Raw genomic sequence first — 144,179 nt, 5'->3', positions numbered from 1 at the left:
GACATATGATAATAAATATTTCGTATACAAGTAAAATTATGTATGTCTGTAATAGCTCAGATAACTTCGGGGGCAGATCTTTGTACAGTGCAAACAGGCCCAAATCCACTCAGCTTATTTACTGGCTTCATATGATGCCCAAAGACCAGATGAAGAAGATGAACAGCTTTAGGATTCTGCCTATATTTTACTCTTACGTGTTTCCCTCGAAATTCAAACCCAAGATGCTGTCTAAACCAGTTCAGTGCCTTAAAAATCTGGATTCCTAGTTCCTGAAAATGACTTTGGAACAATAGCTATGGTCTCATGAGACAGAATCTTTGACAGCAACATCCCCTTAAGATATTGCTGCTGCTGAGTGGTGCTCTCATGCCCTGTCATGCTGTTCCCCTCCATTGCACCAGCTGATCTGCTCATGTGCCTGAGTGCGAATCAGACTAGAGAACTGATCCAGACTTCACAAACCCCGTAAGAATGACAACCTCTACATGCTACAACCCCTGCCTGGTGTCATGTAACACTGGGTAATGTCACCCATACTATGATACTGGATCTTTGCAGATACTATCCCCTCACTTAGTAAAGGGCCTCAAAAGCCCTCTGTCAGAGGCCATAGGAATTCCAGCCCTCACCAAAGAAATGTAATAGCAAAGGAGCATTAAGAAGGTATCAATTGTCCTCTACCAGCAGTGCCTGGGAAAAGTTCAGATGACTTAAGACAAATATTTGCTCCAGGAATTAAAAAAAATACTTGCTCTGAAGTGGAAATGTATCCATACATCATAGCTATTCACTAGGAAGACCCATGATGTCTTTAGCATTACAATTAGTATGTAGGAAGATTAATTTAAGATGTATCAAGACCAAGTCAGGCAAAATCATCTTAATTAACAATGTTCGTGCTGCAACTTATGTGTTACGCCCCATAATTCTGGCCACAGGGCAAAAAAAAAATTCTTTTAAATCAACAGCACTGGAAAACTAGCATACAACCCAAGAAACTGATGATTCCACATTTCCCAGAGCCCACTCTGTGTCACATAATCTGGAGGCTGTTTTTTTTCAGCCAGATGAAGACAGCAGGGTGCCTAGCTTGTTACAGCACTGCTTCACCAAGCAGCAGCCTTACCACAAGCATCTGAATGTGAGAATCTAGTGGCTCGGGAACAGGCAAGCTACAGACACGGTTGTTTGGAGACAGCCTGGAATATGAAGCCCTCAAGCCAGAGAAAAGCTTCAACAATAGGAGCAATTTAGCAGCTCGCTCACAATACTTCATCCACTTAACTCAAGCGGGGCTCATGGAATGAGTGAGCCTGCGTGCCAAGTGCAGCAAGTCGCCTCTGCCGAGGGTACCGCAGGGGGGATTGGGTTAGGGATGCTTTGGGTTAGGGGTGCTTTTTATGAAGGGAAAGCTACCCAGCCTTCCCTGGCAGCGTCGGCCATCTCCTGAAGGTGAACGCCACGCTTGCCACTGGCAAGGAGACTTGGTAAAAGTGCAAATAAACACATTTTCAAACACAGTACGCCCACTCGGCACGTTCGCTAACCGCAGCGACCTGCTACTGTTGCCGCGGGACAAGCACACAACAGGCTTTCCCTATACTCGCAGCGAGCCTGGGGCCGCCGTCTGCGGCCAGGCCGGCAGTGCCTGTGCCCTCCCGCGGCCCCCGACAGCGCAGCGACAGGCCGGCCCCCGACAGCGCACCGCCACGCTTGGTCCCGACAGCGCAGCGACACGCCGGGCCCCGACAGCGCACCGCCACGCCGGGCCCCGACAGCGCACCGCCACGCCGGGCCCCAGCTGCCACCCCGGCCCGCTGCCCCCCGGCAGCCCGCGCGGCTGCGGCAGCGGCGCTGTGCGGCGGCGCCATCTAGCGGCGCGGTGGGGCAGCGCCGCCGCCCGCCCCGTCCCGCGGCCCGGCCGTGCCCTCAGCACCCGGGGGCAGGGTAAGGGGGGCTGGCTCCTCCCGAATTAACCCCGTCACACATGACGCGTTCTCTTATTTGGTCTATTACTCATTTCCTTAATTATCTCCCGTCGACAGATTGGAGCGTCAAGCGCTCACCGGCTAGACGAGCGGCTCGTTTGTTTTTACAGCAGTGCATTTTCACATTGCTGCGGTTATTTCACGACTACGGTTTTAACCTTGCAACCAAGTTACTAAACCAAACACTCTAAGAAAGCCCCCCCAAACACAATAACTAACACAAAGACCAGGTCTTGGCTTTCCTTTCCAACCAGCAGTTAAGGTCAGCAGTCTTTCTAAAGGCATAAAGAAAATACGTGGGCACACACACAAAAGCCCCCAGATTTTAAAATTGAACATGATCCATAACTCAATTATGTCCATCTCATACTCTCCGCACACCTTGCTTCTCCCTCTCTAGATTTCTCCAAAGCTAGGGGGAAAAAAAAAAAAATCAAGTCTTTTTCCATTAAGTTCTCTCCTGCTTACACACACCTCACTACCGCGAGAGTAAACTCCACTTGCAGCTGCCCTGATATAAGCTTCCTACTCCAAAAATGACCAGTAATTTTGCAGTTGATAAAACTATGTGAGAATCCTAACAACCTGTAAGCCCCCTTTTTAGGTAGTGGAAAGCTGCTGCAAAAGGTATCCAATGAAGACCTCCACTGAAGAACCTTATCCTCATGAGGATGAGTAAAACCAGTTAACACCACTTGGTATTTCAGGAATAGTCTCAATTAAAATCTAGGAATGTAATCCTTCTTTCCCCTCTACTCCTCCCACAGCTTTGAAAAATTTTAGGCCCAGCTTTATCACAAAAGTGGCACATAATAGCTATGCCATAAGGCCCACGGAGCAAAGTATTAAATGAAACTTTAAACAAATAATTTGACAGAATAACTGAATGTCTTCAACTTTACCATCCCAGGCCCTGACAACAATTCAAGCAGTGAAATCACATCAGTATCACTGATACACATAAAGAAAAAAAAAAAAGGTATCTATTGTTACAGAGCAACGTTTCCTCATGTTTTTTAAACAAAGTATAAAGCTCTAGGGCAAGCACAAATTAATCTTGGTAAAGAAGTGGAAATACTTCCTGTGTGCCTTGGGCATTCTCCCATTGGACACTGTGCTCACCTCTGCAAATTCTAAAGTTAGCCAGCCCTAGCCTTCTTATGGGTAGTTCCTTCAGGTCTAGTATGTGCTCCTCTCCTCTCCAACCAGTGCCACTGGGTAAATTGTCCTGCAAATAAGTCTAAACTGCTAAGCATTTACAGTAGCCCCCCCAGTTTCTTTCAAAAGCAATAGCTTGCACAGACAGCTGCAAGTGAATAAATCCAGCCAAGAGCAAGAAGCTGTCTCCCAGCAATAGCTGTCTAAGGCAGTAGCTGAACAGGTACTCCAGACTTGGCATTTGTGCAGAGCCACCACCATGCAGAATGGCCAAATCTTCATTTTTGTTTGGAGTAGGAATCATGACGAAACCTACTTATTACCTGGTTAGCTGGACAGCCAGCAGCGTTGAAGCAAACAAGAAGCGGTGAAATAACTCTTTCCCAGTTTGCATCATGCCACCTATACTAACTGCAATCTGAAAGAAGAATACCTCACCCACAGGCAAAGTTTTGTAGCACCAAAGCTTTCCCATCACCCTGGATGCTTTGGAACCAGAGTTAATGCAGGTCTCCAATCTTATTAGCAAGGGTATACCCAATTGGGCTGCAGTTGGGTCTCCAACTGCCCTAAACATACACAAAAATAGGTCAGAGTTCACAATCACTGGGGTAAATTCTGAACTGCTTCCTTGCAATAGCAAAGGCTGCTAAAAAATGAATTACACTAGAAAACTTTTAGGGCGCACAGGGAAACAAGCAGCAAAACATGACTAATCACACCATCTGACAGAAGCATCAGTGATTTTGCAGCAGCAGTTAAGATTACAAACCTCACACACAATGTTGGGGATTTTTTTCCTTCAGCTGCAGCAATAGTAAGAAGGTAGTGATGTCTTAGAAGCAAACTTTTCCTGGAGTACCGTGTGATAATTTCTCTGAGTCATGGGAATTAATGGGCAACAGTGAGCAACTGGAAAGCCAATTGTGCCTGTCAAGGTCTCCAAAACAAACAGTAGCATCAAGAAGAGATTGCAAGCTCACAATGGGAGAATAAGGACCCCTTTGTCCACTATTTTGTACCCAACAATTCACCAGTTCATGTTACACTTGTGTCCTAGTTTTGGCTAGGCTAGAGTTCACTTTCTTTTTATTAGCTGGTACTAGGAAGTACTGTGTTGTGGATTCAGTATGAGAACAACACTGATGTCTTGCAGTGCAATTGCAAATCAAGGTCTCCTCAGCTTCCCATGAGCTGTCAGTGAGCAGGTGCACAAGAGGCTAGGACGTAGCATGGCCAGGACAGCTGAACCAAAGTGGCCAAAGAGATATTCCATAGCATAGAATGTCACACCCAGTACATAAAGTGTGAGAGTTATCCAGAATTGTGCCAATTGCAGCTCAGAGAGAGACAGGGCATCCCTGAGCATCCCAGGGCATCCCTGAGGGTGGTGAGCAACTGCATTGTGCAGCACTTGTTTTTCTTGGTTTTTTTCTCTCCCCTTTTCACTACAATTATTAGTATCATCATTATATTTCACTTATTTCAATTACTAGACTGTTCTTATCTCAGTCCATCAGTTTTAGGATTTTTTTTCTTGATTCTCCTCTCTATTACATGAGGGAAGGAAGAAAGGGGGAAGTCAACAAGAAGCTGCATGGTACATGGTTGTCAGCTAGGGTTAAACCACGACAACCTGTTAAGCCAACAGTGGCATTGCTAAACTTGATGTAAACTACAGTTGAGAAGTCAAGGGAGGTGTATGTGTGGATACACACTGGCTGCAAAGTGTTTTTCAAAGCACAATATTAAGAAATAATGCAAAAGAGTTGCTGTGTCTTGCTCTTTTCATACACCTGCTCCATCAGCACTGCTGATCTCATCTCTCTCTTCACAGCAAGAAGTATTATGGATGGAATATGCTTCACTTTTGTGTCTGTTTCTGGCGTGTCTTTTTATTAACACATCATGAAGCCATTGCACATGTCGGCATAGTCTTGCTATGAGATACATGGACTCCTCTAAATGTAGGTTATCTGTCATATCACGTCTTCCTGCAAGGTAAGGGAAAGAATTAATTTTAATCACTTTTTCTGTATTCAAAGTTGTAGAAGTGGGTGATGTACAGATACATGACAGAATGTCAGTATTGGGGCACATCCTACAATGCCTTCATCAAGTTCTTTCCTCTTCTGAAAAGTGCACCTCTCTTACCTCAATCTGCTTTTCAATGCTTGCTTTGTATTTATTCATCATCACACCTTCTCTTGGAGGCTCCTGCCTCCAATTCTTTGGTAACGCTTCATATCTCATTGTTACTTCTCACTGATTTCCCTCAGTAACCATAATTTTGCTTTCCCTTGCTCATATCTTGGTAAGCTGCGGAAGCCGGGAGGTTCAATGACCTTAAGATGTTCTCCTGGAAGTCTGGCCTCTTCAACTCATTGCTCCAGCTCTGTGTTCCAGTTAAAACTCTTAGAACATCTCCCTCAATACCTAACCAACTGCCAGGATCTCCCATTTCACTATTTCAACCTCGTGAAACCTGTCAACACATTTATCCTTGTCTGAATAGGAACAATTCCACACTTTTTAACCAAACCAGGGCTAACAGCATAAGAGCAGCTTTCTTAATCTAGTCTGTTAACAACAGATAGCTTCCACCAATTGCTTCCTACAGCATGGAAAACAAACAGAAACCTCAAAAATGACAATAAGAAGCAACAAATGGCTGTCAATAACTAGATATTGGTAGGTCATAACTGCTCAGGTTACAGATACCAAGACAAAAAGAAAAATGTACTTTCGGTAAAAGCGGGAAGGAGAACACACAGGTCAAACAGATGAAACTTCTTCCCAAGCATTCCAGAAATACGTCTTATGACATCCAAGACTGCCACCTGTGACATTCCTTTAAAAATCTAAGTTTTTTTAACAGGCCTTAAATACTAGTCCAGTTAGACCCACCCGACAAACTAAAAAGGTAACATTTCATGGACAAGGTCTACACATTTTATGTTTATGTAGCAAAGAATGTAAACTGAGACTAGCTTTCCATAGCAAAAATAGGAGGAAGTCATCATAATTAAACATGACTAATTCATCGTTGCTGCCTATACAGCAAATAAAATAATTGATGCTTATAAAACTTATATTTATATTTCTCCTCCTCTCACACACTTCTAAGTAAGAAATATTTTTTTACTCAAAAAACATTCTATTTAACTTAAACAGTTTAAAACCATTGTTCGAATTTCTTTTTTTCCAATTGAGTCAGCTTTCGGTAAGGCCTAGAAATCCTGACAGATGTTTCAGAATCTAAAACTTTAAATGTTTTCTTTGGGTTTAAAACTTTGCTGCATAGCTTCAGCAGTTTGACATAAGCATAATATAAATCCCTATTTCTCACTTGTTCAGACCTATTCAAGAACTTTGCCCTGAAATTGGAAAGTTGGATTGACTTTCCTTTAGTTGTAGTATAACAGAATCTTTGCAGCCATTTTTAAGTTAGATAGTACATGATAACTTTAGAGTTAGGAACAAAATCAAATGTACCTTTTTGACTACGATTAAAATCTTCATTCGCGAAGCCTAGCCATGAAAGTCTTAAGAGAGCAACCGAAAACCTGACATCGCATTGTGATATCTCATGCACCATTTGCCTTTTCTCAGTTTTAATTAGGTTAATTAAGTTTAACAACAGATAGTCTGCTGTCAGTGCTAAAAACACATCACTTTAGTCAGTGTTGGTAATGCCACCATGATAAGTTTATTCCACTCTCAAATTCATCATATCCTCATCCTTAATGATGCACTACTTAGCCGTTTGCACTCAAATATGCATATAAACATCCAAAAGAGTTACCATAACAGTTTTTATTAAAAAAACTAATGTACACGTTTTACCCCAGAGCAGCTATATTGTCCTTAAAAAGTACTGTATGCATCAGACATTTAAGGTTTATCCCATCACTGTCAATTGTCTTTGAAGAGCTGTCAAACACCTCCAGCTTTAACAAACTTCAGTACAGTCTCAAGAAAAAGCTTTTAGCTTTTAAATGAAGTGGCTTAGTAGTTTGTGGCATGAAGACAACATGCCATTAACAAATCAATCCTTGTGTTTACAGCATTCTCTCAGGAATGCTGTAAGTTTCAAATCCCATTTAAGAATTCACACCCTGCATCAAACTAACACAAGATACATTATTCAGATAAACAGACAGCACTTAGAAAGGTCTGCCAACATTTGTATTTTTAACAGCTCTTTAAAGAGGTAATGGTGCAGATTAAGTACAAGCTCTTTGCCTCAGTATAACACATATTTGAAATTAAAGTAAAACATGGAAGACCAATATCTTTACATTTTATTCTTCAGAAAAAGAAGAATCATAAAGAAAGCATTTAGTAGTCCACTTGTGCTTAAAATATTCAATGCATGAGAAAGCCAAAAGAAAAAAATACACATTTTTGTACAGCATGATCAAAAAGATAACATTATAAATTTTTAGAAATTGCACTGTATTTAGAACACTCTCTAGAATCTGCTCCACTTCTACGTATGGCTACTGAGGCTGCCTGACACAGTTCCTTTTCCACTTTAATTGCCAACCTGTGGAGGCCCTTCAGGGATGAGTGATGTGAAGAAGGTTGTGATAAAGGACCAAGCAGAAGCCATGAATCCAGGCTGCTGCTCAGTATTGCCATCTTCACTTGCATCTTCTCCACTGTCTTCATCAATCCCATCATCCATAAGTCGCTCCTTTAAAAACAGAAATTGAAGCAATTCAACTGCTTCTTTCCAGAATTCTGACACAAGGTAACCAGCAGTATCTTTCTACATTAAGTGACTTCTCTCAGAAAAACCTCCTGAAGTAACTAGCACGAAGAAAGTTTGTGACTGAAGTAGAGACAATCAGGAATTGCCAGAATTGAAAAATACAGAATTTAGGCAGCAGGCACAACCTGAGGACAACGCTGAAACCTTTCTGATTAATCAACTCCATTTCATAAAAGTTGACTTTCTGTCCAGGTGTTATATACTTTACAATATAATATATAGGAGTCTCAAAAGACATGTCTGCCCTTACTCACCATCTCTTCGAGATCAGGATTATTTGCATGTTGCCCATCACGGTTCACTTCTGCATTATTGGCTGCCTGTTGTTGGCCTCCCTCTTGCCTAAAGGGAAACCATCCAGCTTGGTGTCTACGTAAGAAAGTGGAACAGTTGAAAACCTCTCTTTTGAAAGGAACAAAAAGATTTTTCTGCTACAGCTAACTACTTCAGTAAATTCTTTAAGTACTCTTGAACGAATGAAGTTACATCTATTTTTCTGTAATTCTTACTTTTACATTGAATGGCTATTCTTCAGTGTCTGAGTTAAGAAGGGTCTTAGGGTTCACAGCCCTCAGTTCCAGAAGGGGAGTAATGTACCATGATTAGGTGACTAAATACGTAGAATACTTTTTTTGGGTATCCTCCCCATTTTTAAGTACTTAAGTTATATAAATTTTCAAAGGCGGCCTTAATTTTTCATAGTTTAAATTTGATTTTCTGTGGAAAAAAGAATTTAAACTTCAGCTAAGGCTTGAACCACATTGCCACTGTAAATTAAATAAGCCTTTACCATGTTTTCAAGTGTCTACATTCTGATTTTAACTATCCTATCTGTAAGAAAAACAGACCAGCCCTTGTGAGGATTGAGACTACAATGTAAGGAAACTCTCAGTGAATGACATCAGTCCAAAATATCAAGCATTACTGTTGATTTCCACTTCTACTTACATCACTAAGGTACTTTCATATGCAAAAGGAAGCGATGACAACAGTACTAATATTTGTTAATGAAACAGAGCGTGCACTTAGGTCTTTACGACATGTTGCAAAAATTTTTTAAGTCCCTGCAATTCTACCAGATCTAGTACCCACCATTACAGTATCACTACTTTAACAAAATTTACTGCACAGATCACATAAGCTATTTTTGAAATTTACATGAGCTTAGCTCTGCCATTTCACATCCAAGAAGTTTACGCAAGTATATGCTTTATGTAGATGAACTTCCCTACTCTCAGCCTTTCTAAATTTTCATCCCAAAATTCTACAGTACTGACCTATTAATGTCACCAACATTTAAGAGCATTGTGTTTCAGGTATAAGTGGCATCCAACTCACTGTAAAAGTGTTTTGAGAATTACTTCTTTCTTTCTTTGTATCAGTTTGTCTACTTGTTTGAATTTATTTTTTTTTAACAGACACACCCTATCGCAAAGGAGCAGTGTCTAAACTTTTGCACGTGGGTAATTTTTAATTTTAAATGGATTATACCTTAGCACTGTACTCCACATCTCAGATCTGCAGCTATACTCAACTGTGGTACTCACAAATAAACCAGCAGCATGGCTCCCATTACCATGACAAATCGACTGAAAGAAGAATAGAAGTATACAATGCTCAGAAGAATTGCTGCTCTAGAGAACGTGTACATCCAGTCCAGCCAGTCCCGATTGAAGTCCTCTTCATTCACTACTGGGCCACCCTGTGCATTCATCTGAACATTTGGGTTTACAGGCCTGTTCTCCTGAACGGCTACGTTTGGCACTGCTGCGGGCTCATTTGCAGGAGCACGTTCCGAATTGACAGCCTGGGCAACTGCAGATCTTGCTGGCTCCGTGCTGGAAGTCACTTGGGCTGAAACAGCAGCTTGGCTAAAATTTTAAACATAAAACTGGTTTGTCAAAAAACATGCACTGTAATTACTAAGCCTATTCTTCTTTTCTACACTAGTAAAAACAAAGTTTCACATGTAATACGTGTCAAAACAAACAGCATTCTCCCTTAGATCTTTACTTACTAATACATTAATTCCAATCTAAGGCTGGAATTCATAATTTGCTGGACAAAACTAAGTGTAAAACAACAGACCCAAACAAAATAAACAGACATTTTGATCCTGCACACAACATTTAATACATTATTTTCCATTAGTGTAACTCAGTACTAAGATAATACAGACTTACTATTGCATGTAGTACTGACGTACATACATCTGTTGCCACCATATCATCTGTAAGGGACTGAAGGAAGGATACAAAGAAAATCCAGCAGGAACACCTTGGCCTGGAAACTGGTTGCCTATAGTGCTAGAGAAGGATTTAAAGAAAAATATTCAGCTCTAAATTGCTACATCTATAAAATGTACTACTATTAAAAAAAACAAAGGAGCATTTTTCCTCTCATTTTTCCCCCTAAAATAATGCACTGAAATAACACCCAAACAACATGTAGTGAGATCATGTAAACCATCCCAAAAAAGCACTATATTTTCATAAAAGAAATTAATAAGCAAAGTTATTTCTACAGAAAGAGTACTTATGTTATTGTACTTAGTCTGTCACTAGCTGCATCCCTGGGACAAAACAATGTTGAAAATTTTTCAAGAACTGTGTTAACTGCAGAAATTCTTCCCTACAATTCCTTTTAAGTTCAGGGGTCATCCTTAAAGGTGCTACAGGAGCTGTAAAGGGAAAACTTACTATCTTCTACAGCTTTCTTTTAGAAGCAATACCTGAAGTACTACTGTGATCAAAGATGTGAACAAATGAATATGAGCAAAGACAACAAACAGATACAGCTCTGAAGACTGTCACTAAGAGCACTGTAAAGGATTTATATTCCCCCCACCTTGAATACTTCAAGCATTAAGTGATTCTCCTCCCTATGGTTTAGCTCTGGTTCACATGCAAAAGAGGTAAAATTCCTGTATGCAGGTTTTAGGTTTGGTTTTGTCTGCTTTTAGACTTCTTAAGCCTCTCTTACCTCCTAGAGCACATAGCATGTTTTGGCAAGATTTCCAACTCTTTCCCAAAAGATTTTGATGTAGTGAACTGTAGTAAACTAGGACATCTTTCAGGGCAGCATGAAGAGTATAAAGCATGAAGAAAAGTTTATTCAGACTGCAGGAAGCAAAAGCTGAGACTGCTGTAATTGTACTGCAGACTACACCTGTTCCCTAAGTAAGGCACTCCCTGCAAAAATATCACCAAGAGAATTCATTAGTCTACCAGGCATTCAGATATATACGACATGCCCAGAAAGAAAGATGGGGGAAGACATTGAAATCTTTTTTTTCCATGTTATGCATGAACAAACATTTCACTGTAATTCTGGACAAGAGCCTGCCATGCAACTCCATGACCTCTGCTAAAACTATTATGTTTGTATTTAGTTATAACCTGTTCTGACAATGGGGAGGGGGGAGCAAGCAAAATTACTTTCCTGATACCAAATACAAACTGAGATAATCAGAGGCAATACTCTAGGTTTGTTTAAAAAATTGAAAGGGTGAACTGGCAGCCCTGCTGATGCTATTTATTTATGCATAATTAACATGTTGAAGCAGCAAAGTTGTCAAGCTGCTACTGAAAAACATTAATCATGATTTACAGCTGCAAGCTTTAGGAATGTGTTTTTCTATCCCCAGAACTGGCAATCACTTTGAGAAATAAGATTCCTCCAAAATTCATAAAACATTTGACTCTCAAATTGAGAAAACAATTCAAATATTCTGCATGGGGGTCATTAAGTACTATGCTGAGACAAACCACTGAGCAGTGTCTCAATTTCAAGCAGGTAGAATATCAGTATCAGTATCACTGTCAGCTCAGTCACCAGTAAGGAGTGCTACCCAACTTGCCTGCGTGAATTCTGAAGGAATTCACCCAGTTCCTTTCCTCATCAGATAAAGACTTTAAGGTTCTTCTTTGTAACTGCTATGTTGAGCTCAACAAAAGTTGAGCTGCCTCAGGCTAATAGCTCGCCCTCACAGATACATCTTTTAGAAATATTACCAGATTTGAGTCTCTCCTTTCTTCCAAACTCTTTCAAAAGTTGCTTTCTTGATGTCTTAAAGCTTAATAGTAGATGAAGTAACCACTCAAAACATGAGAAACCACAAAAGATGAGTTATGTCATGTTCTTTTCTTTCACATTCAAATATTTTGGTGGGCTATTGAATTTCCTTTTTTTTCCAATAGCTTTTCTAGGAGATGTGTCTATTTGAAAAGCAAGACTTAAGTTTTCCAAGATCGGGCTCCTTTAATAAGCAAAAGTACACTGGCTTACAACAGGCTTCAGGCTTAGAACGACAACTAGCACAGCAGTATTTTGTTTGCTCATCAAAAATCAAAATTAAGCAGATGTTGTCAATTATACAGCTATTACAGTTGTCAGGGCATTAAGTTAGCTTATGAAATTCAGAAACAATTCCAAACAGTGTAACATATTTCAGTGAGAAGAACCTCCCCAAAGGAAGAAGCTCTTCTCAGCAAAGCAAGCCAGCTTGCTGTTTAAAGAAAAAGGAAAGTAGCATGTACTTTTTCCTTATCTTTTTCCAAAAGGAGAAAAAGGTAGGAAGAAGAGTGGCAGCAACAGCACAAGAGCACAAGAGCAAAGAAGATCTGTAGGATCTGTACAGGTATTCAAAGACTGGACAACAAAGCAGAGCAGGCAATAGAAAAACAGATAAGCCAGAAAACAGCTCAAATGGTAGAGACAGCTTTGGAATATTCTGAAAAGACACATGCTCCTTAGGATGGCTAGAAAGCTCAGAATTATTTCTTTTGGTCTATGGAAAACACCCAAAATGAGCTAACCAGCACTGAATTTGACTGTAAGGTCAGACTAATTAGCTATGATCATCATGAATATACTGCTTACCACTAGTGGAAAATAAGACTTTTTATTCAGATTCAAAAGCTGCATGACTGACAATAACTGGGTTTGTTTAACCTTGACCCACAGACATCTCATATGAGCTTGGGATATCAACTTCAAGTACTATTTCAATATCCTCCTCTACGTTATTTGCTACTCAGAAAAAAATACAGCGAGCAAAGGTGACTGAAGCAGCAAGGTATTTATGTGCTACAACATACTGCATGCTGTCAGTATGTAATTTTGTTATCTGCTTTCAAACATGACTGTGTACACTATGAAAACATTTCACTGGAGGGGCCACCCACACTTGACAAACAGTCTCCCTGCCTTGATGCTTCTTGTCTGTTTACTGCTTCCAAGTACTCTCCAATCTGAAATGCAAGCCGTCTCAGGACCGAGCCATCTGTTCTGTTTGTACCTGCACAGCACAGCAGGGGCCCTGATCAACAAGAGCAGACAATGCTGTGCTTGCTCTCCTCAGCTGAAGACTAACTTGGCAGATACATAAACTACTTGCCCCGTCCCACCGCAAGTTTAGATTTTTAGAAAACAGCATTTGCAAAAGCTCAAAAGCAAAAGAAAGTTTTAAATTGTTTCCTCTGTAATATTTAAACAATCTGAATTAAATGCTATTTTCCCAAAGGTTATTCAACTTACTGAGGCTTTGTGCCAGGAATTGAAAAACCATCAAAACCATTATTTAATCACTTAACATTCATGTTACTTATTTGTAAAAATCAGTTTACTAATGGAAGCATTGCAAAATGCTCAAAAAAAATGACCATCATATGTATTTTCAAATACCTGAAGACCTTTCCCTATCACTAGTGCCTATAGTTCATCATGCAGCTAGAACTGAAGTGTTTGGTCATGAAAATACACAAAGCAATGCCAGTTTCAGCTATGAATCTTTGTTGTTCCTAACAAGTCTCAATCTGTGTATAAATTACATAAAAGCTAGATTTCATTGCCCTAAATGATGTTAAAGAGAGCAGCTAAAAGAAGAGGGCATTTCTTACTGCTGGAATACAAGCAGCAATGCCCTAAAGCAAAACCAGATGCGTCTGAGAAGATTACTGAAGCATTAAAAAAAAAAAAAAAAAAAAGGTTTTTCAAGAAGAAAGCAGACTACGGCAGGCACTGGGCATAGATCATTTGGAGTTGAGCAGAGCTGGTGCCCAGCAGTCCACAAATATCTACTTTAAGTTCTGATAGCATTCCATTAAAATACTTTAAAAAAAAAGCCTAAGACTATTTAAGGTTCATTTATTTTGGCATTTCTGTTAAGACTTGGAATGCACTCCTAAAAACCTTGAATCACTTCCTCTTACTACAATTCTGTTTGCACCACAGAATGCTCTTGCATCACCGTCTAGATTCCTTGTGGATTACAAAAAAACAACAAAACATGTGATTTAGGTGCACTACGAATGCACCTCAGGCACAAACAGGACCCTATTCCAGGTAACCAAGCTAGAGACAGTCCAAATAAGACCGAAACCCCTGAAATATGTGCAGTTGATGTCAGGTTCTCAGCATCTTTCTGTCTACAGATCCACTCCTCTCAACTCACATTACATGCCAGACATAGCAAGTCATTTTTAATTGACTTTTAAATTACTTTTTCTTTCAAAGGCAGCAGTGTCTTCCAAACTGACACATCCCACTGTATTTCAATTGAATTATTTCAGCCCAAAGACTTAACAATGGCTCTGTTGCCTTTTTGAAGTTCACAGCCTATTCAGATAAACATGCATGACAAAAACCCAAGTACATCTATGTGAAAAGCTAATCAGAAAAACATTAAAAACTTTTTTACAGATTAGCCATTTACACAACACATAATAAATTGCTTCCAGAATTAATATACATTACACCAAACAGCAGCCTTGACAGTCAACCTCTGGTCTCACCTAGGTTGGACAGTAAGCCAGGTATGACCACTTCTGTGAAGATGTACATGGTCAGCATAACTTAAGTGCTCCATCCCCTGCAAATACTATTTCTTCCCAGCAGAAAGGACATTTCAGATAAGAACATAAAAAAAAACTTGAAGGAATGCAGGATGAAAACTATCGAGTAGTAAAGTCCAAGGTAACTCTAATTAGATCTTGTAAATTGGACTGAAACTAAGTAAACTTTCAACAGTTCTTGATATCTGTTTTCTTTCCAGCAACAGAAACACTTGTTACTGTTAGCAGGTTCATAGCTTGGTGGTTTTTTGTTTCAACATTCAAATAAGTTTCTAGAATCTATTACAGTACTGAGAGAACACCCTGTCAGAAATAAAACTTGAAAGTGCTCCCTGAGGAAATGACAGGTATCATCTCAGAATGCACTATCCTCCTGTTTTCCCCTTGAAAGAAAAAAACAACAACATGTTTAAGCAGCTGCAAAGGCCATATAGGTTAAAATTAGTAAAGCTTCTTAAGTGCAAAACAAACGACAGAATTTTGGTAGTTATATAATAATAGATCTGATCTACAAATGTACACCAATTACATTTCATTGGTATGCATGAAAATACTTAAACATGCCGTTGTAGATACACAAGCACTTAACATATACTCAAAACACCCGCAGATCATTTCTACAGTTGAATCCAATATGAAAAAGTGAAGAATTACATCTCTTACGTGTCAAAAACTAAGAACCATCATATTCTGGTAAGAATTTAGTGTTGACTATTAGAATAAAGGACAAAAAAAAAAAACAACCAGAAGCAATAATTTTATCAGTTACATTACTAACTACATCCACTAGGTATATTAAAGCTGCACTTCTGTCCACGCAAAGTTGAGGGCAAACAGCATGAAGAAAAAATAAAAAAGCAGCCTGAAAAGGAGCACCAAGGACACTTCTTTGACTGACTCCTGGCTAAAACCACTTATTTTCATATGAAAAAAATGTTTCTAATGTGACTTATGCTTCAAGATGAAAGAGCCAAATCATTCTGCAGACTGAAAGAAACCCAACTGCAACTGAACATTTGAAGTACTTTAAAAAGTATCAAAGAGCTGCGGATTGCTCCAGTCTCACTTACCCTTGCATTAAATAAGGGAACTGGTGGCTCGGTGTGGGATTGCTTTGTGCTTGTGGAAGATTACGATGCCTCACTCCATCTGCACTAGTGTTCAAAGATGTAGATGAAGCTTCTTGGTTTGTGGGTGAGGCAGCAGTTGATCCAGAACGGTCTAAATTCTTGAAAATAAAATAAAATTGCGGTTGTGGATCTTTTTGCCACAGTTACCAAGATTTACTACTGTGTCTTAAAAAACTATTTGCTTTAATGTTTTGTTGCAAGTTTTATTGAGAATATAAGCACCAGCAAGTCATCTGGGGGTTTATCAGTTCTGACAAGCCTTAGGGCACATATTAAAAAAAAAAAGCTTTCAGAAAGGCTCAACACCTGATAGATTACAGAGAAAACAACAAGTTGCTGGGAATCACAGTTTCAAAAAGCTGAGGCAAACTAAAACTTAACTGAAAGAATATTTAGCAGCAACAAAAATTCTAGTGCCTATCATTAACAGCAGTAACTACAACCTCAGGATATGACTTTATATTGAGAGACAACAGTGCCAGCAGTGACTTAAATACCATTCCTCTATCCTTGTCTTCAGTTACCCCTTCTACTCTTCATCCTCTTCACTGTGCCAGCTGTCCAATCCAAATTGCTGTGCTCTCTGCTGCAACAGGGCTGCCAATGCTAATACGGAAGCAGCTAGGAAATACTGAGGCTTCCAAAACACACCTAAAACTAGTGTGTCAGATCTTCGATACTTTCCAAGAATCAATACTTAACTCTGGAAGTAGAACAACAGCTGGCTCCTAAATTGTTTGTCACCATAACAAGACTACAATTTGGCCACTGAGATGCATTATTTCAGTTTCAATAAGCCTCAAATCCTGTTGCTAAGAATTACTGCAATGTTTACTCAGTAGAAAATCTTCAACTTGGACAACTCAGGAAGTGAGGAGGTGCAATTATTTAAGACATCCATATCACATTTGCCCTACAAAGGAAAACAAGAAAAGTTTACCACTAGACAGTGGGAGGGGGAGTAAAAATGAAAAACAAAGGAAAGGACAAGAGCCATTCAAGCTTTGCATTTAGGCTGTTTCCTTCAAAGTATTATGAACCTAACACTGTGCATACTTGCCTTCAAATACAACATTGCCAACTGATCTGCATAGCAAGGAAACAATCACAAAGGAGGCCCCGTGTCCTGCTTGCAAACAGATATAAATACAGCCTTTGAAAACATGTTTCAACCACTGTCCCCTCTCTACCATTGCTTAAACTGCTTGTGTTTCTGACTGTCACACAGCAGTCTGATACAGTACCCTATCAATAGCAGAATGAAGACAGCTTATTACTGAAGGGTATTTTCGGTTTGCTGACAATCAACACACCTCTGATGCAAAGTACCTGCAATGGTATTGTACACATCCCTTTCTGACTAACCTTCGAGGGTGGCTTAGTGCTACTGCCGACTCTGGAAAAACTCAAGAATTACAGTAATGACTACCAAGTCAACAACAGAAACCTTAACTGCACTTAAAACACAGTACAAAGATCATCATCATTTTCGGAGGGTGTGAAGAGGGCAAGGCTCAAATCACAGTCAAAAAACGTGTTCTGTTAACAGCTTAACTAACGAAAGTGTTAAGAACATTTTCTACTTCTCACTGTCTTACAGATACTATGACTACCTCGAAGCTCATGCATAAGTACTGACCATTTCCTGTCAATAAACCCTGGCCAAGTTTCACCTGTATCTCACAACAAGGGTTGTACCACTGGTCTCTCTTCAGTGGTACAAATTTTCACAAAATAAATCTGAACTTAAGTTTTTCTAAAATTCTGAATACACAGCACAATTTCTGCCAAAGACAGGGATACAGAGAGAAAGGAAAATGTACTTTTTAATATAGTGTTAAAATGAAAGAACAGCTTAGAAAAAGTAGTGCTTTATCATCTAATAAACATAATTGTATTACTATGTGAAAAAAGGGTCATATCTGTTTAAATAAAATTATGCCCTTAAATAATCAAGTCTAATTGTACAAATTCATATGGCATGCTCTACTTTCAACACAGTATTTTATAGTCAAATATAAAAAGTTACAAGAGAAATTAATGGAAAGTTTCCTTAGCACAGAAGACATTCATGTCCTGCGCATGACAAAAAACTCACTGAGCTACTGCTGGAGGTTGAAGCTCCGTGACCTTCTCTACTGGTGCTGGGTTTTGGAGAACTTGGGGGTGTCCGGGAAGTACATACCAGATGAACCATATGATACTCATCTTGCTAAAAATTAAAGAAATTGAAAAGCTAAAGCAACAATATTTGAGAAATTTTCAAGCAAAAACTGTCCTTAAAAATCCACTTTCAAAGTTGCATTTGCAAATACTAAAGAAACATTATACAAGACAGAGAGACCATACAGCAACACTTCAGCCTAGCACAAGAGAATCCTACTGTTTCACAGCTAATGTCTTCTTGGCAGCTGTCCACAACAACATATAGAACATTTTAACACCCCAGTTCTCCCCAGAACTGCAGTATAGCAGAACCAATGGAAGAACCCTGGGAGACACATGAGGAAGTATATCACAAGCTTTAACTTGTATTTTGGAAAAAGTTCAAACCTTTTACAGGGCTCAGTTTCCCCAAAGTTAAGAACACTTACATTCGCTCTGAGATCTAATGAAGAGTGTTATTCAATAACAACATAAGGGTACATGAAAAATGTAGGCGCTGGAGTTCCACAAGCAAACCAAGATAAGAAAAACGTACCAGCCACTGCCTTCACCTCACTCCTGTCTAAGCTTGGCTCAAGCCTAACCTGAAGACACCCAAATGAAAGCCCCTGTAGATATTCCACACTCAGGGAATGCTATTCAAAAGTGCTACACAGGGCTAGAGTATTCCTAAACATTTGAAAGTGAGGAAGCAAATGAGTGGCACCACTTGAAGCCGTGTCAGCATGCCCATGCCAGTTCTGCATGAATATGCTCACCCCTCTACATGGATGCCATAACAACTTCCATCTGAAGCTATTTCACTGTACCAAATTAAAACACCCCCTTATATGGCCATAGCAACAGAACAGCTCTGACTGCGTATTTAGATTGCACACTGCAGCTTTCTCAGTAACCAAATTTTAAACAAGAAAAGCAACAAAATACCTCTCTGTCCTCTTCTGAAATCAGCATGGTGCAGGCAAGCTGCTGTTTTTCATAAGATGACATTTAGAAATGCTGTGTTTGGAGAAGGTTTTTAAAACCATAAAAAAAAATGTTAAAACACCCATTTACCCACTTTTTAAGTTTTAATCTCTAGAAATAAAGAAAACTAAAAAAGTGCTTTTATACACGACTGTGTGTTACTGCTGGCATAGCTGATGCACTCACAGTCATTTAAACTCCTCCACATGTACTGGTTCCTAACCCCAAGCACAGCCTCACTACTACATTAAGTGTAATTTCTTACCAGTCCATGATAGTAAGCAAGGATCAGAAAGCACTGGCACGGGTGATCAGCACTCTGACCACGTCAAAAGCCTTTAACCTAACTAGTCACCTTCTACCTAGATATGAATTTATGCCTTGGGAAAGCCAAGGGAAGCTAGACATATCACTGGTAAGCTTACAGTGTACAGCTTTATTGAATGTGACAGTTTATTGCAATATACTTCTATTCGTACATAATGTGTTGGACATCACTATGCTCGGGGAGTGCCATAACTTCCAGCCTCAAGGTATTTTATATCAGTGAAATCACACTGGTCAGTATCAAAGAGCAAGTATCACAAATCTAAACTGAGAGATTTAGTAAATCCTCAGATAATATTAGGAATTCATAGCTAATCCAGTAGGAAGAATATGGCAGAGAATGAGATTGAATTTGTGTAATCATACCTTTTTTCAAAAAGTTCTTAAAAGCCTGAGCACAAGAAACTCCTCTTCTTCCAACACAAATTTCTAACTTCTGCTTAAGACTGCTGTGTTTTCAAATTCACTAAACTTCTTTAACTAAACCCAAGGCATACAACTACTAAAATGCCTTTAAAGTTAAGCATAGCCCCTGTATAGTGAAAAAAAGATATTAGTTACAAAACTCCTCCTCTAGCACATAAGTAAAGTTTGAAATCATGTTTCCTAAAACCAGTCTGCTGTAAGCAGGCCAAGTGAATTTAAAGGACTGAGACTTCATTTTGTCCTTAACAAGCAAAACAAAGATTTGAGATAAGTTATAGAAGCATTTCCTTGAACTTTAAAGTGGTACAGGACATATGCTGCTTGGTAGTAGTCCAGCTTCAGTTTTCCAGTAAACCTATACATAAAAAATTGAAACCATTTTTTGGTAAGAAGTTTAATCCCATTTAATAAATTCTATTTCAGAATAAAGATTATAAAGTAAGAGCAGTGTTAGTCTTCAGAAGCAATACTGAAGATTCCTCTGCATGTGTTTCTCCATCCTTCATACTGAAATTCAGTTGCCCACTTTCACTAAAGCACCATTCTCCTTCAGAGATTTTCCTCCACACTAAGTATTAAAACTAAGAACTTCACCAACTCAATGAAGTCACTATTACTTGGTAGCATCATTCCAAACTATCTGAAGCAGTTTGACAACCAAGTGCATGCATGCCAAGATCTCCTACATGAGACGTCATGTGTATTTAGGATTAGGATTTAAATGTTGACTGAAGAATCCAAAATTAGATTAATAGAATTATTTTTTTTCCAATAGGAACCAACAGAATAAAAAAAAGAAAGAAATTAAGAGTCAAACTTTCAAACATCATCAGGAATGGTTAACAGTTGACAATCAGAAATAGGACAAACAGCTTTCCCAAGAAGCCATTCAGGAATTTAGAATTCTGGGGTTTCATATTTAATATATTACATATTTATATTTATATAATTATTACATATTTATATTATTACATATTAATTTGCTTACATAAGTGCCATTCTTAAAGTAAGTTCTGGATTTAAGTCTGTACAAGAAATTAAATTATGGCCCAAATCAACAAAATATGTTGTTTTATTCCATTTTGACAGTGGTAACTGTCCAAAGAAGTCAAGACCAGGCTGGATGGAGTTCTGAGCAATCTGGTCTAGTGGAAGGTGCTCCTGCCCATGGCAGTAAGGTTGGAACTACATGATCTATAAGTGTCCCTTCCAACCCATGCTATTCCATGGTTCTGTGACATACAACACAACATTTGTTTGGGACTTAGACAGCCTATTTGCTCTCCCACTAATCAGAAGCATGCCTCAATCCACAAGTATCACAATCCTACGCAAAAGGGATACTCGAAAATGTATTTTCCAGAACATATCAACATTATACAGTTACATTTCTCGATACAACAATGAAAATTTGAAGCTAAACAACAAAAATCTAAATTTCTATTTTCCAGAAAAAGGGGGTTTGATCAAATATCATATGGTGTTTATATAAAGCTTACTTTTCTGAGAACATCTTTCAGCTGCAGATGATCAGGAAGCAGTCTGCCAGAATACACCAGTCTCTGATCCTTTGTAGACTAGGAGATGGGGACAAAGAAAGGAATTTAGCTTTTTTGCTGCTGTAAGGTATACAGCTGCAGATAACATTTGCAGATGAGAAAACCCCTTAGATGTTCGACCACCAAAATGAGGCTTAAAAACATTTCAGAGGCTTCACAAGTCCAAATTAATTCTGAAAAAGAATTTTGCTATTGAACACTCAGTAAGAGTGTCATAATAATTAACAACACTTCATGGAATATGCTGATCTAGAAAACTTTCAAGTATATTCAAAATTTCCTTTCTTTTAGCGATTTTTCTTTACCCTGCTCCTGTTTCCAGGCACCTTCTGAAAATATATATGGACAAGTGGTTGGGGCAAAGACAAAAAAAAACACCCCCCAGAATAGTTAGTAGAATGATGAAAGAGCACAAATTTCAATTTTTTTCAACAAGGAATTTCTGTTATTAGTCCTGGCCCCCATTCTCACACCCTCAAAGAAAAAAAATCATTATAAGAGAAAACAAGGAGGAAAGCATTAAAAAAACATGAAACAGTAAAAGCATTTTTTTAAGGTAGCCTTCCAACTTCGGTAACCATTTTTTGCTATTCTTACAGTTTCATAGTTTAAAATAACTTAGTACAGTAAACAAAGATTTCTTATTTTTTTTTTATGAGTGATATGCTACTCACATGGTATGAACTTCATCTCTATTCTGTAGAACAGTTCAATAACAAAATGATTTTTAAAAGGAAACATTCAGGTCAACTATCTACAGTGAGATGTCCAGTACACCAAAGCAAGCAGCTTACTTCGTTAAACAAAACAAAGGAAAACCTCAATCCCACTCAATTCAGTTCACACTGTCAAAAAAAGTTGTAAATAGTCTTCACACCAGTGGGTCATTAAAATGCTGTAACTGTGTGAATATACAGCCCTCTTTTTAAAAAAAAAAAAAGTTCCCAAATATTCACCGACTTTGAAAGAATTTTAAAGGTAATCCAATCATCAGATCAGTTCAGTTTAACTATTGCTTGCACTTTAAATGAATTCAGTAGCATTTATCACTTGAAAGACAGCACTAACATAAGCAAATGCTAAATGCAGAAATCAGTGGAACAGACACGCATTATCAGCAGGAAATATTTGAAAAATTTCCCCACCACAAACTGCGTCTTACACCTCTCCTTCTATCCCAGCCTTCTGCTGCCCACTCGCCTGTCTTGCAAATACGAAGACACAAATAACTAAGACCCAGATCTCTCTGAGTAGAAAAAGCTTTCACCGAAGTTTTGATGTTGTTTTTTTCTTGCAATAGCCCTCTACAGATTCCCAGTAACTTAGCAGAATATAGGAAGGTTGTGGAACTGGGTTTTTTTATCTAGAAAAAATGGTCATATCACTAGAACAGAAAAGAGATACTTAAAGCAAATAATTATAAAATTATTACTCGGTAAATCTGAGTAGCATTTGCTTTAACTTTTTTCTCAAATTCATACTAGCCATGAATGATTAAATACGTCTTTAAAAAGTGAGTTCATAACCTGCCATATATTGTACAGAACAGTTTATCACTTCTATTTAAGAATAATTTTCTATATTAGTTTGCATTTTTCTGTGTTTTTAATTAGTGACATAAGACACTATTTTTATAAGTTTCACAACAAAAGGAACTAGTTATTTACAGCAAATTGATAAAAATCTGCAATAAATTCAACATCAGTGCTGTACTATTCCTATTTACATTTAAAACACCAACATGAAATGCCCAACTCTCATGTCTGACTAACTTCTTTTGAGCTATATCTTTTTTGATTGCTCCTTTCAAGCAGGAACAAGCTGCTAACAAAATGTAAGCTTACTTGCATTTTGTATTTGGGAAAGACCTTCTTAGAACAAAAAACAGAATTTTCAGCATCAAGATTAAAGAAAACTTTAATTTCCTGAAAATTATAGACTTGTTGCTTTAGAATGACCAGTGCAGTCAGAAGAAAAATCTAAGAATCCTTTTTCTTGGTCCTGAGATAGATTATCTGTGGATTAATTAGAAGAGAGAAGTGCTTAAAACAACCAAAACAGAACAACAAAATCAGCTCAAACTCTAAATCTTTAAATAATCATCCAACAAGGCAACAGAATGGTTTTTTGCCTGTCCCACTCATAATACAGCATTCTACATGGTAAATTCAAATTCTTCTCTTCAGTACCTTATGTATGAGCCCCCCTTAACCTCTTCTAATGAGGTATCTTCCTAAATACAAATACGAGTAACTTTTAAAATATGAATACTTTACAGAGGAGAAACTGCTAGATTAAAACAACCCCTCAAAGCTGACTACAGAGCCTTCAGTAATGCATTTCAGCTCCCTACAAAACCACAGAAAGAAAAGGTTAAACACATATTGAGTACTGTTAATCATATTAAGCCAAAGACATTAATGGGGGAAGACCAGGCCTTACTCCTCTCTATGTAACTTAATTACCTATGTGAGCACTACAGGATTATCACTTGCAATTCTCAGGGTGAAAGCCATCCTGGAACTCTGAAATGTGGAGGGAGTGAGGAACATTTAAATTCAGATGGAAGAAGAGGTGATTAATGTGAAAATACAGTAATTCACATATACGCCAAAGTAAATGGAAAAGGTATTCAACTCATCCTCTGCCAGAAGAGTTTTCACTACCATACCTCCTGTTTCAAGGAACAGCGTGCTCACTGCTAGCCCAAACACTGAACTGTGATGGAAAAACACTTCGGAATACATAATCAGAGTGGCCCCATTTGCAGAAGCAAGCACATGGCATCAGATAAAATTTTCCTAGAACCTGAAGTTTAGAGTGAGATGGGAGACAGTTTGCAGTTCAAAATCCAAAATGTATTTAAAACTAAGAATTCCGGAGTCAGTGCTTTTTAATTCCACTTTTCCTTTCCAATGCTTAGTCCAAATTAGCTACGCCCAGCACATTACCAACCACCAAACCTAAGTTAAGCTAGCAATGTCCTTCAGGAACACAGGCCATCCTTGAGCTATACTGCTTCATACTGCTTCAGCTACATGTTATTTTGGTTCACTCAGCCTCTCTCCCATTCTTCCATCGGAAATAAAATTCCAAACAACCACATCTGGTTGAAACTGAAGACAAAGTATACGCTAGATGACAGGTACAACAGGAAATGAGAAACAGCAGCTTTAAGTTAGTTTACAGCTGTAATCGATGTAGCGGTTAATGCACTGAAGGTGCAGTGATCTGCCAGACTGAGACACACAGGCTGGTTTTACAACCACTTTATGTTATTTTACATAAACATTTCATTTAGGGGCATTATAACTGCAGTGCTCTACGTGTGAAAAACTGGTCCAATCAGGAAGCAAAAGTATCGACGAATGTGAATCTTAGTACGGACTCACAAACTAATTTAATACCATTTTGAAGCTATTTACCTTATTAAATTACTTACTTTGCAAAGTATACCAACTTTAATAACAACTAAACCAATCTAAATGTGAACTACATTTGAAATTTTTATGTATTTAGGCAAGCCATTTACACAAATTAATCCAGAAAAAAATCACAAACAACACTGCCTCAAGGCCTAACTTCTGATTTGCCTATTTTAACCACCTCACTTTATGAAGATATACTCTTAATAAATTGTAAATTTAATTACAACACTTACAGTTACCATCAGTTTACTGACTAATTTACAGAGGCACATAACGAGAATGAAGTTCAAGTCACACCGAAAACTTGACACTCAACGTACAGCAGTGACAGCAACTGATTTCTATTTTACACCCTTAACTTCAAGAACACAGCAAGACCTGCATAGAGTGTGTTCTGGTGTACTCTGCCTAAAATAGCATTGTAATAGAAGTTATTTCCAGGACCTATCATATTCAGGGAACACAGAAATCTGATCAACAAGCTTTTGACACTGATCTAGTTTAAAAGGAATAAAAAAAAGGGGTGGGGTGAGGGAGCTCCTAAAAGCACAAAGATTTAAAGGATTTTGAAAAAAGCAGTAGCACTCAACATCAAGAGCATATCAAGGCAAAAATCTCTCATGGCTGGGCTTCCCGAAGGAAGATTTGGGAAGGCTCTATCCACATTTGTTACAGAAGCCAAAAATACACTTCTTGATTTTACTATAGATAGGAGCCATCCTATTAAACATCCTTCTCCTCTCCCACGTTATTACCTTGAAAGGTTCCATGAAATAAAGATACTGTGTTCAGTTATTAGTTTAAATGCAAGTATAGCAAATCCCAAATAAATTGGAACTACTGAGATAATTCTCACTACAGAAACTCACCATTCTTTAAACACAAAAATTTTGGGGATTCTGAACTAGTCACTTAATAATGAGAGGCATATTATACTACTGTTCAAAGCCTACATGCAACATGAAAACCTCTTGTTCCTTAAGGATCCTTCCTTTCAGGAGCTCAATTTATCAAAACCATAGGATGAGTTAGAAAACTAGTGCTAAAACACAAACGTCACTGGAGGAGATTCTTGTGAGGAGGAAGAGGCAACAATCAGCTGGAGTCATATATTTGTTTTTCACAGCAGACAGGCTTTCTCAGTAGAGAATTACTCACAGCAATAACTATATCCACAAACTCTCAAACCTGCTTGACATTTCAATGCAGCAGTGACACAGCCCAAGTTGTTGACTGCTTTTCTTCTTTCTCCAAAAGCAAAAACCCTGAGACCCAAAGCTACTATTTTACCTTCCCCCGTCAAAAAAAAAAATTCTTCCGTTGAACTAGGTGAATACTAATAATTTCCAATATAAATTAAACCTTTTTCTGATGTTTTCTATAGCAAAGTCTAGGCCCCACATGCTACTGCAGTGTAGAGGCAAAGTCACTTTATACTGGAACAAATTTTTAAATACACCGTTCTGCATGACTGCCATTCTAAACAGGTACAGTATTATCTACTATTACCTATGTTGTTTTTTTTCACAGCCTCTTCTTAATTGCCAAATATAGAATTTTAAAAAATTCACAAATAAACCATATTATCCTCAGGAACAAAAAAAGCTGTCGTACATATTTGTAAAACACTTGTGCAGAGAATTTTCAGCACAACCTCAAGAAAAATGGCTTTTCAAAGAGAGAAAGATAAGGAAATAAATCCAGAGCTTGTTCAGCTGCATGTTTCAAGTAATATTATTAATAAACATCTAGTCCACACCTCAGTGAATTCACTAGATGGTGTTAACCTTAGGTATATCACTTATACTGTAATTACTTTAGGTAGCACTCTTACATTTACAAATAGTCTTAAATTCAGTTAACTGAGACACCTAAATCCCAGTTCCCCAAAAAGCTATAAGAAGCACTGGGAAGCATCTTTAGCGATACCGCCTTTCAGGATGCTACACTGCGATCTCCTCACACCGTGTAGAAGAGAAGCCACTATTATACTGCCAACTTCCCTGAAAGCAGAGGGCCAGCCACTGCCTTCACGCAGGTCACTCTTCAGCAGCAGGACTCTTGTTTACTTCTTTTGCAGGGTCCAAAAGAAGTCTTGAGCGACCAAGTTACCGCAGCCCCACCTTTACGGACAAGGCGAGGGAAAAGGGCTGGCCAACAACTCACCGGCTTGCTGGGGTACACCTTGGAGAGGTGAGTCTTCAGCTTGCCCACAGTCCACTCCAGAAAGCAGCTGATAGTCTGATCGGTGTATTTCTGGTTGGGGGCCTTGATGATGAGGGTCACCGGGTGCTCCACGACGCTCTGGTCCATGCTGCCCCCGGGGAAAGAAGGGCGGCCCTTGCCCCGCTCTCCTCCTCCCCGGGAACACGGAGCCGCTCGAACCTCTCGGGGGGGCTGCGGGCGGGTTCAGCGGCCGGGAGCGAACTTCCCGGGGGAGCCGCGGGAGTCCATTCTCGTGCCGGCGCCCCGGGAACCGCCGCCACAGGGGACCGCACCCTCGCCCCTCGCCCCGGCAGAGGGAAGAGCGAGGGAACAGCGCAGCACCCGGAACGCGTCCGCCAAAGCCAAGCCCCTCTACCCACAACACCGCCCCAACCTCCGGCCGCCGCCGTCCGCGTAAAATGGAGGCCGGAAGTGCCGCCGCCGCGTCCCCCCGCCCTCCGCCGCTGCCTCCGACCGGCACGGGGGGGCGCCCGCGGGCCGGGCGGGGGCGAGGGGTGACGCAATGGCGGCGGGGGTTGTGCTTGGCTGCCCGGCGGTTTGCGGCCGTAGGCGGAGGCCCCCGGTCGAAGGTGCGGGTGTGCGGCGGCTGCGCGGCTGGATACGTTCATTCGCGGGTTCTCAAGGACTGGAAGCTTAAAGACTTCTTAGCAGCGGAATTAAAGCTTTGTTGCTTGTGTGTCTTGCCTCCGTCACCGCTGCGTGGGAACGCCTCTCTATATTTACCCCAAATATCCTTGTGAGGTCAGGAAATGCTATTTTATGGCCGGAATGGAGGCCATAAAATCACACAGAATCACAAAATAACAGGATGGTTTGGGTTGGAAAGAACCTTAAGGATCATCTAGTTCCAACCTCCCTGCCTCCCTCCTCCCTGCCTTCCTCCAACCTCACTGGAAAGCAGTGATGCTTTCCACTAGACCAGGTTGCACAGAGCCCCGTCCAGCCTGTCCTTGAACGCTGCCAGAGATGGGGCATCCACAACTTCTCTGGGCAACCTGAGCCAGTGTCTCACCACCCTCATAAGGAAGAATTTCTTCCTTATTCCTAACCTAAACCTCCCCTCTTTCAGTTTAAAGACATTCCCCCTTGTCCTGTCACTACATGTCCGCCATCTGTCTTGTAAGCTCCCTTCAGGTACTGGAAGACCACAACTAGGTCACCCTGAAGCCTTCTCCAAGCTGAAAAAATCCAGTTCCTTTTACCTTTCCTCATAGGAGAGGTGCTCCATCCCTCTAATCATCTTGGCGGTCTGGACTCTCTCCCATAGGTCCTTCCTGTGCTGAGGATGCAGTTGGATGCAGCACTCCAGGTGGGCTCTCATCAGAGCAGAGGGGCAGAATCACTCCCTCACCTGCTGGCCATGTTACTGTCAATGCAGCCCAGGACAAAATTGGCTTTCTGGCTGTGAGCACACATTTCTGGCTCATGTCCAGCTTCTCATCCACCAGCACCACCAAGTTCTTCTTGGCAGGGCTGCTCTAGATCTGCTCATTCCCTGGCCTGCGTTGATAACAAGGGTTGCCTTAACCCAGGTGCAGCACCTTCAACTTGGTCTTGTTAAACCTCATGAGATTCCCATAGGCCCACTTCTCAAGCTTGTCCAGGTCCCTCTGGATGGCATCCCAGCGCCACTCAGCTTGGTGACTTCTGCAAACTTGCTGAGGGGCACTCGATCCCTTTGTCTATGTCATTAATGGAGATGTTAAACAACACTTGTCCCAGTATGGACTGCTAATGGTTCTCAAGAGTTCTGTCTAAAACCATAAAATAAAGTTCTGCATTTCCAGGTGAGCACTGCAAAAATTTAATCATCTTACATGATTTTTCATTTTCTGGGAAGAAAATACTTTAAGGGATAACCTTCAACGTTGATGGATAAAACAACAATGAATAAGGGAAAAGTTCAGTGCATGAGACTTCTACTAAAGATGTCTGCAATAAAAGTTGGCCTCATTAACTTAATAAAAACAAGAAAATGATTATAAAAAATAATTGTCTCTTGAGCAAACAAACAGTGCTTTCCTTATATTTCCTTCTGTCTTCGAATGCTATATGTAACTACAGAAGGCACAAGAGTTTCAGACAGGTCTGATTTTTCCAGTAGATAGTGTCCCTTTAATGCCAAAGATTCAGATTTTTCATTAAGCTGAAGTGAGGCACGGAGAATTTTGCTAATAAAGACAGGACTGTAAGGAGCTCAAACTTCTTAAGGGAAAGGTAAAAAAGGAGCCTGCAGGAATATCATTAGCACCCAAGACCTAATTCTCCCTTTAAAATAAAACCTGAATACGGACAACAGCTAATGTGAGAATTTGCAAAAACAGAGAGGTCTTAATTTTTATGTTTATTGATTTATAATTACTTTCCTCTACAACCACTCCTTTGCAAACCTTGTGTTTGAGATGGAGCATGAGACCTCTCTGTTCCTACAGCACCTGTTATCCTCGAGATGTCTTATCAAATTGTAAAAGTGGACGGCTGGTACTTGATAGCACCTTCAGCTGCAATATTTGATGTGCTCATACCAGTTTCCCAGACCTTCCCATGCTGTATAAGAACAATTGTTTGCACTTGAAATTCTGAACATGCTGTCACTTCCAGAGTATGTTACTTGGAATTCCCGGGAATTTCCAAGAATAGACTACAATTTCCAAGCACTAGGCAAATATCTGTACATAAGGCAATACACCAAAATGGATCAGCTAGCTGATCACGAGCACTTGGAAGGATTAATATGCGAACAGTATGTTTTAAATTTTGCATTCAGGATGGTTGCAGTCTTATTGCTTGACGATTTGACAGTCACACATAGGATTTCTATAACACACACTTTAACTAGTATACAAAACCTCACATTGAGATGACAAATAAATCTCCTGAGTTACAAACTAAGAACAGTAGGACCTTTTCTGTGATGGCATTTTAGAAGCTGCATGTTGTGCCAGTTCTGTAGGCAGATCCCTGCACTCTCCACAGGCCCTCGGGTGTCAGATCGACACTTGCAACAATCTCATTGTAGGACTAAAACTTAGAACCTTGTAAAAATAGTTTGACATTAATTTATGTTCCAGAAAATCATAGAATCATAAAATGGTTTGGGTTGGGACCTTATAGATCACCTAGTTCCAACCTCCCTGTCATGGGGGCACAAATGTCTTACGAATATACATTGTGAAGTATCGTATCACACCAAGAGTCCATTTGATATTTTAACATGCAAGAAATTATGTCATTATTCTTAATACCTGTCTGTCTTGACATACCTTGACACATCCACTGAAATCTTTTTGCATACTTGTATCATCTGTGACATCTCTGTAGTTCAGAAGAAAAATTGTGACAAATAATTTTTAAGAATGCCAAAAAAATTATTGTTTTAAATAAAGGAATTCATGCATTAAAATTATGAAAGACTGAGGAATCATCTTCTGACTCTTGAAATTAATAAAACAGGTACCTAAAATGAGAGTTGGGGCTTCTTATACAGTCATTAGACTATCCAAGGAAAAATTCAGGTCATATGAGATCCTATGTTTCTAGGTTCTGAAGTAAGTTAGGCACAGAAGATACACAATATGATTAAGATACTAGAGAGCATCCAGAGGATGGCAATGAAGGTGGTGATGGGTCTTGAGGGGACTTTTCCTAAGGAGCAGCTGAGTTCACTTGGCTTGTTGAGTCTGGAGGAGACTGAGGGGAGACCTCATCCCAGTCAGCAGCTTCTTCACAAGGGGGAGTGGAGGGCAGGCACTGATCTCTTCTCTCTGGTGACCAGTGACAGGATCTGAGGGAATGGTATGAAGCTGTGCCAGGGGAGGAGGAGGTTGGGCAACCACCTGGTTGGCCACTGGAACAGGCTCTCCAGGAAAGTGATCACAGCACCAAGCCTGACAGAGTTCAAGAAGCATTTGGACAACACTGTCAGGCACATGGTGTGATTCCTAGGGTTGTGCTGTGCAGGGCCAGTTGAACTTCAGTGATCCTTGTGGGTTCTTTCCAACTTGGGATATTCTATGGTTCTATGATTCTAGTCTATGCTGATATCCATTTATCAAGCTGGAATAGATCAAAATCTCAAGTTATTGGTAGTAAAATATCATCTCTGTTTCTCGATTAAATAGTTAATTATTTTATTTATTTATCTTCTGAAAAGATAGTGAGTGTACAGTCTAAAAACTCTGGAACATTTCTTTCTTTCGTTCCTCTGCAGAAGCCAGCAGGGGATAGCTTAGGCGCTGTAACACAAAGTAAAATCACAGCAGCTACAAGCTGAGTTGCAACCAACAAATTCAACCTCTTCTGTTATTTATACTAATAGTTGAGGTCATGTGAAATGACTGACCTGTATGTGGGATGACAACCGGAAAGAACTTGAGAATCTGTATGCTCAGACACGTCAGTTCTCTCTGAGATTTTTTAAAAACTGTGCCTTACCATGAAACAATCACAAGGATTCCCACATTACTTCTTTAGAACAAATGACTTTGAGAAAATCAGTATTTCACTCCTTGCCAAGATTTTTTCTTGTAAATCACAGAATTTACATTTCAATTAATAATCTGGAAAACTTGATGTATTTGGAAGAAAGAGTGGGTTTGTGCTGTTTGTGCTTCCTTCAGTTGTATACATGAAGCCAGAGAGGTTTATTCCTTAAGAAAACTAAGGGAAAGGTCATATTCACATGTTTTTTTTCACTCTGGAAGTGTGTGTCATCCCTTCAGTAACAAATATTACTAATTCACAACAGTACTATAGAAATTTCCATAATAGATTTCCGTCAGGAAAAATGTCTTCGGAAGCCTTTTTGTTGCCATATTAACGGTACTGATAGACAGGTTTGACTACCTGTCTTTCAACAAGAAGTATACAATTTGTCAGTGTTATTTCTGATATTTCTGTAAGCAAACAAGCTGAAATGCATATGTGTTTAAATATAATAATGGGCTTCTCTGTTGTTTTTTAGGACTTACATGCTTATGTTTCCTACATGTATCAGTTGATTCTCCCCCTAACCTTTGAGCCCAGTGGAAAATTTCCATCAAACCTCACAAGGGGTCACAGTCTCAGATATTACAATCCTGAAGGCTTCAAGAATTAAGGGGCTATTAAGAGAGAGAGCATATTCACTGATAAGAAAGCTAATAAGCTTTCTCCTTTCTAGCCATCAGAGAATTCAAATGGAGCAGACCGAAAGAGAAATACAGAACTACTTGCTTTCACTTGCAAATCGTGTAAAGAACGTGACAGTTTAAGGCCCCACCAGTTTGCAATAGGTGAACAGAGAGCAACATAGTAGTGGGCTTCTAATGAATTAAACAGGGCTTGCAGTTCCATCAGTTGACTTCTGGATTAAAGTCCTATAAGACCAAGATCTGGTTTCTAAGAGGGGTATGAAGGTGGTTTTATTGACAAATCCTGAAAAACACTTTTAACTGTGTGCAATGTTACTAGCAGAGTTGGCAACACATGTCCAAGGCATAACTTCTTGAACTGGTTAAATGAAAATGTGATTCATCTGCAAACATTTTTGCCCTGGTGGTATCTTCAAGACTGAAGAGAAGTAGCAATTACCTATACGTTTCCTTCTTACATTTGAGGTGCTTCAAAAGAGACAGACTGGTAAGATAATGTCTTGGTATCTTATTGTTTCAAGGGAAATCAAAAAGTAAATATGCTGGTTAAACAGCTGCAGTGATAGAAAAGTTTTAGGTGAGCAGTAGCTTTCTGGGACAGGACTTGAGTGGGCCCTTCTTTATTCTGTAAAACAACAGTATAAAAGAGCTAGACCTCTGTGTTTTATGATGTCGGATCAGATCTCTGATTTGAAATCAGACAGGGACTATGGTTGTATAGAATGGCTTTTTAGTTGCAGAGCTAGTGTGGAGTTTTATTTGGAATTTTTTTGTGTACCAGTAATTATTCCTAAATATGGGTTCGAATTAGATCTATATTATCAATAATTTGTCACCCATTTTAAACATTATGAGAATTATCAAAAAAATTGTTAAAATGTAAACAAAGTGGTTTTTTACCGAATGCTGAAGAAGAATAATTTCAAATAATTAATTAAAACAAATAGCTGAAATGGCCATGGGAAATCTAACAAAACCCGGTAGTGTCATGATTTTCTTTTAGAAGAGCCTTTGTCTTTGTAAAAAATACTATTTCCATTTAACAAATTCCTTGTCTTTTTAAATTTCAAATAATTCTAAGACACTACTAAGATAAACTGGAGACAAATCAGCATCGCTACAGAGAAAGATCTTTTTTGCGAAGCAATGAATACAAGGAAGTCTACTGATATAATTGATTTTTAACTTTCAAAAAGCCTTTGACCTTACTGCCCACAAGAGGCTACTGAGGACATCAGTGTTGTGATCCCACTTCTGCTTTCATCAGTAGCATTCTTTACTCATGTGATGCCCCATTAACATCAAGGACCTAGCAGTTTGCCCACATGGAAGAAATTGCAGTCGGCTCCTACGCAGACACTGATAGGGTATTATACGATAAAGTGACACTGAGACCTGGAATAGTGTTCCTCACTCTAAATGTTTCCTTGTTTTCTGCTACTTGCTTGATTTTCTTTTTTTTTTTTAGGTTATAAGCCCTTTGGAACAGAGACTATTCTCCACAGTGACTAGCTGTAGACCAAGCAACTAGCGGGTTGTGCTTTACAGAAATTTATGAAATGCGGTAGGTGCATAACTGTCTGCAGAATAGGGGCTTCTTTGTGCACTACATCATGGCACAGTCATGATAGGCTGCCCCACAGTTCTGGGTCCATAACTATAGAAGTAATAAGCCCTAAAGGATCTCTCTTAATTTGAGAACAAAGCAATATTTAATTAAAGTAGGAAGAAACAAAGTGTGACCCTTTCTTCATAGTTCTTTTTACAATAGTGTATAATTAGTGCATGGAACTTGCCGTCTAAACGTACTCCCAAGCCCCACTGTTCAGAGCAGTGTCAGGAAGCATTTGGTTAGGAAAGGGCATAGTTTATTGGGAAAATAACTTATGCCCCAGTTAAGAACTGCCCAAGTGCAGCCTGAAGAGATGCTTGTTTTATTCTTTATAATATACAAGCTGTGTTGAGGCATTGCCTATAAGAGTTTCATCCCTTTTACCTCCCGGAAGCAGTGATGGACTCATCTGGATCAATGGCAATGTAAAATGTAATATCATTGGAAAGCTCGCTCCTTCCTATAGTCTAATTATTCTTTGACTGTTTTTAGGTCTCAAAACCTAAGAAAAAAAGAAAGCAACTTGGTGACAGCCAGAATTTTTCATCCTCAAAGGAAAAATTCCTCTGAAACACAACAGGCTGCTGATTTACATTACAGGTACTCTGTCAGATATTTTAAAAGTGTTTTATCTTATCTTGTATAAAGTTTGTGCCAGCATCCCTAACTTAAGCTCAGGACAACACAGGCAGAAATGAGGATACAGGCATCTCCTGGCATATACTCAGATAACTGGCATCTGTGTAGTAAGTGTGACATGCTCCAGATACCTCACGTTTATATTCACTTGAAGTGCAGTTGATCTATGTATGTGTGCTGGCCACTTATCAGGGCAGCCATCATTTGATCTGCACTACTGCACATCCAGTCAGGTTGCTAGCTATCCAGAAATCCCAGATATGAGACCAAATTCCTGTTTTTCTGTTGGAGCAAAATTTAGGGGGTGAGAGCAAGAAAGGACATGCATGGAAAGAATTAAGATATGTAAGTGAATACCCAGCTTTTTATTAAAGAAAGGATCGCTCCTCCACTAACCACAACAGTGCTGTTTGTCTCGAGTTTGCCTCCCCAGCTCCCAGGACATGGTCTGAGGAAATGGCAAGGGCAGACCAGAGCAAGACTGCTGTTTCCAAGCCTTCTTCAGCATGCTCCAGGCATGGCATGGCCCAGCACCACTGCTTTCTTCCAGTGGTATCTGTGGCATGAGGAATGGAGCTAGGAGTGGGGTTATGGCAGTAGTGTCTGGGTGGGAGCAGGGTAGTGATGAAAATGCTTGAAATTAGCGTGCAGCTTCTCCCTGCTTGCAACTGTGGTGCAGCCATTATCTCCTGGCAGTATCCCTCCCAGCACTGCCTTCAGGATTTCTCTCTCCCCCTGTACCATACACCCTGTGTGTTCGTGCTACACAGTGAAAATAACCGCATAATTCAATAATTGTTGGGCTGAGAATGTGCCTTTGTGAGGGAAAAGAGGAAAACCTTTTAAAATAGCCAGTCTAATGATTATGAAAAATCTGTTGATTTTTAGGCTCTACTGCATAGCTGTATGTATAGCTTATTATTATTATTATTTATTAAAAAATTACCAAATGCTTGCTAAATATTATCCAATCCATAGAAAAGAAACCATCGCTCTTCAGAACAAGTTATCATTTTTGAAGTTCCAGTCCTACAGGTTTGCAAATGTCATTGCACATGACTGGAGAATTACAGACTCTAACTAATAACTTTACTCATGAGCAATCCTAGGAAACTTAATGCATTTACTCAAGTCCATAAGTATTTACAGAAACAAGATCCAATTGTTCTGGAAATACATATATTTTGTGTGTTTATAATTTGTTATGTCTGAGCCATTGTCTCATGTCTGTTGTGATGACACTCTGGTTTACTTTTGAGTGGAAACAAGCTGGTTTGGATTTTCCTTCTAAATATTTTGGCATGCTTGTCTACGTGTGTTTGTCTTTTTAGATGTCATCCTGACATCTGTACTTTGAAAAATATAACCTTCTCAGCCTGAAATGCTGTTCTCGTAGTTATAAGATTATATAATGACGTATTTATCTGTCCATTAAGCATCACACTCTTATTTAAAGAAAGTTTTTACAAGTTTTTGAATATCATAAGAAGTCTTGAATCTCAATTTAAAGTCTCAAAACCTTTTTGCTCATATACGTTGAGATTTACACTGTGTCCTGAGAATCTATAGTAACATTTAATTTGCAATAACAAGAAACAACAAAATAACCTAGGAGGGGTATTTTGCCTGTAATTCTTGATGCCTTGGCTTTTGTTTTTTCTAAAAATTGCAAAGGGTGAATTCAGCCCATGGGTTTGTAAGCAATAGGGATTAAACATAGTTATAATTTAATTCAAGCCATGCTGAATTAAAGCCATGCTGAAGTGGTTGCAAGAAGAAGAAAGGCACAATTTCCTCATAGTGACACTTCAAAGAGAAGTCTTAGTCGTGTAAATCTGGATACTCCAGTTCCAACAAGGGTAGGAATCATGTGTGTATGTAATCAGCCTTCTGCCTACAGAGCGTTTAGAGCTTTCACAGCAGCACTGCAGGTTACACAGCTCCTCCTAAACCAAAGGAGGACCGTGGGACTTCATTCACCGTGTCCATTCACCAACCTGTCATGAGGCTTATTGGGCAGAGTCAGTTGCTCTGATCAGTCTTGATCTCTACAGTCATTTCATAACAATGCATGACTTTTTATATTTACACAAAGTCTGCTATTTCACTATGTTTTTGTGAGTGCTTTTTGGACCGCTCAGCCAGCTACTTGTGCACAAAATATGTCAGGTATTTTTTCAGTTTGCTAGCATGGATATTGTTCCTGCTGAACCTTATATGATTATTCAGCAACAATTTGTTTTCCTTTAGGGATAAAAAAAGCCTTTTGGTAAAAGGGAGCTTCTTGACATCCATCCAGGATCTAGGTGTTACTGTTGCACAAATGATCTTTTTCATGCATTTTCATTCCATTTTCACACTTTCCTTATACATGAACTTGAAATGTTCTTCATTTGTTTGTTTTAATGAGAGTCAGTGGCAAAACATGGACATCCTGCAAGACTCCATGGTCTTAGGACATGTGAGCCCTCAGGTCACATAGCACATGGGGTATTGCATGTCAGGCTCCATTTCCAAACAAGTGCATCAGCATACAGCCTACAAACAGCTCTTAAACATAAGCAAATACCCTCAATAATTCCTGAGTAAAACACTCACATTGCCTTATTTTGCCTGGTTGCTCTGACAACGCTGTGTTGGTGTCCAGAGTGTTTCTCTGACTTTTACGAAGTGGTCAGTGTTCAGCAAACACCAACCTTGCATGTCAACCATGAGATGTGATGCCATCTCATGCTTGGGAAAATACATGACACATGCTTAGGACTGCTTATTCACATAGCTACCTAACCAGATGTCAAAGCAACGAGTAATAGGGAGACTCAGCAAGTTACTAATCAGCTATTAATTGTGCGCTTCAGTAATTGGCTTCTGCTGAAAACCAGTTTTCCACAGGCCACAATTTTAGGATGGAAATGGCAAGTTAAATGAGCACATAAAGATGCTGTGGTTAACTTTGTCAGTCAGTAGATGGCTGTATTGCTTCTAGCCATCTTCAGGGAACGGCATTGTATTCCCATGGCCAAGAAAGAGAGCGCCCTTCCCCAGGGATACAAGGAGCCAGTGCACCCAGACCTTTTCACTTTGGTTTTTTTTCAGAAGGTTCAATTTGCACACAATACTTTTATTTCATTATTTGTTAGTTGCACAAGATCTTTGTAACTCTCTGCTTGAGCAGTCTATCTGTTGCTGTTTTATACAGCTTAGCTTAAGTAATTATCATCTGCTCTTGACATTGCCTTAATTTCTCAACAACAGGTTACAAATGTGCCAATATGAAGGGACTGGTTATTTCGACTGTTTGAAAGTGGTGTGTGAGTTTGTTCAGCTATGTGTGGGCTCAGCTCTGTGAGCTCAGCTCTGTATTCATAGTCTCTGTTCTGGTTCCTTCTCATTCTCACCTTGTGGCCTAGCAATTGTACAAGTGATGGGTTTCCTGTCAGTTTAAAACACGCCAACATTCACATCACCAAAAAATTACAATTGCTTCATTGATTAGATGCAGCATTGAAAATGAATAAGGACAGAGTTCAAGCTACTCTTCCCTTCCAAAGAAACAGTCACACCAAATTGGAATTGCCAGGGCATCAGGAGGAAGCTTGCAGTGTTAGGCTCTCTCTATTCTGCAGAAAAAAACAACATTTCAGTTACCCAGAAAATCTATTAATGAGTTTTCTCATGCATTAAATGACCACACAAAACCCTCTTCTCCTCTGCCCTAAAAACACAAGCCAGCATGATGCCAGAAGAGCTCAGTGGTGGTAGAATTTGCAATGGTCACAAGGATATTGTATTGGTTGCAATGGAAAGAAATGAAAAAAGAGACAAGTTTATTCTTTGGCAATTGTGGGCAAGTACATAAAAACTACCAGGAGGCATAAAAAGCTCAGGAGAAAAAATAATAAACACTTTCAGATGCAGGTGGATTTATGTTCAGAAGTTGGTGATACTATCTGAGTTCCTGAAGCACTCTCATGGTACAAGGAAAGCAGCCTGTAAGGAGGATCTGCAGTCCTCTGAAAGCACTGGGAATGTTTTTAGGGGTTTCAATAGCCCATAGAGCTGCCAAATGTCATGCATTTCACTAAGGCTAGTGAGGACCTTCTCACGCTGACCTGGCTCTCAGCTGGTCTCTCAGGCACTCAGACTGGTGATGGGAAAATGTGTCAGGCTTTGATTGTAGTTCTGTCTTTGGGCTGTTAGGGGCCCCCATGGCTCTGTTCCTGAGGCTTGTAATCATGACATGTCTGTGACTGGATTATGGCCCTAAGCAGTGGACCTGATCCATGGCAAGGGTACCAGAATAAAGGTTCCCAAGCTGACACATCTGCACTCAGTTACAGCAGCATCCCCTCCAACATTTTGCTCCACAGGTAAAGTAGCTTCTACCTGTAGAAAGTCCAAGTCAGAGCGTCCACTACTTTCCTCACCCAGCAATGTCTTACCTATCCATCATCCTTCTGCCACTGAAACCACCTGGGTCTCTCCAGCACTGCACTACAGCATACCTCTGCTCTGCATGATTTAAATTAGTGTGTGTTGCCTGCTAGTCTGAAAATTGTTTGCAAGCATGTGTAAAATTGCACAAAGAGAGCGGGGTACCATTTGGAACCACTGTTTCAGTCCTAGTCTGGGGCAATATAATGAGGACAATAATAATTACAAAATCAGAGAAACAGTAGTAGCTGAGGTCCATCAAATTTTCAACTTGGGGAAAATGCCTGCAGTCAAGGAATGACTGTGGAAATGCATGTGGAAATGAATGACCAAGGTCTGGAACAAGATAGGATTTATATTGCCATAGGTTTCATAGTGAATGGCAAAAAACATCAAACAGATTGAAATAGCAGGGGAATTCATCTAGAAAATGCTGTCTTGAGAGCTATGAGAATGTGGAATAGTAAAAATCCCTATTCATGAGTGGTCAAGAGAGATATTTAACCTTTCTTGGACTGTACACATACAAAAACTTGTGTTAGATGGTTACAAGCTTTAAAGAAATCTGACCTATTTTGTTGTTTAAAATATTCTGAGACTTCCATGGAGACTTATCTGATACCACCTATATATAATGACCTAGATTTTAAAAACAGTTGGGAAGCAGATGTCTGGAAATCTGCTGTGAATTTTAACATTTTCCATGCGAAGATTGAGTGTAAACTTGCAGTTTAATTTCACTTATGAAAGACTGAAATGCTTTTAGGACTTCCCAGTTACATCATTAGGATCATCTTGTTGGAGAGATGACCATGAAGTGACAACAAAGCCATCCTTTCCCAGCCAGATTCCTGCCTTAAAGGACACTCAGGTAAGCACAGGTCTAAAGTCATTACTATCTAATAACTGTATAGTTGTCTGTGTGCCATATCTTAATGTGTTTATTAGTAAATGGGTGTCAGTGTCACAAAATTCACTGGCACCACTAGTGCCTGCCGTCTGAGTTATCACAGTGACCAGCAAATGAAGCAGCAAAGAGAATGAATTACTTTGCCAAAATGAAGCACTCAGAATAAAACGGATATGTGATGATCTAAATGAAACAATTTAGAGGATGGCTTCCCCTCTCCTCAGATTAACAAACTTCAATCTGCAGGTTTTTCTTCCCAGCTATATTCTCTGGAACTCACTCAACCATCCAAAGCATGGACTATGTGAAGTGGCATTTCTAGAGTTCAGCAGGCAGGCTGCCAAAAGAATCTCTTCTACTCCCATTTTGACATGAATTTCTATGAGTTGGGGAAACAAAATCAAGTAGTCATATTATTGAAAGGGAATAGCTGGCAGAAAATATTGGGGGGGGGGGGGGGGGGGGGAAGGAAGGAAAGGAAACTAGAATGTCCCTTTTTGAATTTTAAATAGGAAAAAGTATCCCAGAGCATCATAGGCTCTGGGGTCCAAAGGTCAGCAGAAACAATAAGTAGTAAGCCTTAAAAAAATAAATAATGTAGAAGAGGGAAAAAAGGAAAAATTGTAAAAATAAGCAAAAGCAAGTTAAAGGGTAACTAGTGAGATAAATAATACTGATTTCCAAAGAATATTTCGGCTGACAGCAATGGGATACAAATATGTTTTTAGTGGGAGCTGACCAAAGATAACTAAAAATTGGTCTTGGGCGCATAATTGGCTTGACTGTCACAGCTATTTAAATAAGAGTTTTGAAATTATGAAAGCAGTTGTGTGATACTGCCGAAAGTACTAGTTAAAATAAAGCAGGCATTTCTGCAGGCTGCTAGTGAGAGTTTCCAAGGAAAGGGTTTGATTAGAGTTTGTTCTTGAAAACCTCTCTTCACAGCTTTTGGAGACCAGTGTACACATGGAATCAGAGAAAAGTAGAATTAACTATGCACTTTTCTCCCACAGTTTCATCAAGACCTTAGTGAATAACAGTCTCCTTATAAAATAAATTCTCATTTTAATCCCCTCCAAGTTGCAGAAGTGTGATTCCTGTTACACAAACAAGGATGACTCCAGACACAACAGTTATGTCTTGAGCAATATCAAGCTAGAACATCTTTCACCAGGGCAAATAAAGACCAAAAATTATAAAATACCATGAAATCATGTTATCCATTTTAGCAGATGTCAAGGAATATTCTGTGTTATAGTAGTAATACTGAATGAAGTCAGGGCTAGTATTAAAGTGATTATTGTTGTGCAGAATGATAACAATAGCAGACATATGTGCTATGAATTGTAACTTACCAGGTACTTGTTCAGATGAATCTTTGCAAAAATTAAGTCTAGTGCAATAAATTGTAGAGCTGCTTCTCAGAAGAACATGCTTTGAACTATATCCTGTAACTATTTGGTGGTTACTCTTGCCACTCTTTTTATTTTCTGACTGTAGTCTCATTCGTATAAGATGATGTTCCCTGAGTCTATTGAAGTCCAGTATGAGAGGGGACTTCGACCTATTTTATGCTTGCCTCATGGCTTTGGGTGAGGCCAGCACCAAGGGTATCCATATGTCAACTGGAAGGACCAGGTGGAAACCCTGGGTGAAGGAAGGCTTGGAACGGTGCAGCAGAAGCACAGAGTCTGAGTAGAAGGCAAGCAAAAACCTCGGGATGGACAGAAAACCAATGCTACTAGATGCTTTAAGATCACCTAAGTAACATACAGTAATTTTCACTTAACTGTTCTTTCAACTTTGTTTCAACTTCTTAGTGAGGTATTTCAGGACTTCAATGAAATGCACGTCTTTTCAACTTTTCAACTGTGTTTCAACTCTGTTACAATTGCAAGACAAAGAAGCTTTGCCAATGCCTCCCTTTCTTAAGGGCACTTCTGCAGTGGAGAATTTAAACCTCACAGAAGCCAATATGGTATTGCTGTCAGCAAAATGGATTTTGTACATGATTTTTTTAACTGCAAATGGAACTAAACTTTTGTTAGTGTATATTGAGATTTCCAGAAATGACTAGTTATTGCCTATCTTTTATGCCAACTTCAATTAAGAATAACTCAGGTAAAAAAGTGTAGCCACTTAACCATCGCATAGCTTGCAAAGTTCTCTTCTCAACAATTTATAGTTCATGCTCCCTACAAACATGACAAGAGTCAATCCCCAGAAGTTAAATAAACCACATCCTCTGTGAATATACCAGCCCCCAACCATCTGCAGAAGGCCTGAGAAAATAGAGCTAGTAGTATAACTCAGAAGGTCAATACACTGATTCTTTCAATTCTGCACTATTTGGATTTGGAGATAAAAGCCAGGATGTGAGCTTTCTGAGGCTGTTGCTTCTCTATCTAGAGCTGCATGTTCATAAACTAAAGACAATTCAGGGCTATGTGAAGTCCTCAGCTTTTTGCATTTATTTGATACTTCCTAATTACCATTCCCCTCAGTGATAGGATGACTGAAATTTCTATGATTCCTCTTGTAGCTATTTTGCAGGCTTCCTTTATCTACATAAACATTTCCTGTTCTGCTTTCTCATCCTCCCCCAGTGTCCCAAAATGGCTTCCTATTGTCATTTTTTTACCATTTCTTTCACTTCAGTCCAACTTGTTTTTTACTGATGACAACTCGGTCTGTAATATTTCTTGGGTTAGAAATATGTCACAGCTTCTCCCCAAGTGAACAGGTTTTCTGTGTGCTACTAAATGCTTTAGAAAACCTGTGTGGCATAATGTTTCAAATTCTTGACGACATCTTAATTTGACCAGAGCTGCGGCACATCTGGTTCAAGTTCTACATCTTACCCTTTCATTATCTATTTCTGCCATTCATTTGTATAACTGGGTAGATTATTATTCATAAAACACACCATAGGTGTAATTCAGGTACCGTTTAGGTGCTGCATTTCTCTGTTATTTATACTTTACCTCTATAATGATTTACTATGGCACTTGCCGTCTGCCTGAGATAGTTACAGACCACACAGCAAAAAAACAGAGGAAAGATCAATGCTGAACAGCACCAGTATGGAAGCTAGTTCATTGAAGCCAAGTCAAAGTCAAGCCAAAAAAGAGGAATCTTGAGGAGGTTCTTAAGTCTTTGTTATGTGGAATAAGAGAGGCAGTGCATACTGAGGAAGGTCCGGGAAATGAGCCTGAGTGATGTTTGTCTATCCTCACCCCCACTGTTGTGCTCTGACCCAAAAAACTTGCCTCCAGTGACTGCTTAATCCATTTACCTCTGCTCCCTCTCCTGCAGGCCTTAAATCATATTAGTCACTTTTACAGCCTTTGCTTCTTATTGTCTTCCTTTCTAGCCATAAAATTTATGAATATCCCCCAGCTACCACCACTGGCCCTGTCCTCCTACTAGCCCTACCAGTCTCTTGTTTTTTTTCTATGCCTTCCATTCTGTGTGTCATCATCACGTGCAGTTAATCTGCAGCACATTTTGCTGACAGTCACCTAAACCTCACCTACACTATAGCCTAGGGGATTATCCCAGTAACACTTAAGGGTGCTTTAGGCTCTCTTTGGTGCTTTCCATTGCAAAAATGTACAAGCCTGATCCTTTTCCCTCCCCTGAAGCTCTTTCATGAAATAGGACTTTGCAACATGTAACTGCATCCTTCTCTGAGATGGTGAGTGACTCCATCCTGTACACCTGAAGGTCCTGTTCTGTTAATGCATTTCAGTTCTCAAGTAAGAGTGCTCCTCATTAACTCATATGTATTCCCATGATAATCGTCATTATTGTGTATGGCCACCAAATAAATTTTTTTCATCACTTTACTAAAAAAAGTGGCCATTTTTTAGGGTGCTGCATGTTGTTTAAGAGGAAAATGTTGTTAACATGGTTTCACCTAAATCTGAGGATTGTGTTGTTTATTCCTCAGCTGGAATGTCTTTCCAATAGTTCTTGTCTTTTGAGAAATTAGTAGATATAATATAATTAAAGTAAGAGACAAAGGAGATAATTTAGCAGGCAATATATCACTGCTTCTGTTGAAGGAAGGATTAGAAGAGAATATAGAATATAGAATATAGAATATAGAATATAGAATATAGAATATAGAATATAGAATATAGAATATAGAATATAGAATATAGAATATAGAATATAGAATATAGAATGTAAAATAAAATAGTTCAGCTGGATAAGACCTAAAATGATCATCTAGTCCAACTGCCTGACCACTTCAGGGCTGACCAAATTGAACATGGTGTTAAGGCCTTTGTCCAGATAAATGCCTCTTCAACACTGACAGGTGTGGGGCATCAACATCTCTATAGGAAGCCTGTTCCACTGTTTGACCATCCTCTTGGTAAAGAAGTGCTTCCTAATGTCCAGTCTAAACCTTCCCTGCTGTAGTTTTCAACCATTCCTGCAAATCCTATCACTGGATCCCAGGGAGAAGAGATCAGCAACTCAAAGGATATGCCTTCCTGCCCTTTCCCCACCTTTGGTGCCCTCCTCTGGAAGCACATTTGGGGCCCAGAACTGCACACAATGCTCAAAATGAGGTTACACCAGCTCTAAACACAGTAGGATAATCACCCGTTTTGGCCATGTGGTTGTGCTGTGTGTGATGCGCCTCAGAATGAGTTTTGCCCTCTTGGCTGTCAGGGCACACACTGCTGACTCCTATTGAGCCTCCTGTCAAACAGCACCCCCAGGCCCCTTTCTAGGGGGCTGCTCTCCAGCCACTCCTCTTCTAGTTTATACTTGTACCTGGCATTAGTCTGTACTAGGTGCAGAATCTGGCATTTCAGGTGGTTAAATTTCATCCCGTGACTCATTACCCAATGTTCCAATCTATCCATATCCCTCTTCAAGGCCTCTTGTCCTTCAAGACAGTCAATGACACCTCCCAGTTCAGTATCATCAGCAAACTTGCTAATGGTGCATTCAATTCCTGCATCCAGATCACTGATAAATATATTGAACAGAACTATCTCCAGGACTGAGGCTTCAGGAACACTGCTGGTGGCTGGTCTCCATCTAGATGTAGCCTGATTCCCAACAAGCCTTTCAATTCTCCCCTTCAGTCAGTTAAAGCTTGAGTAAACAATATGCATCTTGCAATCTTTTTTTAAAAAAGCAAGGGTTTTTTAATTTGCCAGATGAATTTCTATTGCAAACGTGTGTTCTTCACACTCTGTCTCCTCAACTGATCTGAATTTCATTTCAGTCATGACAATTACATCATCCCCTCTCAGCCAAGTATCACTGGAGTGTTAGGGAGGGAAATACAGTCATTGATGGGGTTGAACCCTATCCTGTGGAAAGCCGAAAAGAGAAAGATCATTGATCTGGCTTAAAGCAGCTACTGAATGTGGAATCACTAAGATGCAAGGAAGTATGTTCTGAGATGTTCCCATTTGCCTTTGTGGAAATCAAGAGATACATAGCTGCATGGTGAACTGGTTAATGCTCCTGAACAGTTTTCTGGAGAGTTTAAAAGATAGAATATTCCCATATGCCATCTTAGAAATAGTCACGGGGATGGATGCTGCAGTCCCAAGAAGCAGGTTGGATTAAGATGGAAGATGTTCCTTCCATCTTACATCCATACGAGGCTTCATGGGTTCAAACACTGATCAGAATTAAGCATTACCTGAATGCTGATATTCTTGATACTCTCTTATATATAGCCTCTCCTTAGCAACTGATGGAAGGAGGGGAAAGTCGTGATTTCCTTGAAGTGCTGTACCATCTGTCAGCTCTACTAATCTTTTCTTCAAACTTATTTTGAGTTAGCTTCTTTTCTCCTTCTGACATTCACTATTCACAGGCTTGGCTATAGTTGGATTATTGTTATGTTCAGTTACAGATTATGAGGTATGTATAACTGTTCACTTTAGAAATCTGAGGTATCTCATCAAGTGACATGCCATTGACGCAAATATTGACAACTAGTTTTCCACAAGGGATGTGAAGCAAGGAAGATAACCAGCATGACCCGCTCAGATACTTCTGCAGGCAGTACAGATCGTTTTCATCTTTAGCATGATCCCACTGATCCCAGATAGCTTCTGTAAAAAAGCAGCCAGATCTTGAGTTCATTTATGGTGGGAGCTGATGATAAACCTTGCAGACTTCTGCCAGAGATTAAGAGGACCATATTGCACAATGGCCATAAACCATGCTAAGAAAAGTTTGTATTCCTGTGGAAACTGTGAATTACTGAATCTGGCATTTTCATATTTTTCTTGCACTTAAAAAAATACAGTTATTATACAATGCAGTAAATATTATTCTTTTATATTTAAATGTGATTCTTTTATTGAGTAACATCTGGATTATGCTTGGGAAGAAATTATGCAGCTTTTAAAATCTCGTGCCTGTTTTATTAATTTTAGCTTTCTGCAGACTCTTTTTTTGGCTTTTAAATTTTCTTCTTGCTGTCAGTAGGACTTTATTTTAGGGGTTTAATTTTTTGGACTTCCCTTCTGCAGTCTCTCCAACAGAGCACTAATGCTGAAGAGGTTAAAAAGACAAAGAAGGCACATCCTCATACAATCAGGATGCTAAACGCAGCTGAGCAAAGCAAAGCAAAGTGCAGATGCAAGACAGAAATAAAATATGCATCAAACCGAGAAGGAAAAGAATAAAGAAGCCAGTATGGCAGACAGTGAGAAACTAAACAAACACATTCAAAACACAGCCCACGAGGGAAGCAAACATGCACCAAGTATAATATGGAAGGAAAAGTCAGGCTTGGGCCATCCCCACACATTGGCAGCACATGAAGAGAGTCAGCAAATGCAAGCTGTATGGGTTTCTCTACAAACAAAGGCTTGATTTTCAGAAATGGAATTTTCTTCTTCCCGTGAAGCAGCAGATCGCTTTGTAAAAGTCCATCTCTCTAAAAAGTCAAGATGAATACCAGAATGTGGTTTAGTGTTTTGTCTTCTGGGGAAATGTTTATCCACACTAACTGGGGGTAATTGGAAAGGAATCGTTATAAATTATCTGTGGAACTTTGAAATTTATCTTTTTTATTGTGTCATGTTCTGGCAGTCAAGCAAAAGTTAGTTAATGTTGGCAGTTCAGGAGGAAAGCTGGAACAGGAAACATCAGGAACAGCTAATGCAGTGAATAGCTACTCACAGCATAATTTCTAATACGTGGATGCTACACATGCACCTGGAGCAAGATGTGCACATGTATGCCCATGTGCATGCACACCTCTGCCATGCAGGCACTGAGGAAGAGGCAGAAAGACTGAAGGAGCAAACAGCCTAAGTGCACTGAACCCATGTTCACACATGTTAGACCTCTGTCCCAAGCCCACCCACAATGAGCCCTTTTTGTTCACTTTGCTAGTCTTGAAAAATGTGACAAAGAGCCCTGGCATGTGGGAAAAAGCTAGTGGTTTGCTAAAGCTCTTAGGAGTTGGTCTGCTTTTTTAATCCTTTGTTAAATGTGCTCGCAGCCCAGACTACATACTTTTTATGTTTTGCAAATTGAAATAAAAATAAATAGCTAAAAGGAGCTTGCTGGCAAATTTCTTTTATCTGTGTGTTGTTATAATTCTGCTAACAAACACAGAGTTTCTCAGAGGAGGATAGTCAGGGCTCAGGCCTTAAAAGAAGAAAAAGCAGAAATAAGGGAGCAGGGAGCTATATCCTTTGCCACCAGCCCAACATCTATTACTAATATTGTCATCCAGAGGCAGTGGTGACATATTATGAGCTCAGGAAGATCTCATACATCACATAGATGGAACTAACAAAATTTAAAAAGATGTGTCATTTTAAAGGGTAACGAAAAATGATAAATGTGCCTTGTTCCATGGTCCAGAAATGAGCAGATTTTCAGAGTGGGGAACTGAATAAACCTATCATTTCACATCACTTTCAATTCTTATATCAGAATTTTCACAGCCAGAATAACTTAATGGGAAAGTGACACAGGTCACCAATGTAGTATAAAGCTGAATGTCAGATGATGAGGTGAAATCCTCAGTGGCTGTAACATTACGAAGTGTATCAGAGGCTTGCGCTTCCCCGAAGCCAGTGCTATCTACAAACAGCTCTCACAGCATTTGCACTAGGGGAAGTGCTGATGCAAACAAGGCAAAGCTAAATGAAGTTCAAGTAAAGACCTGTTGCTATGGGGTGGAAAGGTTTAAGCACAACAGACGCCTCAGCTTGACAACATAAATTCTGCAAGGCCTCAAACAGAAATGGGCAATTACTGCCTTATGTTCCAGCTCTAATCTTAAATTATAGGATAGTTTCCTAATGAGGGGGAACATTGCTGGAGACAGCTGTGGTGGATGGAAGGGAACACTGCTATAATTACAGATCCTTGCACATCGGTGACAGAAGTTCCCAAACTCCAAGGGGAAACACCTTCATAATGTTTGTTTTTGCAGAATCAAATAACATTTTCAATTTGCAGTGGAATGGAAACATTTGAGTATGTAAGCCTTTAAACCAGATTGCAGCCCTACATGGTGCATGTTAGGAGCTGGACTACATTGGCAGAGGTGAGTTAGTGTGCTGGGGTCTTAACTCAGACTGGAGTATGATAATGGTGGTCAACTAGAGAAATGCAAGATATGGCAGTGGCAATAGACAGAGAGAAAACAAAGAAAACAAGGAAACAAGTCTTAGGCAGAACATCTGATATGGTAAAATCAAAACAAACTTGTTCCCTTCTTTCAAGATGACTGCTTGCAAGGGTGTTGAATGTTTCATACACTTTCTTATAACACAGAGCATGTTAATGGAAAGACTGAGAAAATTATTCTTGTTTAATACATTTTTTTTGCCTTTGTGAGCTATATAGAGACAGTGGTTTACAACATGTGGTCTGCAAACTCCCAGGGTTCCACAAATGACTTCCAAGGGCTGCAGCAGAGGTAACTAAAGAACAACCTGCTGTCTAGACCCTATCCAAGGATCTGCTTCCCTCTGGCAAAGTTTATAGGAATCTACAGGTGAAGAAAACTCAAAACCACTGCATTTATGCTATTACTATTACATGAAAAGAAATGGATACTTTTCCAATTAGTACTTCCATGGATGACTCAGCTCCCACTGGCATGATACATAATTATATTTTCGGAGTATCTTTGCTTCAGCCAGTACACAGAACAAGACCTGGTTATGTAATGAGCAACTGTTCAATGATTTGTGTTCTCCTGGTTGTTTAATGGGGCTTCAGACTTTACTGTGCTGTATTCTTTTGCTCTGAAGGAAGAATTGTTTGTTCCAAAGGTATTTATTTATTGGCATTTAACATTATAAAATCTGAGGATTTCACAATTTTTTTTAAAAAACAACTTTTGAGGTGAGTGGACAAAAAAATGGGAGAAAATATAAACTAATTTAATATGTGAGATATTAAAACCTGAACCTTTTAAGCATTTGATGTTTGGGGTTTTTTTTGTATATACAGAAAACATAGCCCCCACTGACTTTAGTTATAGCTCCAAACACACCACTTGCTCACATCAGGAATCACACTGATCACCAGGGAAATTAGGAGCTTCCAGGTAAACATATACAAAGTCTGCCTGGTATGCAAAGAGTTCTGGAGCAGTGGGACAGAGTCCAAGGCAGCATTTAAACCCTGGGGCCATGTATCCGCACCACATCTTCTCCTTGCCCTCAGCTTTAAGTCCTGTACCTCTGATTTATCTAGTCCTCACCTCCACTCAAGTAAACTTCCCACTCAATCATTATATTTTTGCACAGCAAATCCTAGGCCCTAGCAAATCCAAGATAAATGGACCACAGACATCATCCCCACGTACAGCTTGTTGCTTGGACCAGCACTGTTACCTCTCTCCCTGTCTCAGCATCACTGTCCCCACTGCCTTTCTCCCATGCCATCTCAGCCAGGTACAGCCCCAAGTTCTCCTTGCGGGTACTGCCCACAAGGTCCCCCCCAGCTCTGATGCTCCATTCCAGCTTCTGCCTTGCAGTTTACTTCATCAACAGTGTTCTCCTACTATCTCTGATGCTGGTTTAAACTTTTTGTCCCTCCTCTTGCCACCTCCAGGACCAATTTCCACTGTTCTGAGGCTCCTGCTTTGCAGCAGCTTCCCCTTCCCTCCATAGTGCCAGTCAGGGGATGCTGGTTGGAAACCAAGCTGTGCCTCCCTCTCAATTCAGATCTCAATATTAAACGTGACCTGCCACAGAGCCTTGTAAAATCTGTATGGAGGAAAAAGTTATTTTAAATTTGGACTGGAGTGTGCTCAAGAAAGACAAATCATCAGGGAGGTTAGCTGCTAAAATTGTGAATGCTTCTGTTGAGCATTTGTGAATGACAAACATTCAAGGGCCTCCCTCTGCCTGAGCGATCTGTGGTTGGTTTGCTGAAGGAATGTAAAAGAGAGAGCCCTTTCAGCAAGACCACTTCTCCCTCCTCCACCCACCCCTCCTGACTGCAAAGGCCAAATCCTCATTCCAAACTCCTTTGACCTGAACAAGATAGACATTTGTGCATACACTTTCATCCTGTATCCGAAAAGTACAGCCATGCATATGTAGGTGTACCTAATAGAGCCAGACAGCTCTGAGCAGCTCAATTCTAGGAGCTGAATTCAGAAGTTATAACTGGCTGTAAATTAAGCTTTGTGAGGTGTGCAGACAACTTTAATAATACCTGGAGTCACCAGCCTCACCTACAATAACTGATTTCATTTGGAAAAATCTATACAAAAACTGTTTTGGTACAGCCTACAGTAAACAGGCTTTTGTTTTATCCTAGTCCTCCCCATGTTAATTGTGACAGGTACAGCCTGACATCATTGTAATCTGGGAAACAGATAGTTAGAAGAGGAATTGCAGCCACACCAGCACCTAGCTTTCATCTGACTTCTTTTTGCTCTTTGATCTCTTAGCTGGCTAATTAAGAAGCTTGAATCAGCACCCTGCCAAAATATGTTGTGCCTTATTCCATACCTGTGGTACTCACGTTCAGTAAAAAAGGTATTGCTTATGAGTCTTTTCAGCTCTGTTCATTTAGGTGACCATATAAATGTGTGCTGTGTTCTAATATGGACCCTCCTCTTTTTTCATTTCCTATTTTAAGATGAATTGAGGGGGGAAAAAATATAAGCCTTGACATCACATTTTGCAAAGGAAGCAAATGCGCTCCTCCCTAAATCTAAATGAATGGCCTTTTAAGGTGACTGCTGAATTAAATTCCTGTATGATGAAATCAACAGGCATGAGAAAGTTCTTATTTCCGAAAAAGAAAAAAGCTGCAGGGAAAAAAAAAAGAAAACCAACAAAAACCACCCAGTATGTGATTGCAGGACTGCGAGCTGAATAGGAACTGTTTACACTGACTCCATAAGGATACTTTACTCAGCTTTGGTAGCTTCACAGGCTGAAGGGAAATGGGGATATACATATTCTGAGCCTGTTAAGCTTCCCTAATGTAAGACATGTGCATTTCATTGAAGTCCTGAAATACCTCACTAAGAAGAAAGATGATTGAAACCCCAAGCACATCTTTCTGTTTATCATACATTACATATTTCTGACATACTTTGAGCAGTACTGTATGCAGCCAACATCAGTCTTTATATATATATGCCTGCTTTATATATATATATGCAGCTAAAACCTAGTTTCTGTAAAGACCTAAAATACCCTTAAGACAGAGTAAAAATAATCTCATTAGGGGAATGGGACACGTCTGGACACTCTCAGGATAGATCTACCCAAGCACAGCCTGTCACTTTAGCCTTGCAGGGGGAAATCACAGTGAACCAAACCACCATGAAATACAAAAATTAACCAGTATCCCTGCAACCTCGTAAAAAAAGAGCCAGAGACCTCTATGAAAGCCATAATTTCCCTTAGAGCTCAGGAGGTAACTAATGGTTGATTAACACTACTGAAGCACTTTTCTATAATTTTTCACAGGGATGTTGCAGAAAGACAAGAACATTATGAACATGAAATCTACCTCCAGGTTTTTTTCCTCTCCTTATACCTGCTGCCCCAGTGTAACTCCAAAACCTGGGTCTGCCCCAGACGTTCCTCCATGTCTTCCATTGTTGGGACTTCTCTTGTGGCTGGATTGTTGATAGGAATATGAGCTTTAGGGCAGGACAGGTCTTGTTAGGTGTTGGTATTTTTATTATTATTCCATTAGCCAGACTTGCTTTAAGTAGGGTTAGACGAAACAGTGATAAAACACTGATGTCTTATCTTAATTGTTCTCCGTGTTGCTACAGGCGATGGTGCTACTCCAGAGATAAATGAATATCAGGGGAGGGTGGTTCTTTTAGAGAAGCCTAGATCTGCAGGAAGGAAGGGAATGTGACACCTCAGTACGGATTTAGTTTTAAGATAAATGAAGCAGAAAGCAGTGATTTTCCTTTTTTGAATGTAATTTGTCCTCCTATTACAGATTTACAGGCGGTAAATTAGTTACTTGGACAGTTCAAATAGGGAATGGAGAAGGAGCTGAATGATGGCTCGAAGACCTTCCAGAGTCTCATCGCTTCTATCACAACAGGCAGGGGAGCACTACAGTCAAAGCTACTTTCTGTGTCATAATCTGGAGCTAACTCTGAACTGGATGTCTCACCAGGGGATGTGACAGCATTACATTTCAACTTCTCCTGTCTTCTTTGCTCTCTGTCTACTAAAACAGTGAATTCTGAGTTTTGGGCCCTACATATATCTTATCCATAGCAACCACAACACTTCCCTCAGATTTGCTAAAATGCAAGTCTTTAATTTAGATCAAGGAAGATAGATCTTCCCCCGATTCTCTAATTCTGAGCTTGACTGAAATTTAAAAGTAAGCATCTTTGTCAGCATCAGGGCTTCCTGATGGCCCTTCCTATCTGAAAGCCTCCAGACACTGGCTTAGTAACCCATGACCTTTGCTAGTAATCAGTGGGAAAGCGCTGAAGAAAAATTGCTGAGTGATGACTCATTCTACCACAGTTTGGTTGCTTTATCATTTTCTAGTGCTGCTGATGGCAAGATATTTTCTATTGTGAGAGGCTTGTTTTCCTGCTCCATAGAAACAATGATCCATAAGGATTTCCTGAGGAGTGACTTCTCCTTAGAGTAAGATTTCTTGTCTCTTAGCCCCTGGAAGACTAATTAAATTACCCATCACCCAGTCACTTATTACCTTCCTGTTACCTCGTGCCTTTTCAATACCTACTTTATTGCAGAGGATTCCTCAAAGGACACAGGCACTGGGAAGCAGGGTATGAAAAATCAGAGGACTCGTGGAAGGCAGAGTGAGGGATTGCACATGGAAGGGAGCAATGCTGTGGGTTCAGTCCTGGCTCTGCTGGCCTTTGGTGTGAACTCCAGTTTGGAACAGCTGACCCTGACGAGGGTCATGGCAGAGAGCCTCTTTCTTCTCTGATCAGAAACAGTGCTTGGAGCTTCTTAAAAAAGCAAAGGCTTCACAGCAGTCAAGGTTTATCTCTTTGGGCAGAAGGCCCAAAGCCACTACATTCTTCTCCTTTTATTTACAGCCTTGGGTGAGGACTCCTCTCTGATGGTCACAGATTGTAATGTTTCCTTGCAAGCACAGCTGGCTGTTTTGGGCAGTTTACACGCAGAGCTGCACCTGCTAGACTGGATGCTAAGAAAGGAGATGTGTTCTGAGGGATACAAAGAGATTGTCTGATCCGTGATGGATTGCATGGCCCGAAGACCATCCTGTGTGACCTCCTGATGGTGAATATTGGTAAATATGTGTGTGTGTCTTTAGGTTGGTGGGGTAGAAGAGATGTCAGTCACACTGCATAGCTAGCTATTGTCCCTTTTTCTGCTCCCAGGAGGCCGGGAGAAGCAGCTGTACTGCAGAGATGCCAACCATCAGGAAAATACAGCAATTGTTTTATGAGTTTAATGCTATTTATCTTCTACTTTATTTACCAGAGCCACATGTAATTCTTAGTGAAAGCCAGTTTGCTGAGCAGAAAAGTCTTGAACATTTGCTGATATGTTTTTCTTATTAAATAGAATTGTTATGTTTTCGAAAATTTAAGCTTTATTAAAAAAAAAAAAACAAAACACAAACAAGTGAGGGTGGAGAGTGAAGTATCTCCTCAGCTCATGCTGAGAGAAGACAGCAGCAAGTAATGGAAAGTAGGTCAGCCAGGTCTCATCTTCTTTTTCTAATTACTTGTCCCAGCCAGAATGGGGCCCCCATTGCCATGGGAGCGTCTGGTCCCTGCCCCAAGGGCTCACATGCTGAAGGGTGAATGGTCAGTTTGTGTAACTGCATCTGAAGGAGTTCAATCACTATTTCCACACAAACACAAGAAAGCTTCTGGCTTGGTATTTGCCAGCACAGGTACTGCAATCTCCTTCGTGTTTACGTACAGGTATCTTAATGGCTGTGACCTCACAGTGAGCACTGCCAACCTCTGTAGCAAGTGGAATTAATGGCAGCATAGAGGCCTGCTGTGGAGCAGATAAGAGGGATCTAGAAAAATGACGGAGGCCAGACAGCATTAGATAAATGGTGGTGAGAAAGCCTGAGTTAATAGCAGTAATGCAGCTGTGTTTCCTGAATAGAAAGCAAGAAATTCCCTAGTGTGGACATACTTTTCGTTGGCCAAAATGCATTCCGAATTCCTCAACAGTAAGGCAGGAAGTGGTAAAATCCATCAGACAAAATGAACAATGTGTTATTTTTTCCAATATCAAAAATACATTTTAAGTCATAACTATTACAGAAAAAACATTTTATGGCCAATCAGATTTATTTTTTTTCTGCCATACTAAATTTTTCAGTGATGTACAGCAAAGGGAATTTTTGTACACTAAAATGTATTTTAGGAGGTTTCTTTCAGTCCAGATCAGTACTTTACCTTATAGATGCATAATTCAAAAGTACTCACTGCTCTTTCGAATATTTGGACAAATAGAAATTGTGTTTTAGCAGTTTCCCAGTCAAGCTGCCAGAGAGAAAAGCAGAATTATGATAGGCATGAGTTTTGTTCCTTGTGTAAACAGCTGGATTTATGTAATTTCTGATTTAATTTTGTCACCTTGTGTGATTTTGTTTGGTTTACTCCATGACTGCAGTCAGTGTTGACTCTGTACCACAACAAGTCTACAGCTTTGTATCTAGCTTGCCTCAGTTGGCCATTCTGAAAACCTCCTAGCAAGATTTCCTGTTGCCTCCATTTTAGAGGAGCTCTGTCTTTTCTCCAATGAGTGGAAGTTACTAAGACCCACCAGCTGCTGCTGCCTGAGTTCAGTCAGCAGAGTAAACCTGCAATTCCTTCCAGCTTCTTTGCTTGTAGATAGAGAGGAAGGAGGATGCTAACTTAATAACTTCTCCCCATTGTGCCCCAGAGGTTAGGCATCTTGCCATATACAGATGTTATCAAAAATGGAATCATTTTATAAATAAACTCTGAATTAACAACAGTCTGGATAAATGTATGCTTTGGTTCAAGACTGATGTATTCCATTCTTTGAGAACATTCTTTAAATAAACTGAATATTTTCATTTTGTACTTTGTTATGATTTATCACATTGTGGTTTATTTAAGTCTTTCAATGCTCTCTCTTCCATTTGCTGAACTTTAGATATGGAATTAAAACATGCTTGACTGCACAGTCTTCCTTCATATTTGAAGAAGAAGCCATGTAGCTATCACAATGGATTAAGACAACCTACATTAAAACCCTGTCACTTTTGTAACTGCATTTATGCAACAAGACAACAGTAGCTAATGGGTCCATCTAAGACATTGAGTTGAATGGACAATTTCTTCATAGCTGTGGTAATTATGAATACTCTGAAAAGGACTGCTTTGCTGGTTGTAGCCCAAGAAAATTGAATACTATTCTCTTGTAGAAAATGCTCTGCAAGTATTCAGCCATCTTATTCAATTACAAGCCATTACAAAAAACAGTGAATTGTTCATTCATTGGAAGTTTATGCACATACACTACCTCTTTTGAAAGTCTATAAATACTGCTCTAGCCTGCTTTCTGTTGAAGGCACAGGCTCAAGCTAAGAACCTTTCTAAAGGATGACTTCTCCACTTATCCACTATGGACAGCCCATAGCACTAATAGATACATAATCATAAAACCTCAACGATCTCCAGCTCTTTCATATAGGATTCCAACAGCTGCCTTTGCTCTCTGGACTTAGGCATAAGAGAGTTATGGGGAGATCCACCCATCTGCAGGAAAGGGTTTCTTTTGGGGGACATCCCCCAAAACATCAGGACCAAACTATCAAGTCTGTCCAAACCAACTTTTTCAAGAAGTAGGGTTTTCCAGGAAAGAATGTTAATGATGTTGAGGTATCTTCACAATAAGACTCCTTCTGGTGTTACCAAACATATCAACTTCCATTTGGTATTTAGTTATGCCTTAAACCATTTATTTACTGTCTAGTAATGATTCATATAACTATATAGGGCTGCCAAATGAATTCCATTACCATGGGGATATTTGCAGACATTTTAAATAGTTGAGATAAATACAATAAACTAGAAAAACACTAAGAAATAAATTGATATAAAATGGGAGATCACTGGCTTGCAAATTGGAATTCAATACACTGAAATTTTGGACCAGTTAGCCAACACAACAGTAACTCCAAAAGCTGCTTAACAATATGCTACAGGTATTCTTTTTGCAATAAATTAGTCAAAACACTTTTTAAAGAAGGGGAATGTTGGCAGGTATTTGCTTCCTACAAAACTGAACCCTCTTTTGATAACATTCAGTTCTCCAGCTAGGTATTCAAGGAAATAAAGAACACCCAGCAACTAGCATGTAAGTATCATGTCCAATAGACTATTTCTATCACAGTGTCTTTGGTGAAGATGAGTAATATCTGGAAACAGGCATGGGCATTAGAAATAGTAGTATATTCATAAAATGCAGTTAGGCATTCCAGGTATAGCTATCTATACATATATATATATATACACACACATATATATGAAATGGTTTTATTTAGTCTATTATAAAACAGAGGTGTTCCCATGCACTCCATAGAGCACAAGATTAACTATCAAAAACTGCTATCAGGGTATAACCAAACAGTATATGCTTCCCATATATTTGACCACAGTTTTTAACCATGTTTTCTTACAGAACATTAGGCATTCCATTGGACTGTTAGGAAAAAAAAAAAAATGTGTTGACAAGGAGTTTAGAAACACCCTGTGTAGGAAGACTCCATGCTGCCAGTTAATCCAAGGACTCTTCATGACCTCATGACCCAGAAATTGTTTCAAAAAACATATCTATGATACCATAAAAATAACCCCAACCTTAATTTTTCCACACTAATGCAGATTATGTATTTGCATTAAAATTTATACACTGTAAGGAGTGTGTCTGAAATTTGGCTCTGTAACAAGCACATAATTTCTTCAAAAACTCTCTAATACTTTACCTTTCTGTTATTACAACAATAGAAGAACTTTCCTTGTCTAGAAGACCAAGGATATGTCTTGGGTTATGCTAATGGATCTACTTTGAAACAAGCTCTTGAAATATTCTTGGCTTATACAGTGGATTCATCATCAAAAAGACCATTATCTTCCATTATGAATCCCAGATGTCTACATAACTGATTCTTTCAGAACTGGGCTCCCTTTCTAGTATTGCTTGGTCATCATAGCAAAATCACTAAGTATTTTACTCCTTATGTAAAACAGAAGTTCAAAATGATGCAATTCAGAATACAAATACAAAGAAGTAATCTGAATTAATTTTCATCATTTTCCTTGATCTACGTTTTCAGGGGTTTTTTTACCGCATTATGCACCAATAATTTAACTGGATTGAACCATAATGTATTTTGAGTATTTCTATACTGTTACACTCATATTTTAGCTCTTTGTGGTTTTCTTACAAAACATAGTTTTGAGATTTTTTCTGTTAACAGAGAGATGTCTGTTCGAGACTGTATAATGCTTTAAACCAATTGCAAAATTTCCACTGTCATCAGTGGCAGTAGCCTTCAGCTAGTCCCATCTGGGTAAACAGATGCCAACCTCACACATGGTTTAAAAAAAATAAAAAAGAGTTTGCGTTTTACTTATTGATAAGTATTTTATATCACCTTTTGTTGCAAAGGACAAGTGAGTAGCTCTACTGGATTAGCTGGAGCTATATGCACAGGTGTGTTCAGCTTAAAGGCTGACACTAGATAAATTATCACCACAGTCCAAATGACAGGTAAAATAAGTCATCCTCCAACAAATGCAGGAGATAAAATCAACCAGCGAATTATAAAAGATTGTATTCATTGGGTCTAGCAAAGGCTAGGGTTCGGCAACTGGCTTTAGGCTTGAACCTAAAGGTCAAATGCACAAGGAATATCTGAAATTGAAAAGTGTGATTGAGTATCCAAAGTTACTTTCAGGAGGCATAGGATTGGCGATCTGGTGCCAAGGCACCAATAATTTTGTTTATACAGAGCAGCTGCTCAGAAAAAAACCTAGAAGGATGATCTAATTACTTTGGACAAATTATATGTGTTTGTGTGGTAGATTAGAAAGGAGTGGTGGTACAAGTCCTTCTCTCTGTGAAATCCTTTGCTCCTAATGGTTGTGACAAGCAATTCATTTAAGTGCCAGGTGCAGTCTCAAAGTGTGGATCTGGAAGCCAAGTCACATGCCGGTCAGAAGGGTAAGTGCAGTCCTGGTCTTGGGACCTGCCTACCCAGAGGGAGCAGGGTCCAGGCTGGTCCGACTTGCAACACAAAGGGAGAGACTTGTTGCTTTGGAATGAATTTGGAGAGGACTCCAGACTATCAGTATCCCAGTAACCATATCAGAAGCTAGAGTCACATTTTCATAGGTAAAGGAAAGAGAACAAAGTGACAAAGTGATTAAAGTGCCAGTAAGTGGCACAATCTACAACACTTGGCTTCAGTTGTTCAGCATTTGTACCCAAGGCCTTGATGTGGCATACTGCTACCTCAAGCCTAATGTCAAGTACTAGATGTACTGTTGCTTTAGTATTTGCAAGGACAAAGCCCACTTCAATGATGTCCTTTAATTGAAAGAGGACAACTGGAATATGCAAAGCCAGAGTGCTGGGACCACAGTGGCACAGGGTACACAGTACTTCTTTGCCATCAGAACCTGTCATTGACTTTACTTTTTATAGAAACAATGTGCTGATATGAGTGAAGAGAATAAAGAGCTGACTACTGTACATACAGAATTGATGTTTCCATTCATTCTGTAGTATTTTACTATAATTTATTCTGTAATGTTTGATTTATTCTGTAATATTTTACATCTGGAATTAAAAAAAACCCCTTTGTCTATCATTTATGCAGGAAATTAATTTCAAGCTCATTAATTCATTTTAAGAAAAACTATTTTTCTTTTGGAAAGCATAGCTCCTTTCCTGGAAAAAAAAAATAAAACTAATAAAATGTCACATTGCATTACATGTCTAAGTATTTTTTTTTCCCAATCTAATATGCAAAGTATGACAGCAGTACCTTATTCTACACTAGGAAGCACTTGCTAATATAAATAGGCAGTAAGCCCAGCTCCTCAAAGGCCTCGCTCTCGCAGCGGTGGCAGTGTGAGCAGACCCTTCATGCCTGTCAAGCTCTGCTCAGACACAGCCGCTCATCAGTGTATGCTCGTCTGCAGCCCTGCTTATTAATGATTACGCATCTGGGAATATGGAAAGCCTCTTAAGGATTTACTGAGACCTGCCCAACCCCAGTGGGGTTTACTTATTAACAAATAAACAAACGGAGAACTGGAATTACAGGACGCGTGCCACACACTATCGCTTTGCTCCTGGCCATCCCATCAGTCGCCGCTACTGCCTGCGAGCAGAGGGCCGGAAGGGCGAGAGGGGCCTTTGCTTAAGGCTCTGACTCCCTGGTGTAGGAAATACATTTTTCGATCTGTCAGCTCACCGTCCTGCATCTGTGACTGTCGTACAAACGACGTTATTAGATAGCGCATTTTTCAAATAGTTTAACACTATTGGAAGCCTACTGTGTTTCCCGACCCATGAGTCTCACATGGGATGAAGGAAACTGCCATAAAGGTTGTATCTCACCTCACTTAAGGAGGTAACTGTTATTGGTGTGAGTGCATGGCTAAGGGTTAGGCTGCCTTCCTGCTTCTACTGATCCATATTCCCTGCTACACAACTATAACTGCACAAAGCAACCATTTTCTACCTTAAACAATAAGTGCATGTGTGTGCCTCTCACAAGGATCACATCATTGGGTTGTAATCTATCAAAGCCTCTTTCTTTAGATAATTGAAGTAATGGATGTATACCAGGACGATACAGTAAACACACTACAAAACAAGAGATGCTGTATTTTTCCCGTAGCAATTGTTCAATAGAAGCCTGTGTTCATAAGTTTTACAGCGTTTTATAAGCATTTGCTGATGAATGCGTCTCTTTCTTATTGTTGCAGAGCACTTTTTTTAAAGAGCAAGTGGCAAAACTTAAAAGGGGGCCAAGAGGTGTACATTTTATGTTGCTTCATTTGCATATCTGTAGAATAATCTTGTAGGTGGCAGCCAAAGAAGACAGCCATGATAGCAGCAACAACAATAGTTAGGATAGAATCATAGAATGACCTGGGTTGGAAAGGACCTTTAAAGATCATCTAGTTCCAACACCCATGCTGTGGGCAGGGACACATTCCACTGGACAGGGTGGCTCAGAACTCCATTGAACCTGGTTTTGAAGACTTTCAGGGATGAGACATTCACAACTTCTCTGGGAAACCTGTTCCTGTGCCTCAGCACCCTCACGGTAAATTTTTTTCCTGATATCTAATCTACACCTACCATCTTTCAGTTGAAGCCTTGTCCTGTAACATGCTCTTGTAAAAAGCCCTTCTCCATCTTCCTTGTAGGTTCCCTTCAGGTCCCGGAAAGCTGCAGTCAGGTCACCCCTAAGCCTTCTCTTTTCCAAGGTGAACAAACCCAGTTCTCTTAGCCTTTCCTCCTAGGAGAGATGCTCCATCCCTCTAGTTGGTTGGTGTGCTGCTTGTGAGTTTGCAAGGGTTTTCTGTTTCATGACAGCCCTCTGAATACAGAAAAGCCCCACAAATACAGGCCTGACTCTGGAAAAACCTTCATGCAAACAAGTGGCCCTACTGACTTGGTACGTCTCCAAATAGGAAAGGGTTGGACAAGATATTGGGGCCCAATTAGATGTGACAGTAGATGCCTCATACTACTGTTATCATGTGTATTACCATTTTGTTAGGCAGTTTCTTGTGCTAGTAAACAAAGTGAAAAGGCAGCATTTACAAAAAAATCATCCAATGTAAGGAGCAACAGGTGTCCAAGAGGCAACACAGTACAAGGACAAAAGACATTTCTGGTCAGCATGACAAGCAGTGGTCAAAGAGTGGTCAAGATGGTGGTAGCCATTATTGCAAATCTGAGATTTAAGGGTGGGTTTGAAGGAGGATGCTGTGCTCATTATTCACTGTTGAGCATCCTCAGCCCCCTATCTTGCAAGAACTACACTGTTTACAGGAGTGAGAATTTAGGACTTCACCCAGTTGGTGTAATGAAACTGGTTGTTTCAGCAAGACATTGCTTGGTACGCAGAGATCTGCTACACTTGCACAGCAGCTCAAAAGGACGCTGCACGCATTGGACTCACTGAGCCAGCATGATTCAGTCTGCAGATGTATCACGTGCCCTACAAACCCAGGAGGTATTGGAGTTGCCATGAAGGAGCAAGTCAGCGGGCTACAAGCGCAATAATTCCATCACATCCCATGCTGAAGCTAATGATATGTGCAAATTCACCTAGTGAGTCATGTCTGCTTGCAGTAAAAGAAAATACAAAAACAAAATAGTATTCCTATGTCTCACTGGCAAGAAGAGGCTGAAACTGGCTAGGCTGGTTGGGAACCAACCTGGCCACAACCCTAGTTAGGAGATTTTCTAAATAAGGTGAGTGGGTTTTGTTTCTGTATCTGAAGACAAGAGGGACACAGATGGGGTTGAGTTATGGCAGGTAGCATCCTACATTTGAGTTTGCAAAGCTTTTTATTAATTTCACAAAAAGCAGGCCCAAAACTGTATCTTCCATCTTTGAATCAGTTAAATAGAATCTAAAGAGTCCTGAAATTTACTTTTTGAGTTCGGTTTTTTAAAGTTCAGTGACATACTTTGTGAAGTCTTTTGCTTTTGAAGGAAGAACAGCACATGGCTACAGCAATGGAAAAAGTTTGGATTTATTGTATTGTATACACAGAACGCAGTATTCTTCAAACCTCAGGGACCCATTTGCATTTGCTTTATTTCTCAAAATGAACACGATTTTGCAGAATCTTCCAAACCCTGTGAATTACTGTATGAAAAGAGATACCCCCCCCCATACACTGCTATTCACAACACAGAAAAATGGGACATTAACCTCACATAAAACCCAGTGGCTTGCATCTTGCTTCCTTATTAAGCCTGTGCCAGTTTTGCAGAAGATTTCAAAGGTGCAAGCTCACTTTTGTTTTTCCAGTGATCAATCCACAGTAATGTTTTACTTAAAAGGGAATTCCCCCAAAAGTATCACTCCTTTTTTGAAGGTATCCCCATCAGTTACATACTTTTCTCAACATTACATATCTGAAAACCAAGATAAATGTTTTTGAGCAATTTGAAGCCCTTACTACAATAGAGAAAACAAGTATTATTCATATTGTTTGTTTTCCCACAATGTATTTTTATGGGAGAGCTGTGGGGATCATATTTTGTATTCAGTGAACAACTTCTGTGGTGTAAAATGTCTCTTTTTGGTATTCAAATAACCACGAAAGCTATGTAGCTATATCTCATTGCCATGGACATTACCACCTAAACCAATCAGAATGAAAAAAAAAAGGTTATTTCTTACCTCATCCATTGTGAAAGACTCAGATTTATGAGATAATATTTGGCAGTCCTGTGACCAACCATAACAAAAATCTCTTTCCCTTGGGCACCCAAGAACCACAGTGTATTGTAACAGTTCCAGTTCTGAAACAGTGCTGCACCACATTGTGCAGGACTGCATACCTTTCCGAAAAGTTTATGCATTTTCCTTGTTGTCATAAAAAGTATTTATCAAATGCCCCCCCCAAAAAAAGTTGGACATTAGATAGGAAACAATCAGATGGATGGAAATCTATGAGAAATGAAGGCAAACTTAGTGTCTTCATTGTTGCTCCTCTCAGCCTGGCTATGACTCTACCTACAGAAATATTGCGTTATTGAAAATTGTCCTTTTGCTGCTGAAATGAAAATTGCTTTTTTCGTCCTCCTAGAACCAGGGCATGCTGTTAAGATGTACTTTTAATAATGTCAACAACAAATTATATAATAAACAATAAATTAATGTATTTTTATCTTTTTGCCAAATATCTTTGCTTATTAGAGAAATGCACTGTGCCTCTTGTGAAAGAAAAGGCAAGGAAAGGACCATACTCGAAAATCCCTAGCACAAAAGAAAGTATGTTAAGTTTCAAATCACACATCATAAATACAGGTCTCCAGTATTTCAGTTTGGACATAAAATATCCCAGAGTTTAAAGGCTCCAAAGATACCTGTCCCAAATATAAAAAGGAAATACAGCACTGAGAGCTGTATTGGAAAAGCCAAAAGGCATTTTTCTGCCTCTTTTGGAGTCCATGTTTTCCAGTGTCATTTCTTTACTGCAGCGGGCGTTTATCCCGGCTTGCAGAAGCATTTTAGAGGAGCCAATTCACGGTCTCAGGGACGTGCTAGACCAGCCCAGGCGGTAGGGCTTGTCAGTGTGACTCCCAGGGCGCCGTGAACATCCCTTTGGCCTCCTAGAAGGATTTTACCTAGTGCCTGCCAACAGCTGCGTTCAAATGGTATTTTATTTTTATATTTTTTAAATGAGTTCTCATTCATTGCGAGGAACTTGGGCACCCAATGGTGACTTTATGAGGGGGAGCAGAGGGACGAGCGCCTGCCTGTGCCCCGCAGTGCCGCAGCCCGAGCGCTCCCCGAGGAACAGGGCGGCTGTGGGGGCCTCAGGGGCCTCGGCTCCTCTCCCCATCGCCGCGACTCCCTCTCCCGCCGGCCTCTCCCTACGCCAACTGCGTGAGCGGGCGGGCGCGGGCAGCGCAAGGCGCCGCAGCGCTCAATGGGCCCCGCAAGGCGCGCACGGAGCAGCGACGCTCCGAGAATCGCCCCGGCGCAAGGCGGGGGCGGTGGAACCGCCTCGCCCAGCGCGTCAAACCCGGCCGACATCTTTGTTCCGGGCAAAGCCCGGCCCGGCCGCCGCGGGGCTTTCGCGCTGCCTCAGCGTGCGCCCGGTTTCAAAATGGCCTCCGAGCGATGCCTTTTTTCTCCGACACGGAGTGCGAGGAAATAAGAGCGAGACCGACCCGGGACTGGGAGGGGCGGGGGAGAGACGCGGGCACCGCGCTGGGCGGAGGGGCCGAGCCGGAAGCCGCTGCGTGCTCGGGGAGGCGGGCGGGGAGCGTGCGAGGAGCGGGGCGGAGGCGGCGAGGGAGAAGGAGGAGGAGCAGGCGGAGGCGGCGGCGGGAGTGGAGCCGCTAAGTCCGTCCGGCCGCCGGAGCGGGCGCGCGTAGGCGCCGTGTGCGGAAAGGGCCGCGGCCCCTCGGCGGAATCGGCGTAGGGGGCGTTGGAGAATCGCCGGCGGGTTGGCCGGCGGGAGGCGCTCGGGGAGGAGGGGGCGGCCCGCTCGGTGCCGCCGCGGCTGAGGGAGGCAGGGCGGGAGGACGAGCAGCCAGCCGGAGCCCAGCGTCAGCAGCGGCAGCCGCACCGCCGCCGGCCAGCGCCATGGGTGAGTCTCCAGCCCGGGGCCGAGGCGCGGCGAGGGGGCCGTGACAGCCCGAGCCCGCGGCTGTGGGGTCTCCGCGATGGGTGGGCTGAGAGGCGGCGTGGGGGGGATACAGCGGGCACCGCCGAGCCTCCCATCCCGGCGGCCCCGCCGCGGGGCCCCCCGTCCCTCTGGCCGCCCCCCGCCTTCCTCATCTCCTCCGCCTCAGATGCGGCTCCTGCCCCCCTCCCCGCCGCCTCTCCCGACCATCCCAGCAGTCACTTCCTGCCTCGCCGAAATTGTATAATGCCTGCGCGGGGCTTGGGGAGCCGGGTGGCGAGAATGCCGGAGATATTTCTTCTTCCCTTCTTTTCTCCCCTTCCCCCCTTCTCCTCCCACCCCCCCCCCACCCCCCCCAATCCCCGTCCCTCCTCCCCTTTTTCTCCTTTTGCGCCCAAATTTGGGAGGGAGGAATTTGCTGCTGCAGGAATTAAAGCAGCCTTCAAATATGCGAGAGAGGAGCGGGTGGGACTGGAATCGCGGGAGGAGGGGGAGGAAGGAAGGGGGCGCCCGTGCGCGGGTGGGAGCGTGTGTGGCAGCGGGAGCCCGCCGGCCGCCTGCCCGCATCGCTGCTGGGCTCTCCTGCTGCTTCTCCCGTGCCCCCCCCTTTTTTTATTATTTTTCTTTACCTTTTTTTTTTTTTTCCCTCCCCCTAGGGCGTTTTTGGAGGGCTTTATGCCGCTCTGGTCTGGCTTTTATTGGCTGGTGGCCGCCTGCGCGGGGCGGTCGCCCACGCTGCCCCGCCGGCCCAGCCCCTGCCCTTGGAGCCCGGGGGGGCCTCGAACGGTCGTTTTTAAAGCAAAACAAAGTAAAAATTACAATTTATGAATAGCTGCCCTGGGAGTCTGTATGAAGTGCCTTTTTAAGCGGTTTCTGTGCGATCCCCTCGCTTAGCGAACCGGTCTTGCAGAATAAATTGGAGGGGTGCTTAGTGTTCTTAGTGTTTCAGGAGGATGACTGGGAAAAAGGGCCTTTATGCAGGAAGATTTTTTTTTTAACGGGCGACTTAAGGGAAAGCGGTTAAACTTATTTTAGCATGAAGTTGTTGGCTTCACGCTGAACCAGTTATGTGTAAATGTAATTTCGTGAAAGACAGGGTTCAGGAATCTTCTGCATGCAGTTTGTGTCGCCTCCTGCAGATGGAATATCGGTGAACAGAAGGCTGTCAGAACTACCCATTCACTGAATGTTTTTTTTGGCCACTGGACTCTCCCTCTGACTGACAGTGGCTTTAGGTTATGTTCAGTCAAAGGAAGGCTTCCATATACAGATATACCTATGGTCTGTATTTATATCGGGACCAAAAAAATGGGTTTGGTCCATGTGAATATGCAGGCTCAGCTCCCATCAAAGTGAGAAGGGTCACTGCTATATCTCCATTAAAAAGTGGGGTTTTTGTTGTAGTAGTAGCTTTTCAGTGCTAAATGATAATTTCTGACTAGAACTTTACTGAAATACCAAGCTGATATGATTGTGGAGTATTTCTCCTTTATAATTTTGTCTCCTTATATTTTAAAGTTTTTGCATGCTGAAATGTTAGGAAATAGGAGAAGATGTATTTTTGTGTAATGCTGAACATCTTTCACTTGATACCTGCTTAGTCTGTGGGATTACTCGCATCTTTGGCTGTTGAGTTGTGAACACAGGAGCAGTAATTGATCCTGGCTTTGGATGACTGCATTCGGTTTTTTGAGCTGACTCGTGAATAACAAAAACCAATAAACAGAAATTTTACTTAGGAGAGAAGGTTTCAAGCAGCCATTGCATTAAAGGTCAATTACTGCCTTGTCTGTGTTGAAACCTGAATTGGAATGCAAGAGCATCACCTCTTCCGTGTTTGCTACTGTGTACTTAGTCATTTTGAAATTAACGCAGATGTACCAAGAGCTGTGCTATCAGTCCATGCACTGACAGTAACTCACGGCTTTTCCTTCTGCTTACCCATAAGGAGAAGTAACTCGTCTCAGTTAAAACTGTGCCTCAAATGTCTACTCAATGCAACACACAAATGTGTGTTTCTGTATATATGGACAAAAACTTAATTGTTTATCTTATGCAGAAATAAAAGATCAGTTTTGTCTGCTTTATAAGCTAAAATACAATAGACTTGCTTTTTTTTACTTCAGATGTCCAAACATGCTCACTAGAACTCTTCATTTTTTCTTTATCTGGCTTTTAGCTTAGTGGTACTTAGTCTCTTTCATGGGGCAGGCTCATACTTCTTGTACTTTATTTTCTTAACTTCTAGTAGCTCAATGATGCTGCAGTGCTGTTTTTAATACTACCTTAAAATACCCATTAAGACAACAAATAGTTATAAAATACAATGGCTGCAGGTTCAAAACCTCATTTTAAACACAAAGTCAGTGAAGAAAAATTTGCCTCGGAGAAGGTGTAGGAAAGAGATTTCTCCTCAGAACTGTACTGTGACATACATTTTTAGCTTTAATTTATTGCCAGACTATTCACTTAACCTGTCTAGACCAGAGATGCGTATGTATGAGCGACATTCTATTTTCTGTAAGTTGGTGCTCCAGCTCCTGAAATAAGCTAGTTAATTGCAAATGTGTTCTCTGTAATTAGAATGGCATTTAGTCACCATTTAAGTAGTTTAGTTAAGCCTCGTTTAAATTAGTAATTCAAATTTGGGGTAGTGTTAAACTGTAGGCGGTCACAAACTATTCCCTAGGAGGGTTTCAACGTCTTGAACTGATGTTTATGGAATAGATGTCTTGCAGAGGTGGGGATGATGGCATAAGTGAGGTAAAGACGTTTCTCAACTGCTAGGGCCAGGAACTCGGTTCACAGAAACCAGTGATTTCCTGTTCACCTTGCCAGAGTGAGTTTCACGTATGTCAGGGATGAGTCAAATTGGGCTTTCTTTGCAGCCCAGGTTTAGTGGTTGCATACTGATAGCTCTGTAGTGCCATCAGGTACCTGTTTTCCATTTTGTGGGGGTTTTTAACAGGAAAGAATTGAAACAGCATTTACTTACATAACTTGTAGTTTTGCCTTCTGCTGTAGTTTAATGCAGCTGCCCTGTAAAACCAGGTATTTGCTGCATTGCGTGAACATCGCTGTGAAACTACTATAAGTTATGGCATCCTTACTTCACATTAAAAATCAAAAAGCAGCCAGTAGGCTCATAAGAACTTCTGAAGACAATGTATCCACTTTCCTTTTGATAGAGTTTGAGCTAGAGCAATGTAAAACACACGCCTGAGTAAACCTCGTTCTGATGTACATCCTGGGCTTCCTTCCCGCAGAAGCCACTTCATCTTGTGCTTTTTGTGCATCGGTGCCTTTCCACGCTTCTAAATGTGCCTTACAAGAACCTGCCAGTCGCACGCCGACTTCAGTGTTGGGCTGGTAGGGCTGCTGCTCCGAGCAGTGCACTGCCTGGCAGCCCTTCTTAAAGCCACTTAGGGGGAAGAGAATAGTTGTGTATCATATTTTCAAACAGCTCTTTGTGTGCCGTTTTCATGCCAGATATCTGTCATTTAACGCAGTGATAGTTCAGTATGCGTTTGCAAATAATTTTGGAAGCAGTGTTGCAGAACAATATCACTATGGGTGTTACATTCAGAAGCATTTAAGCAACTAAAATAGAATTGAATTATTTCTTAGAAGCGCAGAAGATTTAGAATTTTTTTTTGTCAAGATTGGAAATAGCATCTCAAGATAGTACTCTTTTTTTTTATAGCTCTTTTTTTCCTCTCTTTACACTTAATAGTAGTGTGCTTTTTATTTGATTGTTTTTAAAATCTGAATAATAAAGCATAAAACCACGAGGAGAACTGATTAAAATGTTAGAGAGATTTCTTCCTCCTTTGACCCACTGTAGCTTTTGAGGGATCAATATTAAGATACAGCATCAGGCTTTGGTGTGACATTTTTAAAATAGAGCTTTTTAAATGGAAAGATTGCATCATACTCACAAAATATGTGAGACCTGAGGAAAGAAAAAAATTTACTTTAGACTGATCTTTTATTTGACCACAGAAAAGATCTAAGGGCGACAGTGGTCTTAGAAGTGTGCTCTTAGAGAATAACCCATGTGAAGCTTTTTTTCAGTGCTGTGGGGTAAAGCATGACAGGAACAATGACCTGAAAGAAAGAAATACAAACAAGGTATATAAGGTGTGCTCTTTAACAGTGTTGGTGAGTGTTGAGCTACGAAGTAGTACTTTATCAAATTCCAATCAAAACAGTCTTATTATATGTAGAAATTACTCTGTCATACAGTGATGTTATTAAAAAGAGACCTTTCAGAAAGGCAGCTGAAGTAATTGATGGCAGGATTTATGGAGTGACATTTGTCTAAGAAAGCATTGTAGGTCATTGCAGTTGATGCTGACAAAAATATAAGATGGCATGAATGTAAGATTGTCACTGTGTTATGAGCAGGTAGATTATTAGAAGAATAATGCATGAAATGTTACCTATTTTTATATTTTATACATTAAAAGGCCATTCATGTAATGATTCATGTTGAACTTGTAATAAAATGAAACTTGACCTAGTAAGGTGGTCAAAGTTGCCAAAAATACATAAGTTAACATTAACATAAAGTTTAAATCAAACCTTTTTTAATCTCATCTATGTATAATTTTTCCACAGTGTGCAGGAAATTTTAGTGTGCCCGGCAGTATCCTCTGCTTTCCTTTTTGTTCTTTCTTAAGAACCTTATCATGCAATTTCATAGCTTGCAGTGGTATAACTGGATCGCAGTTGAAAAATCCTGTCTTGATTGTGTGTTTTTTCTACACGCAGTATAGAAAAACCTCTGGTGTTCCTATACTGATGTGATTAGATGAGCTTGCTGATGTAATGGAAAGTTAACCTTATGGTAGTTTTCAGCTGGACATGTGAGCTAATCTCACTTGTTCGATGTCCAGTTTTCAGAAATGGTATGAGGGAAGCCTGAGCTCACCCCGATGGTCCAGCTGCTATGTGAGTCTGTTGGCCAGCTGCTTGAGAGGAGGCAACTCTGCTGCTCTCCCCACCCTCATGGCGGTGCCTCTTCAACCCAATAGTGAGTCAGTTCATAGAGCTCAACTCATGGGAACTGCCGGCTTTTTCTTCCTCAAGATTATTTTTCTTTCTATTAGTTGAGCTCCCTGAACCTTTCGTATCATGTGATCACAGAAGTGTTGGCATGGAAAAAGAAATACAAGTGGGCTCTAGGCAAGAGATGGAACTTCAGCCGACCATTTGGGCAGTAGGCACATCCACACAGTCTGGGTTTAGTGTCTGCTTTAGATGGTGTAACATGGCACTGCTGTTCCCACCCAGACACTGAATCTTAACGTAGGCTGGAAGCTTTTGTTCGTGTGCCCAAGGCAGCAGAGATACGGGGTAGTTGATCTGGTTGTACAACTTGTTTATTTCCACTCTACCAATGGTTAAGGTAGGGAAGGAGGAAAACTGTGTCCTGTTGCAGGAATTAGTGCTAGTGGTTAAGAATGCAGTACTCTCATCTTGGTGCTGAGCTGGTGACTTATCTAAGGATAAACACAAATGGGCAAAGTTTAATGGCTCTTGTTTCAGCAGCTGTGACTCTTTGAGCACTGAATGGCTGAGGTGACTTGGTTTTTATCTGCTGTTGCATCGTTGCCTGTGTCGTTTATGGTAATGCTGATATTAGCATTGGGACTTTCCAGAGTGATTTGCAAAACTAAAGCACTGACTAGTGATGGCTGCAGAAATCTAGCAGTGCAGAGGGTCTTTTAGTCCTGACCAGATCCTAACTGTTAAGAAATCTTAAGTAAGTTGAGATACCAGTTTTAGCTAACTTTCTGTCATTAAAAAAAAAGGCAGTTGTGAGGCCTTAAAAGCTGTTGCTGGAGAAAGGTAATTTTCTGGAAGCTTTCTGATGACAGAGATTTTTCTGGCTGTGTGATCTTACCAATACTCACTGTAGTTTTTTAAAACAAGAATGTAGAACTCAGAATATATGACTCAAAATCAGTTCTGGATGCCAGCTTAAAAGTGATTTAATGTCTTCAAGTTTGGGATATTGAAAATTTCCAGAGTAGAAATGATACCAAGAAACCCATCTTCTTATTTCTCACCCTCCCCAGTTTATGGAAACAAACACTTCCTAATTGTAGTTAGTAAAGGTGTACTAACAAACTAAGAGATACAAGATTATATTAGTTTTTTCTTGGGAGGCTTTGCCAGATGGTTCAAAATCAAGATCTGAGTAATCCCTTGATGATAGGTAAAGGGGAGCCATCCTGTTGCCTTCTTCTGTGTTATTTTTTTAGCACTTAGTTGAGGAAGAACTTGGAGGAGAATAGTCTGAAAACTGCTGCAGTATGGTACTGAAGTTCACAGTCACCTCCTACTGTTCAGCTGTGCCAAATACTGACCTTCAGTGCTCTTATTTGCAATTCTGGGAGCATCTGCAAACCTGTAAGTTTTCAGAGTGATGGAAAGAACTTGCAGTTTCTAAGTGAGTGACCGAAGCAATGGGGAAAAAGACCCTAGAGAGACAGGGGCAAAAACTAAAGTATGTGGTTGTTCATTGTACAATTGTGGATTGTGAATAAAAGGAATCTCCTTTTCAATCAGTTAAGGGAAAAATGTTCAAATGTTGCAAGTTCAAAACAGTGCTGAAGACTAGATGCTTGAAAGGAGGAGAAGGTGGGGTAATGAGTCCCCATCCTATAAAAGTTTGGCCAGGAAAGCTGGGAATTTCAGCAGGGAGTTTTTCTTTACCAGCAGTTTCAAATTTAGCAAGCTAATCTTTGAGCTGGGTAGTGGTGTTCCTTTTCATGTTTTTAACTGGGACTCTGTAGAAGGTCTTTCAAATTTGTTGTGTTCTGAATCCTGGAACAGTTGAAATTTTCAGCTGGCGAGTTCAAAATTGTATCAGTGCTAGGTATTTTATGCAGACCAAGTTAAGTTATTTGAATGTTAATACCTTACGAAGGGACACTGACATCTTGTTTGTCCAAACATCTGCAAGAGTTATTTGGAGAAGACTTTGAAAGTGATGAAGACACAACTTCTGCAAAGAAATGTTCAAGGATGGCCTCTAACGTGATTGCTGAATGATTTTCACTTGGCCCTGGCTTTGTCTTTGGCTTCTTGCCTGGCAGTATTCCTGCAAGGCATCCAGTGTCCCCTTAGGTAAAGGTGACTCCTTTTTTGGCACATTCAGTTCTTTGTTGCTGTGGGCAGCAGCAACAATCTGGTTTTCTTCTTGCTTTGAATTGTGTTTCTGGTTGTGAATCTTGGCCGTTGAGTACTCTGGTGTGGCAGCTAGGTATGCAGACGATTTAATTCCCACTGTAAAATACAGCGGGGCTAATCGTGCAGTATAGCTGCTCTGCTGGTGTACATATTTGACCATGTAATGCATGCTCTTCACAGCCAGCTTCCTCACCAATGCTAAAAACAAACGTACTTGGGAAGTTGGGAAGCCAGCAGCTTTGGTGCTGTTAATCACTGGGATGGTTTGCTATCCAGCTGTGGTTTCACTCCTCGCACTCCTTAGTTTTGTCATCCAAGGCAATTAGACTGCTGGTGTTCTGGATGCTTTTGGGTTGCCTTCCTCTTTGAGAAATGTATGCAGTAACACCAAGTTAAAAATGAAATCTTTGACATCGAATAAATTAAATAAAACCTTAGGGTTTCTAACTGCCAACATGTACTACAGATGAATGGTAGTTATACCAGTTCTGTATTGTAATAGTCTTAATATTAAACCTGGTTGTTAGATTTTATTTTCAATATGGACTGTTCTCTGTATCAGTTGCCATTGCAACTTGCAGGGAAACAATCTTAAGTTTTACTTACAATCTTCCTTACATAGTAATTAGAATGGAAGCTATCTTTCTGTGGAATCTCTCTAGCTTAAAAATAAAGGTAATTAAAAACAATGCAGCCAGCCAGCTGTGGTTCAAAACATATAAGTTTAACATATGGAGAGGTTTATAATACTTGGCATAATTTTTTTTTTAATAGCACCTGTGTCTTTTTTTAGTCTTCTTGGTCTCATTAGAATTCTTTATATTCTAACAGAACTCGTTGCGGAAATAGTTAAAAAGAATTAGCAATTTAGTAATATCCCTAAGGAGGTCTCTCAAGGTTTGATGAACCTTGTAGTAGAAGTATTGAAACATAAAAATAAACATAATTTCAGCATATCATGAAAATTCAGTTTATAATTAAAAAGCCTAAATTATGTCTCTTGGTGTCATTAAAATGTGCTCTCATGGGGGAAAATGAATGCTGTGGAAAAACACCTATTTTGCTTCGACTTATAATAAATACAGTAACTTAACTTTGAGCTACCACTATGCTTCTTTTAATGAAAAAAGGTGTTTTAACTGATTCATTGGTGACACCTTGTAAATATGAAATAGTCTCAAGAGTTATTTTAATTTTGTCCACAGAAATTGCTGGTTTGATACAAAAGACTTGGTGTTTTCAGAAGTACTTGCGTTTCGCTGTTCTGGGGTACTAGTTTGCTGCAGCACAGAAGTACAATAAACTTCAAAAGACAAGACAGGGACACGTGTCTTAAAATTTTAGCTTAAAATATCTGTCTTGGTGAAACCTGCAGGACATCTGAAGGTTTCTGTAAGTTGGGGGGTGAGGTGTTGAGCATAGAAACTAGTATAGGAAAATAAGAATATACGGTAAAACAGATGACTTCTGCATTGGAAGGAGTTGCATCCACCATACAGAAATGTATAGTAGAAGCCTAGTTATGTCAATTGAAAATTGCCCATGTTAACAGAAGTGATGAAATACTGTAATTTTTCTCTTTAAGGGGAACACGCTTCACTTTGACAACGTCAAACGTTCTTTAGTAATTTTGCATGAGTGATTCACCTTTCATTAGCATTTCTGCACCTACGTGTTAAAGAAATTTTACTAGATCTGATAGTAGCCCTTTAGGCTAGAAATGTAATAGTACTATTTCTTGTACTGCCATCCTTACAGCTGCTTGATGAGGAAGGAGAATGGGATATGCTACTAGGGAGTTCACTTCTGTTGGTATTCAAGGCATCAAACAGAAGGAAACGCAGCATGCACACCTGCAAATGCCTTTTTTGGAGTCCCTTGACTGCCAGTTGGATTGCAGGACCAATTACTCTTCCTGAAAAATTCACTCCTGTACTTCGGCATATATAAGATGCCCTGTTACTGCTGCTTCACCTAGAGACTGGGGGAGGGAGTCAGTTGGTTTGCTTTTGTGGTGGTTTTGGGGGTTTTTTTGTTTGGTTGTTTTTTTTGTTTTTTTTTTTTAATCACCACCAGCTGACTCTTTGAGTTAACTGATCAATCTGCAAATTCTGAAAAAAATGCAATGTTAAGGTGAGCCTGAAGGAACCGAAAACGTTCAACAGGATATGGCGAAGGAACTAATTGATACACTGTTTCTTAATACTTACTGTGCCTTGTTGCTTTTTTTCTACTATGTTTCCAGTGCTAAGTGAGACTCTTGAAAATGGTCTCCATGTAGAGGCACTGACCTGCTTGGGGAAGAATTTCCGTTTCCTTAAAAATTTTTTTTTAAACCCATGGTTTAGTTGGTTTCATAGGAGGTGAAAATAGTGTGAGATAAAACTGTCTGAAAGATCCCACCATTTTGGTTTTGATTGGTAATTTTTTTGTTATTACTTTAGAATCTTTTATTTACATGTCTTTTGGGAAACATCCACAAACTAAGTAGACAAGACATATGTTAAATATGAAGTGGAATACAGATACTTCATTTTAATTTCTGTTGGAGTTTTTTGTTTGTTTGTTTTTATTTTGTAGTGGGTTTTTGTTTTTTTCCTTAGAGGCTTTGTACCCAGGAATCTTTCACGGTGTCTTTTAATTTTTTTTTTTTCTTTTCTGTCTGTCATCTTCAACCCTTGGTTCAGTGTTTGTATTGGAATAAACATTCAGGGATGGCAAAACTGAGGAGGAGGAGTTAGGAAGGAAGATTAACAGTCTTGACAGACACACCAAGTGATGTGTGGCTGATGCGTGATCTGGTTCTGTTCCTGACACGAGGTCCCAGCTGCCATTTCATTTCGACCCCTACTTTATAGAGTGGAAGATAATCGGTCACTTTACTGTCAAATGTGATTTTGAGTTATATGCAAGTTGCTTTGTGATGATGGGTTTGTGTGCTGCTTTCTGCAGGCAGACTGAGGCTTTTTTTGCAAGCCAGAATAAAGGGGAAAATGCACAAAAAAGCCAAGCTTTAAAATTGTGTTCCTGTACTTATAGATTTTATTTAAAATGCACAGAAAAGGTTTACTTCATTTTCAAGGAATTGCCTAACTAATTCTAGTGGGAGTTGAACTATGACAAAAAAAATTGTTGATATATGTGGCTGGCCTGAATATTTTGTGGAGTCATCATGGGTAGAACTTTTGATATTGTATGTTTTAGTTATGCAGGCCTGCTTTTATAGTTCAACAACCTTCCCCCCTCCCTGCCCCCTTCCTCCTCCCATCTGTCTATAATTAGTTTTGTTTTTCTAAATAGTTAACTGACTTCTTTTTCCTGTAGTTGTCTGCTTTCTTGCACTTTGGCTGCTCTAAGAGCTGCAGCACTGGCTGCGTTGGCTGTAGCTGCGGTGGTCTGTGCACAGTTACTGTACAACACTGGCTCTGAAGGCTATCAGATCTCTTTTTAACAGACAAGGTTTACTAGTTTGCCTGCTATATCCTCTTTGTTTTTCTTCAGAGTTTTCTGCTTTCCTCCTGGACATGCTGCCTGTAGATCAACAGGTGGATTATGCTTCTACTCTTTCTGGTCCTTGCAGTGCAGAATCCTTCTTGCAGAATCCTATTGCTCTTAGATGTCACTCATGTTTCAGCACTATCTTTAATAAACTAGATGATAATGTCTGGCATGGGAAAAGAGAGCCTAAATCTCACTCTTCATCTATACTCACTATGCCTAGTGAGATTTTGAGGAATGGTTAAATTTAAAGTCCATTCACTGGATCACTGCTTGAAATTATTGGTTATTGACTTAATCACCTTGGTACGAGAGACTGAAAGAGATCCCCATTTCTTAATTGTGGTTATGCATTGAAAGGATTTTCTTTTTTTTTCTATCTTTTATGAAAAATATTTTTAATTTTTTCTAATGTAGGCCAGGCCCTAGGTTCACGCTTGGAAGCCAGATTATCTTATAAAAACAGGCTGCAGCTGATGCCTGTTTGAGGGAATAGAAGTGCTCATTTCCTTTCCATCAGTGCTAGACTTCTACCATGCAGATTATAGCAGATGTTATTGACCCAGCAGATATTCTTATTGTACATTGAATAGTGAAAGGACAAACATGTTCACAGATGTTCAGCGTAAGTTTAACTTTACGAGTAGGTCTGGAGAGTTTCACCTTTTTATCGGTATTTCTGTACATTTTAAATGCAAAGTTGAGTGGAGTTTTGTTTGTTTGTTTTCAGGTTTGTTTGTTTGTTTTTGTTTTAAAATATAGATTGTGTATATCCTAAATTTTTTTTTTTGTTTTGGTGGAGGAAAGAAACGAAGTTAAGATACTGTGTATTATATTAACAAGTGCTTATGGCTTGTAGTAGAAGCTTGACTACACTAAGTACTGCTACCCAAAGCCACTATTTGAAGAATGCAGTAACAAAAGCTGTCAGTTGTAAGACATGCAGTTGCTGTCTGCCTCTGGGATATGGGAGGACAAGATGGGGATATGCATAAGCTGTTTGTTTTAGGTATTGCCTCGATATTGACAACTGAAAAAATGCAGAGTTTGTTAAACTGTAGCAAGCTTTAAGGGGTTTTGAAGATGCTGGGAAGGCCTTCTTGGCAAGTTCTGGAGGCTTCTATGTACTGATGTGGAGACTTTAAACAACTAGCACTGTTAGAAGAAATTAAAAAGGTACCGTGTTAGGTATAGTGCAGGAAATACAAGTACAGTGTTTATAGACTAGTCTTTCTATGTAAAGCTACAAACTGTATCCAACTTATGTCTTACTCAGGCATAATGATAAGACATTGCATAGGAGTACTGTGGCTGGAGTGTTTGCAGAAATTTAGCTAAAAGTTCCAAAAAGATGGTTTTAATGATTGAAATAATTGTTAGAGCAGGTGCAAATTCTTATATTTTGGCAGCACTGACATCTTTTCAAGGTAAACTATGTATAAAGAAAACTTGCCCTATGTCTATGTATCTTACCAGATCAAATTGACTCCATAGCATATGTAAATTCTAGCATATATAAATAAAATCCCAGTTCCAGCTGTGTGAAATAAGGTAAAAATGATCACCTTTTATTTTCATTGTTGATGACAAGAAACATTGCTATACTATGCCCAATGCAATGAGTATCTGTGCCCTTTCTAATATTGCTTTATGTTGGGGTCAGATTTCAACAATTTTTGCATTCTATGATGCTTCTGGATATTTTTTAAAATAGTGTTTCCTTGAAGGTAACTAGGGGAAAAAAAGGTATTGTGTTTCTTTCTCTTAGAGTAAGCTTGATTGAGAAGCACTAAAGCCAACTCTGATTGGAAAGGACAGTGACTCCCTGATGTCACGCTGCTTTTCTGTTTGGTCTTCTTTTTTTCTCTCCAGCTGTCTTCATTAATATTTGCTGCTGGTTTGGCTATGTCAGAAATCCTTGAAGAATTTTCATAACATCATGTTACAGGCTGCTGGTTGCTGCCAGTGCACAGCAGCTGCACTTACCCGTGTTGAGTGTGAGCTGAGCTCTCAGGTTGCACGTTGTAGAGGTAAAAAATGTCTTTAGCTCACCTTAGACTTCCATCTTCTCTTGATCAGAGGGATCTGATGTCAGGGAGTGGATATTATGCCAGAGACTGTCATCTTTTGGCCCAGATGGTAATACTTGAAGAATGACTTTAGATTTATCATTCCTGGACACAGTCATGCCAGAATAAAGGAGAAATGTAAATTATGGTCTCGGGGCAAGAACAAAGATGATAGACAGGCTTGAGAGAAAGAAAAAAAAAAGAAAAGAAGATTTTTTTAATTTTTTTAAAATCGATATTCTCCCTTAGAACTCCTTGGAAAGCCACTGATGTTGGCTCCTTTCTCTCATTTGCATAGTTAGAGCAGCTTGCTGCTGGCTATTTTTCCATTGATTCAAATGATGGGTCTAAAAACACCAGCTCTGCAGCTGGTTTGTGTGGGCTGTGACATTTTGCTTGAGGGAGATCTACATTAAAATAACTTTTGAGTGCACAGAATGGATGCATTGAAGGTCAGCTAAGGCCAAATTTGTGATTATTTGTACGGCTTGCTTTCATTTGTGCTAAGTTAAAGCAGAGATAATAGACAACTACGAGAACCAATAGATCTTAGAAGACTTGATACAAAATTATACTTGAAATGCAGTGTAGTGAATACACCTGATATTATTAAATAAAGTGATACACGTGGACTGCTGTCGTGCTGTATGCTCCGTGATAAGCTGTGAGCATTTTTTAAAGCTCAGGAGCAAGGTCTTAGGCCTGTGTACCATTCCCAGTATGATCAGCTCAGTACTTGTCAGGAGTCAAATAAGTTACATGTTGGGGATCAGTAAGAAAGGATCAGAGTAAGAGATACCACATGATCATTCTGTGGATCTGTGAGTGTTTTGCCTCTTGGATACTGCATGCGGCTCTCACCCTGGCCTCTCTGGAAGAGTACAGCGCTAGAGCAGTGTTATGTAAGAGCAGCAGAAGCAGTCAGAGACACGAAATGGCTTCTTTTGAATGAAGTATGCTACATTATTAAGGCTGTTTTCACCGCAGATACTACTGTGCAGCAATAAAGCTAGCAGGAGGTAATTTTGAAATTATTAAGTCCTCCCTTTGACAATGTACAGAGGGAGTGCTTGCTACAGGGACTTTTGTGGATGCTCAGTTTTTATGATGCTAAGAAAAGTATGCATGGAAGAGGAATTGGTCAAATGATATTGAAGTGCAAAAATTCCCCAATCTTAAATACTAGAGAGGTAGATTTTTGGTTACTGTGGAGGTGTTTCGAGAAATATAACTCTCAGTTTATTCTGCTGTATGTACTACCTTAGATATATGTTTTTGGCCACTGATGAAGACAGGAACTTTGGTGTGACCCATGTGGCTGTTCTTTGCTGAGATGATGGATTTGATCTTTGTACCTTTTCCACTCTAAAATAAAAATATTATGCAGTAGTGTGGTGAAATGAGATTCCATGTTCTGGTGAGCACCTGTGAAGGAAATAAATACCCTTGAACCCATTACAGATTCAGGTAGCATATAGCAAAGAAAAAGCATGCTGAATAATTGGAGTAAAAAGAACTATTGAATAATTACCTGTCTTAATCATTAAATGGTATGGAGGTCATGTAGTATATTACCATGAAATTAAGCTGTCTTATGTATAGAACAAACTAAATTAATGTTACTAACAAAGTAAATTCGGGGCCCTACAAGAGAGCTGTAGAGGGACTTTTTACAAGGACGTGGATTGAGAGGACAAGGGGAAATGGCCTTAAACTGACAGAGGGTAGGTTTTCATTGGATATTAGGAAGAAGTTATTTACTGTGAGAGCAGTGAGGCACTGGAACAGGTTGCCCAGAGAAATTGTGGATGTCCTGTCCCTGGAAGTGTTAAAGGCCAGGTTGGTTGGGGCTTCGAGCAACCTGGTCTAGTGAAAGGCGTCCCTGCCCGTGGCAGGGGGTTGGAATTAGATGACCTTCAAGGTCGCTTCCAACCCAAACCATTCTATGATTCTGCTTAAAACACTGTGTCCTGAGCACAGTAGGTGGGAAGTATTGTGGGTTACTTTGGTCAAATGTAAGTAACTTTTCTTTTCTTTCTCACCCCACTCCTGTTTCTCTTTCTGGATCGCGGCTGCACCTGAATGGACTTGTTACTGCAATGGTTCAAATTCATCGTTTTACTGGACTACTTCTGGATGTGTTCTATTGATACCTTCCATACTGGAAATGATGGAAACGTGTTGTTTACAAAGTAGCTGTAAGTATTACTTTGATACAGATGTTTTCTAGCTATTGTGGAAATAGAAGCAGCATTAGGTTTTCAGTAGGTGAACTAAAATTGAGTTTAAGTGGCAGCTACTTGCAAATCAGAAAGGGATAAAAGTTAAGAGGAAGCTGCTGTAATATTCAAAACATGAGATCTCACTTGACAATACAGCGGAAGTCAATTCTTTAATAAAAAAAAAGTACTAAGTTCTTCTAAAGGCTGTTGCAGGAATTGAAGAAACTCAATTCCTAGTTTGTTCTGGTCTGTTTAGAAGTAGCAAGTTATGAAAATATGCAACTATTTAAAAAACAGTATGTTGAAAGCTTCAGTTTTAATTGGTGTACCAGAGATACGAATCTGACGTCCAACTTCAGTGTTTTGAAAGGCTCTTTCCTGTGGAGTATAAATGCTCCCATTAAATACAGCATTAATGCCCAGTGTAACGCTTCATACATCTTCATCTTTCTGATTAGTAACATTTATATTTCATTATCTAAAATTGTGGCTGTAATTGCTGTAGACCCACTTAACAGAACAAACAACCCAAAAGTTGCCATCTATTCTCTTTTAGCATTTTATACTCGACCTAAAAGTTCTTAGGAGTAAAACTATCCTAAATGTGGAGCTGTACATGAAGGAGAAGGGAAGAGAAATAACAATAATTCAGAACAAGAATTACATGTAAATTGATTCTTTTAAGTGAAAGAAGCATTAGCTAGAGTTAATGAAGGGGTGAGCTGTTTCTGGTAAGCATGACACACATTAAAAGGTATGTAGATGTTAAAAAATGCAGATGGTTGACAAGTAGAACCATAAGGAGTGTCTGACTGTGATTAGATATTTTACATCTGGTAGGATGAATAGCAGTTCCATATCCTTAATAGTTATTAAGGACCTGCATTGTTAAGGAGCTCTTTAATCTTTTAAAGCACCGACCTGCATGTCATGTAATATCTGAAGCATTGGCTGCTCAGAGTTTTAGATTGTGATAGATTCCATTCCTCACATGTAGTTGTAGTAATAGATTGGAAAATTAAAACAAATATTTGGATTTTAAATTCCTGGCTGATTTTTTTTTTAAAATGTTTTGAAACCTTTCAGATGAGACTGTTGCTTCACCAAAGGTTATATTGAAACAAAAAACATCTTTGAAAAAGAGTTTCTTGATGACACCAGGCAAAGATTCCTACATTTAGAGAAATAATAACGTTTGTTGCATTGTGTGTATTTGAACTTGAAACTATAACTTAGTCTTTGTAGTAGTGTAGCTTTGCTTGAGAATAATAGTTTGTTTGCCAAATGGAGAAATCAGTTATGTGACTTTAAGCAGAGTCCATTGATTGACTGTTGGATTGCAAAGAAACTAGTTGGTTTTGCATTCAATGCTTTAAAGGGGATAGTGGATTTATATGCATGCAAGGAAGGTTTGCTTTAATTAAAAAAAATTATATTTTTTTAATTTAAAAACTATGAGTTATTACTGCATTAAGTTTGTTCTGTCAGTTTTAGGAAAAAACCCATTGAAATAAGCATGAGTCAACCACATACCAGACTTGAATTAGACATGCTCTATTGCATACAGTAGAAGAATTTGTTAAAAGTTATTTTTTAGAATTCCTCCATCCTCTTGAAGATAATCTTAATGGGTGGAATTTAAACTTGAAGACAGCACTTTAGCTGTGTGGATGTATATAACTCTCTTAAACTCTGAAACTGAGGCAGTAGCACCATCACATCACATCCTCTCAACTTTGTGTGGGCATAAAGCCTGAAGGCTGAAATCATTGCTCCATGAGAGGCAGTGCCTTGTGTTGCTTTAAGTAGACAGTTGTCTCAGAAAGTATCTCTGTAAAATAACTAACTGTCTTGTCTCATAAGACAATCCTGAGACCTGCTGTGATAACAAACACATTTCCAGGACTCTGCTGGAAGAGTGATTTAAAGGTAGCACAGTTGATCTTTGGAAGATCAACTTTGGCTCTAGTACAGTGAGGAAGAGGCATTTTAAGCACATTCAGCATTTTCATTAATGTGGTGAGAAGAAGTAGTGGCTAACATCCAGAATTCTCCTCCTGTTTCATAGTAGAGGCAGTGTTTTGGGTAACTTCTTCACAGTGCAAGGCAACTGAAGTTTGTTGCAGGGCCTGCTGCGTTGGTGGAGTTCTGGGTTAAGCCTGAAGGCATCTGCTTGTGTGACCCAGAAGCAGGGGGTGTCAGGTTAGTCCCCATCATACTGGGGCAGTACCACCATGACTAGGAAAGCTTTATTCATAGTACTTGCCTGTGTTTCAAATGGGCATTGGTACAAAGTTGATTATACTTTAATTTGTTTGCACGTTCACACTCTTGCGCTTGCACAATTGTAATGTCACAACTGTACTTGCTCAAAATACTGTTAGAACTGCTGTGCCAGTTTTTTGGCTATCCAGTCAAAAAAAATCAGTTTTCCTGATTTATTGCTGCAGTTCATTGCACTGTCTTGAATGTAGGTGGCTTAGCTTGTTGAGAGGTTGGGTAGACAGCACTTTTCTACAAATGTGAAAATGAAGTTAATGTTTAAATAACTAAAAAAAACCCAAAACAAGCCAACTAAGAATTCACATGCTTTTCTTTTAACTTTTTTTTTTTCTAAACATTTCTTGCTTTAGCAACAGAAGAACCTTGAAGGATATGTGGGGTTTGCAAACCTTCCAAATCAAGTTTACCGGAAGTCTGTGAAGAGAGGATTTGAATTCACACTCATGGTAGTAGGTAAGTTTCTTTCTTTGAGTAGTGATCATTGGAAGTATTTTGTTGTAGTTCTTAAAATCTGTGATGATAATGTAAATGTGTTTTGCATGATCTCATGAGAAAACATGGGATCTTCCCCTACTAGACTAGAGTGGTTAAAAAGAACATGTTATCTGATATGCAAGTTGATGAGGAGAAGAATAAATAATGAGAACTGTATAGTTCATACTGTCTTAAGAAAAACATTTGGTGTGGATCTAGTCTAAAATGTGGCTTGCAAGTATGACAGAAGTAATTTGAACTTGGATTTTCATTTGAATAAAAAAAAATGACCTTTTTTTATGATTGAGTGCAACATGGCAAACCTTGTACATAACCAGGCAATAGGATCCTGTATATCCTGCACTTCTGTGGCCACAAAACTGTGCTACAAAATCAAAGCTTTAATTTAAACAAACCTTTCTAGTTTGTATGGTTGCAAAGAAAACCAAATGTAAATAGTTTGTTCCCTATGGACTACAGAAAATGGGAAACTACAGTTAGAATGAATGAATGATACCAACCAGAACAGTTCATTGAGGCTTCAGTGATGACCCAAATTGTCAGATTTCCTGCTAGGACATTTGATTTATTTTTTTTCCTCATTCTTTTGAGTGCTTTTATGATAGTAGACTGTTAGTAAGGTTAGGTACATTTGCATGTAACTGATACTACTGGATATGTGACCCATTTTTGACATGGTAATGATCAAAATAATAATAATAATTTTAGAAGTGTTTTGTAATAGCCAACTGTTGCTTTGTTGGTATCTAGCTTTCTCTTTTGTAAATTGGCCAGCTTGATAATGCTTCGATGTTTTGTCATCGAGACAATGGATATCTTGTGCAGACATTGTGTACATGTAGCACATAACATAATAGTACTGTTGACAGAGTTAGAAATAAGGGTCAAACTCGTAGATCAATCAGTGAAAACTTGATGTAGGTAATTTATAATTTTCTTTTGATTCTGGAGGTGAATTAGAAGTTTAAAATTTGAGCGTTTCTTTTTTCCTTTGGAACTTGATTACAGATTCCTTTGTAGTCTGGCATCCAAGTACATAATTCATTATTTGGTACAAAACTCTTTAGTCTTAGATAAAATTTGTATTTCTGCTATCTGCATGAAAAAAAGAAGAGGAAGGGACGAAACTATCTTCATAAGTGGTAGATGTAGTGGTGTGTTAGAACGGGAGAAAGTCTGTAAAATTACCTTGGTGTTCTTACGTTTGCCTGTAGCTAAGTTAAAAGCAGTTGCACTTAGGAGAACTGTAGAAGATTATGACTGTCAAGAAGAAAAATGGGTCCATAGTTAGATTGAAAATGAGATGTTGGTCAGAAAATTTTGTTCCTAGTTTTACTATTTTTGTACTTACTACTAAGATTTCATTCATTTGCATGGAAATTTTAGCCATTGTCTGGAAGTTTCCTGAATTAAAAATGCATCTAACTCTCTTCTTTTAACCTTCAAGTATAGAAATCAGATGCTTGAAAGTGAGTGTTTAAACAAAATGATGGCTAATCTTTTAATACCCTAACATCTGGAGAGGGGTAGGGTAGAGAAATGATTCTGTTTCAAAGTTACATGCCCTGAAAAAATATCTGTTTTAAATATGAGGATGCAACAGTTTGTGTATTACTGGTCACTTGTGTTGGTAAATGTTGCAGTGTAATCTGCAGTTAGATTCTTAGAGTTGTAATTATTTATTGCTGCATTCATCCTTTGAGATAGTGTTCTCTGACTTGGTTTGAGGTCTTTAGCTGACATAATGGTACAGTTCTGTACAGTAAATGGAATTACCTGTAGTCTATTTGTTAAAACTTAATTGTAGTGCTTATCTGTGTATGGTCAGCGCTGGAATAATAACAATACCGAACGTATTATCTCTTGGAGATAATCTAAAATATTCTCCTGCTCTTTCTACTACCAAGAGACATGTGTGCATGGCTACCTTTTGCTGTAGATTGCACAATTACTAATCTGCTGGCTGTCTGCTTTATTTGTTGGTACTTGGGTGTCAGTATGTTACCTGTTTGTTCTGAAACGAAAAATGAGAAAAACAATGCTTGTGGTTGCTAAATGGGTACAAGGAAGAAAACAAATCACAATCGAGATGTGTGATCTCTGTATCCAGCTATTTTTGGGTCTCTGTGAGGCTTGATATTGCAGCTAATGCATTTGTACAGAAACTATTTCCTAGTTGTTAGTTTAGTCTGGAATTATCAGTTAAACTTCATAGATGTGCATAGCACGATGTCTGGCTTCTTTGTCTTGGAATGTGTAGGATGAAAAGTCACCGGAGCAGTATTTTGGGGGGACTTGTTGGTATGGTTGTACTATTGTGTGCATTTCTGCTATTGCAGAAACAATTCAGTGGTCAGTTTAACAGTGTAAGATATTTGAGACCGAGCGAGTATTAAGTACAACATCAAACAGATCAGATGTTACTCCCAGGTGGAATTTTTGCAGAGATATTGTTCAGTTTTGCAGAACCTTTCTGGTGCTTAAAGTGTGAATGTACTCTATAAAATGTGTATTTTCCCACTTATTGCCCTGGAGATGATGGGGCTGCCCATAGGAGCGTTTGGTGGCTTTCTGCACTTCTGTTCTGCCAGTGAAGTTGGAGAGTGGGCTTTGAAATTTGGGGGTGCATAAGGCTGAGCAGTTGTTGAATAACTTATAGCATGGTTTCTAGAGCAGGTTATCTGCTCCATATCTGGGCTGATCTAAGCTGGTTGGGGGCATTGCTTTCAAAGTGGCCACATTTCAGCCATGTGGCCAGTGTTCTGTCCTGTAACTTACTCTTTGAGCCAGGACTCATTAAGATTAATTTATTTGAGGCTTGTGATGCTAGTGAGGTCTTTTCTGTAAGTATGGTTGCTAATTTTGAGGTGTTCTGGTGTTTACATTAAGTATAACCAAAGGGTGAAGTGGTTATGAACTGCACCCATATGTATAAAAAGTGGATGTTTAAATACCCTTTTTATATTTAATGTTTTAAGAATCATTAAAAAGTTAATTGTAATAGAAGTGGTGTTACTTTATAATATTTACCTATAATAAGCATTTCAGCATTTGTCTCATTAAACTTTGTTTTCTGTAAGTCATATTGTTTCTGTTATGAACTTGTTTCTTCTGTTATGAACTTTTCTTAAGAAACTGAAGACTGAAATATCTCTTTGTTTTCCTTATTAATCAGTTGTCACTCTCAGTTATATTCTCAAAGACTAAGCAGTAGTTTTTGTTGCACTGCTTCTGAAATGACTTGGTTTGTTGAATAAAAACTAACAGGCACCTCCTCTGAGAATAAGACATAAAGTAGGCAGAAGTATGCATTAAACTGAGCTTCATTCTTGATGCTCTCAAAGTTAGACATTTAAGTAGTGGCTCCACATCTGAAATATTAAAGCTCAACAGTAGAAAAAATATCAGGCTTGCCTTAGTAGGCTGCTTCCTTCATAATCTTGTATAACCTCTTCAAGTGTAAGATAGTTGTTGAAACATTTGAGAACCCGACATAAATATTTAGTCTGTTTGAAATCCAAAGTGTATTCTCTGCATTTCTCTGCTGTATGGGTTTTTTTGGAGGACAGTACATGCCTAAGTCAGATGCTTAAGGAAAGAAAACTTCACAGTTAAAGAAAATCTTAATTGTCAAATTATAGTTCTGTCTGTTTATTAATATATTTACACTTGCTTAAATAGAGGGCGTATGTTTTTGTTTTAGTGTAATGAGGTGTGGAAGAAATAGTTACTTTTCAGTGTTTCTTCCTTCTAAACACGGAGTCAGGAAATCCCTCTTTTGTTGTTCTTGTATTGAAATGTCGCTGGTAACGTGATTTGAACCAACACCCAAGTAGATGCAAAGTCATAATTTTAAAAACTTCTTTTCTCCTGTGCTTTATGTACTCAATAATAATTATTTGTGGTGACTTTTCCTAGAGCTATATACTTTAAGCTGTTCAGGCTTCATGAGTCTTATTAGAGGCTGGACTTTCAAATTTTATTTAAAATCATCTGATTTGCAATGTGCAGAACGCTTACAGTCAAGTGACTTTTCAGAGGACCTTTCTACTAAGTTCATAATTCTTGAGCAATTGTTTGGTAGCTTTGACTTTGAAAGCTGTTCTGAAACCTGTCCTATAGTAAATTGTCTGTTTTGTTTCCAAATTGTTGCTTTAGCCTTGTAGATCACCTGTGGATTACAACTTAAAGGAAGATGTCAGGCAATATTGTCATAGTGCTTAGTTTGTAATTATATGCACACTCAAGTGTTTTGGTTTAAACATGTTTTTTTGGCATGGATGCAAAGAAAAGGACTGTATTTTGCAAGACTTGAAGTTATGTTAAAGTAGCAGCACACTGATTCTAAAATGCTTTTATTGTTCACTGAAGAAAACTTGGACTGGTTTAATACTGGTGTCTTCTGGTGATGGATCATGTTCTGATTAGAATTACCACTCTCATTAAGCATATGGTAGGTTAGGAAGAATAAATAAATGAAAAATAATCTGTGGATGGGCAGTACAGTTTAGTAGAAAGCTCTACTACCACACAATTGTAGCTTAACTTTCTTTTAAACGTACTTAAGGGGGGAAAAAAAGTGAGTTTTGACCTTTTGAGTAAGTTCTTAGCTTCCCCATGTTATGTTGTTGCATTGGAGCTTTTCCTTGTGTTTATAGTCAGGAGAGTACACTGATGTACAGCTCTTGCAAAGAAAAAGCATATTATGGAAAAGAACTGGCAAAGTTTATTGCATGTATTCTGCCTTCTTTTCTCCTGTGACTTCTCACAACACCTTAATTGCTTCTGTCTCCTACCCCTGCTATATCTTTGGCTGAAGCTCATCTTGAGCTGCTTGCTTGGTGACTGCCTGCCTGTCTGGCCAGTACTACTGTGCCAATGGGCTAGGACCAGGTTAGACAGCACTCTTTCACTTCTCAGGGTACCTTTTCCATAAAGAAAAGTCGAAGTCTGGGTTCAGCTGTTGTGGTGTGGTGGATATAGCTCCCTTAGGAAACTAAATTAAAAAAAAAAATTAAGCTGCAGGTATTCTGTTGACAGAATTATGATGTTTCCATGAAATACAGAGTTGTTTTTAAGGTTACAAAATTTTTCAAAGAAGGAATTTGGGTTCCGGTGATGGTGTCTACAAAGTATTAAAATTGATGGCTTAATACTTACATGTACCTGATGGAGATGCCAGAGCAAAATAGGTTGAATGGAGTAGATAAAACTACTCCAGATAAAAACTAAGGAAATTGAAAACTGAGGGAACTCAAAATGGAGGCAGTGCATGCTTAGAGATGACATGTTCCTCTAGAGTAATCTCTGTTGGAGTAATGCTTCACCAATAGCCTATCACTCCTTTTTGTGGAAAGAAGTTGATAAAAATTTTTTGAAAAGACAGAATAGATGAACTCTGAAGATCATTCTGTGAAGAAGTGAGTGTCTGTTCAAGATAGGAAAGATCGGTAACCTAACAGTGAGTTTACTGGCCTGCAGTGCATGATTTTCCCCTGAGTTACTTTCAGATGAGAGCATATTCATGTGAGTACTTGGCTTCAATTAGAAAATCTTCTCTCATACTTTTTTGTTGGTTTATGGGTGGATTTTCTCTTTTTTTTTTCCTCCCTCTTCCTTTTGTAATGCAGTGAACTACAGTTTACAACATGCTTGCTCTTCTTGCCTCTTTTTTTAGTGTTGGAAAGAAACCTACACGAAGTCTAAAACCTGATAGAGGAAGAGAAACTTTTTACAGTGTGTTATTGTTGGAAGTTTATTGTCAGGCAAATTCAGTTAATCTACCTATTTGAGCTTATCTAGAAACTATAGCTCTTGAAAGACTCTCACAAGTTTCTCCTAATGTAGTGGCTTTTAATCACTCAATATGGGGAAAAAAAATCATCTTCATTTTTTGTTAGGCTCATTTTAAACATTTTCCTCTCTGTGCAGTAGCCTAAAGATTCTAATGACCAGAACTAAAGTTGGTATTTAAAAGGATTGATCTTCAATTCTCATTTTTTAATTGTTTGCAATTACGACATTAGCTGGAATTGTGGTGCTTAGTGGATAACTTCTAAAGAGCCTTTGGATTTTTTTTTCTTATTAAGTGTTTGGATGCAAAGCTTCTTGAGGAGATTATATGAAAGCCAACTCCAGTAAGGTGCCTCTTACTGGATACTTGCAGTTACATGACTCAAATTCTGACAACTAACATTAAATACCAAGTATTAGTATTATTAAAATATTACTTTGTAAAATTAAGGTAAGATTTTGTAAGGCTTAGGTTTTTGAATATAGACAAAACTGATCTCTCATGCAGCGGCATTTTGGTCAGAGCCTAATTTCTCTCTTAAAATTCTTTGTTTCCTGGTAAAGGTTTTCATGGGAAGAGACTTTTACTTCTAAATGTGTGGATGTGAACCTATAATTTCTCAAAAATCTACCAGTAACCTAATTGGCTTTTATTTCTTTTAAAAAGTGATAATTCTGTTGGAAAATTTTTCTTTTTTCTATGTCATTACCTTGTCAATCTCATAAAAAATGGTATTAGTTCTTTTACTGGGTCTCTAATAGATGAATTCAGGAAATTTCATTAGAAATTTCACAGTATTTTCTAATGTGATACTGTGTTCTGCATTGTGTAGGTGTCATCTTCACTTTTTTAAGCTTTGTGGAGTTTTTTGGTAGTTACCGATATAATTAATCCTGTCACGGTATTAACTGCTATCAGCCCAGTTGTAACTTTTACTGTGTTTCTAACTACATAAATACTTTTGCTCTAGGTGGTTTTTCTTATCCTAGCTTACCAGTTTTTCATTTTATTTCCAAATAAAAATGTCCATGCTGATTTTATCCGTCTGAACGTGCACACACATGCACACGAGCACACGGTTACTTTGTTGATATTTCATTTATTGCAGTACCATTGTTCATTATGACGAGATCAGCATTTGAACCTGATTCTTGTTCCCGTCGATGAGAGGTTTGTAGGTCACAATTTAACTGAAATGAATGGATCTGGCTTTTTGATATTAGAATAAGGATAGTTAGTCACTGCATGATGTTCTAGCTATGCTTTTGTAGATGCTCAGCTGTAGTGGCATTTAATGTGTGAACTTGAACATGTCTTAGAGAAGGTACCAAACTAATGGATATATTTTATTTCTTAAATTGGTTATCAGGTGTCCAACACTTGTTTTGATGCTACTCAGCAGATTGTCCTGAGCTATCATGGTGCACTGGTAGTGCGTGAGCTAAATGTTGCACATCTAGTAAGCAATGACCTGTTAGAAGTTACACTACTACTGTTTTCAGTTCCTTAGCCCTGGATAATAAGGTGCCACTTTACTCCAGGACTGGTTTTGGGTCCATCTTTGCCATACAAGCCTAAAGCATGATTCAAAGTAGAAGCCAGTTTTTTGTACAAATAAATAGGCTGTATTAGTTTAAAACTGACTCTTTCTTGTTGGCTGAGTATTTTAGGCTTGCCTGCTGTATCAAGAACAGTTGACAATTTCATGAAGGAATAGGTTCATACTCTAACCAAAGTGATATCTGTGGATAGAGTATTTCTGATTTAAATATCCAATTGTTGTAAAGCCACTGTGACCCATTAAATGTGATTCGCTATGATTGTTTTCCCTCTGATTTTGCAAGTCAGAATCTATTTGAAACTGTTAAATTTTCTTTTTCCGTTGTTTTTCTGTATGTAGTACGATTATTGCGTGCAACTTTTATTTTGGGTTTTGGGTGTTTTTCTTTTGAGCTTCTGAGCACATTTACTGGTAAGTTAGAGTTTATGCCATACTTTTGTCTAGAATTACTTTTATTGAAGAGAATGAACATCTAATAATAATTTTAGTTCTCACTTCTATTTGGGTATTGTAGTCTGATGGTTTTTCTAGTCATTTACCGTAATACAATACTTAAGGCAGAATATCTAGACTTTACCAGTGGTTGGAGGTTTCATCAAAATACCTTTTTCTGTTTGAGTTCTTGTCAGCCTTTACTTTCATCCTGGTTTTTCACTGTAGGTAGTTTACCAGGAGCACAAATGTAAGAACTCTTGCACTCTATATTGGAATGGTGCTAAGTTTCCATCAGTGTCGATTTAAACTATGCTGAGTGTGTAATGATGGCATTCAATGCAGTTCCTTTCTTCTGTTAAGCTTGAAGTAAAAACTTTCTTTGAGGGTCCTGGCTTCCTAATTTCACAAGAAGTTCTAGCTTTATATCACTGAAGTTTTGACTTCAGTTATTGATGGAACCTTAAGCCAGAAATTATGCTGACATCTTATAACTGGAGCCACACGTGTGTCAAAGTTAATGCAAAGTGCATCATTCTGGTCCTTCTGTTCATGAAACTTCTGCTTTGAAGGCTAAACGACTGTTTCATGAGGCAGATGCTTCCTCAGAAGGGCAGAAATGGTCTGTGATTGCAGAAGGCCAAGGGCTTAATTCCCTTAAGAGTGAAAAGCAATGCAGTGGAAGGACACGGATAAATGTGGGCCAGCTAATAAGGCATCAAGTGTTAGTTCTAACAGCATCTGGCCATGGTATTTTACTGCTTGGGAGTGGTGCTGCTTTCTATGTAAGGTGGCATCTTGCCTTTTGGAGAAGAATCTGAAGCATTCCCAGGTGACATCTGAAACTGCAAACAGCACTGCCATTTGAAATAGCAGTTTTGCAGTCTGAAGTCATTATATGTTAAGTTTTGAATTTATGGCCTAATGCAGAATCTTGGGTTCACTTTCTGTTTCTAAGGCAGTGAAAGCAGTGGTCTGAAAGCAGCTGTTCGATGTCTGTGGAGCACTTTGCAGTACAGGATAATGAACATTGTGTTAAACTGAAGAAATATGAAACAAACCACTGCTGAAGTATGTAATTATCAGATAAGCAGAAGGTGACACTTGATAAACTCGAACGGCAAAGAGCAACAAAGGGGATTCATTGCACACATGCATCAGTTGTTATTGCCTGGATCCACATTGTCTATGTCGTCTGTCTTCCGAGATAGAAATACTGTGCGTTGTGTTCAAAAGCATGGTAGGGAACCACATGTTTTAGAAGTGAGTGACATAAATTTTCAGTTCTGGTGTTTTAGAACTTGCTGTCCTTGATCTATTGTCATTTAAGACCTGTATTTTTTGACCTTAAATGTTACTTGCCAGAGATATAACAAAATGTTATGTTGTTCTACTGGGATGGAAATGCTCATTTTCAAGGCTCTAGTTGTCACCAGTCAGACCAATGGTTCACTGAACTAAGGGGGTTTTGAACTGTTGCACCAAATGTAGTTGGATTTGTATTCTTTTGGAATAATCTGTTTTTTGTTACTAGTGAGGGAATCTCAGGAGTATTCTGAGTTTGTCTCATGAAATATCTGAATGATTTACCCATGATATAACATTCGGGTGAGAAGCTAGTTTAGCTTTCATTTATAAATATCCCCTGTAACCCTGTGATGTAAATCTGTAAAACATTTACTTTGTATCTGTATTAAACTGTGATTCATTAATTTGCCTTCACATCTGCATGATTTTTCTGATGAGGAGATATTGTTAAAGTTTCTGTCTCATGCTGCAGGGGGTTTTCTGTGAGTTAACTTCTTTGTCTTGAAAGTCAGCAATTCTCTTTTACCATCTGTTCTTCCTTGGTTTAATGTATGAGACAGTTTTAATGTCAGTTTCCGGTTATTTTTTGTTCCACTGTCTTCCTTAATAGCTATTTTTATCTGCCATTGATGAAGATGGTTTGGTTTGTTTTCTTTTTGTCACCCCAGAAAATGCTTTACATGACAAGTGGCACTGCCTGTCAAAGAGGCCTTTGAGCAACTCATGTAATACCCTGCATTAAAAATATCCTGTCTTTACATAGGACTGCAAGAATAAGTAACAGAAGGGGCTTTTTAAAGGACCTGAAGACAAGCTTGACTCTGTATCAGAGTTTTCTTGGGTCTTGGATGAAGACTCTTGTGTTGAGAGGTTAGCGATGTAAAGTAGTGTTCAAGTTTATGTTTAAGGGTATTTCCCTTCTGAACTTAGTACATTTCGGTCACCAGATTTTAACCTTGTATCTCCAGACTTCTGGCAAAAGACCTAGGGAAGGTAGAAACCTTTGAGATGGTTGCACGTGTTTGCGGCTGCCTGTTTGTCTGTGCTCTCAGCAATGGAACTTAAGTTATGAGAAGAAATCATATAATCTGTTTATATGTGTTAAGTGTATGACACTCCCTGCTCTGAAGAAGCCAAAGGTAACCTTGTTACTATCAGTCTTCCAATGCAGGAAGAAGTAGCGTTAAACAAAATCACAGCCACCTTGTTTCCGTGTATTCTGAAACCTCTGGGAGGGAACTAACACAGAAGTTGTTTTGAGCAGGAAAAGTGAAGCTTCTTGTCCCACACCCCAGCTGTTTTCCATGGGACCACCATGTGTGGCCTGTTGATTACCTGAAGCTCTAGCAAAGTCAGACCTTGAAGAGGATGAGCTTGCTTGCTACGCCAAATCCCCTCCCCTATGTAGGTTACTGTATCAATAAAATATTGATACAGTAAAATAAAATATTCCACATAAAATGCTGGAATTTTTCCATTTTTATTTGGTTATGGTCTGGGATGCTTACAGTACATGCAATTTTTATTTGAACTATTGTTTCAGGTTTATATGTTGTCTCCTACTTCCTGAGTAACTGAAGCTAAAAAACTAAACCAATTAACACTGCAAGGCAATATCTTCTAACAGTGATTTTGCAAAATCAATACCTACTTCTACTACTTCTACTACTTCTACTAAGTAGAGCTTAATCCAATAATGCACATCTATTTATTAATTCACTTAATAGACTAACACAGTTTGGTGGTTGAAAAACTAAATCCATGTACTTTCCGAAGAAGAAAAACACTGTGTTTCTGAAATATAGTCCTTGCTCTGTACATTTTGATCCTTTTACCTGCTGTTGCTGAACTGTTCAGTAATGCAGTCACTCTATGATCAAACATTTTTTAGTGACTGAATGCAGAGAAATGAGTTGGGACTTGGATGATCAGGCCAGATTTTAGCTTTAAGTATTCCTTGAGTTGAAACAATTTGGCTGGAATAATCACAGCTATTTCAGTCTATGTAATAAGTAAAAGGATATGATTTTTATACACTGTTAGACTGTCGTTTGAACTGAGGACAGTGTCCAAGTTTTTATTTGACTGTAAATTTATCTGCTTTGGTTGATTTATGTCAAATGGCAAGCATTCAGATAGCTGAATTAAATAAAGCTGACTCAGAGGAAGTATTTTATGAACTTTGCGGATACTTGGACTGTTTGAGGTTCTACTCAGCAGTTTCTGCTTTTACAATAAACACATTTATTCTATAACTAATTGAAAAACATTTTCATATACTTGTCTAATTAGACAGAAGCTAAAACCTGCAAGTTCAAGACAACAACTGTACTGTGTAATCAACAGACAAACTTCTAGGCAGTATATGTATATCTTCTTATCCCCCAGTTTTGGCACTCTTCTAAAGTATACTGTCTGGTCCCCTTTTTTTTTTTTCTCCTAAAAATAAACTTAACTTCTTAAAGTAATTTGCTTTTGGGGCACAGTGAAGAGTGCTCTAATTGTATTTTCTAATGCCTATTAAATGGTGTTGAGTGGCTGACTGAGACCAGGCAAGGATACAGACAGCAGGATAAGTAGAAAATGCAGGAAATCAGGAGGAGGATCATCATTATGGCAGTAGCTGAAATCATGACATGGTACTAATTTGGAGAAAACAGGTATCTGTAAAGATGGATGAAGAGGTCTCCAGTTGTGTGCCTCCTGCAGTTTCTTGACTCTGCTTGTATAGAGCTCTTTTAAATGCTTCAGAACAACTCTCCTGCTAATAAATGTTAGGCAGCAATTTCTTGCTTGAAATTTGTGACTAACTGAAGTCTGTGGCTTTGGTTTTTGAGAAGTAAATTTTGAGTTTAATAGCATCTGGTCCTAACTGTTGATGGTGACTGTTTTATTATTTACTATTTGTAACTTTTCAAAGACACATGTTGTCAAGAGATCAAAGTAAAAATCTGTCAATTGACACCATGAGTTTTGGGAGATAAGTGATATTTCAAGGAAGTATCACTGCTTGCTTGGATGCCTTTCTACAGAATTATAGAGTAGTTCTGGTTGCATGGAACCTCAAAAGTCATCTGGTCCAGCCCTTATTCAAAACACTTTCATGTACTTTTTCTTAAGCATCTGCTTTTGTCTTCTCTTGGGAGGAGGATATTGGGTTAGATAAAATAAGCAAGATCCTATTTTGGAGTCACAGTTGATGACAGTGGTCTGGTATTGGTTGCATTCTTGAACTTCTGATGAAACACAGGCTCTCCAGTCTGGTTATTAAAATTACTTGGCAAATGTTTCTGTCAAATGAGTTTTGTCAAACCAGATAACTTGATAGTCCAAGCCTTCACAGAGGTAGTATTATCATCTAGAGATTCATCATATGATGAGAATGCTGCACAGTAGTCGTTGCCATTCAGCTTTCTCATTTTTCCATTGAGGTGGTTTCATTTTGCCTCAAAAAAGGCTGAATTACAAAAATACTTTTATACCATTTCTACCAGAAGTAGAGCTCGGGAAGATGGTTGTGGATAGTTTGATAGGACTCTGGAATCCTTGTGAAGCTAATACCCTTTAGAATTTGTCTATCGTTAAATTTGTGTCCTGATGTGCTTTGCTGTTGCTAATTAGGTGAAGTTAGGGCATTCACAGTATCAGTGAGAAAACGAAAATATTTTTCTGAAAAGTAGATTTTTTTTTTTAACCAAAGATTAAATAGGGTTGCCTCGAAATAGATAGAAATGGACAGAGACTAGAATTTGATTAAACTGCGTATAACGACAGTTTTAATTTGAATATGCAGAGTGTGAGGACCTTTGTCAATGTTTGTCTTTTTAATAAACTGTTACAGAAAAGACAATGCAATTAATGAGTAAACCCCATAGTCAATTATTGTATTCCTCTAGCATTTTTAAAATTGATATGTTATTGCATCTTTTTTTTCTGTGCTACTGAAAAGCAGGGCAAGAAAGGCTTCTCTGTTACTGGTAATATGAACTGCTGGCAGATCGGGAACTTTTACTGCTTATTCAAATAAGATTGTTTGTCAATATTATGTATTTACCAGTTTTCTTAAATGACTGCTGCTATCATCTTAAAAAAATAAAAGTAAAATCAATTTAATGCATGTGGAACATGATTAATATTTAAATAAGTAGTTTATTACAATGAAATAATAATAATATAAAAAAAGCAAACATGCTTCCCTATAGCTGATGTGTTTTCTACTTGTTTTCATGTTTCTAAGTGGCTTAATGTAGGTATATAACACTCGGGTGTTATATATAACTTAGATTATCTTTGACTTGCAAATGCAAAAATAAACACTAAGGTTAGGATACTTTTCTGACTGCATTTAGTGGGTTTGGGGAGTCTTTTCATAACTTTCTCTATGTGCTGTTCATATTTGTGCTTTATGGAATGCTCCCTTTTGACAAGATGCCCTCTCTCCCCAGTAAAGTGGTTAAAGGTTTAATTTGCATTTTCATCCCTGTCCTTGGCTGCATAACTTTTAATTCTCCAGAACCACCTTCCCTATCCAATCACTAAGAGTGGTGGGATTATTTTTGCTTTGCTTTTTTTCTTGTTATTATTTGTAATTTTTTAATAAGGAGAAGAAAGCTGCTTGCTAATTGTCCTGCTACTGAGAACTACACCTTTGCAGGTATACTAAAAGAGTCAGTACTTTCTAGAAAAGCATCACATCTTAAGCTGTTTTTGTCTGTGTAGACACATTGTTAGTACTTCAGATGAAGCTTGGAGCTGGCTCTTCTTAGTTAAGAATATGAGAGTGTCTCAGCACTTTTAGCTCTACAGAAAAGATAAAAGGTCAACTTTGACACAGTTAGAAATATTGCGGATTTTTGTGTCTTAGAGAGGTAGGTGTATGTGCCCAATTTAGTTTGGCAGTAATTGCTGTATATTTCCTCTCCTGAGAATTCTCCCCGTAATCTATCATGTTAAAATACCTGATTTTTCATGTAAGATATTGCTGGCACATATACTAGTACTGGTAGTATTATCTGAGTGGCATGGACAACTCAATAAATATTACCTATATATTATGAAGAGGCAAAAATGTGCAGCTTCTCTTATTTGTAATGAACTGCAGTGTCAATTTGCTGTTTCCCCCCCTTTTTGGGTTTTTATATAAAGCCTCTTCATAGATGAAGTCTTATGGTAGATTTTGTTACAAACTCATCTTGGGTTTCTTGATACAGTGAGAAGCTATTAAATGAGGTGTCCGTAAAATAAATAAAAATAAAATTTAAAAGAAAAAGTGAGCCACTGAGAATTTTTTGTTTCTCAGCTAAGAAAGCTAAGATAACTAAAAGGAGTGACTATCTTTGTTTCTATGGATGTTCACATGTGATTTTTTTTTTTATTGTACCTTGATTACATTTGTGCTCATGAGAATGGAAGATCAAGGGCCATAAATTGCATGCCTTTCTACCTGTTTTTTTCAAGCTGCTGTGTCATAGCAGTATCATTGAGTATATTTGGCATCCTTTCATGTCCACTAAGTTGTACAGGTCTTGTTTCTGATGTTTCTGGCTGCAGCTTTTTTGTTGATGTACTTTGGACTCTTTCCGGAAGGCTTTTTATTACTTACTGTTCAAAAAACAGTTTTAGCTCTTTCCACGTATTCTGACAAAGTGACTGCATATGTCAAAACATATGTATAGCTTCAGAGTTATCTGCTTCTAGCAGCAAGCAAAAGCTGTGGTTCTTGGAGCTATTCTGGGAAAAAGTGAGGACTTGATATACTGGGTGTGAAGGTGGGAAAGTACCGAAGGGGAAGGTGAAAACAAGAGACAAAGGAAACATCTTGTATTGCTTCTCAGTCTCGAGATGTAAATTTTGATTTGCAAAAATAATTAGTAATTGAATTTCCATGGATAAAAAGGTGGAAAAATGTGACTGGGACAGATATTCCTGCTGTGTGCTGCCATCTTGGTTTGAATTCCACAATTCAGATTTAGTGCTGGATGCTGCTACAAAAGTGGAAACCATGTGGCTGGCTGGTGATAAGGTAGGCAGGGACAGCAGAGAGCTGTGGCTCATGGAGAGCCTTCCTTGCTTGGATCTGCTAACTAAGGTGAGTTTCTGTTCAGCCTCTTGCAGCATGCCGCAAGAGGTTGTCAGACCCATGACCCGCAAGGACTTCTGTTATCTTGAATCTGCTGAACACCACAGCTTTTTCTGATCTTTCCTTGAGGTGAGGTTACACTGGAATAGTGCAGTTGAGTGAAATAGAGGTGGTATACCGTGTTTCCCTAAAAGATTAGGATAAATGAGTTGCCACTTAACACAGTTTGTTACGAAGGGGATTTCTTTTTGTCAAGGGAGGCTCATTGCCTGTCTGCTTGAGTCATGTGTGCCCTGGACACTATGCACAGACACTGCTTAGAATTAATGCAATTGCTTATCTTCTTTAGAAGATAGCTTTTGTAATAGGTCTAAAAATTGTATCGTGGGGAATTTTTGAAAGCATAAATTCTCTACCTCTTTCATCAGAAGCTTTTTTTGCTTTTTTTTTTGTTAACGGGAGTGAGCTCATTGGGTGTTTCCTCTTAAATGTATTTTAATCTTGCCCTTTCTGTTGTCCAAATATCACTAAACAAATCCAGTAGTCCTCTTGGTATCACTTACTCTGGTTTATATGATTCATGTCTAACAAAGACTGGCACTGTAAAGGTTAAGTGCAGAATCGGTTCTTGCACAGATGTGGCGATCCATTTGCCCTTTGTCTGAATCATGCTGTGGATCTATTGACTGCCAAGGTTTTCTTGCTTTTTGCCTTGTACCTTGTTGGGAAGTTGGGTCAGTTTACTGGTTTCAAAAGGTGCTTGACATAACACTTTAATCTGAGGTCTCCATCTAAAAATGTAGGTCATGATAAATTAGCTACATCCAGAACAGCAGAGGATACTGTTGGTCCAGAGGGCAGTATGGCTTAAAAAAATGCAAAGGAATATATGGAAGTTATTCCAAAGCTCTTTGCCTTCTTCAGCTCTTTTGAGACATGTAATCTCTCTCTCTGATCTGGTTATAGAGACCTTGAATATAGGATATGAATTTTGTATTCTTTCTAATAAACAAAGCATGGATATGGAAATTATGGTTCTGTGTTTTGGCTGTTTTTTTTAAGAGTCTTACAAAGTAGCAAAGAAAACATTGAATACTTTGTTGGGAACTTTTTTTAATATAAAGTATAAGTTTTGCTAAAATGCAGTAAAATATTAAATTTATTAAAATATTACCTTTTTTATTTTCTTATATAAGTTGTTGTGTAATGCTGTTTTTGAATGGTGTTATGGGGGTTTTGTTGGTTTTGTTTTTGTTTTTTTTTGTTGGTTGGTTTTTTTGATCATGTCTGTATTTGCTCTTGGCCATATTTGAGTTTATGCATGATGACTTTGACTTGTACTATGTTGATAATTTATCTACTCAAGCTTGTCGAAACTACCCTAGCTTGCCTTTCAGAACAGGCTTCTTAATGTCTTAGTTCTAAGCCTGCTAATTAGTAGTCAGCATTGGTCATAAATCATTGTGTATGCTCTGAACAGGATTAATTGAAAAAGATTTCTGCCTTGTTACAGGCGTATTTTTCTGGTGCTTTTTGTTGAGGATATATGAAATGTAGTAGTTGTCTAGTGTTGATCCTTCTCACTTAAATGCACCCAAGTTCTAAAATAGTGGTTTATCTATGTTTTGGGTCCAGTAGTGATTTTGGAAAGAAGCCAGTAAAAAAAGATAAGGATGACTTTAAAGCTGCAGTGTTGTGGGATTTTTCTGTTTTGTCTTTTCAGTAGTACTAATCTGTTTACTTTTATATAAAACTTGTATGTGAAGAGGTGCTCAAATATATTGTTTTTTGTGAAGTCTCATGAGATCTGATACATAATGACACGTTCCTGGTAGGAGTATCTTTACTGTATACTGTGCTATCTTTCATTTTCAGAACTGTGGGAATAGAGATTGCTTTAAGTTTCCTCTTTTAGGGACCAAAGATGCTTAATTCAATTTCTTTTAAGACATTCATTCATATGTCAAAATACTATTGCCAAAATACTATTCAAAATAGCCTAACCATGTTCTGCAGCTTATTACTGCCTGGGTCAATGGACTAATGTTAGAATTGTAAATAAAATATATTCAGTGGGCTGTGAAATCTCTTGAGAGTAAAAGTGTGGTTGCAAAAATCACATGGTTTTATGTAGGCTCTTTTAGGTTTGATTTTTTGAGCGGGATTCATGAATAGAAACAAATAGAACTAATTTCTAGTCCCTCTCTAATAGTGGAGTTAAGGGGTTGCTCCCAGTAATTATATTCCAAGGCACCAAAATTATTACAGTTCTCATCTTTGGCTCTGGGAGGGGGAGAATCTCTGCTATTTTACAGGAATCCTGCTGTCTTGGTTGGCAAACCACCACCATCTTTTTGGTGGGGTCAGTGAAGTGTCTCTTGACTTGCTGGTGGTCCTTTAGTGTGAGGAGATGAGGACTAGAAAGTGCTGTTCTGCTGTAGATGAAACAATGCTTCTTTCTGCTCCTGAAGGGAAAAGGAGTAAACAGCAACAGCAAGGCTCTGTGTAAGGAAGCTGGAGTCCAAAAGCATTAGTACAGATGTATATTAAATATAATATAAGGAAAAAACTGTTTTGGGTGTGTTCCTGTTTGGTTGAATAAAGCTTACTTCCTCACTCCCATCCTTGGGTGTGGGAAGACAAACCCTAAAGTTTTGAGGAAAAGGGGAGAAAGGAGGTTTGTTTCCTTTTGGGATTGAATATAAATTATACCCCTATAATTAGATAGTTTATCTAGGAAAAAACTTTTAGATAACTGAGGCAAACAGCAGTGATCATGGAAAAGAGCCCCTTGAGACTAGGGAAGTATTCTGCATTCAGGTTTTAAAATTAGTGCTTTTATAGCCTAACTCAGGATTGTAGATGTCTGTGTTAACTATCAGTGCTGCTTTTTCCCCCATACCTTTTGTTGGGCACTGGAACACTTGTCCTTCCTTGTGGATAAAAGACAGTAATCAAGCTGCCTGTTGTCAGATCCCTCTTAGTCCACTGCCTTGCTAGATGACACTGGGACTTCTTGAAGAATTTCAAAAGGTGCTGAAGACTAAAAGTGTCATGTAATTGTATAGACACTTTGCAAAATTCTCATAGGATTGTTGGACTTTTTCCTCCCTGAAGGACAAAATAAATAAGCTTTTTCTGTTCTGCAGTAGGTTAGTTGGCTGATCAGTTAGCACAACTGTTACTGGCTAGCAAGTCTCACTTGTGTTTCTGGTCTGGCAAAACAGTGAGCTGTTCAGTTTTAGCTCTGATCGAAATTTCGTTTTTGAAGTGGATCTCCCAGTTGTTCCTGCTTACTGGGTTTTCCTTCACATCATGGGGCAATCCAGCAGCATGTGAACTCGTTTTCTTTCAGGAAAAATACTAAATCAGAAGATTCTGTCAAGGAATACAGCTAATAGGGTTCATTTGCTGATTAGCATTCAGTCCATCTGCGTAGAGGCTTTTGTTGAGGACATTTCTCAGGAAGAGAGAGAGTCAAGAGGGCTGAAAGAGGAACCTGTGCTAACAGTTTGGTAGGAAGGGAGGGCCACTGGTGTCCAGAAAACCAAACTTGATTCTCCTAGTTGAGGAACAACGTGTACAATAATAGAATTTATAAACTTTTTTGTAAGTCTGTACTTGCAATAAAGCCCACATTAGCTGTTTACAAATGAAGGCAATTTTTCTGAGCATAGCTGTTTCCAGTAAAAGTGTAAGTGTGACCTTAGGTGTAGTCAGGTCTTAGTTCTTGTAGTACAACTTTTTAATGCAAATTTTGCAGTGTTTAGTGTTTCTTGGATGTAGGAAGTAGTTTCTGTTTTCTGTGAAGCGACTGTGATTCTTTTTTTAAAGGATATAAAGAACCAAGGTGTGTAGTAGCAAACTTTAGAAGTCTGGGGGTTTTTTGTGTGTAGAAACTCTGAGAATCCATAAAAGCGCATGACATATTGAACATGCAGGCTGTACACCGTAACTTAAACATTTAAAGTTAAATTGAACTAGAACAGTTTTGATTGCTCTTTACTGATAGATTACTTTGTCAAGTGTTGCAAACTTCTTGATGGTAAAAGCTTCAGGCTTGTTCATCTTAACTCCATAAATGTCAAGGCACTTAGCATAAACAGGTAGCTCTTGAGGATTTGCAGTGGGTTTGCGGCATTTGCTTTTCCTAATGAGGAAATTAGCAGATAGTTCTTTTTCCTCTTTGATGGATGGTGGGATTGTAATGATTCCCCCACTACAGTCTGTTCCCATTTCTGACATTTCAAGATGATCAAATAAGCATGAGGAAGCTTGCAGGAACATAGGTATGGTACATCTGCAGTAGACTTGAGGAGCTTTCAAATATTTGCTGAGTAAAGGCCTATAGTCATCATGATCTTTAAGTTTAGGAAATTGATTCTAACAGCAAAAAGAAACCAGTGAAAAATAATTTTAAAATTCTAGCTGGTATTAAAGATGCAAGCAGTTTTTTTGTACTGCTTTACAGATGCTGTGAAATCAGTGTAGCTTGGAGCAAATCTGACCTGATTTGAAATGACAAATTTAATTCTTAAGAGTATCTTGTATCTGTTATCAGAGGCACTATAGCTGAAAATGACTTTTCTGTTTCTTCCTGTGCTGCTGACGTTACTGTTGTCTGATCACTTTAAAGTAGCTCTTTGTAGGCTATTTATACTTAAATAAAAATTTTAAAAAATATATTCTTTGGGACTGAGAGAAGCCATCCAGGTCACTTTGTGGCCTCCCCCAGTCATGGAAATTTTCCCTTTTAATCATTGCAATAAAGAGTTTCAAATTAAAACATGCTGGGGACCTCTCCCTCCAAAAAACAAACAAAACCAAAAACACCAACCAGGGCATTTGCTTTTTGTTGGAGTACCCTCAGGATGCCTGGTGCAAGGACTTCAGGAGTGGCTAGTTGTAGTACTTTATTTTTCAAGAAATGTTTCGATTTAAATCTTTATTGCATGTGTTTTTAGATGGCTCCTTTCAGAATCATAGCTAGGGATGTCTTAGGAAAAATTTTGACCCAGAAAATATGCAAACTTTATGTCCAGTCGTTCAGGATTGTTTTAAGCAGCAGAAAAGGCACAGCTTATGCTTATGATGGGGAAGTCCTTAAATCTAGGAAGAAACAGGAGTACACATCTCATTGTTTTTACAGGGGCTAAAGGCCCCCTGGATGCTCCTTTTTCAATAATTGAGCAGTTAGCTAAAGAGAAGGATAATTTTTTTTCTTTTTGAATTTACTCTTATGGATGAAAGAAACAGTACAGCATCCTGATAGGGATTGCAGCCCTGCATCTCCGATTGAGGGTTTATGAAATGTAGTAACTCTGGTGCACAAGTAGCAAGTTAGGACCAGTGACAAGTAAGTCTGTTGGTCATGAGGCAATTTAGGCACATAATTGAAATGAAGCATTATTAGAGATGAGTGGGGAGGGAAAAATGCATCTTAATGGAAATTTGGAAGAAAAGATTGTATTTTTCAAGGGTGACAGTGCCAACCTTGATCTTTATTTTACAGTATAGAAGAATTTAGATCAAACTGTAAAAAGTAGTTAACCTGAAACACATGATGTAAAGAGGAAATTTGTTGTAGTTGTTTATGGTGAGTTTATTTTTGGAAGGAATGTTCTTGGGAGAGCAGAGGGCTTATTGATGTTACACTGTAACACAACTCAGTGCAGCAGATTTTTGCTGAAGTTTGAATCTTGCCTAAAACCATTTTCCACAGCTTTCCAATTGATTTTTCTGCAGGACTATTCACTGCAGCATAATTGGATGCTGGGGTGACTACTGCAGCTCTCTCAGTATCATACTCAATTTAGGACTCTGTCCTTGCTTTCTCTCTGATTAGTCTACGTAACTTAAGTGTCTCACTGTTAAGAAGCCTTGTTCAGAAGCAGTGTAGATTTGGGCTACCTATGTACAGGTGCTATTTTCAGATCTAGTTAGGAGTATATTTTTCAGTTTTATTCAAACTGACTTGTACTTTTTGAAGACTTTCCGACTTTCTCTTCTCCCAGTTCCCCTCCACCCAACTCCAGGTTTTCTGTTGATCCTGGTGTGTGCTTGCATGCTGGTTTACCTTCTGATGGGCATTGATGTTGGAGATGCCTTACAATGCCACACAACTACTGAATCTGTTGTCTTCATACTTTTAATTCCCTACCTTTTAGGCTGCTTAATTACGTCTTCGTTTTTGTGATCTTGACTTGACTGTTGTCTTGTCTGTACGTTTGAGAATAGAGTTCCTGATAACACTGTAGGTATTCAACTACAAAAACCAGCCTGTTATTTTCATCATAGTAAGTTTGAACAATAGCTGATGTTACTGAAATGGGAAAAATCCCCTACTGCCTCTCTTTTTACAAGGCTGTTGTACTCCTAGCTGTACCGTTTGGAAATGGCTAGGCAAAATCCAGACTTGCATCTTCCTTTTCAAAAGTATTAGAATCAATGGAAATTCCAGTCACAGCCTTAGATATGACTCTGTTTTGGAGCTCTTTACGTCATCTGGCTGCTGCTTTTTTTTTTCCGTATCAATACCGGTGGATTTCTTTGACGTGGCTCTTTTTTCCACCAACCAATCTGATGTGGCAAACTGTCTTTTTCTAGGTCTCCTTAGATCATTTTAGTGTTGGTAGATCTGTAATGTGACCAGCATAAAGTTACCACTGGAAAACAGCCAGAGCTGCTGTCTCCAAGATGACTGGTTCCTTTGAGAGGCTTCTCATCAGAACATGGCAAGGATGATTAGCATCACAGATGTTAATGGATAAAACACTGTGCAGAAAATAATTTTTTTATTGTGGCATTGGGTTAGCTGTTAGACTTGTTTATTTCAAGGTTGGAGTTTCTCTCATTTTCTTCTAGATTTTCAATAATTGCACATCTTCAAAAACTGTAAAACTTGAGTGTGTATTTTCTTTTCAGGGGCCTCTGGTGGTCAAGTGGTTGCGAGATTTCTCTCATCAGCCGTTCCACCTCTCTCTATCCTGGGGATTTTGCCAATCCAATTGCACTAAATCTTCAAAAGCGCACGCTGTGTAAAACTTGAGTGTGTATTTTCTTTTCAGTATCATGTGCCTCTCAGCTGCTTTTCTCAGAGCAGGTTATGGTGACTTTTAGGAAAATGAGTACTTTTTGTTGCAAAAAACCCCAAAACCAAACCCCAAGCAAACAAAAAAACCCCAAAAGACCCCCAAACAGACAAAAAAACCTGAAACAACAACAACAAAAACCCCCCAAAAACAACCAAAAACTTTAAAGGTTTTCTTGTTTAATGAAAAGCAGAACAAAGTGAAAGTGGAAAAAATTAAACTCTGCATTCCTTGTGTGGTCAGCCTTTTTGACTAGTTTTTCTGTAGAGCTTTTTCTGTTTTTTTTTCTCCTTGAATCTTTTGTGTTTTTTACAGATGCTAGAATTCTCTTTTCACGCTGTTTATTAATATAGTGGACAACCATTTTTCAAGATGCTTGGATGGGAAAATTTGGTTGATGTAGGGGGTGTACATGACATAAGAGGACGGAAATGACTCTTCATGGTTTTTAAGTACTTGAAAAAGCAAAATGTCCTCAGTGGCATTCATAAAGTGTCCTTCTGATTTAATTAGGAAAAACTGTGATCCAACAGTAGCAGCTGTTCCTCCAGGCTGAAGTTCAGATTTTAACCTGGTATAAGTCTGTGCTGCTGCTGCTGAAAGAATAATAGCTCTTGGTCCAAATTGGATTAGTGTGCAAATCCAGCTGGAGTGTTTTCTGGGAGCTGCAAGGAAGGTTAGTCTTATGTCCATTTGCAGCATAGCAAAAGGAAAATCTTGTGTCATTGCAAAGGAAGGAGTGGTTTGTAGGCTGGGATTTAGTTTTGTTTTCAGTAGCAGTACTGGTGGATATAGCAGTTGTGAGGCATTTGTTTCAGAAAGTTGTCAAAATGAGCCTTGGTTGCATTGGACTAATGTTTGGTCTTGACTAACAATATAATGTTGTGGTTGTAATAAAGGATCTCTGTTTATGTCTGAGATACTTCTCCTTGAAGAATTTTGACTACTGTAGTTGGATACCTTCCTACTAAAAATACTAAATGAGGCTATGCACAAGTCAGTCTTATAGGAAACAATTAAAACATATTCCTAAATATATGTTTAAATATTGTATTTTGTGAATTCTGTATGTATCTGAAATTTCTGAGAGCTCAGGGGAAGAACACAACACACAGCACTAATCAGCTGAAGTCATGCATGAGATCAGGTGATGTTAATGCATGTACATAACTCTGGCAATGTGCTTTTGAGTTTGACACTCTTTTTAAAGCACTGGTTGTTGCAGCTGCTGCCCAGTGTGGTGTAGGATGAAGGCAAGTATTTGTTCCTTGTTTTAAAAGTGCAACTTAAATGTTTGTAAATGATACATCCTTTAGCACAGTCTTGGCTTTAAATTAGTTGTGTGTTTCCAAAGCAGGATGAAATGAATGAAACATTCAAGAGGTATGGAAATCTTATTTGTATGCATTTTCAAATGACTCCCAAAGTTTTTATCAAATGGGGAGTTTTCACATATGCTAAACTGTGAATAACTAAGTACACGTTAATCAGATGTGTCTTACTTGGCCTTCCATGCATTACCCAACCTTAATTTTTCTTTATAGTCTAATTAGTAGAGTTACTGTTTCAGGAGGAACATGTATATAATATATCACTTTGAACAACAAACTTGAATAGGAGTATGGTAATTGCTCCAGTGAATTTTTAAAGATGACACATAAGGAGTGGGAAGATTTTTGCTGTGGAAGAGCAACATTAGAGTTCTTCAATTCAGATTTTGAAGTTCAGATAAAATGAAAAACCATGGTACTGCAAAAGTAGTATCCTCGTATTCTAACTTGGGGAATGTAGAAATTAGACTGTTTCATGTGCTTCTAGAACTATAAAAGCAAGAAACTTTGAAGTCCGCGGTGAAACTCAGCCTTAGAGTAGCATAAATATTGAAATAGAAGATGAGGTGAGATTTTGTGATATTTTGTATGAGAAAGGCTAATTTAAAGAGACACCATTACACTGCAGTGGAGGAGAATTGCAAGATTTCTGTTTTACGTCTTGGAGACATACTGCTGAAAAAGCATGGAATTTATTTAAAGTTGCTTATTTAGAGGAAGCTGACTGTTGACAAGTATTTATTCACCACTTTTCTGCTACCTCAGTGCCAGGAAGAGCAGAAACCAAAAGCTGCAACTCAGCAGGCATTGAGACAAAAAAGAGCATGTCAGATTTTCACTTGCTTACCAAGTCAGGGTTTTTGGTGGTGTGGGGTTTTTTTGTTATTCGTTTGTTTGGGGGTTTGTTTGTTGTTTTTGTTTTTGTTTTTTTTTTTTTTTTAAATTGCATTTGACTGAATGATTTAAGAATTTATATGCAAAAATATTCTAAGAATTATGTTTTATATTTCTTTTAACTAAACTCACAATGCATATCATCCTCACCTTTGGTAAAGGACAAGCCTATGACTTACCAGATTCTGCATTCTTGGCTCTGTACTCTGTCCTCTCTGGCTGGCAGGAATTCCAGGAGTCCTGGTCTACCTCCCGTGTCTGTCCTTCAGGCTCATCTGCTGCAAAACATAGCAAGCACGCTAAACAGGTCTTAGGATATCACCTTATCTTCAGACCTGTCCACTTCCTTTCAGCTTTGTGAATGTCTGCTTCTGTTGTTGGCTACAAAAGCAGCTCAGTTTTCTTCTAAGTAATTACTAGAAAACTGAATAGTGGTGGCTGCGTTTTGGAAGCAGTGGCTTGGCATTTAAATAAAACAGTTCTTACCATATTAAAAAGGGTGTAGACTTGACAACATGAGCTTATTCCAACCTACCTCGGCCTTTTTTAGAGAGAAAATACCCATTTTTACCACTCCAGTGGAAGCTGTCTTATGGAAACAAAACCATGTAACCACCCCCAAGTAATTGAGGAATCAGATTTGTGTGTCTTGCCAAGGTTGCTTAGAATTGGCAGCGGTGTATCCAGGAGAGCACATCCCTGCAATGCTCTTCCTCCTTGTTTGGCTAACACTAGACCCAATATTAAGAAGCGGAATTATCCTAACTTGCAAATAACATTGCCCTAACTTTTCATTCCTTATTACCCCCAAAATCATATCACTGAGGTAGGGTTGCAGAATTCTGTCTAGTTTATCTGTATCTTTCTCTTGCCACTTGTGCCAGTTAAGAGTTCTGTCATAACATAGTTTCCTTTGTGCTCACTGCAAGAAAAAGTGTTTCCAAGGACATTAAGGAGAGAAGGCATCAAGAGGCAAGGTATAAGGTATTGAAAGAAATTTTGACTAGCACTAGAAATCCTTTAAGTTCAGTCCTCTGACAAATTTTTGTGGATTTGCTTAATAGCAGGATGTCTCACCTGGGATATTGTGAGAGCACTCAACAGTTATTTCCAGTAGTTTTTATTCTGTTTCTGTGTTAATTTTCAAGGGAAGAGCTGATGCAGTGTTGATTAAATCATATCTAAGTGCTCTTTGTATTCTTCTGTGGAGAGTCATTAGGTTCCATGTAAATAAAAATTTTATTTTTGTGCTTTTGGAATTTTTTGTGATATTCATGCCTCAGATGTATCGGTTGAGTGGGGTTTTGAGTAATATGCTACCTAAAGTACTTCACCTTTCTCTCCTTTTGCTCAAGTTGATGTGTAGTACTTCTTGTTCTTCAGTAAAATGCAAGCTATACAGTCTCAGAGATGTTGACTCTGTATCTGTACCAAGTATTTTAGTCTTTAAGTAAACACAGTCACTCTTATTTTCTCGTTAGCATCTCAGAACCCTGTGTGGGTTTTGTTTCTGTCTAAGTAGTGAAAGCTCCTACTGTGACTAATCTGTGATCTGCTCATTAATACACCTTTCATTCTTTAGTCAGCAAATGTTAGAAATTATGTACTGGAAATGCTGTACAATTGGTTGTCAACAGTAATGTAGAGATAAAAAATTTTGTTTTCCTGTCATCTTTCTCTTATTTTTTTCTTAAGAATTCATATAATCAGGGAATTTAATCAATTATATTTATCCCTGTATTTGCCTCCAGAGAGTAAGTCCAGCTCTGCAGCTTTCCCTAGATGCATAATTCTTCCAAGTGTTGGTCTCAGATGTTTGCTTTCTTGGCCTTGAGCAGCACGTCCTTCTTTAGCATTTTTCACAGCAGTTTTTTGTTCCTCTTGCTTTGATTTTTGAAGCAGTGTGGGTTTTTTTCTTCTCTTGTGAAGGCTCTCTGTTCTGGCTTTGTCAAAGCCTGTGAAAATTTGAGGTATATCCTGGTTACGAGGTTTAACCATGGAAGATCTGTTGTCCTGGAGCTCTGTAGCTTCTGTCACTTCCAGTTGAATTCTTTAACCCAGTTATTTCACAGAGAGCTTGTGCATTCAGATTTTCCATGTAGGTCAGTTTTGACAACTTCTTGTTATTTGTAATGTCTCTGAAACTGCATTGCAGTATGGCTACGGCTTAATCAGACACAGGAGTTTTATTTCACCTAACGTAGAAAACAAAGCAAGGTAAGCTTTGGCAAGCCTGGACCGCAGCTGCTAATTGTGGGCTTGTAATTCCATGCAAGCTTGGATACTGAAGCCCAGCTTGTTGCATTTCAGGTGGTTTTGGTACTAGATGTGAGTGGACCAATGCCATGGGATTTTTTTTCATCTGTAGCAATGTTTAACAACTAAAAACAAAGTGGGCTTGGTTCCTTGGTTTTACTGGAAGAAAACTTTATTTCTAAAATGCTGAAAAATTGCTTTATTTGCCTCATGTTAAGTTAGGTAACATGTCCTATTTTAAGTGGCTACTTTGCAGACATGCTGTTTATCAAGAGCAAAGCCTGTATATGCAATTAGAGAAATTGTGACTTTTGTCATAAGTGCCACAAATTCTTTTACTTACGAATTATTGGTGATTCTTTTGTGACAGAGAAGAGCTCTAGCTTTAAATGCAAGTTTTTACACTTGCACTGCTTTGCAAAAAGAAGGGAGAGTATTTGACTTTTCTCATCTCTGGTGGTGTCTTTCATTTTCCCATCCTGAAGCCCCTAGAGCTCTAGATTGCTGGATCACTTCGTGTCTCACAGTGCTGCATTATGAATTCTAGTGCAAGAGTTGGATTGGGTGTAGGGAACCATTTCTCTTGTCAGTAGCCAAAATTTCACCTGTGAAGTTAAGTCACTGTTTCATGACTATTTTGATCTGTCAGTTGTAGAAAGCTAGACTTCTGCTTTGAGGAGAAACAATAGTACTTGGAAAATGTTATGCAGGATCTGTTGCAGTATTCTTCTGAATACTTCCCTTCCCTGCTAATGGCTTTTCTGAACTATTTAAATGTCATCGATGACAAGAATGATATGCCAAGAGTCTGTCCTCAGTTACTGCACTTTAAATTTCACTGTAAGAAAATTGATTGCCTTACTGTATCCTGAATGCTGAAATTTTGTTGATGCAGTTGCTGATAGGCAGAAGTGAATTTATTGCTGCTAGACTTCCCTGTTACTCTGTTCTGCTAGGAGCAGCTTTGTGGCTCTAACATATGTTGCTTCCATAATTTATGCTTTAGATTCAAGTTGTGAAATGGTGGAGCTTTGGCTTTCTTCCCTTTATAGATGTCTAGAAAATACAAAGTTGATCTTTTTGCAAGATTTCATATGACACCATCCTACATGGAAGATTAGATATGTGGGAGCAGCATGGTCCTGCTCCTACCTCCTCCTGATGGGTTTCATTTGGATGTTCTTGCATGTTTATTGAAATGTTGGCTTGTTTTTAGTAAAGCACTGAAGACAGGAACTAGCCTTTACGAAAGCTTCTAAAATCAGACATAAAATTAAAAACATCTTATAGTCTCTGTTTTTGTGGCTGTCTATAATGACATGGCAGAGAATCATTCCCCCTCGGCAAGAGGATGGTTCCGTCATACCATTCAGTGTAGTTCAGGCTCTTTGATTATTTATGTAGCTTCCCTTCTGTATAAAAGCAAAAAAGTGTGTGTTGCAGTACCATCAAAGCCATTGCACATTTGCATAAAGCTGCAGGTGCTGTCATGCACATAAACTGTGAGTTGTACAAGGATGAAAGATGCTGAAATGCATTATTTTTTATGTCTTCTGACAAGCTTTTTACCCCTCTTTGCGTCATCAGCATCAAACTAATGGAATTATATTTTAAGCAGCAACTGTCACAATAATTAGAATTTATAAAATAGAAAAATTCAATAAAAACCCTGACTCTCTAGCTAAAAATAAAATATGCTTTGATGTAAACATTCTGTATATGTAGGTTGTGGGGAAGTACAGCATTTTTCAGTTGAATTTGATCCCTTTGTAATAACTCTTTAGGGCTATCAAATGCACCATCAAATGCACTTCATCAAAGAAGAAACATATTATTGGATGTCTTCATTCTGAAAAAGAAGCGAAGCAACTGCAGCTTATGTTTGACTGTACCAAGGAACTCTAAATACAGATTACTACTTAGAATGCAGTGGAAGCTTTCAAAAAAATTGTGCAAGTTGTAGAAAACCTGTGTCTCTAATAAGCCGCAAGTCCCACTAGGATGAGTTACCTTCTCTCATCAGAGTTAGCATCTTCTGAATCTGCAGTTCCTACAGTTTCCAGTTAATAGATACAGTGACAAAGTCTGGTTCATTTTCTTGGTGACAATACACGGAGCATACCACTTTGAGCCATTTAACTGAAGTCTTGGTTTCTGTGATCACCAGAAGTCTTTTCCTTGCAGATGAGTGGTTCTTTGGCAGTCTTGTACTCCCACGTGGAGCTCAGGAAAGCGTCTTGAAATTCCTACGTACAGATAACACAAGTGGTCGTGTTCCCAGTGGTGCAGTTGTCTCACAGGGCATAAGCATGAAATACTCTTTCCCTGGTAGAGAGACAAGTAATTGTTGGTGAAGAACAGAAAAACTTCTGGTGATTTCTTCAAGAGTAACTTATAGTGAAGAAGTAGGAAGTAAAACATGCCGAGAGCACACTGGCGAATGTTCAATACTGGTTAGTCACCTTGATCATTTGATATGTTTGATGAACTCTCACATGGAGTCATAAATCTAAGAATGTAAGTCATGCTTCAGGGCTTGGATTTTAGAAAACAAGATCCTAAAAATATAGAAGAAAACTGATTCTGGATTTCCAGAATGATGTGGTAGCTAGAAGACGTAGTGTCATGCATTATCAAGAAAGGTAATATATGAATCAGGAAATAGCAGCAACAGAAGTTATATATAAAGCTGTAAGCTGGGTTGGACTGGACTTCCTGTCCACTTATATTGGAAATATTTGGGTATGAATGGCAGAAAATGAACAGTTGTAGGAGGTTGAAATATGCTACATTCTCTATGTGCCACAGCGATGAACAGTGAAAAAAGCATCATTAAGATTAAGGATTACAGTTCAGTTCTCTTATCATGCAGAGGAGATGCTGGCAGTCTGAATTTCTTCTAAAGTCATAAGAATAGAAGTTGAACTGGAAAAAACCAAACCAAGTTAGCTGTGAGTAGATTTTCTAACTGGTTATCACAGATAAGGATTTCTGGTTCATTTACAGGAAGTGATTTAGAAATGAAGTTGAAAGATTTATGTAGCTCAGTTGAGAAGAACCTGAGCTAGTTATTTATTTTTTTTTGCCTGAGCACTGCTGTCCTCCATTCACATGGATTGTATGTCATTGTTCCAATTTTTTAATTGTTAATTTCCCATATATACTTGCCTTAGTATTATTCTGGAGGCTATTACCATGGTTTGCAAACCATTTTAGTGGTTGCCAGTGGTCTCTTTTGATCCCCAGAAATATGTTTGAGATAGGTATGCTTGAGACATAAAAGAGAAAACTGAATGTGTTGGTGTTACTTTTTTTCTTCCTTGATCTCTTTTCCTGTTGCAAGCTTGTCTCATTTGTGTAGGAAAAAAGAGTTTTGTTCACAGAAGAAGAAATCTTGCTATCCAGGGTTAATTTTAAATGATGTGCTGTGGGCCATCTGTATAAAGATGCTAATGCTCAACAGGTAATTGTTAACCTAAGTGTATAAGCAAAGTTCCAGAATTTGTACAGCCATTTAGAAATCCATGGACTTCAGAAGGGTTGGAACTTTTGCTAGTCCTGTAAGGGCTGACAAAAAGATTTTCCTTCACAAGACTGACAGAAGTATGTTCGTAAATGTACGTGCTCATTTCTACCAATGAGAGTGGCCAGCTCCATGTATTTGAATGTGACTATAAAAACAACTTGATAACATGTTAACATTTTGAAACACTAAGTTGCTGATAAACATGAGACACAAAATAATGAAGAAAAAGAACACTATTCACATGAACTTGAAGCCTATGTGAAACATTAAGTGGGAGATCAAGGGCAAGGTAAAAGCGGTACCTGGATACTAAAAAAAAATAATTAACCTTTTGGATTCAGGATTACCCTGCAAAATAAAAGTTTGTCTTTTTTTTCTTTTTAAAACACAGCATAGGATATTTCTAAAAATCATTCACTCTAAATTAGGCAGCTAGATCTAAGTGCAACATGATGCATTGAGTGATTAGAAGTTATTACTGCTGAAGAGGTTCTATTACATTGCATCTTTTTGCCAGTTCATGCAATGGTCAAAGGGCAAAATCTCATCAGAAATGTTTACTGAAAGTGGGGAGATGCGTTTCATTTGGGATGTATTTTTTTGTTTGTGTTAAGGCAAATTAAATTTCACTTATTTTCTCTTCTCCCTTCTGGTTTTGTTAATCATATTCACAGCCTGTTGCATCCCTGGAAGGTGATATCTCAGCCTTTCCAGAAGGGAATCCTTTCAGGGGAATTTGGGTTGAGCAAGGTTGTGTGTGGGGAGGACAGAGGATTGTGTTTGTGTTTTTTTGGTTTGTTTGGGGATTTTTTTTTCATGTTTGTGTTTGTTTGGTTGGGAATTGGGGGGGGGGTGTTGGTGATCGTTTGTTTTGATTTGTTTTGGGTGTGATTTTTTTTTTTCTCCTTCTTACCATATTTCTAGCAAAGTTCAGAATATTTTAATATGCCCAAAAAGGCAGCTAGAATTGTTCACTGCTAGAATTGATACACTTGGTTTCTTTAATTCTGCTTTCACTGTAGTCAGCAGAGAAATTCCTGTTTTATTACAGTGGAAGCAGCGTTACTCATCATAGTAATAATACTGAATGTTCCAGTTCTGCTTTTTACCTACAATTTCAGTGCAATTGTTTAATTTAATTTTATAGCCTTTTATTACCATCTTAGGTGTTGACCCTTACGTGTTCTAAGGCACAACTGCACCTAGGGTTGGTGTATTGACGAAAACTCTTACATCTAATGCCTCAATTACTCGTAGCAGTTAAGCAGTTTAAAGTGTTATAATCTGCATCGGCTGATTAAAGTTAGCATAGGCAGAAGTGTCTAGGAGACTGGGCACCCTTGGGAACAAAGTGGTGCAGACATATCCATGGCGTACTTGTCTTTTCACTAATTTCAGCTCAAAAGTGTCTTCACATCCTTGCAACCCTCAGGGTAGTGGAGGGTGAGTAGGGGAACAAACCCCCAATCTCTTGGGGTGTAATGTTCAGCAGTTCAGGGACTGCTTAGTATGGAGTGCCACAGCTGCAGGAGCCAACTAGGGGAAGCTGCTGATTTTCCATCACATTCTTTCAAAGCTGAAAATCTTATTTCCATATGTTGAATTTCAGTAGCAACTTGACAAGCACTGATTTTCAGGAGAAGTAGTTCTCAACGTTTTCCCACTTTAAATTCTTTAGCATGTTAAGATCAGCAATAACCCTAATAGAAGGGAGAAGGGACAACTATTTTTGTATATTGAAGTAGAATCTGATGCACAGATCTTTCTTCAATATTGTAGTAGGCAGCCTTTTGCAAGATTATGGTCAATTTAAAAAGCAAAGTTCACTGAAACGATATGAATTGTACCTTGTGAGTCAGAACCACCTTCTTGAGGCCTTAAGTAGGGTGAATAAAACCCTTCAGTTTAACTGGAATGATACGTACGTCTTGCGCAAGGTTGCGATATGGAGAAAGTTAAGCTTCAAAATGGCTGCATCTCTAAGATTATAAAGTTGTGCTTTTCAGAAGCTTCTTTCTGTTGCAAACTTAGGGAAGCCTCTTGACTGCAGCTGACCCTGACCTTAAAGGTCTTGCAGAGTAGAAAAGGTGTGTCCTTTACAACCAGACCCTTTGAGACACTGGGTTTACTGCATAATTCATGAGTGTGCATCTGACCACAGAAAAGGGCAAAATATGTAGGGTAGTGATGAAATGCTTGTCGGCAGGGATGTCCCTTCTGGCTTACATGAAGCTGTCCTGTTGGGGTTAGTGTTCCCTGCATTGCTAATTTGAGACCATAACAGGAGTATCTCCTTGGCTGCTACAGCCCATCTTCCTGGCTGTAGCCAGCCCCTACTCTCAGCGTGGGTTAGTTCATCTGTCGAAGAGGGTGGGGTTTGGAGAACAAGCACTGCTAATAGCATAGACAGCCGGCAGGAGCTCTGGTTGCAGTGTTTCATCAGCTGCTAATCCGTTTACAGTATAGTTAATCAGATTGCTCTGTTCGGTGCTGCACAGACTTTGTGCCACACTGCTGTAATCGAGATGGCTTGATGTGTATAAGCTAGTTGCTGTATGAACTGGAGACAGCTATTACAGTGGAGACGGGGGCTTCTCTGCTGAGGTTCGTAAATGGTTTCTGTTTTGTAACTCTCTAGCCATAACCCAGGGCATTTACCTCAAGACAAGTTTTGAAGCTTTCTTAGTCTCTAAATCAACACAATATTTGTTGGGGATGGAGCGATTAGTGTGTTAGATTTCTTTTTTTCAAGTCTGGGGGCAGTGCAGCCCATTCTCCTCCCTCAGTGAAAGTATGGACTTAGCCTCCAAATTCGTTAGTTTAAAAGCAAAGTTCTGTTTGACAGTTTCTATTTAGGTCAATGTACTGACAGAATGCATATGAAACTCAAAAAGAAAGAAAGCATAATGTTCTTATACCTTTTTTTTCCTTAGTTCTTGTACCAGTGTGAATTGTTGTGTTGAAGTAGTTTCTTTACAGGAAAAAACTAAGCAAAAGACTTGTCTTTTAAAATACTGTAATAAGTAGTTGATCTGACCTTGTCTCTGTAGAGCTGTAAATGGAGGATAATCTTTGCTATGGGAATTGCAACTGTATTTGCTTGGATTTTCATGACAGTAGTGTCTCCAGATTCTTTAGCAAGCCTGTGACTTATTGTTGCTCATGAACAAATTGTGAAAAAAAACAAAATCCGCTCTCCCTTCCGTGCCCCAACAGAACTCAAAATCCCAGGCAAACCACATAGTTTGAAATTTCATTTTATCTCTTGTGGGTTTAGTAGTTAGACCAAATTAATCTCAGTCTTTCTCCCTCCCCCCACCTCCTAACCGTTCCCCTTTCTTTTTTTCCCCTCCCTGACAATAAGACTGTCAAATAATATTTGAAATAAAGGAGATAACTTAATCTGCTTTGGCATTATGGTAAGAAGCCATATCATCTTGTTTACAAAATTTAATGTAATATCATCTCTCTATGTTGTAGTGGGAGCATAGTGCTAAGTGCATTCAGTACTTAATGTGATCAGAAAAATTAATGTCTATAGAATGTGACAGTTGGATTTGAAGGGTTTTCCTTGAAATTGGAAAAGATTCTCAAAACCATAGAGTGCAGTGCATGTTTTCAGGTACTGTGTTTCGAGGGTGTTTGGAATGTAGATCTAAATGTTTATACTTAATGTGATACTCCTGGTTTTACTGAAACTGTTATGTTTTCTTCTAGGTGAATCTGGACTGGGAAAATCAACATTAATCAACTCATTATTCTTAACAGAACTGTATTCCCCAGAGTATCCAGGTCCTTCCCACAGAATTAAAAAGACTGTACAGGTACGTCTTGGGTGGGGGGGAAAGATACAGCTTGAACAATGTGATTTGCAATCTAAGGAGATACAGTTGTTACATAAGCACCTATATTTCAAAATACATTCAGATATGATGTGAACCACTAAGAAATATTCAATGTGTCTCTCAGTGCATCTTAGCAACAAAACTTCCAGGTTCTCAAACTTGTGGCCTGTTGAAATGCAGGAGTCCTGCAGGGCTTTGTGTGCTGCCTATACATTAGAAAACACATGTGTGCAGTCCTGTTTGAAAATGTAGTGTTTATTATCAATTAAAATATTGAGTAAATCTGTAGAAATAGATAGATGTGCATTAAAACCCCTGACTGTTTAAGGCAACCTTTTAGAGACTGTGTGTATTAAAGGACTTGACTGAAGTGCAAGGACCTCATGGACCAAGTATCCATGAACCTTCTGCAGACCGTATCCTTTGTGATACCTCATATGCCTGTTAAAAGTTGTTATTCTGAAACATATCAGAACTGGGGGAAGGGGAACCTGTCTGACCTTAAGGACAAGACTTACATAGGCAAAGATGTTCCTGGGAGTGAGTGATGCAACTGAAATATTTAGTCGAAGACTGGAAAACTGAAGTTGATCCGTTCATTTTGTGTGATAACTTGTTACTGATCAATTATATTTTCTCTCAAGAAAAGGAGCATGCTCTTTGTATTATAAAAAGGTTATTAAAAATAGCAATTACCTCATACTAAGAAATAATAATATTATGGGTAGTTTAGGAAATCATTGCATTTCAGTGGTGTATTTTCTGCCTCCACAGCTGAGCAGCTGAATAAGGATGTGTGAGCTTTGCTTATATCTCTTGATGTGCCCTTGTTTAAGATTTTGGTGAAGATAACTTGTGACAATCTAACTTTGTACAGATGAGGACTGGGGGTGCTCACCATTGCTGCTGTTGTTCAACAGAGTTCTTCCAGCTGCAAAATTATAGTCTTAGACCACCTCAGCTGTAGCTGAAGGGACTGGGCAATGAGTTGTCATAAGGTGATTAAGCCCTGTGTTGGGTTAGGAGGGTAGGTAAGGCGCTAAACAGATGTTGTAAAATAGAGTGCTTTTTAATTGAGTGGAATCAAATAACTGTGCTCCAATGCTGTGATCCACTGAACTTACTGTTTTGTGGGACCTCTGGGATTTTTTTTGCCTGGGGTTTTGGGTAAGACTTTTTTTAATCCAGTCTCAGAACACAGAATAATTACCACAGTACCAGGAAAAAGTTAGTTATACTCATATTAGGAAGTTTAAATGGTATTGCTTGTCAGTTAGCTCAGCATCAAAGCTTGAATACTATTGCAAAATGCATTCATTGCAGAATACAATTTTTTTCATTTGGAGGAAAGCTTTTGAACATTCTGAGTTCTATTAACAATGTATTAATACTTTCTAAGCTTTAGTAATGTCTGTTAGGCTATTTTATCAGTTTAATGTGTAACCATAGTACTGCGACAAAATGGACTTAAAAGCTTATTAGCAGGGACATCAGACCATTATTTGAACTAGCAGGGTTGAATTTATGTACTTGGTTCAAAGAGATATTAAGCAGGATGGAAGAGGTTTGCAAATAGTTAAGCTCTGGTATAATATGCTTAGTACTGAAACAATGAGTGACTGTTGGAAAACTAAGTAGAAGGGTGACTTTTTGTTGAAAGAGAGATGTAGTCAGATTTCATTACTGATGATTACACATTGATTTAGTAGAAGCTAAAAAAAAGCAACCAGGACATCTTTCAAAGGTAGCTCACCTAGTTAAAGGTGCATCAATGTAAAAAAAAAAAAAAAATTCTGTGTGGAGTTTCTGGAATTTGAGTTAAGTACTTTCTTATATTAGGTGGTATGTTATGTTAGATGATCTGTTCATTCTGACCTTCAGAGGGGGGTTGATTTTTATTAATTTACTGGTTGAATAAAAACCCCATCCTTTTCAGGAAGCTTCACTTAATTATATATATATATATTTTTTTTATTATTTTTTTTTTTGGCACTGGAGAGGGATAAAGAAAAGGACTTGAACAGAGACCAGGTTGAAAAACCATTGCATTTTTTCATACTTCCACTGTGTGGGCTAAAGCTTGAGGGTGGCCGAGAGCTAGCCAAAACTATTTTCAGTAGTGAATTGGGGTCTAATATAACTTAGAAAATAATATGATTGGGATGAAGTACACTTAAAGACCATCTTCCCCTTTAGAAACTACTGGTTACTTTATCTATTAGGTATTTTTTTAAGTATACTTGCAGTGCAACATTACAGTGCTTTCAGTTATTTAGGATGAATGAAAAATCATTAAGTGTAGCATTTTAAGAAGGAAACTGAAACTATCTTATTTCAGGGTCAATGTTTAAGTGGGGATAAAATTGTTTCCCCCTACAACCTTGAAAATTGTGTGTGCTGCTAACGATGTGTATGATATGGAGGTGTTTCCAGTCAAATCAAAGAATAAACAGTTGGAGCTGCTGTTTGGATCCATTGGATTTGAACTCTTTACCAGTGAAAACCTTTTTAAATTGAGGATTGAAAGGATTTTGTAGAGTATAGATGAGACAGGCCAACAGAGCATCCTCAAACCTTCATTGCAATAATCACCTGCTCTTATAAGGTGGGAATAACTTATTGACCAGGAATTGTATGATGCTATCTCCTTAATAAATATGAGCTGTGGTTTGGGCTGGAAAGCCAATTGCAGTTTGAAGTTGTTTTCTGAGGCAGGTCCTTTGTATTGATTTCATGGAAAACACAGAAAAACAATTAAAAGTAAGTAATTTGAAGTCAAATGAATTCAAAGAAAACTTACTCAGAAAGGAAGGGGTATGAAATATGTTTTCTCCGATCATTGTTTGACTGTATGAAGTGGAGTATGCTAAAAAGCAGTTGAGCTGTAACAAACATCAGGTCGTGAATGCTGTGTGGTAACTGCCAAGGAGACCCGTGTGACCCACTTGACCAGAGTGCATGGGAAAATGGCTGTTTGGAGGAGACTTTTCTTAAAAAGTTTTAAATTCCAAGACTTGAACTAATGTTTTCCATGAATCTCTTGGGAATACTTGTAAATCAGATGATAGGATGCAGTTGGATACTTTAACTGTGAATTACACTAGTTTACAGTGATTTTTTGGATCTTTTCCAGATGTTGCTGCTTTCTGTGCCTTTGACCATATATGGGCACATTCATTTGGGTTAGAAAAATGCAACTTTGCAGAGGCTTTATGGCAGGTTCTTCATCTGCTGTCTCCTACCAGCAGAGCTTAGCATTTAAAGTATATGATGGGTTTGGTCTGGTTGTCCACAGCACAAGCACAGGACATTTCATTTGATCAGCTCATGCTTCTTGTTCTATAGGTTTTTTAAAACCCTCCTCTGATAGCAAGATACCTACATGAACTTATGAAAAGTAAGAAAAAATGTAAATCCTCACCACCCAGTGAGGTATTAGCACTGCCTGCAGAGATTCAGTTACTGCAGACCATATTTCAGAAGGTGGTTTCACAAATTCAGCCACACTTATATTTTACAAGCATACAGAATCAGGGAAAATGTTTGGTGTGGCATTTCTGAGGATCTCTTGACCTTTGTTTTACTTTTTTATAAACATAGGTTCAAGATAATATTTTATTAATTGCTTCTTCTGTAAAAGCATTCCTTCATGAGTGCATAATAATTTAATGGTTCTTGCTGGGAATTTTTGGGCTGGAGAATAAAGTTGATACTTTGTAGTGCTTGGCAAGAATACATCTCTTAACATTATCATCTCTAGTATTTTACAAGTGTTTTGGATTTCTTATACTTTCAGAGAGCTTGGTGATAGGAGGGCTATGTGGTTACTATATACAAGATAGCAAAAAGAATGCAAGGAATCAGAAGTTAATCTCCTGTGTGCTAAAGCTTGTGAGTAGTAAACTCTTGGCTGAGTTGACTGTGGCTGGGGATTACTGTCTTGAGTTCTGGCATTGATTGTGTACAATAAAATTTCTCTATAGAACTCTTGAGGAGGGGGGAAATACACTCACCACAATTAAAACATAAGTTTCTAAAGCACTGCATGTATTCCTATGTTCTCATGGCTTTGAACTGTATGCTTTTAGAAGGATAAGAGTTGTGAAAGAGTAACTTGGTGGTGTCTTAGGCTGCTGTGTGCATGGGAGTTTTTTATGTTTGTTTGGTTGGGTTTTTTTTTCACCTTCCTAACCTGCAATAAGGCCTGCTCAGGTAGGAGCTTGAATTGGGTGGCCTTGAAGTCCAGCCCAACCTGGATTCTTCTGTGACTAGCATTCTGGAAACCCAGTGTTTGGGACTTGTTTCATGAATCTGCCTTACTGATGTTTTTTTTCCTGTCTTTTTGTTATGTGAGGAGCCAACTCATGATGATTGGTTGCTATAGGCAGCCATAGTGTAGCTGAGCCAGTTTTTTGAGAACTAACAGTGAAAGGGATTGATCTGACTTGGGTAGGATCCCTACTGATGAATAGTTAAAAATAGCATCCTGCATACTTAGAGGTTAAATATGAAGCCTTCTTTGCAGTTAGGTACTGTTTTCTGTGTTTGTGTATAGTCTCGTCTGAATTAGACTCAGTGTTTTACTTGGGCAAGAGGGATTTAGTTTGTCTTTCTGCAGGGTGTCACTTTATCTTGCGGATTTACCTTGCATCACATAAGCAGCGATTGCGGAGTGTTTGCAATAATATGCAGGTGTGACTGTGAGTCTGTTTCACTTATATGGCAATGAGGGATGTGCAAGAGCTAAAGCAGCATTGATAAGATCTCTCTCAAATCTTGAACTGGTCAAGAGACCATCCAGATAGGATTTATTATCCAAGTTGCCACTCTCTCTGGAAGTTCCTTAGTGAATGTTCTTGCAGGTGTTCATCCAGTTAAATAGAACTTTTTTTTCTCTTCCCCATTAAGGTTTGGGAGACTTAAAAAAAGTTAAGCAATGAGCACCAAGACGGCGTCACTGTGTTCCAACTCATGTGTGGCTCTAGACAGATGGCTCACAGTTGATTTCTTGAATCCATATCTAGAAAACAGTGTCACTAGTGATTTAATAGAAATTACTTTAGTATCAAGGAAAAAACAATGATTAAATGTATGAGCGATTGGAAAGAAGCCAACATGCTAACGTGAGTTTGTAATTTCTTACTGCTGTGCATCACTGGCTGTTACAACAGTGATACAGCACTTTCTCAGGCAGATACACCTGACGTTGGCATTATCAATAATTACTGAGATATTAGTAGGAAGGAGGTAGCAGTCCATGTGTTGTTTAGCCTAGATTTTTTCTGTCATGACATGCTTAATCTGTTTGACGTGCTTACTGCAAGGTGACTGAGCTGTGCTGCAGATGGGTGGTCACAACTGGAGGCATGAATTCCCACACCCAGATCTTGCATCAGCCTTGTGCTGATGCAGTTGACTTCTGAGCCAGGTTTCCATCAGTGACTTGGGCTCACAGGAACCCAATCCATTATGGTCACATGAGGTCTAGTTCAGCAGATTGCAGCTAGATTGTATTACTTTCCAATATCAATCTGTTTGTAACAGGAAACCATCACTTTAAATTGTTCCATTCCCAAGCATTATGCTAGCTGAAGAATAAATGTATTCTTAAAAATACATTAACAGGACTAGAAAAGTGTCTAAGGTGCTTGGTGGGAGGATCAGTTTTGAAATTGTCATTTTCTTAGAAGTGACTAAACTTGGCAATTTCATCACGTTTAATGCCTGGTTAAGGTTTTTCCCGTTTAATCAGAAATTAAGATACTAAGATATCCTACATACTTAAAAGGGTTCCTTTTAAAAAATAATTTAAAAAAATAATTTCCTTTAAAAAATAATAATTTCCTTTAAAAAAATAATTATTTTCCTTTAAAAAAATAATTATTATAAAAATATTGGGATTTTATAAGCAAAACGCAGACCCAGTATGCCTCTGAAGCAGAAGAGTCAGCAATTCTTTGCCAGACTTCTTATTCATTGAATGCTTTTCCCAGTGTTTCAGATAGGTGACTAAATTGCTAAAAATTTAATCTTACCTTATTCATTTTACAGGTTGAACAGTCAAAAGTTTTAATCAAAGAGGGTGGTGTTCAGTTACTACTCACAATAGTTGACACACCAGGATTTGGAGATGCTGTGGATAATAGTAATTGGTAAGAAATTCTTTGTATGTTCTCTCACGATAATTCAGAATTGCATTTTGTGTATGTGTGAGATATAATAGTTGTGACATTTTTAAATGCAGGCTTCAACATTCAGTTAAAAGATTAACACTTTTAAACTTTCAGTTAGCTGAAAAGTTTTAACTACTGTAATTCCAAGTACCTTTATAACTTGACTGAAATACTGTCAGCTTTTCCCTTTAAACTGGGTGATGCATTTGGCTCTTTATCCACACATGCAGTGTGCAGAACTGACTTCTGTGTCATCACAAGATGTGAGCAGTGAAGCATATTCCTTTGGCTACTGTTCTTAAGTATTCTGTTTAATGCTATTACAATGAAAGGGATTGTGTTTGAAGGGATTTTTCAGTGAACTCACACTTTACAGCTTCAGAGCTTTGTAACTCAGTTTTGTGTTGAGGAACTAGTCTCTTAAAGTGCAGTGTTGAAGTATCCTAATTTAAAAAAAAAAAAATCGAAACAGTAACAACAAAAAGCCAACCCATGGGGAAATTGTGAACATCTACTTCTTAGCCAAGACAGATTTTTTTTTTTTTACATGAATAATGTAACTTACAGTTTTTTATTCATGTAACCTCTGCAGCTGGCAGCCAGTTATCGACTACATTGACAGTAAGTTTGAGGACTACCTGAATGCAGAATCTCGAGTGAACAGGCGTCAGATGCCAGATAATAGAGTGCAGTGTTGTTTATACTTCATTGCTCCTTCAGGACATGGGTTTGTATTACTGTATTTTATGTTTTCTTTCTGTCTCTTACCTCAGATAAATATACAAATTTGTCAGTCTTAGTTACATAAAGTTCCAAACAGGATTTTCTTAATAGCCTGCAAATCATGCTTATTTTCAAATATAAGCTTGCTTTGGCTTGTCAAACATTAGCAAGCCAAACACCAGAAAACACATTGCACATGAATTACACAGCAAGAAAAACAGAATTCTAACAGCTAAAAATACATAGACATTCACAAGTGCCAGGTCTGTTTGTTATCTATATGTCTTTTGATCACATTAGAAGGAGAAACTGATTCACAGTTCAAGCAACCGGATTTTTCCTTTCTGTTCTTCCTGCCTCCCTTTGAATTTGAATGATAAATTGAAGATGGGAAATTTCATGGATCCTTGTAAGCATACTTTAATTCACCTGGCACGTAATATTTTGTCTAGTGACAATTCCAGTATAGGCGTTCTGATTTCTTTCAATTATTGTGTGATCTTGCACCCCTGCTTAGTTTTTAACTTGATCAGACTTCTATCTAGTGGTAGAGGGGGAGAACTGCATTTCTAGGATGTATTAGATACAGATTGACTATATCTGAAATTAGTTGCCTAGCATTTTATCGTGGCATTATAACTGATTAAATTGATCAGAGGCTCTTAAGTTATACCTTCAAAACTAGAAGGAGAGGATAAGTAGCCTATTCTATTGTATAGGTCAAAAGCAGTAAAACTTGTTGAAGGGAATGATGAAGGAATTTTGAAGCATATTCCTCAGGCAGTAAAAATTGCTAACTATTACACTTAGATTCTGTAGCTAGCATTGATATGGGTCTAATAATTTTGAACTGGACAGAGACTTCCGAATTTGGAAAGAAATATTGGAGGAGTTTTTCTTATTTAGACTTGCCTTTATTAAATGTTTTGTTGTTGTTCAACGTGCACGTTTGTAATGTCAGTTTTGCTCAACATGCACATTAATTTTAAATGTAATTTAAATAAAGGGATGATGGTCCTTTTCTTGTGCTAGAGAGTCATTTTTGAGGTAACTTTGAGATTCTGCAAACAATTCTCTTAACCCCACACCCCCCTTTATCCATTAGAGTTTTCTAAATCAGTGGGAGGTACAAATTATTCTTAAGGAAAAAGAAAGGTAATGTTTCCAATAAGCTAAGGTTTGTAACTAAATTTGTGAGGCTAAAAGCTGTAAAAGCATGTTCCTTGCACAAGTATTTCATGTTATTCTTAGGGGGAAAAAGTGTGAAGTTGTGCTAGGTTTGCATAGTGTTTTTCAATTACTGGAATAAATGCTTAGAATTGTCATGTAAGTAAGAAAAGTAGTAGAGAAAATTGGTGCTGCTGTTAGCATTCATTTCCTCTTGTAAGATATTCCCCTCTCTGAAAGGACATAACTCACCTCCTACCTGGTTTTTGTGGTCATGCAGTCTTTGTTCCTGTTTCCTGTGCGGACAGCAGCGCATGTAACCTGTCAAGTAGTGTCCTCTTCACTCTTAAAGCATGACTATATTTACACCAAATTAAAGCATTTGTAGGTGAACTTACTTCTGCTCACCCTTGTCTTAATACACTTGTAAAAGCCCTCTTGTTATAATTTAGAAATTTAAAAAATTACCAGATTAAGTCCTTCCATTTAATGCATCCCACTGTTTTTAGCTGGTATCCCCATAAACATCTGAACTGATGAGTTAGTTTGTGTGGGAGCAGGAGAAGAGAGAGGAAGGGCAGAGGGAGCATTCCAAGTAGGTGACTGGGGTGATAATGAATTGCACCATCTTTCTGCAATTCTGGAGTCTTTCTGTAAAGCCTTACTGCTCAGTCTCCACTGTAAACTCAAGTCCTTGAGGTGAGCATTTTGTTTTGAAAGATTCTGCTTTGGCAGCTGCCCTTCAACCTGGTGTTGCTGCCCTAGGTAGCTTTTTCCAGCTCAGAATATTCTGTGATTGTTTTTTCTTTTGAAGAAAATAGTGGGAAAGCATATGAAGGGGAATGGATAACCGAAGAAGCACTCATAATCTAGACATGCCATTAGCATTGGCTATTTAATGGAAACGTGTTGGGAACTTGGGAAATTAAGTGGCAGGTAGAAAATGTTAAAATGAAGTTAAGTATGTGTTCTTCAACATTTTCTTTATTCATTTTTATATGGCTTGGAGAAGCAACTAAATTTGAGTACCAAATGAATATGGTTTTAATGTTCCTAATACTAATTTATTTTATATGAGAAATAATCTTGTTAAATCCTTTAAGTGAATCCTTTAAGCCTGACTAAACTTGCTATAATTTTGAAGTATTAATGTGTCAAAAACACTCTGGTTTTACTTCAGCAAGCAGGAAATATTGACCACTTTGATTCACGTGGATGGTGAACATACTGTCACGCACCTGCTCAACACCCATATGATGGTTGTTTTTGTTATTGTCATCCACCTTGATAATTGTCTTTTTGTTTTACATAACAATTTAGAGATGAGATATTTCTACTTCATTTGTGCACAGGCCACAGAAGTTATTGTCTTCAGCAATCTAAGGTCTAAAAAAAAAAATAAATCTCCCAGCCCACTCTCAAGAGGAAACACCATAATAAACATGACTTTCAGAGCATAATTCACAGCTGTAAACTCTTATCAGTCAGGCTTTAAATGGGTTTATCTTCTGGCTAATGACACGAACTTTACTACTTTCATAGGAGAGGTCTTATCACTTGCTTAAATGAGTGTAATTTCAGCTAGCAGAAGTCTCGTGACTACTAGTAGTATTAACATATGACTTATTCCTCTGCTATGATACAATTTAGGGGATTTCCTGTAGTAGTTGCAGGTAGCCTTTTGACTTCCATTTAGTCATCAGTCACTCATAAATCTGTGTTTCAAGAATAGTTGTCAGGACAAATCTCATCATTTGTACATTCTTGTTTAATTAATAAAAAATTGCAAAGCTCTAATGCTGTTTTTCAGACTTAAGCCTTTGGATATAGAGTTTATGAAGCGCCTGCATGAAAAAGTGAATATCATTCCACTTATTGCCAAAGCAGACACACTTACACCTGAGGAATGCCAACAGTTTAAAAAACAGGTGAGTTGAAAAATTAATATTTACAACATAGGATAATTTATTAAGTTGATCCCTATGGAAATGGTGAGATGTAACCTACATGAAAAGTTTAAACCCTGAAGCAATGACTTGAGACAGCAAAGCCAAGTAATTTATATCTCTAGATTTAATTATAATTCTTGGTGAAATAATCTTGTTTTTGTCCTCAGGGCAAGAGATTTCAAGTGTATAGTATGTTTCTTGGCAAGTGAAATAATTCACTACTGAGATAAAAATCAGTAAGGAAGGAAAGGAGCTTTCAAGAGTGAGGTACCTAACAGAAGTTGTGTGTTAAAAAAAATGTATTTAAGAGTATGAGAGTATTATTGATTGTGTTGTGGTATTCACTTTCATGTTGATGCACTGTATTTATTAAAGAGACCTCAGGTATTAGATGAGAATCAGTATACCTACTCAGTCTTGGGCTGTGGTAATGCATTTTAAAGATGGTGAGATAATTGTAACCTCAATACAACTGATGTAGTGTCTTTGTATTTGTAGAATGTATTTGGCATCAGTGTCTGCAAGTGGCTTATGTTTTATTTTCAGCTACATGATCAGAGTAGAAGTAGATTTAAGCTTTTTAGTATTGTATGAAGAGGATGAGGAGGACCCAGAGCAGGACAAGACAAGACAGGAAGTTTGTTTTATTGAACTCTGTCCAGTCCCAGTTTAGAACACAGGTTCTGAAAAGATGTCATTAAGAGCTGTTGTGTGCAAAACTCTTGATTTAAGATTAAAAATCAGAGGACAAAATGAAAGGAAAAAATGGTAGAACACAGAATATTTCTAAATATGTAAGCAACTTTATCATAAGTTGAGGTTAAATAAGGGAGACTTTCCCAAATCAAACTTTGAAAATAAGTCCTTGCATGAATTGGATGCTTATGTTCTTATAAGACTGCAAACTCATGAACCAGAAATATTCCCCAGGGCTTTGCAGTGCAGCTGTCAACTAAATGGTCTAATGTTTTTCCGTTCTTAAATTCTGGAAAACTAATCATCTTGTTTTTAAAAATACCCTTCAGACAAATGAAGCAGCAAAACAGTATGGTCACTTTTTTGATGATGCTGTCAGTTTTTATTAAATTTTTGTTAATACTTGCAAATGTTTTTCAACACAACTAACTGCTAGAGTCAGTCCATCAGTCATAAGCTCTATTAAAAGAGGCAGGTGATCCTGCTTCAAGCAACTGATGCTCAGGTGTGTTAGAAACAGGAAAGGAGTGACAGGAGTAGCTATTGTGGGAACTTAAAGGGGTGAAATATGCCTGCAGTTATCTATTCAAATATTTTATATTTTGAAGGGACTCAATTGCGAGACTAGTCTGAGAACTTAAGTAGGGTTGTATTAGTTTTGCACATTCAGGTAGGATTTCCATTAGGGTAATCTGTTGTTTGTCCCATCATAGAAAACTGGTATTAATTTTTGCCGTCTTTTTATTGGTGGATAATATTCTGTTAGCTGTGTGGCACTGACTCTGATCCTGTCTTCCCCCTGGCTTAAGAAGAGATGGTCATACCAATAACCCATTGGGGTCACCTGGTGGTGTTAAACATGTGCAAGTTTTGTAATGTAACTTAGTCATCTTAATATGCAAGGATCTTACATATCAGACATAAGGAGGGAGAATCGGATTGCAGCAAGAAACATTGAGTTACTACAGATTATGAATTTCTCAAACAGATAACACTTTTCTTTTTAGATAATGAAAGAAATCCAAGAACACAAAATTAAAATATATGAATTTCCAGAAACAGATGATGAAGAAGAAAACAAAATTGTTAAAAAGATAAAGGTAAATTAATTTTCTTTTGAAAAACTGCTTATGGAGTGGCAAGGGGGGTTGAGTGTGAAAAGCATTCTGTCATTAATGATGAGCCCACCAGTATGTGTGGGAGATAGAAATGCAAAGCTGTCCTAAGTGTCACTGTTCCTCAGCAGGGGCAATGAATTACACTATTAAGTCCTCTGTCTAAGTCCTTTGGCTAAAATTCAGAATGAGAGCTTGTTTAATGAACTCTAAAAGATCACTTTTTTAATTTCATGACTATTTGACTTTTATCCACCTACCACTTTTTTTTGGTTCTGAGCTTTGAAGGAGGCCAGGTTTGTCTTTGAGACAGAGGTGTGCAGTGGCATAGAGTATGTGCATTGCAGCTAATAGTTGTCTGGCTGATTGATATACTGAAACCTTAATGGAGATTAATGACTAAAGAAAATCAAAAGGACTGTCAGGCTGTTGAAAGGCTTCTTCCTAGTTTACTCATGTTTTTGGTTTGTTCTTTTATGTCGGAGTCCATGTTGTACATGTTTCTTGAGCCTTGCTTCTGTTTGTTCAGTAGCTTTAACAGCCTGCAAGAGCTTTTAAGTTTTTTTGTTACTGTGGGAATCACCTAGGATAGATAAACACAAATATCACAAATGGAAGATGTCCTGGGACTAAGCCTAGAGGAGAAGAGCAGAATAAAAGCAAAGACAAAAGTCTGAAATACTTAGCTTTGTACTCTGTTCCTTTCAGCCACTTGAAGCTGCTCTTGGCTCCTTTGTTGCTTGATACACTGGAGGCATTCTCGGTTCAACTGAAAACAAGAACTTGAAGTAGTTCTTTGCCAAACCTTTGAAAACTGGATATAAGATCCAGCCAAAGTAACAGTCCTTGTAGCCAGTGGGAATGTGAATTGGTAAATAATTAACTGTGCGATTAAGTAAATAGGAAATGGTTTGCCTGTTGCTTAGCTTACTAAGTAACGTTAATGTCTGTTTCTTAACTAGATTTACAGAATACAACAGTATAAGGAATTTAGAAGGGTGTGTGTGTATATATAAGTCATTAAACTAGGCAGAGGTCAGTAAACATCACTATTCTTGCACTTGGGGTTAGCTGCACAGCAGTGTTATAGCCCCAAGCTAGCTTATGTCAAATTTACACATGGGCATGCTTTCAGTATCTTTTGGCAGTAAAAGTCATACTTTATCTTGTAGGACCGTTTACCTCTTGCTGTGGTAGGTAGTAATACGATCATTGAAGTCAATGGCAAGAGAGTTAGAGGAAGGCAGTACCCATGGGGTGTTGCAGAAGGTAAGGCTTTCTTGTGATTTTTTTTTTTTTTAATCCATTTAAAATTTATTAGCCATTAGTCTATATTTGAAATGTTTGAAATGCTTAATTTGAATGTTATTTGATCTGGAAATTTACTGAATATACCATTTTGTTATTCCAATAATACTGGAACAAAGTAAAGGTTTCAACAATACATAACTTTGCAAGCAGATACCTGTTGAAGCCTCAGTGAGTAGTTATAAAACCTGTAGTGACTTACGGCAGGTAATGCTATGACTTAAATTACAACTGTTTTCTAGCTTTCTCGTGTTAATTTTTTTCATATAAAATATATGTATTCCTTAGATTTTTCTTTCTAGAGGATACGCATTATAAATATTAATTTGACCAGCTCCTCTATCATAAGTTCAGTTTAAAGTTTCTGGAAGAATTTGGTTTTTTCCTAAAACATCTGAGTGTTAATTGCTGGGGAAGGTCCCTGGTAATGAATAGAATACCTTTTTTTTTTTTTAATTTATTTAGAACTTACTTTCTATTGCTATAGAGACTTGAAGGTAACTGCATGCTCTTCTGGTAACCATTTCTTGTGCTTTAATGCCATTCACATATTTCAAATGGCAAGACTTGCACCATGCTCTGCAGCGAGACAATCACTATTAAACTGCTTCTCCATGATCATTGAATTTTTTCCTTGTGATGTGCATGTGTTGGATAAAGAGAATATTTTTATTTTCCTCATTATTTCTGCCTTCCAAGGGCAATGGACTATAAATTGGATGCAGTGTAAAATAGACAAAAAAAACCCCAACCAACAAGCAGTGTATGGACCAATGCTTTAAAGAGAAATGCTGTAACACTTTGAAGTGCATGTCTGGCAGGAAATGAGGTTTGGCAGAAAGTAAAAACCAGCTGCACCAGAGAGGATCAAGCTTTATTTAAAGCTCTTGCGTTGGCATTTGGAGATGTACAAAATGGTGCTGCTTTTCTTTATTTTAAAACAAATCTGTTAAAGGCTTCATGTTCATGATTGTAGAACTTTGGGACGGGAAGAGCTAGCCTAACTAAAAGCAACCTCTTTAAGTGGCTTTCAGTCTGTCAGCCAAGGACAGAATACTCAGAAATGATGCTTTTTTGGAAGTATGACTTCATTTACTATCTGAGCGGAATTTACCAGTCTGTAAAACCATGGTGTGGAGTGCAGATACAAGACAAACACACACAGAGTCTATGTTCTGCACTTTTCTATGGGATTCACTGAACTTACTTGGGCTATTTGAATTCCTTCTTCCTGTTTTTTCCCTTCCTTCCCATGAAAATGTATGTCTTTACTTCAGGGACACATTGGAAACCTGCCTTGTGCCTTTCTTTTGTGTGTGCTTTTCTATGTTGCCTTCCCTGTCTGCACACCAGAGAGTTCTGGGGGTGCGCATTTTTCCCCAGTGTCATTTCATTATCTATCAAGGAAATGCCACTCAGAATCAGCCTCTTCTACATTACTAGGGTGATAGGCACAGTGGAATAGGTGGCATCTAATGACAGCTGCCCATTCTCTCTTGATGTGTAGGTAGGTGCATCAAATTAAATTCACAACCTTCCTTTCCTTAGTTAATAAAGAACTAAATCCACATAAAAATTAAAATGAAGACTTCTACAACTCATTTAGTGGGGAAGGGGGAAATAGATTGCATTAAGTCTGTCTTTTAAAGGGTTTTGGATATAGCTGGATCTAGACTGGGGTCTACAGTTAGTGTCTGATCCTTAGACAACTGTGCTGGCAGGGCCTCCAAAGGATCAAAAAGTTAAACTGACAAAACTGTGTTTCTGTTATGGTAGCTTATTCTGCTGTACTGACTCAGAGAAGAGTTTGTCAGTGTGGCTCAGGGGAGCATAGGAACTCTGCTAGTAAGATACTGTTAACATGTTTTTTCAGTAAGGAAAGGCTGGAAGTAATCTATTGTTGGAATGAATGTAGATGAATGACATCTTACCTCTATAAGGCACGTATTTTGGTTGGCATCTCAACAAAAGTTTACTTTTTTTTGCAGTTGAAAATGGTGAACACTGTGACTTCACAATTCTGAGGAACATGTTGATAAGGTAAGTAACTTACAGGTAACATTAACACTGTCTGGTATGTCTGAGAGCTTGGGAAGTCATATATTGGAGAGAAAAGGATTTGAGATACTGAGTTCATGTTAATCCCCGTATTTTTAATTGTAAACAGTATCTTACACTTTATGATACCTTGTTTATCGACATATTTGCAAGCAATAGTGTTGGTAAGGTGTTTTTTTTTTGTAATAGTTCTCTTTACTTTGTGATTGCTTGTTCTTGAAAACTGTGATAAACTATAGGAAACTGAGTTGTCTGTTAGTGCTGATGTGTGCTTAGTTGTAGAGATGTGTACTTACTTGTAGGCATTTTTCAAAATATTTGCAGTGCTGCAGTTGTCTACAGCAAGACTGCCTGTGCTTCGCTGTGTTAGGTGCCAAGTCCTATACTCACACCAGTTCACTAGGTGACATCTGCTGCAACAACTCTGAGTTTGATTATTAAGTTTTTATTTTCTCCAGGCTGACAATGGAAAATCACGAAAGGAAGCTCATGCTTGTAAATTAATCTTTAACTTTACATTTAGCTTTTGTAAACTTTAAAGATAGCAACTAGGAAGTTTTGGCTTGTCGTTTGCCTGACATGCTTTTTCTCACCTACTACAGTAGTAATACACAGTTTTCACATCTGTCCTGACAGCTCTAATTTGATTGTTGGAATGACAACATTGTGTGGAATGGGACATTAATGGAGGGATGTAATTTAATTAAGTCAATCTCCAAAATGAACATGGACTGATTTTTCAGATAGTATTTTGTATTAGTGCACTAATCTGATAAATTACCCTTATTGACAGAACTCATATGCAGGACCTGAAGGATGTCACTAACAATGTACATTATGAGAACTACAGAAGCAGAAAACTGGCAGCTGTTACATACAACGGTGTTGACAACAACAAAAATAAAGGGCAGCTAACAAAGTAAGTTCCTGTTAAGGTTGTATTGCACTTTAATATTTTTACTCTGCTTTTTTGGTTGTTTGCTTTTGTGAACATGTGGTGTGATTTTTGGTTTTGGGGTTTTTGGGGAGAGGTGGTGGTGGTTTTGTTTGTAAATAGCCTCCAGTCAGTTGCCTCTTCACTGTGTGTGAACGCTGTAGGCCTCTTGTTTAATTACAATCGGGGGGTTTTTTTCTGTTTCACTAGGGTTTATGCTAGTTTAACTGAATGTGTTAAATACTGGCTTTTAGTTAGATTCAGTTCTGAAGAGAATCCTTACATTTACTCTTGCAGTTTTATTTCACTGGTACTTACTGCAAAGTTTTTGTACATTAGTGTTTCTATTTTGGTTTATATGCTACTTTTGGGATTATTGGGTTTTTTGCATGAATTATCCATGCTCTTTGTTAGGGATGTCTTTGAGAAGAATGGGTTAATATTTGTTTGGAAACTTTGAAAATCCAGACCTGCTACTGTCATCTTTGAAATGCTGCTCTGGCTACTTATATGGCTGCTTATCATGTCAGGGAAATTATTGCAGCATCATTATCTTTTGTGAGAAGAGTTACAGTGCAGCATTTTGGAGCTTTTGTTGCTGTTTTTTTTAACTCTTGTCATTTTAATTACCTCCGACAGCAAGTTATTTGCCAACCTAATGAAGTTATTGGAAGTTTTAGAAGTGGACTCTACTGTCTTCTGCATTGCATTCTGCTGTTTAAGAACAGCTACATTCTTAAGTATTTTACCTGCTCTGCATGCACTAATTGCATCAAAGTAACTAGTTGTTAAATAATTAATAATTAGTGATATTCTTACCTTTTGTACTATATTTAAGTACAAATTTCTCAATCAAAATATAGGGTACTATTCTTTTCAGCTAATGGTATGCAAAATTACAGCTGTTCTTCCTGAAAAAGATTCCTGAAATTAAGTGGCAATATCTGCTATTTCCATTCATATGGCAGCTACAAAGCCATTTTTCACTAAAGTGTCTATTTTACACCATCTTAATGCTTTGAATGTGGCTGTGAGGGAATGGTTTAAGTGAACATGATTTAGTTTCATCTAGTGTGAGACTACATGAGACTTCCCTGCTCAGCACTGACAAAAAATTTAATAGTTTATGTCAGTTATATCAACTCTTCAGAAGTGTACTTGAATTTAGGTAAAGTTTATCAAGTCTTAAAAAGATTACTTTGCAAATATGTGTATCCATAACACTGTGGTTACTACTTCTTACTGTCATGGTTTTTGCCATCCTATTATCCCTCACTCATATCTCAAGGCTTCTGAGTACACAGAGCAAGTATCTCAGGTGATAATGTAGTAACAGTAGTGCAGAATAGAAAATTCTCTATTTTCTTCAGGACTTCTAACTTGCTATTACTATGCTTTTTACTGTACTGTGATTTGCTATTACTGTACTGAAAAGTGAAACCTTTTTTTTTCCCATTGTCATTTGGGTTATCAAAGGAAGTTGTTTAGATTTTTTTGCGTGTGTGTGTGTTAATACTGGGGGGGGGTTTATATACCTTTCAAAATCTTAATGTTTTCCTTAGACTTTTAAAAATCTGAATTTTGGTGACAACACTTTCACCATTTTTTGTTGTGTGCCTGCTTAGATTGGTGTTAGTCTGCATCTACATACTCAGTCTGGCATTGAAATAAGGACTGGTTATTCTGCATTCTTAAAAATTTTACAATTATTTTTTTATTCCTGTATTGCAGACATAGCAAGATGTTATTTTATACAAAAATGCATCTGCGAGTAGGTTTCAAAACTCTTTTTGCAATCTTCAGTCCCCCTGCCCCAGTCAGTTGCTGCTTAACATTGCTGATACTTCCTTTTGAGGAAGTATGCACGAAGAGGATCTAGAGGATCTAGAATTACTGTGCTTTCTGAAGCATGCTTACCTTGCATCTCCTGCCACCTCAGATCACTGTGCTGTCCCACCTGAGTATTTCCAGGTGACCATGCTTTCTGGAACAATTTTCTCCTTTAGAAATCTGTTGCTCAGAGCATTGCAGTAGTGCAGCTCAGAGATGAATAAATACAACTGGTGCTCTTTGCTATCAATTTTTGGGTTTGGGGTTTTTTCCAAGCGAGTTTTTGCAGTTTGTTTGATTCAGCCATCTGAAAGGTGGTAAAACCTCTTTTAAATCTGTAAGGAATATTTTGAACCTTTTTCTAGAGTTTGTTTCCTGAAACATAGGATGACTTAATAAGTAAATACATAAAATTCTTGAATGCATGTACTGGGTATGAGTCAGCTGATGCTATTCTTGCCTTGTTACATTATCCATATGTTGAGTTGCAGCAATTTTTTTAAGCTTTAACATGCTTTTTTTGGCTTCAATGTTTTTTGTGGATTTCAATCTAGAATAGTTGAAGTTGAATAGAAGGAATTTTCCTACTAACCATCCCCCTGAAAATTCAGGGGGATGAACAGATATTAACAGTTTATCTGTGCCTCCCCTCAGGACTTTTACGCTTGCCTGCTTGCCTTTTGAAAGTGTCTGTGTCTCAAAATGGGGCAATATTTGACTTGTCTTCTGGGAATCTGATTGTTTCATGGGAGACAGATCCTGTATCTCTGTGTGAGAACGGAGACATGCTCTGATGCTGTCTGGTGGTATTACAAGCATATGGTTAAACACAGATATAACTAACCTCTGGCTCTGGAAATTCCTAAGCAGCTGTTTATTGGAAACTGGGAGGGTAGGCATAAGAGGAGATATACATGCAGTGGTGCTTGTAGTTTTCCAAAGGTTTCTCCTGCTGGCAGCTGTTCTGAATTGACCTTTTGTACCTTTAAAACAGCTGTATTTTTATGATCTTAATAGATCTTAGTTTTTCATGCAGCTGTTAACATATTTCTTTGAACAAAAATGCACACATGAAAACAAATAGAAGTATGTGCTACAAGTTTTAATAATACTGTGTAGATAAATTGAAACAGTGTTTTTTTCTGTCCAGTTAATAATTTTATCTCTGATTTGTCTCCTTTGGTTTGGCGAAACTCTGCTGTTCTGTAAGTAACTTGTTAACCTAAGAGCAGTCCAGAGCATGTATTTTCCATGTTTATATAGGGTTTTTTGTATTTTAGGTTTAGTCTGATTTTTTCAAATTTTCAACATAATCCCAACAATTCAAAAAATAAAATAAAATGTCAAGGGTAGTCTTCACATATGTGGATAACTTGTCTCTTTAAACTTTGTTGTAATTGTCATTTCACACATGTACTATGTGACGTGAGAAAATGGCATTTGGTCTGAAATTTAAAAGTTATAATTTGAGAAGTCTTTTTCGTTTGCTGTATGAAGCTGCTATCTTCAGTGGGTTTAAAAGTCAAGTCTTATTTTGTACATCATAAAGATGTGCCTTATCCATCTACTCATCTGTTCAATGCAGGGTAACAAATACACAATGCTCAGGTCCTTCTGACTGCTAAGCCCAGGCTACTTCTAGCTCCTTTTGCCTGTATTTTTAGCGAATTTCGTGAAATGGTTCCAATGTTATAAGCCCATCTCACAGGATGGTGAGACTTAATATCAGAGCTTGTTTTTTCAGCCCTTTTTTCCCCTCCCGCGGCATCAGTGCTGCGCTGAGCCGAGGCACGCTGGGTGAAGCATCCCGGTGCCCTGGGGAGGTGACTGCAGCCGAGCCGGCCCGAGCCGCCGCTGAGACCTCTGCTGGCCGTGCGATCCAAGTGCTCTTCCTGCTGCACCAGAACATTCCCGGGGGCTCAATACAGTGTCCTCTGCTAGCTGACAAATTCTAAATGAAGAGATAAGCCTCGAGATGGCATTGGTTTCCGAAAACTTGTGTAGAGCAAGTGGTTGTTCATGTAACTAAAATATTTAAAATCACTCTAAAAACATAGATATTCTAAGGAAACTAATTCTGAAAGCATCTGCACATCAAACCTGTGTTAATATTGACATGGTATAGTGGTTAACTGACTGAACTTGAAATAAATGTAGCAAGCTTTAACTAACAGTCTTTCCTTTTAGTATGAAAAATTTGCTTTCTGGGGAGCACATAATTAGCTTTAGGAATCTATTATTAATGAATTTACTTTTTAAATTATTGCTTTTTGTTTTTGTGGTTTTATTTAAGCATGCTAAGCTAAGCCTCTGTATTTTTTGTTTTTTAGATTTGACACAGTTGAAGGCATGTAAGTGGTCATTTAAATTTTTCCAAACAACGTAAAGACAAAAATTCTATAAACACAAAAAGGATTTAACTGTTTAATGTTTCAAATTTAAAACAGTTTCCTGTTATCCCGCTCTTGGCATTGTTTTTTTCCCCTAGCAGTTGGTTTGGTTTTTTTTTTCTAAAGCTCTGCTATTGTAAACTTTAGGAATTTATAAATACTTTCAGTGGCAAATATCTCTGTAAAAACCCATCCTCTTTAGAAACTTTCTGGCTAAGACTCAAGACAAATTTGGTCAAATTTCAAAAATCAGTAGAAGTGCATAAATTGTGTAATTCCACCAGTTTCTATCCATAGCTCCATCATCTTTATATAGAATTAGTGGAATTTTCATCTTTATCTGTAAATTTACAACTTTTTATTGAATTGGGGATTTAGTAACTTAAATCTTTTCTGACTGTGATTTTATCTTATTACTGGCTTGCAGAGGTTCCACTTGGGGCATATCTAGAATAATTTTTATCTTTTGAAGAATAACTTAGAGGGCTGTTTTAGCACACATCGTCCTTAATCAGTTCAATGTTTTACATCTTTGTTTAGTGGTTTGTTTGGGTTTTTTTGCTTCAGCTCTTTTTTTTTGTTTTGTTTTGTTTTGTTTTTTATTTGTTTGTTGGTTTGTTTTGTTTAAGTCCCTTGTATAATTTGTTTCCTGAAATACAGGGTGATATGCTTCTACCCATGTCACATACCTCGGACCTAATAAAAACAGTCGTGACTGTGTTGTAAAGCTCTCAGCTGTAACTGCTTGCTTGTTAGTTCATCAAATTTTCTGTGCAGACTGATTTTTTTTTTTTACCGCCTTCTCAAATACAACTTGTGTGACATCCCCATTAGATTAAGTTGTAAATCAAAGGACAGTTCTGCTCCCCTTTCAAGTCAAGACTGCACCAATGATTCCTCAGTATTCAGTCTACTTCCTAGATTAATTTTTGAAGAGCAGATACATTTGAGAACTTTACACTTCTAAAAGATAACAAGAGGAAAATAGTCTTGTTTTGACAGCTGCTTAGCTTCCACAAGTACTGCTATTTACCTCTTCCTTCACTTCCTTATTATTTTTCTGTATTATTCTACTTCACCTGTGTATAACCATTAATTTTTTCCTGGAAAAGATTGCTAGCACTGGCCTTTTGAAGGACTAAAGTAAAAATTAGTCTGAGGATCAGACTAATTCAGTGCTGTATATTGTACAGCATCTAACTCATAAGTCCAGGCTTCGCAAATATTAGTTCAGATTCTGTTTAATTTTATTTTTTAATGGAAATGCCATTTTCTTCCTCCTCACCCCCACCAGTTTTTAACTTTAAAATACTGATGTTTGAGAAAGAAATTGTGTGGGCTCGACTTGATATGGCATTGCTTACTTTCACTGTATGGCTAGTTGGTGAAAATGGGTGAGCAGAAAGGATAAAATGAGCCAATAATAGTCAAACTAAATCTTGGCTATGCTTGATATGAAACTTCCATTCCTTTAAGAATGAGTCGCAAATTCTGAATCAAAAAAGATATTGCTAATTATGTTTCAGTCCTCATTGGAAATTAGTCAAAACTTTTCTCCCTTTAAAATGCCTTTTCTCCACGATTTGAATCAGAACAGGGCTTTTTTTTGTTTGTTTTGTTGGTCTGTTGTTTTTTTTTAAGAAATGAAAACAAAAATCTTATTTTTAATAGGGCTTAGGCTTGCCACCTCCATTTACAATTTGCTGGTCTGACTGACTTTTGCATACATTACAGTAGATATCGTCTGCTGGTTGGTTGTAACAGTTCTAAATATATTCAGTTCTTCATTTTTACCAACACCGTAGTTAAAACTTTGCCATTTTAAGCTGTACATACTCAAAACTGAAACAAGAGGCCAGTGATTTGTTTTGATTGCTCTTTGTTGAACAGCATAGTCTTACAAGACTCTATGTAGCAATCATCACTAGATCATAATCATCCTGTTTTATTCAGTACTTAATGTGAAACTTGCTATTTAAAACCCATATCAGCATAACATGGATAGCAGGCTTATACAGCTTTCAAAATTCAGTAGAATCCAGAAAGTGGTTACCATAAAGTGTGTGGAAAAATTAAAAATAATGTACATTATTTTTATACATAAAGTTTATTAGTAGCTTTTTAAAGGAAAATCTTCCAACTAACACTTGGGTAAAATACTTATGTTCAGTTGCCCAAACCTTTTTCGTGAAGCTGATACCTCTTCAAAACCATGACCACAGTTAACATTACATAATTGTAATGTTAACTTACTCTTGGGCTCACTTGGAACAGTGAAGATTTAGAGAGAAAATGGGACTTTAGTCTGCAGTGCTCTTAATTTTTTATTATGTCCATTAATTTTTGTATATATTTGAATGGGAAAGAACAAGACGCCTGAAGATCACTTGGAAGATGCTAATTTTTGTGGTTCTTGTTGTAATATTGATTTCCTCTATTCCCATCAGCAGGTGGTTCTACAGATAGAAAGTCAAGAGTTTCTGTTAACTTAGATGTAATGTGAATCAAATATGGGGGAGAAAAGGATACTGTATGAGATGTCTTTATGAGTAAATCTTAATTAAACAGTTAAAATAATAATGCAAATTGAATTTAAACTAGCAGTGCCTACACCGACGTATTTATTTTAATGCTTCAGCATTTTTATCTTGCTTTTTCCAGATACCCTAGTGTAACAGACAGGGAAAAAAGTTCTTATTCACTAACTCCTTCTTCTGGATTTATGGCAGGAGCCCATTGGCACAGATGGAGGAGGAAAGGAGGGAGCATGTAGCCAAAATGAAAAAAATGGAAATGGAAATGGAACAGGTGTTTGAGATGAAAGTCAAAGAAAAAGTTCAGAAACTGAAGGACTCTGAAGCTGAGGTAATCAAAATGTCTTAAACCCCAACATGTGTGAGGCTGTACAAGTGTAGAGGTAGCACGTTTTACCAAGACTTTCCAACATAATTCATTCCATAGTTGGATTTTATGTGTAAAGACAAACAACACAATTTTTCTTTCTCAGCTTGTTATCTTTGCTGAAATGGTGTAAACGTGAACTTAAAATATAATTTTAATGTTCACATACATTCTATTTTTATTTTCACAGTCATAGTATGTTAAAATACTCTTTAACTTTCTTACCTTCTTCTTCTCCCTTTTCTTTGAAATATTTTGGGACTATTTTATGCCATGTGATTTTAAAAAGTCTTGAGACTTTTAGGGCTTACATAAGCTAATGTAGTAATGATCACTTGCTGTGCATATTGCAAAAGCATTTCAGGAATTGGATATGATATTTATAAGGCATTATTTAAATGAGAATTACTAGGCTAAGGAAGAGTCAGGGCTATGTTTTTGTTACTGTTCTGGTTATCATTTGAACAAATTTAATGGATATTTAATTTCTGTCATCTTCAGGTGAAGTCCTCACAGTGAAGCTTTTTTTACAGATTTCAAGGGACCCTGAAAGATCTTTTCAAGGGACTATTATAAGTAGAAGTTTAAGTAAAACTAATTTCCTAATTTTTGAGAAAGCAGCTTCTCACAAGAATCCTAATAGAGAAGTTCAGAACTGCTGAAGTTCCTAAAGAAAGTTTGGCTCTAAATTTGAGGAAAAGTGAGGAAACTTGGAAGAGTAGTTGAAATGCTTGGCAGCCTAGGTACTGTAAGGAGCCAAGGCATACTGGATCAGAGGGGAAAAAAAATCAGTCTAATTTTTTTTCTCCTTTTTTTTGAGAACTAAATAGATAAGGATATAAATGCTAAGATACACCAGTCAGCAATTTAAGGATTTTAAAGCTAGATATTTTATCTGGGTCATGGTTTTTGTAGTAACTGGATTTATCCTTCCTCAATTTCTGTCTCGAATCTTTCTGAACCTACTTATACTTCTGGCCTCCACACTCTCCTTGTTATATGAAAAACAAACAAAAATATTTCTGGTTTTCATGTACTATCTCATGACTTTTTGACTGAGTGTATCCTGTGATACCAATTTTTAAATGTCCATTCAATTCATTCCTTTTTTTTTCCTTCACTATTTATGGCTTCATAAACTTCTGTTGTATTTATCTAAATGTAGAAAATTAGGCAATAGACACTGCTGAGTATAGAGCATGTAAAAAAAAAATGTAGAAAAGGAAATATGTTTTTGGGGTATTTTCTGTTAACTGTAAAATGAAGCTACGGGATTAACACTCCTTTGGTTTCTGTTATTGGCAGTACCTATGACCTTAGAGTTTTTAGTCTGAGTCACTTTCTCTGAAGAAAAAATATACTGCATTTTCTTGCATTTATAAGTATCGTTGCCGATCTTTGTTATTGCAGCTCCAAAAGTTGCAGTGTTTTCTGCACCTAATTCTGTTCATTGCTTCCTATAGCTGCAGCGACGCCATGAACAAATGAAAAAGAATTTGGAGGCACAACACAAAGAATTAGAGGAAAAGCGTCGCCAGTTTGAGGACGAGAAAGCAAACTGGGAAGCTCAACAACGTATTTTGGAACAACAGAATTCTTCCAGGTAAATTGGAGTCTTGTCCTGCAGTTGAAAGTAAAAGTTCTGTAGCTTTCTGCTAAAAGGCAGTTTCTGAGACAATAATGGTCCATGGCCATTGACCACTGTGGAAGTGTCACTTAAAAGCCAAGAAAAATCATGAGCTGCTTTTAGCTACAAAGGAGCATATATCAGCAGTATTGGGAAGATTATTAGCTTCTAAAGCAGATTTTAATCTGCAAAAATGTATCCACACACAACTACATCTATGTAAAAAAAAAAAGTCTATATTTGAAAGCTACATTGCATCAGACTTCTTAGGGATGCAGAATTAAAGTTTTGAGAATTAAAATGTTTAATTCCTCTAGTCCTTGGAAGGGAAAATCTGGTGATCACTGCATTGCTTGACTCACACAGTGCAAGGACTGTGTACATAACAAGGTTCATACGTTGTGTTGCAACCAATTAAGCTTTATAAAATGCATGTTTTAAAAGTTGACTATTAGTAATTTTAAAAAAATCAGAACATGCATGCATTATTTAACAAACTTTTTTTTTTTTAAATGTCATTTTAGAACCTTGGAAAAGAATAAGAAGAAAGGGAAGATATTTTAAATGCATCATTTTGACCACCAGTTATGTATTAGTTGCCAATATGCCAGCCTGGACATCAGTGTTTGTTGGATCCGTTTGACCAATTTTGCACCAGTTGTATCCATAGTAATGGATTTAACAGCATGACAAATTTTTGTTAATTTTGATGGAGAATGAGATGCCTTGAATTGTCTAGGGTGTTGTGTACTTGGAAAAATAACAGCTCTAAGTACCTTTTTTAACTTTTTTTTTTTTTCAACAGGTGTCATTTTAATGCAAAAGAAAACATTTTACTGTTGTACAATCATGTTCTGGTGGTTTAACGGTTTACAGGATATTAAAAAATGCAGGACTCTAGACGGTTTTTAGTGAGGATAAATTGCCATAATATGATGCAAACAATGCTTCTCTATTATTATTATACATGAATTCCATTCAGTGCAGCATATACAATAATGTAATTTAGTCTAACACAGTTGACCCTATTTTTGACACTTCCATTGTTTAAAAGGACACATGGAAAAACAGAAGTTGTAAGCTTACAGTGCACCTAAGCTTTTTATAACAACCCTTTTATGTTTTGGATTCTTTAAATATATGCTATTCTCATTTAGTAACTTCTTTAGCCAGAAGGATCTCATTACTGCTTCATTTTTTGTAATAACATTTAATTTAGATATTTTTCCATATATTGGCCCTCCTAAATAGAATATAGCTTCTTTCATATGGTAGGAACCAGTGAGTAAAACTTTCCTTTAACTCCCTTTTTACATTTTATGGTAAGTAGCAGGAAAACGCATTTATAGGTCATTTCTAGGCAAAATTGTGGAGTTAACTACCAACCTGTTTCTACCTGTGTGCAGTCTTTCTTTATTTTACTAGAAATGGGAAAATGGCCTCGAGAAAAAATCACCATTTTGCATTTAGCTGTATTCATATACTGCATTTCTGTATTTTTGTTTGTATTGTAAAAAGTTACATAATAAACAATGTTGTGATGTAACATGCTGCTGCGTCAGAAATTTTAACGGACTTGAACAGCTGAATACTTCCCTGGGAAATGTTTGAACTTTCTCTCTTCTGTCTGGGCTTGACTGACCCGTGTCTTTGATTCGTCTGAGGAATTACTTAAATGTGTAGAAAACCCCGTTTCCGTGGCCGTGCTCTGACTTGGCAAAACACGTGTATCTGTCATGCCCAGGAGAGGGCACCAAGCGTCGGCAAACCCTGCGCTGTGTCCCACCGGCTCCCCTTCTGGCAGTCCTGCTTTTCACACTGTCTTTTACGGCTTCTGCAAGCATTTATGAGGATCTAGTGAGGTGGGTGTGTAACAACACATTTGCAGCCTCTTCGGGTATTTCTGTTGGGTTAACTGTATCAATTCTGATAAATGCAATAGCTAGGAAGTTGATCGTTAAAATACACCCTGTAAGTTGTTAAAAAGTTGACGGGGATTTCTTATGTCTGCCTGTGGAATAATGAAGAATGTCTAATTTTTTTCAGATGTCCCTTGTGTTATCCCTGCTGTCAGTCTGTTTCTGCTCATTTTTATTTTACCTGAGTTATGCTTACAGAAATGTGATTTATTCATCTAGCTTCCCAAAGAAACGAAGGCATTTTCAGTCGTCTGCTTAAAGGCCTCCTTATAACTCATTTCATATGTACTACCTATCTCTTGCCAGAGAAGACACTGATTATCAGTAAGTGGAGATCACTTTCCCTTTCAAGTAAACAGAACTGCAAAATCTGATCTTTATTACATCACAGAGGATGTACACTGCCTGCTTCTGCCCCTTAGGTTTCAGTTTAATTCAGTAAATTGAGTAATGTAATACCCAGACAAGAGTTACTGTCTAGGACAGAAGCTGGAGATTCTGAATTGCTGTTTGGACTCATCAAAACTCAGGGTGAACTGTGTGGGTATGCTAGTGCTTTATCATTCCCATGTTCTCTGAAATAGAGATTTATCAGGAAACTTGTTTTCACTATACTTGTCTTCATTCTCCCCACTGCTATTCTCCAGCCTCGCATGCACACACATTCAGGATGATCAGAAACTTATATAAGCTTGTTAGATCTTTTGTATTAATCATAGAATCTTGGAATGGTGTGGGTTGGAAGAGTTCTTAAAGATCATCTAGTTTCAGCCCCCCCATCATAGACAGGGACATCTTCCACTGGCGCAGGCTGCTCAAATGCCCATCCAACCTGACCTCTAACACTTCCAGGGATGGGGCATCCCCAAGTTCTCTGGGCAACATAGGTAGTTTATTATATTGCATTT

At 38.5% G+C, this 144,179-nt stretch overlaps 2 protein-coding genes across 6 annotated transcripts; one reads left to right on the top strand and one right to left on the bottom strand.

Annotated features, from left to right (window-relative positions):
- Positions 1-5,026: 5,026 nt before the first annotated feature.
- On the bottom strand, positions 5,027-27,462 carry HERPUD2 (HERPUD family member 2). 4 transcript variants are annotated; one of them, XM_027729099.2, is made up of 9 exons: positions 26,949-27,461; positions 21,295-21,372; positions 18,009-18,122; positions 15,851-16,008; positions 10,110-10,232; positions 9,474-9,797; positions 8,181-8,295; positions 7,699-7,848; positions 5,027-5,143 (listed from the first exon to the last, which is right to left on the bottom strand). In XM_027729099.2, exons 1-9 carry the CDS (start codon positions 27,093-27,095, stop codon positions 5,129-5,131), a joined length of 1,224 nt encoding a protein of 407 aa, XP_027584900.2. In that variant the 5' UTR covers positions 27,096-27,461; the 3' UTR covers positions 5,027-5,128. The 4 variants fall into 4 exon arrangements, with proteins under 4 accessions (XP_027584900.2, XP_027584905.2, XP_027584907.2 ...); XM_027729104.2 differs by lacking the exon at positions 21,295-21,372 and having other exon boundaries at positions 26,949-27,462; XM_027729102.2 differs by lacking the exon at positions 5,027-5,143 and having other exon boundaries at positions 6,836-7,848; positions 26,949-27,459.
- A 36,803-nt stretch (positions 27,463-64,265) lies between these two features.
- On the top strand, positions 64,266-142,898 carry SEPTIN7 (septin 7). 2 transcript variants are annotated; one of them, XM_027729088.2, is made up of 14 exons: positions 64,266-64,561; positions 79,558-79,562; positions 82,220-82,322; positions 116,354-116,460; positions 122,533-122,633; positions 123,247-123,381; positions 126,355-126,472; positions 128,197-128,289; positions 129,477-129,573; positions 131,601-131,652; positions 132,464-132,589; positions 139,554-139,689; positions 141,189-141,328; positions 141,877-142,898. In XM_027729088.2, exons 1-14 carry the CDS (start codon positions 64,558-64,560, stop codon positions 141,914-141,916), a joined length of 1,257 nt encoding a protein of 418 aa, XP_027584889.1. In that variant the 5' UTR covers positions 64,266-64,557; the 3' UTR covers positions 141,917-142,898. The 2 variants fall into 2 exon arrangements, with proteins under 2 accessions (XP_027584889.1, XP_039240537.1); XM_039384603.1 differs by lacking the exon at positions 79,558-79,562 and adding an exon at positions 66,485-66,486.
- Positions 142,899-144,179: the final 1,281 nt, after the last annotated feature.

This window comes from Pipra filicauda, unplaced genomic scaffold (genome assembly GCF_003945595.2).
Source record: "Pipra filicauda isolate LSUMZ 115617 unplaced genomic scaffold, ASM394559v2 scaffold363_size724302_pilon, whole genome shotgun sequence".
NCBI classification, from domain to species: Eukaryota; Metazoa; Chordata; class Aves; order Passeriformes; family Pipridae; genus Pipra; species Pipra filicauda.
This window is presented reverse-complemented; position numbering and strand designations above follow the sequence as displayed.

What these genes read in the sequence shown, in the direction of transcription:
- SEPTIN7 (XM_027729088.2), top strand. An exon ending in ATTGCTCCTTCAGGACATGG is followed by an intron (nt 123,382 to 126,354) that starts GTTTGTATTACT and finishes GCTGTTTTTCAG; the next exon opens with ACTTAAGCCTTTGGATATAG. An exon ending in CCCATGGGGTGTTGCAGAAG is followed by an intron (nt 129,574 to 131,600) that starts GTAAGGCTTTCT and finishes TTTTTTTTGCAG; the next exon opens with TTGAAAATGGTGAACACTGT.
- HERPUD2 (XM_027729099.2), bottom strand. Translation starts at nt 27,095, where the DNA reads ATGGACCAGAGCGTCGTGGAGCACCCGGTGACCCTCATCATCAAGGCC. An exon ending in TTCCCTTATTTAATGCAAGG is followed by an intron (nt 10,233 to 15,850) that starts GTAAGTGAGACT and finishes ATCCTTCTCTAG; the next exon opens with CACTATAGGCAACCAGTTTC. An exon ending in GCCATGCTGCTGGTTTATTT is followed by an intron (nt 8,296 to 9,473) that starts GTGAGTACCACA and finishes TTTCTTACGTAG; the next exon opens with ACACCAAGCTGGATGGTTTC.